The following is a 133,601-nucleotide window of genomic DNA, read 5'->3' as shown; positions in this document are numbered from 1 at the left end:
CGAAACGTTTCAATATTGGTTAAGTAATTGAACCTGAAGCCAGAATTCGATCAGAACTCATTAAAAAATATCAAAACATTAATTGACCAATTAAACAGCATTGCGCAACTTAAATCGAGCATACATGAAATACAATCGAGACCAATTCAGAAAGTTGTACACTTAAGAAAGCTTCCCATACATGAATGAGTTTGAATACATACCTTAAAGGAAGAAAGAAAAAAGTACGAATCACCACCTGGTCCCATTCACACGCTTTTGCTAGATTGCTTTCGTACTCGAACAAGGAACGGATTTTTTGCACTTAAAAGATGAATTGTTTCAAGTGAATGGGGATCTTTTCAAGGGGTATTTGAATCCGTAAAAGCCGAAGTAAAGAGGTTGTTTACGTTTACAGTGTACTTGCAGTTTTAAATTAGCTTACAATGAAAGGATTAAAATAAACCATCTGTTTTATAATTAAAATTAATCAATCATTATGACTAAATAATATTGTAGTTTAATTGGCGCAGGGATTTTCATAAAAAAAACTTACGATAGAACCTATGAATGAGTTCATAGCAATAGTTGTCCTATATTTTTATTGAATCCATAGACCAACGATTTGATGTCATGTTTTGAACTATCCATTGCTACTTCAACCGTCTACTACGAAATGCATGCGCAGCGCTACATACAGCTACGAAAGTGCTACGCGGATAGAAATATTTTATGTTAACTTAGAAATTATTTTCCTTGCTTTGCTTTTACTGAGAACTAAGTGAGATAAATAACGCTCATTTAAATACATAAAAAGGTAATACCATCTATGGTTTACTGCATGTAATTTTTAAACCATAATATTTCAATTCTATTAAAGGTGAATGATAAGCGAGACCGCAGAGCACAATAAAAATGAAGCAATATTATATCCATTATTCGAAAATACAGATATTAAATAAGAGAGGCATTTGAGAAAAGTAAAGAATCATTTATAAAGAGTAACAAAGGCTGTGAACACAAAAGGCTCCATCATTCAGAAGTCATAACTCATCGTAAGCATGCAGTCAATAGCTGGTGTCAAAATACTTCTTAACTCCATTCAATACTGTCTGTTTATAAATAATTCAATATTGGCCTGACTGATGTTTTCACTTCCCCGGGTTTGGTAGCGTTAGCAGCCAAACTTTGACGTAAGTATTAAGATTTCAAGCATGTGCTTATTTTGTTTATACAAGTTTTATTCTAAGTTAAATAAGTGGTATATACCTATCAGTATTTATCGAAACACTATGTCTTGTTGTTTGATCTATTAAAAAAATATTTTAATCCATAATTTACAATTAATTTATTCAACACTTTGTTATCACGGCTAAACGCGTCGAATAAATAAACCCGTTTACTACAGTATTTATTAAAAACTCTTTGCAGTCGTTCAGTCTTAAAAAGGACATGGCACAAACAGGTACAGACACCATTAAAATGCCACCTCGCAACTTTGTTAATTACACATAACTAGACATACAATTGTTGTATTATTACAAAACTTCTAAACGCCGAGCTGAGAAACAATACTTAAAAATTCTGTTCACGTTACAATGTTTGCACCTTTATTTATGGCCGGTTTAACGTATGTAGGATACCGTACAGTATATTTCTCGTAACTTCGAACAGATCCTTGGAGAATAACCTAGATCTATATTTTCATCCTGATACAAGGTGTTGATTTGCATTTGTGCCATAGTTCAGGAGGAGGACATACAAAACGTAAATAATCTATTGGAATTACAGTAGATGGGAAATAACTAATATGCACTGCTTTTTTTGTCATTGTTATGTCGTGGTATTTCCGAAATAATCCAATTTTATGAATGAAATTTATGAGTTATCGTTGCGTATGCTTTGTGTTTGCGTTTGTGTGAGGGTGCAGCACGGTTTTAACGCCAGTAACATACGCACCAAGTTTAAATAAGGCTAGATGATATTTACGGAATTCCGAAAAAAAATAAAGAAAAAAAATTACGTACCAATTTTTTTATTGATTTGGGTCGAGAATCATTAGCATAATTACCTCCTTGAATATGGCACGGATGCAAATCAACAGCTTGTATATAGCATCGCTACAATTCTAAACATTTAATTTCTATTTCCACGCCAGCTTCATATGAGAATTATTTGCTTTTATTCTGTAGTTTCAGTCGTGAAAATAATAATAAATTATGATTTCTTCGGAAATATACTTTACTATGTCTATGTTTTATTTACGCTGTACAAAACGTAGGAGCTATATTACCCGTAATATAATTTTTAGAGGTATAAGATCTAGTCAACTATCGCTCCTATAATTAAAATCTGAAAAATGTCTGCAAAAAAATACAAAAGAAAAATTTGTAAAAAACCTGCTATTATAAAAGCTAGCAAACATATCGATAACTAATCAGCGCTTACCAAAAGAAAATACCCCGTAGTAAAACTAGCAGTATCTCAGCAATCTAAACACAAAAGACGTGTCGTGTGTTTTCCCACCGTACGTACTTGTTACAAAAAATGAGAGAATTCTCGTTTATCTTGCGTGCCATTTGAAGTGGGGTTTTTCGAGTGATTATCGTCAGGTGAACTTTGTGCTTGCACTCCACCGACCTTTATTAGAAGCATACTCCACTCGAGTGCCGTGCTCAGCAAAATTCTGGTTATATCATTAAAATTAATAAGTAAACCTGCTATTTTTACCTTTTTTATATCCCTGTTTGTTTTTCAGTGTTGGCGTGGAACAATATTGTACGGTTCTAAGAAAGTCTGAGAAAGTGCTTAAGATTAGTTTCATCGTTGCATTTTGAAGTACAGTGTAGGTACTTAGTACTGCCATTAAAATAAGAAAAAGTTATCTAGGTTTTTGTTGTTAACATGACAGCTCAATACATTTATTCCACGAAGAAACTTTCAGTTCTATGAAGCATATTCCTCTATATAAGCAAAGTTGTTTCCCATATTTATTTTACATTAATGGCGACAATAGATTGTGCAGCAATTGGTCTCTAGTAGATAAAAAAAGAACAGTCAAAAAGTTCCAATCTCAGTTGAAAAAATATCATATCCAATCTTTCATTCGTAATGGCTGAATTCATTTAACATGAAAGATTGATGAATACGTTTCTTATTTCAGAGATCTATGTTACCAAATTATTTATACTGTCATTCATTTGTTAGTTCTAGATTTGCTTAAAATACAAGAAGAATAGCGAAGCATGTTAAAGTGCTTAAATAAATCTTATAAAGATTGTAGCCCAGTTTCGCTTTGTGTACGTTTTATTGCTAGTACAATAATCCTCGTAGACAGAGAAGAACAAAAACAACAATCTTTAAAAGATTTACAACGATGCGAAGAGCTTTATTCAATGTTAAACAATTTTATTGAGAATATTTCATTGTTTTTTTATTTGTTTTGATTAAATGTAAAGCAATTGTAAATTACTTACACTCAAATAAGTGTGAAATTTCACTGGTAACCAGTGGGTCGTTTCGTAATGAAACATAGTTAAATTAAAATATTCAAATGAAAATCTTTTGTTTGTATCAATTAAAATGAATTATTTTTATATTATTATTTTACGCACATGGTTTTACATAATTTATTTAATAAGTGCAGCATTCAATCAGTTGTTGAGTTTCAGGCAGTGTAAAGTTGTAAATAGCGGAAACTCTCCTTCAGGAGAGTAACTTAAAAAAAAAATAAGTAAAACTTTAGTTAACTTTTATAATAAACCATTGATATAATAACCACCTAAACTAAAAACTTAAACAACATTAATAACTAAAAGATTCGACAACCTGACAACAAAAAGTCTACAACAAGACAATTTACTTTAAAAACATTTACAAAAGAGCAAAATTCAAAAAGCAATAGTATTGCTGTTTTAAGCCGGTGAAAAGCATTCAGGAACATGTTCTACCGCTATTCAAATGCTGGCGTTATTTCTTGGAAATTCTTTTATGTTGTCGCTAAAGGAAACGCTGCGATCGGTGTACTCGCCTTTTAAACTGATATAAACATCGCATCGTGAGGGGCGACTGTCGACTGCCGACTGCGGAGTCACCGAACACTTCCGATGCACCCAGACTTCACGGCTCACACTTCGCAAAATTAATGTTTCGCTACTTTATTTATTATTATGAAAGTTTGTTTTGATTGCTGGGTAGTACGGACGTGAATTAATTGCTGCATGAAATGTTTTGTTTTTTTTTTTCCGTTTCATTCTAGAAGTTTTCTAAAGTCAAAAATAAATATACTCAACAAGGCTTTTTACAAAAATGCATTTTGTAATTGAGTGTCTTCTCCTTAATATTTTCCTATTTCATACTAATCTATAACAGACAGACGATCCAAAATTATGGTGCCCACCCTTCAGGAAAATAAATATTTTTAAGCTCCTTTTGTGCTCTGTACACTACATTATGCTTTAGACATTCAAAACCATTCATCGTACGTAGCCACAGACTAATCTGTCTAGATGTATTCAAGCCGAAATAACATGACGCGGTAATATCACTCTCAGACCGAAACACACCATTTATCTTACACAAATGGGTAAAAATGTAAAGAATGTTGTATGCGGGGACAACCTGTTACTACCTCTGATGGCTTCTTGATGCTTTTATGATGTCCTGTCCACGACAACGGATCCGAATATTTTGGAACATAACATAGTTTTTTATGACTCTCGTATGCCACGAGCTCAAGGGGTTCAATGAGAGATGTCAGACATCTCCAACATTTTATGGATAATATATTGGGTTTTCTTTTGATTGAACCGAATGATTTATATAAAACAAAGTATTTTTTGTGCCAGCATTGTGGGATAAAACTTTTAGATTGCATTCCAACTTTATTTTTATTAGAAAAACTAAAAGTCGAACATTTGGAATGCCTGACTAGAATTCTTAATTGCGCGATTTGGTTAGATTTACCTCCAAAAATAATGTTTCTCATGCATTTAAGTAGGTATGTAAATATATTGTTTCGGCTCAACTTCTAACAAAGATGTAAGCACCTACTATATTATCAAATTGCGTGTTTCTTATATTTATGTAATTGTAATTTAAATATTTTGCAATAGAAAACGACGAAGGCAGGTACTAGATTCAAGGAAATAATAAAATAAATTAAGTAAAATAAAAACTGAAGCTCAATACTGCAAAGTTTCGTAAGACTCTCCTAACATTCTAGTTAAAAGTGTAATGCTACATAAAACGTAACACAAGTACCATTGCATAATAGTCTCTAGTATTAAACAATAAAGTTTACTTTTATAAAATCAAAACTTGACTACAAATGGTCGGTGTGGACAGTGAGAAGTATTAGTAAGATTTATAATTGTTATCTAGCGGCAAAGTAGGCGAGGCAGACTTATTGCGAGGTCGCGTGCTAGCACTTAATATATTACTACGCCTTAGCCAAAACGTCTCTGTTTGCCACTATACCGCTTTGTTTACTAACAAATAAAAGCTTTTTCATTTTTTAAGTCGGACTTTTTCTTGGAATCTTCTTAGCGTCATTAGAAACACTCATGATAGTGAGCTAATTAACATAGTTCAGTAGAAGACAAGTTCGTGATGGGTTAGTTATTACTCGTCTTTTCAAAGGTATATGCAGATGATTTTTTGTGTGGAATACTACGTATCGTTTTGTCTGATTTTACCAGTACTATTAGTAAATACTAACTCACGATTTTCCAAGCGCAATGTAGTTTCATATTTGTGAAATTTGATAGCGAAAATTGTGACTACATAAATTTACTAAAAGTACCCAGTTTTCCACGAAAATTATAGTGGAAAAACTATCTGGCACAAAGTATTATTAAGAAAATAATATGCATATACCCGCCCTGGGCATGTAATGTTGGAGATGATAATATAACTTGAATATTCATGAGCCTATCCGTGTGTTCAATGGTTTCTTGTGACGTAAACGACGTGATTATTTATTCAGGCATGCGACAGAAATTTACTCGGCCTGTCAAAGTGATACATGCAAGACGACCCATGTCAAATTAAGCAGGCAGGTGCAATATTACCAGCAGTTTATTTTTATGTCATTTTTTTGGCCATGTTAAGAGGTATTTTCCAGAATTTTTCATCGGAGGTAGGTCTCGTAATCCAACGCCTGTAAGTCTACTAAATGTCACAATTTGTAATTCAATCTCAACATCAAGCTTTTTAACAACATAGGTACAACAGTAATAAATTGATAAGTAAGTAGGTACATAAGTTCATGCATAGTTACAGAAAACTTTCATATATTTTATAAGACAGGTATCTATATGCCTTCATCATCATAACTTATCTTATCTTACATAGTAGAGAAGATTTTCTCAAACTATGTATACAAACATCCTTGACTTTCAGCCTAGATTACCAATCGCAGACCTCAAACGGAAACTTTTTCAAACAATGTGATTCAGTAACCATATTCCCTTCCAACTTTTTTATTCGTTTAAAAATGCCTAGTGAAAAGTTAATTAAGCCCGTAGACGGGTCAGTCCTGAGAGGTTTAATTTATTGCATTGGTTCCTGGTTCTTTGCGTTGGTAACTTCACTGCAGAAAAAGTTATCGAAATGGTTTAATCTGTCACTGACTATGAAAATCAAACCTCGATGCCATTTATTTGATACAATGAAACTCCTCTGCGGTTTTTCGGAATAAATTGAATTGCTTATTTGATGCTTTTGTTTTTTTTTTTTATATCTAACTTAAAAGAGAGTTATTTCGCTACTTTGAAGTGTTAAAAAACTGCAGTACGTTGACTTGACTTTCGTATGTAACTAAGGGATAGAATACTTTTAGACCAAATCTTCTAAGAACAACATAAAACTTGTCGAGATTCTGTAAAAGTGTTGGCCGACAGTAGCAAGATAAGTAGATGCCCTCGAAGGGATCTCAAGAATGTACTAGAAGCGACGTGACTTTTATCCAAGGGGAGTTCGGCACGAAATAATATTATGATCAATTAATATACAAAATGACTTATTACAAAATATTTAGTAACAAAAACAAAATTACTTATTATAAAGTTATGGATTTAAAAACCAGGTGTGCTTTCATGTTTATGTTTGAGTGAAGTAATAAGAAGAGATTAATACATTTATCGGTAAGTTCATATTTCAACTACGGTACCTTTTATTTCTCTTAAAAACAGTTAGCCATTTATTTTTGTATGAATCAATATATAATTCGCATAAAGAATTGTTTGAAGGCTTTTCGTACAAATTCAATTTTATAGAAATCCATTTCACAATAAAGCATTTTCGTGTCATTTCTAGCAGTTGTAAATCCTCGCGAAACGAAATCGAGGCGTCCGAAGCGTTCGGGGCGCGGCGGGCGCAGTTAATTTCACGGAGTATTTGTTTGCTGTGCAAAACACCACTTACGGCCATCCAAGAGCTCACTGTATTAGGGGCTAGACGCTATAGGGACTAGACCTTTCTCCAGGATACAACGAAAAACGTATACTCATAGGAAATGTGCTGTAAAAGTTTCGGGAGATAAATTATCTTGGATACGTTGGAGCTCTTACAAATGTTTCTTATGTATCCCTTAAGCACTTACCTAATATAATTTATCAACTGTAGCAAACGCTTTCTTTTATTACTTTTATTTTCGTTTATTTTATTACTAAATACTGCTAATTGAACTCTAAAATAAGATGAAACGTAAAACTAAACCTGATTCCTCTTAATCAGATACCAATAATGTGAACCAAACGGATAATGAATGCGACTTAACAGCTCCACCCTCATTTACTCTTTTAATCAACTAACTCAATCTCACGTAAAAAGCGAAGCATTTCCTTGCTTAAAATAAATAGTTGGAACGTAAATCCGCAATTGGATATCGTCTGCATTTTCAGCTCGCTCCAGTCTTAAATCAAAGCTGCAGCAACACTAGCCTATTACTATCGCCGCTTAAATTTATGTGTTACCTATCGACGGTGAACACCTTTGAAAATTATATTTGGAATGTAGCTGCAGTGCGGTAGGGGTTAAAGGAAATAGCGTCATTAGCTTTTCTCGTATTTCTTGTGGGCAGACGTTTACGTTCACCTTGTAGGAGTTGCGCCAATTCACTATTCTAGGGTTCGGCTGGTAAACAATGTGGTCTTCATACCTACTTATTCTTGGGCTCATTTTGGATTTCACTTGCTTGCAAGAAATATGAGGCATCTGGAGAAATAGCTCTGTATTTATCTTTTATCTCTATTGCTTGTTCATCTGTCAGGCATCAATTAGGTAGGTACGTAAACTCAGGCTGCGGTTAATGGTACAGCCAGGCAGTGACTGCTGATGCAATGTAAACAGTAGGTACACGGTAGTTAAAAATAATATTATTTTGTTAACAATAAAAAGTAGAGCACCTCGTGCAATATATTTTCTGCTTTAGGTAAGTACTTTTCTATATTGTAGTTGTTTATCTACCTACTTTATTTTTACAGTATCGACATTTTAAGCATTTACTTTCTTCTTTATATCTAAGTATCTCCACTGAGAACATGTGAACGTTTTCCAATATCCAAGCAAGATTAACAATAGTCACAAAAATATAAAAGGTGGGATTCTCAACTTTTTTCGGACATTAAAAATAACGACACTCCATGCGCATTTTTTATGTATTTTCGCGAGCACAGCGATGTTTTCTCGAACTAAAATTCAATTACGATTTCCACTTGATGTATGTTATTCAATTTCGAAGAGTTTATTGTCGACAAAGTGAAAAGCCGCAGTGAGTACCTATCCCAAGTTTGTTAACTTCCACAAGTCGTGACACTTTTTACCAGAATTTACGATACACGCTAAAGCTAATATACACGTACAATGTAGAGAAATAACTGTAGATTCTCCCTTAGTAGGGTGGATTCTTTAAAAGTGGTTAAACAGGGGTGGAATCTAGTATTTCGTTTAAAATCGGTCCCTAAAGGTCGGGCAACGTCTGATGCGCGCGCTTTGTTGCAAAGGAGACAAAGCCAAGGAAACATTTCCTTAAGATAAGAAAATAAAACGGTGCACTAGGCAAACGTTCTCAAAGAAAATGTTATTGAAATAATCCGGGGATTCAAAAATAGTACGTGATCTACCCATTCTGTTTATGAAATTCATAGTGTTTTAAAAATTCCACTTAGAGTAGTTGTCAACCTATCAATGGTATAGCAATGGTGAGTGGCTATCACATGTGAAACAGTTTCTGAACTTAAATTGTCTCTTTATGAAATACTAGCTTCTGCCAGCGGTTTCACCCGCATTCTGTGGAAACCTCTGCACGAACCCGGATAAAAAAACATATAGCCTTCCTCGATAAATGGGCTATCTAACGCTGAAAGAATTTTTCAAATCGGACCATTAGTTCCTGAGATTAGCGCGTTCAAACAAACAAACAAACAAACTCATCAGCTTTATAATATTAGTAATAGGGTAAAGGCGGGATAGATGCCGCAGTGGGATAGATGCCCCATTTTTAAAAAACCTTACTTCCCATGCTCGCGATTAAGAAACAACCGTTTAACTAGAAGCCACAAGCACCCCGCACCTAAATTAGCCACGCGCCATCGAGGGGTGAGGTCGCGTTTCGCTCGTGTGTGAATTCATCTCCGCGGCGAACTTACAGCGAGCGTAAAATTTTTAAAGGTGAGTATTTGCTGTTGTATAACTTTATAAGTAGATATTAATTCCATCAATTTTTTTATTACGTATGTATATTGTTTCATGAAGTATACATTTTGATGTAAATAGTTGCTCTATTGTATTTATTTATTTAAAAAACTACTAGGGCATCTAACCCTGTGAAAAAGGATAGTTGCCCTGATTTTTTACGGTATAGATGCCCCTAGGGGCATCTATCCCTCCATACACCACGTGTACCCTGAATGTGTGTATAAGTGCTTTGAATATATATTTTTTATATTTTTCATGTGTTTATGTATAGGTATTTACACTTTTTATTGATTACGAATGATTTACAGTTCAAACAGTGAAGATGAAGACAATTCACTTAAGAACAAAGTTAAGGAATTGAAAACTAAAGGTTTGCCGGTGAAGAAGCCTAAAAGAGATGGGCAGGATGAGCCTAAAGATACAAATAAAAATAACTGCATATAATGCTTTGAAAACTATGAATAAACAAAGTCTAAATCCGACTGGATTCAATGTGTAATGTGTCAGTGCTCGTTACATGAAACCTGTATACTTTTCAGAAAATTTTGCTCGAGATGTAGAAAACTTAAAGCACTGTCCGGTTAAATATTATGATGCTAAGTATATTGTGTTATTTTAGTTTTTAAGAAAGAATGATTTTTATGATTTTGCATGTTGAAACTAAATAATTAATATTTTATAATAAGGGTTTAAAATATAAAATACATTATTTTTGCTGAACAAATACTTTTAGAATTTTATTGTGTTAATTTTAATTAATCTGATAATGAATATAAAAAGATTTAAAAAACTGCAAAATACTTTTCATTTCAAATAAATTAAAGTCAAAAAATATATAAATATTATTAATATAATATACTTAAACAGTATGAAGGGCATCTATCCCGCACCGTAGGCATCTATCCTCGCTAGTATTTTCAAGGTGGGGCAACTATCCATAGGGGTAGGCATCTATCCCCAAAAATTGAGGTCTACAAAAAGCTAAAATCTGCAAAACGTGTAGTATATAGGTCCAAAAAGACAAATCACAAATAAACATAAAGGATTAAACTAGTTACATTCATAGGTGTTATTAATGTAGAACCAATATTTATTAAATTATAAGCATATTTCAAAAAGTGGGGCATCTATCCCGCCTTTACCCTATAGATACTTATTCGAACTCTTTTTACCCCTTTAAGAGTTATTATGTAGTTACATTATGATAATTTTGCTATCAACTCACATTTACCTACATAAGAAAAACAACCCTCCACTATGCACCAATCCCATCACAACTAAACCTTACCCTTTTAACAAACAAATAAAAACCATTACACAAAGGCATACAACAAACCGCTCACACTTTTCCCAGTGTCACGCCATACGCGTATAACACAATCGCAATTTGGTACGAATGTAAAGCCCAAAGGAATTCAGCGCAGCCGGAGCCGGCTGCGTCTTCCTGAGTTCCGGAGCACAGATAAACCGCTTCCCTTTCCTGCCCCTTTACCTAACATGGTGTAACGGACACACTACAAAAGACGTAGCCAGTAAAACACGTCTAATGTGCCAGTTTTCACCTTCGTATTATCGTGTGGATGATGTTTGTAATGGTTTGCGGATTTTATTGTTAAGTTTTTTGAAAATATTTGTTGCTTGCCAATAGCAATCTATTTATCATGTCAAATAATAATTGTGGTTATTGAAAAGCAATTGGTTAACAGTAGTTTGTCAACATCTTCTTAATATCAGAGCAGTTTCAATTGTTACGTAAATTAATGTTTACATGATTTTAAGAGCTAGGTACTACAATTACTGTGAGTGTGGAAAAAATACTGTGAGGGCAAATTTATTTTGGCGTCAAATTTTTGTTTACTAAAAAGCCATCGAGAACCAAAACTTTTAACACTTAAATTGGCAATCGGATCCGCGTAAAAAATGTATATATCCCACACCTAAAATGCCAATATAGCTGACGTTTTACACAAATTCCGATCCACACAAATTTCCCAATTTGATTTCGGTTTACAGATCTGTTTGACATCCGGCAAACGAATGTACGAGAAAAAAAACAACGAAAAATTTGTTAGACTGGCCTGAATCCGAATACCGGTCCACGCGCCCGCACGTAATTTAATCTTGTATCACTTTGACAAGGCCTTGTGTAAAAATTCATCACTGCACCGGCGCTGTGACGGATTAAAAGTAAACACTAGTCATTACTAACGGATTCCCTTTTGCGTCGCATAACTGCAGTGTGCCCATAGTTAGACTAGAAGCTTTTTCTGCGAAAACTACTCTGTTGTATGTATTTCATTTTGTTTCTCAACTAGCCGTTCATTGCTACTAGCATTTTATGGCGTCATCTAGTCGTATGAGGGTTCTAAACTTTGATGGCGCTTGGTGGGGCACTAGGTATTTGGTTACTGTCTTAACATTACTGACATATCAATTACCTTGTGTATTCTTTAGGTTCTAGTATACCTATAACCTAAGTATCTTCAATTATATTGCAATTTTAACTTAATGTGTTAATGAAAACATAATTCCAAACAGCAACCTCAAATAAGATCATCAGAGAAGTCAAACTGTTCGTACGAAACCGAGCTTAATTACTGCCTACCCTCTTCATTATTAGAGCAATGAGTTAAAGCGTCGAACTCGAAGCAATAACTAAAACTAAACACGTTTGTAACAAGTTGTTTGTTGTGTTATCAGCATCGTGCCAAACGTTCCCACTCGCACACTCGCCGCAAACTTACGCTCGCTCCTAATGAAAACTTTGTCTGAGGTGAACGCGAACTGCCGAATTTTAAACCGATATTATATTATTTAATTATGAGGGGTTTAGCTTTCAGATAAATATTTGCGCCTGTGTGTAATCTTGTTCAGATTTGAATACGGTATTTTAAATTGAAACTGATTGGTAGTGCATGAGTGTAACAAGGCACGATCCGAGCGTACACTATTTAGCATGATTGGACTTTATAAAAAGTCAAACAGCAACTGAACGACATTTAAAAAATAAACAAAACAAATCAGTGTCGTGCAAACGTGTGTCTGTAAAGTAAATCAGCCGAAACAAATGTACGGCATCAGTCAGCAGGCCAGCTCAGCCTTGCCGTGCCGTTTGTGGTCGAAGCCTACTGCGATAAATCTCTGCGCCACCTTGAGAACCTGCGCCGATCGCTTCTACTAATATTTTACTTTATTAAGCTAGCTGTAGATAAACATCGCGATTATTTAAGTTGCAATACGTGTTGCAGTAATTTAATTCAAAGCAAAACATACCTTATGGAAATGTCATGGTGTAGGTAATGCATATTAAATCACCGATCTCTCATGCACGAACAAGATCGAAGACTATAAAAATGCTCATGAAATGTTAAAGGCGTCATCTAGATATTGATGCTCTAGCAGTTTCAGTTATAGGTATCGCTCCAGTTTATTCAAACACTACCAAAATTAGGCAACTATCGCGCTACGCAAACCAGAACTAATTTCCCATCCAGGTCAGGTAACTAATACCATTACTAAATACCAAGATCCATTCGTTATAACACATTGCATCCCGCGCTCGACGCAAAAGCGTCCGCACGCTTTGATCTAGCACAAAACGGACAAATGAATATGAAACCTGAAAATTACGGTGCAATATATCCCTGGTGTGGGCTACATTTATTTGTAGGTGAATGGTGTGCACATTAATCATAGCGAGCACTGGCGTCAGTGTTGCGAGTGCATGTGCATTGAGAGCCGACCCCACCTTACCGCAAACAACTGCTCCGGACTTTTAATCTCACCTGAGCACCGAACGGCCATCGCTGCGGTTGCGTCCGTGATCACACGCTCCCCCGACTTCCCCTTCTAATGTTTACACTCTACTTACACTAAGAAACAACAATTACGCTAATCTTTCCCATTCAAGTATAAAGAAAATTGAATTATGTAATCGCAAGTATAAATCTCCTCTTAATGGGCAGTTTAATAAACGATTCTATATTTCTTGTTTGCAAAGCTTACTCGACAGATTATCTGTTTTCTGCAAGGCTTTTGAATTTTATGGGCGTCCTGCGGTCGTGGAGCACTCGACTGTTTGGATAAAGTATCGATGCTACTCTCTAGCAGTGTAATTGTAAAGCTACTGATAAAAACATAAACAAAACAGAATACCCGAAACTGATTTCAGGAAAGATATATTATCTCAAGTCTCTCTATTCGAGTATTATATTTATCTACCTAGTCTTTTCCCAAATATGTTGAGGTCGGTGTCCAGTCTAACCATTATATATTATTTTGTTTTTCCAGATTATAAATACGCATTCGAGTGTCTTTTACACATCATTTCATTTAAAACAATCAAGGGAAAGCTGGTGTTATTAAGTATCCAAATGACATTCTGTTGAATAGGCTGACAATGAGGTATGGCGTATTTACGCAATATTTTCGCAGTGTATAAACAGAACACAAATTGTTAAATGTCTTCATTGCTGCGTGAACAAACAGATTGAAGCAGCAGATAGCAGTAACTAGACATTTCCTATTTCCTATTCGATTACATTTGCGGTCGGGCCGCACTTGGAGTCTCGTTTGTTTTCAACGAACACAGTGCGCTACGAGAAATCTACTAATCCATATTCATTCGCAGAACAATAACAATTTATTGATACGGTTGCTTGGATTTCTTGTTGAATTTTTGGAATTTTGTTGTTACATTTCAGTTTTATTTGATACCAGTTTCCGCCAGCAACTTCATCCGCGTTCCGGGAGAAATACTTTCAGCACTAGGTTAAAAAGCATGCTCGCTTCCGTTTACCTTCAGCCATCTCTGAGTAAAAGACCGCTTTAGGTAGACGGTGGTTGTCCATTCGAAGGACGTGTCCACACCACCTGAGTTGTCGCTGCATTAGCAACGCCTCCATTCCATACATATTGGACCGTCGGAGCACCTCTGTGTTGGGAATGCGATCCTGCCACTTAATTCTAAGGATGGACCTCAGACACCTGAGATGGAATGTGTCGAGTTTTTTAATATCTGACTTGTACAGGCACCAAGTTTCTGCACCGTACATAAGCACAGGCATTACTAGTGCCTTGTACACGTCAATTTTAGTTTGCAGCTTTATGTCATGGGATCTCCAAACACGATCACTCAGTCGTCCAAAAGTTACAGGACGTGTTCAAAAGACATCTGAAGGCTTGCGGTATTGACCCTAATGATTGGGAGAGGCTTGCTTCAAATAGGTCATCTTGGCGCAAAAACATCTACCAAAATGTCAAGCTATTCGAAGCAAAAAGACTCGAGGCTTTAGACGAAAAGCGCCAATTACAAAAAGAGAGACCTAAGCCTTCGTACACCTACACTCTCAATGCTGCGGGTCAGTTGTACTGCAGCGCTTGCGACCGAGTCTTCAAATCAAAGCTCGGTTTAGCCAGTCACATCAGGGCTCACGCTAGGAGGTGAATTTGCCACGGGTCGCCGTTATCGAAATCGATAAGGAGGACTATATATATAAAAAGCATGCTATCTTTGTTGCCTATGTCTTTTCTAAAGCTAGCTGTGTATGGGACAACTAAATCAATTCATTTTTTTTATCTTTTAAATGAAAGTTTTGGCATGAAAGCCGGACAGAGTTGCTCCTTAATATGAAAACCCAACTTTATACGACAAAGCTGAAATTACTTATTCATGAAGATGAAAGACAAGACAACAATACGAAACAGATTGCACGGTATTTAACCAGTGAACCCATAAAACTAACTTTTACACGAAATATCCATAGAGTTGAAAATTTAAATATATATCGTATTGAAATGGATATTGCTGGAGCGAGCGCCGTAAAGTGCGCCAATGGGACGTATGGCACTCACTAATCATACTTTGCTTTCTGTTTTATTTCGTATTTCCATTACCGTATTTCAAAAGGTATTGACATATGAGGCACTTTTACGAGTTTTACCTCCTCACTCCACCATAAATTTAATGCCACCTTGTTCGCGGCCTTAGTTCCAAGCTTTGTTTTGTAAATACATATAAAAAAGTGAACATTACAGGCGTATTGTATTTAGCAAGTGAAATATCCCCGTTGCCGCGGCTGCCACGAAGAAATATGTTAAATAAAATACCTTTTGTTTTTGTGAAAGAACTGTGACTGCGTGTCGATGGAAACAACACTCTAATAAATTAAAATAAAAGGTTATAATGTTAGTCAACTTTTATAATTTCAAATAGAATTTACACGTGTCTTGTCATATTTTTTTTATAGTCACTGGGTTTTTTATAGTCTAGTCTAGCGTCACTACACACAACCTAAAAATAATAAAAAAAACTTTATTTGTGAAAAGGCGTTGAGTTTATTTGAGTATGATTTGTTTATCAAAGGTAAGTTAATTGAGTATGTTTTAAATTAAGTTTCAAATGTAATCTCGCCTCGTAATGATTCGAACTATTGAAGTTTACGCGAATATAATTGCCCTTTTGAACTTGAACTAGTTTCACGAAGTTATGTCACCAATTTGGTAGTAATTTGCACAGTCCGCTGTTTTGACCGATAACAACATTATAATTCTCCCGAACACCAACAACTAGTTGGAAATGTTACTTTAATCACTTCATACGACCCCCTAAATTATACGTATTGCTTTATTTCTAGCTCGCTTTGTTCCTGGAGTGATTTACAGGCGAAATTTTATATTTATATCTCGTGTTGACAATCATGAAATACTATGTTTAGATTATAATTAAAAGATAGGCGTTTAAATTACATTTTTATCTATGCTTTTCTGTCCTTCTATGTGTGATGCTCCGTCAGGGAAGACTTTTCGAAAGTCTGATTTAGCCGTGCTATTTCAAAACTCAGTGCTAATAAATCGTGACTCTTGAATCTGAGAATAAATCAATGATGAATTTCGTCCGCATGTCGCCAGATTACATTTTAGCTGGGAACTGTTTTAATTACTTTAACGTGTAGAACTGTAGAATACACATTTATGTAGAGTAGAAGTTTACATCGAAAAGCTTTATCTCTAAATGTGTGTTGGTTTAATCGTGTGTAAACAGCTATAAAAGTGCAATGGGCGTTCCTCGCTAAACGCGTCCGTTTTTCCTCTTAGCAACGAAAGCGAAGTTTTTCACAGCTTCTCTAAGGATTGCATTTTAATCTTCATCTTACTTAGATAGTCGATTACGTGGAACTAATTAGTAAACATTAAATGCTTTTTCTTAATTAAAAAATATAGTAGACATGGAGGTATAAATTATGCGATCAACAATTACTGGCATGCAAACTTATTTCTATATTGATGAAGCATAAGGCATTCAAGCATCCAATTCGTTATAAATGCACAAAGGAGCATTGACACAAATTACGCAAGCACATCAATAGGTAAACACTGAATGGAAATTAATTTGTCCGCATTAGCTGCGGTAGGCTGGGTAGTTTGCCAAAAGGCAACCAATGTAAACAAGGTATAACCTAATGTAATAAATAATGTATGGAGGCCAAACATGGAAGTTATCCATGCCATGCCGAGAGGGATCGGGCTAAATTTTCATGATCTTGCGGTTTGTGATACGTGCTTGTTAATATTAGTTTATCAACCCTCTCACCACATTGTGTACAAGATTCACAGATAGGTACCTGCTTGAGACTATTACTCAACTGTTTTGCTTATCTGACCTGCACGAGGTGTGATTTAAGTACCTATAAACTGTGGTCTTACACGAGTTCGAAGGTATTACCCACAACGTAATACCCTAAGCTACCCGAGATTTGGTTTCGTTATTGAAACATAGCATCGAGCAGAGCATGTTCGCTTTCCCCCAGCATGAAATTTGTTCAGACCACAAGTACAGCCAACTTATACGAATCTGTATAAGAAGTAATAATCATTGGGGCGTGCACACGTGTTTCGTAGAAAATGCTTCGAATAGTACACCGCCGTCGGGTACCAGGATGATATTGTGTATGCTGGCCCGCGAAACAATATTGAGAGCAGAAACATGAATACATATTCAAAAGAGAAAAGAAAACGGATTCTGAATGATTAAAAATATAACATTTTGTTGTTGTACAATGTTTTGTAAGATTTACGTTGTGAAATGGATCGTAAACTGTTTTGTTTGTTTGCAGATTTTACTAAAAGATAAGTCATGAAACTATGATAATATAATTAATGTTACATTTCCAGAACAGACGTTAGGGGTGGTTTAAAAATGGCAGGAAGGCTCTTGTGTTGCGGATCATAATTAAAAAGTTGGCGAAGTGCCGATAATATTTCAGGGGGGCAGACGGGTCGCCATTTCAAACAATATGGTAGCAAACAAGGCGCGGGGAGACGCGACGCGTCTGCGGTGACCTCTCATTAACTGTGACTGAGCGCTCGTTGTCACGTCGCGGCCCGGGCCCGGCAATTTGTTCGCCCTTAACGAATTCGCCAAAGTTATGTTTTTCATAAAATTAATTTTATTTTCCCTCATTGTGTTATGAATGTTACCATGTAAATGAGAGCTGAGAGTTAGGAAGATATTTTATTGCCTGCAATTTCGCGAATGTTTACATGGGGAATGTGAATGCAGCTTGTAGCGCTTGTAAAATATTCGCAGTTAAATAAAGTTAATGGCTGAGGTTTTAACAAAATTCTCTGTTTTATAACTGATAAATTGTTGATTTATCACCGTATTTTTGTATTGTCGTTCATATGTTATATTATGGCACATTTAACACGAGTACGAGCTGGATCTGTAGCTCACCAAGCGCCCGGCGCGTGAGACGCAATATTGTTCCTACAATGTCGACGGATATTTCCGCTTGATGCATTTTTGATGTTTTTCTGATGTGGGTCTATCGGCCTCTGCTATCTAAATGTGATGAATATTCAACGTTGGTTTATAAGAGATAAGATCTTAGAAACATAGCATTGCGTATTTAATTTTAATGATTTCTTAGATATTAGCAATTAATTTTGTTTTTAAGTTCCTAATCATCGTGTGCCAAGCCTTTCCCAAATATGTTGATGCAGCTGAGTATCAGTATTTTACATGGTACTTATATATGGTTATTAGAATAGTTAAGCGCCTTAAAATTGCTTTTCATCAGTTGATAAATTATACTTTACAACGACCGCAAAAAAAATATTGAAGACATCCCTATAAAATATAGGATGTCCATACTTTTACCATTTCCCGTAGTTCAGAGGACAACGGTATCCAAGAGAGCCCATCAAATAAAAGGACCTTCTGTGCATAGATAAAGGACGTTCGACTGTCGTCGACTAAATTGAATTTTGTAACGATAAATTCAGCACCAAATAAATATTAATGTGTCGGGACGAGATCAAGACAATGTTGATATTCTTCATGAAATAACACATGACATAACATGCTTAGGTATTATCTAATTTATTTTAAGACTTATTTCTTAGCTAAGGATGCGGAATGCCGAAGACTTTATGACATGTAACATAGCCGCACTGCAATTGTTTTTTAAATGTTTTGATGATATATCCAACAGGCTTATCTGTAAGTTATCCCACACAGATTTTCTTTATTTTCCTCATTTACTCTGAGAACGATATCGACAAGTGCTTATTTATTCTCGACCCCCATCACTATATAACATTGAACCAGTAATAATTCGACAAAGGAGTACCTAACCTACACCCTTCATATCTCATTATAAAACCAAATAAAATTAAGAAACTGAGTAATGAATAACAAAAGCTTCATCCATTTTCATCAGTAAATATCAATGAGGATGTAATTTTTCCGTGCACACGGCGCAAGGACAAACGTTCGAAGTACGGCCTGCATTCGCTACACGGGGAATCAAGAGCTAAGTCAACCCCCAACCGCTCTCTATTTGCGCGCTCCATTCTGAAAGGTTAACTTCACTCAGAGGACAAACAAAGACGCATTTTGTTTAATTAATCACTATTTTATGATGGAATTTTAAGTCGGTTTGGGTATGTTGATGAAAAAAAGCTTCTAAAACTAAACTTAAGTATGTATATGTTATTTATAATTATTAAGGACCTCAAAAATACGTTTCCTTTATAACTAATACAGTCAAAAATGAAATATATCAATATCCATCATATCGCAGGTTGGATTCACTGAAATATGGGACTGCAAAGAACATATTGGAAACCAACAATGAATCCTCTTTTGTACCACGAATATATATTCTAAATCCTATATTTTGGTTATTCCAAGTGGTCGATTCATTGCAACTATTCCGGATTTTTTTGAAATCAGATATCGTAATGCGGCTGCAAACCCGACTCTGAAATTATATGTAATCAAATGCTCTCGTTCCTCCCAAACTATTTTCAAATATGAGGATAAATATTCATCGAAGAGGTACCTGGGCTTTCGAAAATAGGTGTAAATAAAATATACTCTTACTAGGTATAAACCTCACCTCAGGTATTTAATTCTGCAGTTTATTTTTTTTGTTATTGGTCATTTTTTAAATTGGTAATTCTTTGACTTAGCATGTTTTTTTAAACGGTACGTCAGCAGTGTGCGGTAAGGTGGAATTTAAATTATGGTTTAATCGAATAGTTTAAAAAGTTCTAACTTTCAAGAAGCAAGTTTCTACTAAGTATAGATAATAATGCTTAGTTTTACCAATAAGCGGACTCGTGAGCTATTCAAAACATCGGATTCATTTGGTCGTAGGTGTGTAATCAGAGTAGCTGCAAATAAATGGTGGTAGTTAGCCGAGCACCGCAGAGGGCAGTATCCGCGATTTATGTGCGAGATTCCTCCGGGGGGAGCGGGAGGCGGCTAGTTGTTGCGTCTTCCAAAGTAGTGCTCTTCCTTTGTATAAATTACTTACTTTATCTCTAGTGCTCGACTGTGAGAAAAGAAATACTAGCAGATCTTTTAGAAACTTCACGTAAAGGTGAATATGATGCTCAGTTCTTTGGAATAAGATATTGAGACTCGTAACTTCTTCTGAGTGTTAATACTTTTTATAGTTTATTTTATAGATAGCGATTAATATTTATCACCACGAGTTATATCGGTTAACCATGAATCAATTGGTACAAAATAACAAATTATAATATCTGTACGAAAACCACAATAACCATGTGCCATTACGAGCAAACAAAATGATTTGAATACGAGGTAGTAACAGAGCTATACCAAGTTGTGTATAAATAACTATAAAGTGATACAGATACGCATACAGCTCCCCTTCTTATTGTCCGTGTGGGAATCATTAGCTGTATTGCCGATCCTCCCCTAACTATGCATGAGGCTACACAAATGAATGATGTCAATTAATGAAACATTACTGCCATAAACACAAGCTAACGTACAAAAATAAATACATAATTACTTAGTTATACGGTGCTGTACATAACGAAATAAGTAGCAAACACATTAATAATTCTATGACTGCGATATCAGACTAATAAATTCTTCGAAGTTCAACTATAAATAATGTCTTGAAATTCTACGATATGACAGCAAAACGACGGGCAACACAAATAATTTAGTTATTCTACACAAACAGAGACTGTGATCGTTTCAATAGCGGATTCGATTACATGCGGCGTTCGCGGTGGCAGTCCGATGACCAAATATCCGATATGTTTCGGTTTTCCATTCGAATAGTGGATTGAAAAATGTCGTTGTATATTCCGATGCATGCATACAAACGTGCACAGGTACACACATTATAAAGATTAAAAGTTTCGTAGTGGGAGCGAGCTAATTAATCCGCCGTAGATATCCTACACACGACGCGACGGGACGGCAATTACTCTAGCAGTAGTCACCGTGTATTCTCACAGGACGTCGTCTGCACTTTTAAATTATATATAACTAGTACCTACTGGTGCTAGCTAAATGAAAATGGTTTTGCATGAGTTTAGCGGAGCGTTCGCGTGCTCGTATAGTCGGCAGTCGGGGCAAGATTAGCAAATAATCAAGCAGCCTTTCATTCCTGGCAAATGGCGTTCGCGAACCGTTCGATTGGCAATCGACATGAGCAGTAGAGCCTTCAGCAAATACAATAGCTATTGCAATGAAACTTGAATGGGACCGATTGTACTGCGGGTGGAAAGATGAGAGACGAGTAAACAATATTTTGTTGCCTTCGTTGGAATGTTTATCGCAATGATATCGCTTTTGTCGTGATAAACATTACAACTCTTTTCTTTTTGCTTTTAACTTGAAGACTATTTTACTCTTTAATTGTGTATATGATGTCCTTCATACAATTATATGTGTTTATATCATAAAACATTGTATGTGTTACTGCACGTCAATAAACATATTATGTTAATATTAATTTCACTTGCTTAAATATTTTAACACATTCCCCTCGTAAATAAATTCAAATGAATTCTTATTCCCAGCTTGTAGAAATGATATATATTATTCTCGGGATCACCTGAAAGAATTCTCACATATTCTTAAAACAGCTTTATCCGAGGATTCGGGCGATGTGTGTTTTTAAAATCCTTTCCGTAATAAATTATTCTGAGCGTCGGCGGCGGATGCATTTGTAGGATTTTTTTGCCACTTATCACATGTCGGACAGTTTGTTCTTTGTGGGCATTAACTACTGTCTTATACAACCGTATTTAGATGATTTACGTGCTCCTACTTTTATGCAAATAACCAAGGATTTGGGCCCAAGTACCTACCTATGTACATCCAGAAATACCTCAGTCGGAATTTAGTTGTAAAAGTAAGTAGTTTAGTTGTAGTTGTAATTTTTATTTAGCAGAGTAATCAACTTATGATTTAAAGAAGCTTAGTATAAACTGTTACTAATTATAATTGTGTATTAGGTAAAAGTATGTTGCAACTAAAACTTGTAACATACATACGAGTGTGTCTGCTCAGTGATGAAGTGTGTACGATTCCGTGTTATATCACACACTCTTAGAAAAAGATCGTCTTCATTTCCGCACATCGATCATACTAGTGACAGGGGAAGGGTCTTCTAATTCTGATAGATCGCAGACATATTCATTACAGGCGACCTCGTAATTTGTTTAGTGTGGGAAAGCTACTTAATGCACTTTGTAAAACGATGTTAAAGTGCACCAGGTTACGTAAAAGAGTTTATTTTACTTCGAGGCTCCCCCGTAAAGTTCAAGGTTCAAGTTGTGTTTATAGTTGAAGAGCACTATTAACGGAAAGGCTGCTGTAAAAAGTTTGGTATCAGTTAACGTTGTTAATTTTTACCGCTTTTTTTAAGCGTTCTGCGCATATTGTATGTAGTCTGCCTACTACTTAGTTATAAACTCTGTATTTCAATATATTTTTTAAAGATCTTGTGATAAAAAAATATATTTAGGTATTCAAAATTGAACAATTCGTTACACTGTTTTAGCAGGATTAAAAAGAATCAAAAGGGAGGATTTTGACGTCATGAAATTTTCTGGAGTATGGACCGGACTGCTTCAATTTCACGCGGCGTTTGTTGGGCGACAAAGATACCCAAAGGTGTCATTTCACACAGAGCTGCCCGAACTTATGAGATAAGATGTTTATTTTTTATGGGCCGTGAGAAAAGTTTCCTTTGGACTCTATGTTGTAAGTAAATTACGCGGTCTACTAGATTAATGGCACGGTATATGGCGATACAAAATGTAAAGAACATACAAGTTTTCAAAAGTAAAAATATTTTTAGAAATGTAAGTCGAGATACTTCGCAAAGTTCTTAGATATACACTTAGAAATTCTAAGACTGCTTGAAACATAAAACGACTACGGAAGATCTCCAAAGTAGCGGAACAAAATCCACATCTTAAACTGTAAAAGTGTGTAAAAATATTGGCGTGGAGAGGCACTAGGGTACACAATTCCACTTCATCCAACGCTAGTGTCTGAGTGCAAAGGCGTGTCGAGATGCCGGCCGGCTCCGGCCTCCGTGAAAATTCAGCGCCGCCGGAAAATATGGACGCTGATGGAACCCTAATGTTTCCGACTTGGCCCCGCTACTTGCGGTCAGCGGCGACAGCCTTCCATGCCTATAAAACTTGCCCCAATAAAGATATAGTGGTGTGATGTAACGTCTTGCCATTAACTATCGTATGGTTGTTCGATTTATATTTTACGATGAACAATATTTTTTGATAAAATGGATCACTTTATTGCCAACTAGTTTGGTGATGCGATAAGTAAACATATTGGTTTGATTACGGACTTCGATGTCCACTAACAGATCGATTTACGCAATTGATGGTACTTATGCCGAAAAATAATTAAGCGGCCGGTTCTCAATCTAGATGCGATTTGAACTGGCTCGCGAACTCATTAGTGGACGTATGTAGACGGACACGACGGCCGGGACGTGTGATTGACGCAACGGAAATGATTTCGCCCGCCGCCGGCGCCGGTGTTATCTCTCAAAAGGTAATACCCTCTCATTTGTTCAGTATATTTGATATTTATACATGATACCGTAAACAACGCGGTTTTCTATTTACAATTTAGACGGGAAATATTCCCACGTAGTTTATTTTATTTAAACAAGTTCGCAACTTGAATGAGTTTAGTAGTTCGATAAATTAGTATTTATGTACCGCTCTATTACAAGTTTTGAATAGAAAACTATTTTGCACCGATACGGGAAAATTGAGTAGACGATGCAACCTGCAGACATTCCAGCACAAAATTAAATGCACTTGAAACCTGAATTTTATGATCGACTACGTTAACTTTATAACGAATTTATAATATTTCGTGCTTACGACCACTTTGTTGCATAATATAACGCTAATATTCTATGAAAATAAGCAATTTAAGGTTCCTTAATGTGGTGCTTGGTAGCACTACAATGCAAAAGTACCGTATGTATAAAGCAGATCGCGACATAAAAGAAACGTACGCTAATCCAATTTGAAACGTTTTCATCAGCTCCTAAAACAAATAACTATAAACACGGCTGCCAACAAGCTTTTTGTTTGCTCAAAGCCCAAAAGGATCCATGGAAACAATTTCCTAGAGATGATACCGTGGGGTAAAATAAAGAGTAACAGCAAGTGGGGAAATCCGTAAAACGATTTCGTGAAAATTAATCCGATCGGCCACATTCGCAAAAAATACGCTTCTCTTATGACGTAGACAGCTTTACTAAACGCTTATACGAGCCGCTTGTGGACCCGATAGATTAAATTTTCTTTTATAGGCTTACGAAGTACATGCATGGCTGCCTAGCCTGTAGTTATCCTGCTCGTGTAAATTCATTTGCCGAGTCGAGATGACATTTTCTAGATTGGAACCATAGAAACAAGATTGCATATTTTTTGTGATCGCGTTTTAGTGTTCTTGTGTTATGTTGTAACTTTTTGCTTGTTTTTATAGAAGTTGTACCTAGACAATTTCATTTTGGTCATGTGAAGTATCAAAGTCGTTAGCCAGATCAATATAAATAGATCTATGTTAGAGATTTTTTTTACAAATAGTGAGTTTTAAAGGAAATGAGAAAGTATCTTTTACAATAAATTATAACATGAAAACAGATAAAAAATAAGGCCAAATAAAAAAAGACACAAACAGAAATGAGTTAAGAAATGTTTATAAGGAGTACACTTGAAATTAATCTCGTCGCCACAAATTGCCAAAAAGCTAGCAATACAAAGTAGAATTTTAACTAGTTACAAAGGAACGAGAGATCTCGGGCCGGCCGCGGAGAGCATCAACATTTAATAAAAGGGGATTAACTCGTTTAAAGTACGATTGAACTTCCCTCAAGTCGGAGACTGGCAACCCTGCGAAGTCGGCGCCGTCAAAGATTATGTTTTGATTGCTGTTTATTCATTATCCCTTCTGGCTAATTCTTTAATCGTAAAATCTAATGAAAATTTTTTCGAGAGTCGTTCTTTGTGAAGATGCCTTCCTGCAAGTTAAAAGCTAAAATGATGTTCTAAAAATCGAATAAGTAAGTACATACCTATATTTTGTATTAGTGGCAGTGGCTGAAACCATAAAAGTAGTACCATTTGCTTTTAAGTATTTTAAAGTCTGTTCTTTTTTCGTAGTAGTCGTGGATAAGTGATACGGTCTAAGTCCAAGGTAAGCTTAAAAAATATGACATGTTTATATCAAAACTAATAATGAGTTACTAAGCGTAGAAATTGAATTAATTATCGTTAGAATAACAACAATATTTGTTGCCCACGATTCATTAGTAAACAAACTGATTAATTCGTAGTCTATTGTGTACAAAAATTTGTTAATTTTCGTAGTTACTTATCATAATATTAAAATAATAATAAAACTGTTTCTGTATTACGGGTAATCTTTAAAAATCCTTATTTTTGAACTGGCAGAAAGATCAAAGAATACGATAATTTCTACATTTGTTTCTCACGAAGACAGGCAACGTCGCATGAATTACTATGGTAAGTTTAAAGATCGAAAATAAAATCATAGAACCGCATATAATTTTAAATGCGAATTTTAATATAAACAATTAGCAATCCCTTTGTAGACTGTGTATCTTTATTTATTATCTTCTATCTATTATATATTATCTTCTATTTTCTACAGCTATTTAAGAACTTGACGTTAAAAATAAACAATTTCATTTTTATAAATAAATAAACTAAAATATATTTTAAGTCGTCTATATTTCATCATTTATCACTGATTTAATCCCCATTTGCGTGGGTGGCCATTAATTTTTTTAATTAGTATTATTTCAGTAGTTTTTTTTTTGTCTAGACAGTTTTCAGATGCACGAAAAGGCAAATTCAAACAGTAACCTAGGAATTCTCACACACAGTTGAGGTCCTAACTAATTCTTGTTACAGAATGCACAAATACCTCTCTAACTTATCTGTAGGTAGCCAACATTAGCGTATGTGGGTTACGAGCCCGCCAACACTAAGGAACACAATATTTCTCGGCTTCAAACAAATTGCGGTCGAGCGTTAGTTTGATTGGGGGTACTTTGTTGCCTTTACAATGGACATTAGTTCAGAATGTGTGTTTTCACCTTCAATAGTTAATGTCGGACGTATCTTTACAGTGCTTGCATGTTTCACGGTGAATTGTAAATTATTGTGCGGTGTTTGTTTTATATAGTTCTGTTGTTTTCGTTGTTTCGGACTTTTTTATATAGGTATTTTTACAGGTTAAGACGACCCACTGACCAATTTATATAAATAGGTAAATTAATTCAGTCTTTTCTACTTAACACCATTTTTTCTATCCATTTTCCATCATAAGATATTTCTTATAAGAAGGGGTAAATCTAACCTAAAAATTATAAAAATAACCCATAAATTTAAAATTACCCCTAAAAATACTTCTACAACACCTATGCGAAATTTTCAGCACATTCCAACAGCAACACGTAAATACTATAGTCATCCCCGTTTACGACTGAACTCCCCCGTGTAGTAACTCATTGAAGGGTTACCCTCGAATCAGAATCGATACTAAGGGTTTGAGCACATGATCGCTTTTCGGATACAATGGGTTGAATGATCTTTTGAAAACGTAATGCGTTCATCCAATACTGTATGAACGACCGATTACACTGTCTTTAAAATAGATGTTTATGTACTTGCACTAACTTATATTTTTACGTACTTTTTGACGCAATTTCTATGTATGCCGTATTGTCCTAGAAGTTGTGAACACGCTACCAACTACCAGTGTGAATTTGATAGTTAAAGGACTTTTGTTAAAAGCATCATGAATTTAAAGGAATAAAACTGAGGGAGAAAAACCTGACTTGAGTCTGAAATCTATCTAGACATGAATGACTGACTTATGAATTCAGTCTTTGGCTACGTCGATGTCTCAGTTACATCACAAAAATGATTCTATAAAGTCTAAACAATAAATAAGCAATACACATGGAAAACAAACAAACAAAAGTGTGGAATGTCTTTATGAGGATTCAGCCATTGTGCGATAATTTGACAAGGGTGAGAATGGGCACTCGCCCAAAGTCATTAGCATTTAATGAATTAATACTTACCATAAGACAAGAATGTCTACTGATGGCAACTGGGATGCGAGTGTTTTAAGTACTGAAAATGTATTTGTTTTTGTTGATTTGATTTAACTTAAAAATAAGATTTCTTCACAACTAAAGATCATGCAATTTCGCAAAATATTTATTTTCTGAACTTTCTTTTGAAGTAATAACCATTCATAGAAAACTATGCGTCATTCCCAACTTCACTTCAGGCACCAATGTAGCCATACTGCTCCATACATACTTACTTACCTACCTATTAACTGTTATACACAATAACCATCTAGCCAATATTCAAGATGCATATTAATGGAGGACAGCAACAGTTGACATCATGAGAGCCCATTGAGGAGGCATAAGGCGACAATTTCCTCCGGTCCGTGACCGATACGTTCTGATCACGTACAAAACGGAACACGTGGGGGAAATCTATGTAAATACCGCTACCTTTGTACGGGCTGCATTTGATATGTGAAAAAGTAACTAAAATAAACACAACAAGTCAATGAAGTGAAATGAAACATTTTTGAATAAATGTCAAATTCAGAATAAGTTTGGGTTTGGATGATTCTAAATTAGCATCTAATAGTGGAAGTCTGTGGTTAATCGTTTCGTATTTATTTATCATTCTAATTATTAACATACATCACCCAGCTTTGACTTTTATGCTTTAAGATATGCGAGCTTTGTATTTATCTTTTCTCTTCGACCAAACTTCTATGAAATTAGATATCATGAACGATTAACCTCACGGTCCCCTTCAAATGATCTGAGTTGCAACTGCACATATGTGCCGCTCGTAGGTACGCACCCAAATAAATTCGTTCGCACAATATGTCATAGCAAAAAGTATTAAATCATTCGAAATTGTGCTTTCAACCTTATTTCAGTTCCGGTGACATTTCGGACTCGCGTTTTCCATTCAGCCAGCTGTTGTTCATATAGTTTTGATACTATACGAATAAATATGATTGTGTTATGAAATGCTTGGATAGTAGTAGATAAACTTGGTCGGGATAAGGTGAGCACGCCTCTTTTATCCGGGTGATTATACGAAGGCACGTAGACGAGATTTGATGCAGATAATATGGAACTTAGTATTGGGATCTTCGTCTTTTTAAATTTATTTTGTCTGTGATCGAGTTTTAGTGAATTCTGTAGGATGTCAATGTCAAAGGGTTATGAAAGTAAAGTTTTCAATTTAGTAGTTATTAAAACTGAATTAGGGAATAGCATATTCTAGCAACTTTATATTAGATATGTAAGGGAAATTAAACAAAATTGAAAGGCCGAGCCTGTTTGATCAAATTTGCAAAAAACTAGGAATATATTAGATTTTACAATCGATTCACACCATAAACATACCATTATCCACATCAATGTAGGCATAATTTTCAGATAGTAACATATGCACGGTAACAAAGTCCCGGGGGTAATGACCTCTGCGAATGGACTGTACGTCAATCAATTTCAAACAAACATAGTTACTATTGACGGCACTACAGATTACATAATAAGTACTTAGCCGTACAGTTCTCTCTACTTAGCACTTCACTTAGTGGTACTCGGAACTGATCAAGTTGTCTTTGGCAATCAAGCGCTGAATAGATTACTCTAAGCATTCACTTGAAATAGTTGTTAAGTACACGAATTTAAACTTCTAAATCGGCCTTAGTTCACTTTTTTCTATACCTGTATCTTTGCGATAAAACAGTCAGATATGCAGTCGTTCCTTGTAAAAAACTTGTACTCAGCTGCATCCAGTTAGACTGGACGCCGACATCCACATAGTTGCGAAATGGCTAGAGAGATGATGATGATGATGTCTCAAAATACCTTTATTTTCAGGTAACATTGGCCCTTAAATACCTATATACCTGAAAACTAACATACACATATATTCACAAAACTTGTTAAAATCTCCAACCACAATTGAATCAACAAGCAGAATTAATCAAATCTGACCACGGCTAACTAGTAGGTAATGCAATGCACTGCGACGTCACAAGGAAGCTTCGGATTACGCCACGAACAGATGGCATAGCCCATTGTCTCAGGTGTGTGTGAAGCGTGGTCAGGGCTGGCGTGCCGTGAAATGTGGCCGCATAGGGACACAACCAAGGCCGAAGTGCACTGACAACGTAAACGTCCGTTTTAAAAATACTTTTATTCGGTCCTGTATGTAAGTATGTAATGTAATCGAAGGTTACTTATTGAACTATCTTATATAGTAGTAGCAGTAACATCAGTTACACCCTTTTTATCGTCCCACTGCTGGCCACTGGCCTCCTCTCACACGGGGAAGGATCTTATATGTATTTTGAAAAATTGGCAGCTTTATATAGTTCTTATGACAATACAATAATGTGGTAATGTGGCAGCGATTTGATGAAGAGGCCAGAAGATATGAACTGGAAGACAGATATGACTTGTTACATTTTAAGCATATTTTTCATATAACAACAACAACTGCTTAATTTGAACATTGAACGTAAAAAATTACAGTAAACTGTTTTTTTAAGACTGATGTTTATATTGATGGTGAACTTGGGCCTGACTGTGATAAGAATAATTGTGCAGGTTTTATTTACCTAAAGGTTTTATTGTGTTCTTTGTTTGGATATGTTGGAGGTTAGATACCTAGTACTCTGGGGATGATATGTCTCTTTTTTAGTCTGTATTTTTATTTACAACATTTCAGATGTTTCGGATTTTTCTCACATGTTTTTTTTATTCTCGATTTGATAATATCATTAGTACATTCCTTGGTCATTGAGTCATGGACTGTTTAAAAAGATCTAAGAATAGTCGAATAGTTTAAGATTTCTTTATTTTTCCTTTATTTTGTAAGGTTATCAGCAATCATGAAAGTATTATCAGATCCAGTTGCGAACAAAATAAAAACAGCTAGTATTCCCACACGCAGAATAGAACTTAATTCTTGGAAGTCCTACAGAGCCTCTCAGGTTTTTATCTCGCACTCATCTACAGTTAACTTTCTGTGAAATCTTTTTAGGTGATGGCTTTACTAAGGATTTTAAAAAATATTTGAATCTAGTTATTTCTATCCGTCTTTCTTTGTTTAATACTTACTAGCTTTAAATTTTGTTATATAGGTAGGTTAAAAGCGTTACTATTTCACTAGTCTGTAGTAACAATACCTATAAGATATAGGCATGAATATTTTAAGTTACATCATATACAAACAATTACTGTTACCCATATTTTTAGTACTCGACCCCAAATAAAAATTGGGATAAGGGCAGGAGGATGATGATGAGGTACGAGATCATAGTTTTCATAGTATCCAAAACTATTGCATTTAATAGTGTAAAGTATTATATAATAATACAGAGGTATACATGTATGTACTAAGGACAGCGTTTTCAGTTTATATGTAGGTACAATATAACATGTCGGTGGAAAAAGCTTTTAGTGGCCCAACAAACATAACGATACGTATCTACTGGGAACGGCAAGTGCATACGCTGAATTTTACTACAAACTCTTGTGGTTATAACGAAGAAATTATATTAAACAAAATTGCCTGTGAATATGCCATTGTTTTAAAGAAAATGTCCTTGTTACAAGCGGTGTAAAGACCGTAAATACGTACGCATTCACTGTTAAAATTATGATTTCTTTTTCGTCTTAAACTATTTCTACATAAAACCTGGTAAAGACTGTTCCCGGTGCCTAAGCGTTACATCTGCAAATACACAATTCTACCTATGCATTTACGCTCTTTAATGCACCTTCTCTTTCCAATACCCAGTTAAGTGTTCACCTTTTCCAGCACGCCACTACCGAAACAGCAAAGTGACAATTAATTTGGCTATCAATATTAAAAGCTTTCAAAGGCTGGCGGGGTGGGATAATGTATCGCAGAGGATTCCCGGTGTCAGGCAACTTTTATGTAATTGGCCGTGGGTCGCGTAATCCTGCAGGCATTCATTAGTGTAACTGCAACTTATAATCTGGCTGTCCGCACGCGGCCCGGGAATATTGTAGGAATACACCCGCGTTGCTTCCGACTTTTTGATTTGCGGTTGGACTGTTCCTATAAACTTTTGAGGTTCATAAAATTGTTTTGTTTTCAATACTATTCCTATTATAAAGAGATATTTTTTTTTTACCTTGTTTTAAATTGTGTTTTAAGCTATTTTGTATTGGTATAATTTACACCTGCTAAATGACAATGGCTTGGCAACCTTTCATTATAATGTGCGGTTTATCTGCATACAATATGAATTTTTAATCCTGTATATCTGTGCCAACGATGTGGGTTTAAAACTAGTGATTTGGCTCAAACAGTGACGGCTCGAACCGCGAAAGGTCAACGCCGTTCTTTGACACTTTCATACATACATAATATAATTTTTTATCCTTTCATTGTTAAGATATTTTCATTACAGATTTAAAGATTTTTATCCAATTAAAAGAACCAATTACGTGACGAAGATTACCTATTTTGAGTTAACTTTTACAATCTGTGAAGTGAAACCTAATCGCTAACTTATCTAAAACGTTTTATAAAGTACACAAAGTGCAATAGTGGAAAAATAACCCTCCACTTTCGCACGTTAATACAAAATTAATCCGGACCTGTTACAGACAGGTTTGTTTTTCTTAACGAAGCGTCGGAGACGTTGCTTTATAATGCACTTATGATTTATTGCATCAGAATCTCGCTGCGCCGGCATTTTTAATATTTTGCTTGTATTTTACTTGACTGGTGTAAGGGCAGGCAGCGGTGTCCTGTGGGATACTGGCTTGCCAGACTGCGAAGCGACAAGTATGCGGAAAATTGTGCGAGGTCGGTACACAGAAATCTCGCGCTATTTTTGTGATTAATTTCGCAACTAATATGATACATAATTTGCAAAATCGAGAAGAACTTTACCGCAACAAACTTGATCACTTTAATACATAATAGAGTGCATAAAGCAATGCCATTAGTAATGCACGATGCACAATAGTAATTAAATACATATCCATTAATTTATTCTGCAATGTCTTAAAACAATAGCTAAATTGTAAAAACAAAACAAGCAACAATAAAACCGTCGTATCCTTTATTACGTCATCAAATGTTCATACGAAAACAAGACGCCGTAGATGTTGGTATAAAACTCAAAATATCACCGAAGAGACGTTTCTTATGAATCTGACACGCTGAATTCTGAGATTAAATTCATACCCCGAGGTACAATTCGTTCAGAATAACGTCGCATCGTCCACACTCCTCCCGAGATGAAAAATGGTGGCATTATCTCGATTTCACTTGTCAAGTGAACAAAAAGAGGTTTTTGTGTACCTAGTACTTATTTACTTAAGTTTATAGAATTACAGTTGCTACGTCAAGATAGGTACCTAAGTGAAATCCATTTGGAGTAGATTATAGGTAGGTAAAACAACTACACATTATAATTGAAACCAGAACCATTCGACCTAAAAGTACAAGCAGTCACATTGAAAATTTATAAAAAAAGGTTATCAAATAAATTGTTCACAGGAACAACGCAAATGAAATAACAAAGCACAATTTTTACGAGCCATAAACAATTTCGCACGGAAGCCAATGTTAAGCGCAGAAACTTCTTCAGTGAGACCGTTACACAATGAAATTAACAATAAGCTCGGTGGAAACAAAGAAAGCGCCTAAGTTGATAAATAAAAAATATGCCCAGGGACAAATGTAGGTGAGTTGCTACAAAAATTACGAAAAATCCCGGTAATTTTTGTGGCTTGCCGCTTGTTTTGCTAGTAAATCCTCGTGAATACAAATTTTGTAGTCGTTATTATTATATTTCCTATTGTAATTGTTCCTGTTGTGTTTCTAACTATTGATATTGAACGAAAATTCGTTCAATATCAATAGTTATATAGTGGTGTGCTCATTTTTGTGGCGGGTGGCATTTTCTTTTACTAAGCCGAGGTTACCCTGATAATTTACTTTTTCGATACGTCTATGTTCGTAGACAAACACTTTGACTTTGAAATATCCATGTCTGCCTCTAGAGCCAACAATCTAGATAGGTACTAATTGCTATTCAAGACATCAAAACATTGAATAACAAGTCGAGTAAAATATTCATAAACCTAAATAATTGTGATATCCGTTCGGCTCGGCAATTACGTGGTGATATTAAAACTTAATTAAAATTTGTTTATCACGGCTCGAAAGCGATTAAAAGTTTAAACGAAGCCCGACGACGTAGACCGCCTTAACGGAACGAGTTTATTTACGTAAATAGTGTTTCGGTTCAACACTTGAGCTCCCAAACTGACTTTGTGCATAGAACTTCATGTTTGCTTCATTCAATAACTTCCATCACAAACTATTGGGCAGTGTTTAATTATTTTGGACTCATAACAATAGGTCAACTTAAGTAAATGTGCTTACAAACATTTTGACATTTAATAAACTTTCTTGTTTCCCCTAAAAACAATATCCTTGAAATTTTTTCACTACACGAAAAGAGAATTTAATTATTTATTCGAGTTCACAAACGAGTTCGTCACTTGGGGCGCATTCTAAAGGGCTCTACTTATTTGGACTTCCACTTGTTTGTTCAAGTTATCTCGGAATTTATGTTAGGGCCGCACGAAGGCCGTGCCGCGGGACAAACTATTGAAAATTAATGAGGACTCCAAGCGGAGTTCAATACTTAGCTTTATAAACTAACTGTGAAAAATGTCTACAGAATGAAAGGTAGGATTACGACTATTTATTTTATACATGAATCTTAATGTAGAAAACAATTGGAGAATAACTTTCAACATAAAAGCAATATAAATTCAGGAGTGTAGTATTTATTTCCATAACTAAAAAGCATCTTACATTTCAATTATATTTTGGATGACAAAGCTGGCGTTTTCTGGGAATTTAATTATTATGAATTGAAATGCTCAAGAGTTAATTGAAGTAGCAGACATATACCTACGCTGCCATGTTTAAATTAATGAGATTCATAGTGAATAAGCATACATCTTTATATCTCATAAATTATATAAAATAAGTAACTATTTACGTAACCTTACCAACGAACAATATTTAACAAACATCATATAACTAGCTAAAATAAACTCTAACCCTAAATATATCGCTGAAAGCCACAGTGTAGCCGTAACTTCACTAAAACAATCATACACTTACGTTTCGTGTACACTTGGCATAATATTAGAGGTCACATCACGCTCCGCTTACCCGTCAAACATTACTTAGGCTGTGGCCTGATTGATCTTAAGAGCCGTCTTAGTAACGTCTTACAATCTTTATGTGATGATATTCTGAAGATTAGGTAATACTTTCTGTTTTATTGGAAAACTCTTAATATTGTCTAAGTTCAATTGTGGTAGATATAACTGTTAACGTTTCAGCTTCTTGTGATCTACATATAAATACATAATATGTATTATATGTAGATAGATAAATAATAAAATAAAAGTTAATGTAGCCTATATTAGACAGAATAATCCCGTAAGTAGCTACTTAATTTCAATCATTTTTTAGTGAATCAAAAGACAATCACAAGGTGTGGCTTACAATTGCATTATACTATTTATTACTTACATTAATTAAGTGTAAATGCTAGCAGATGAAAGAAAACAAAAATGTTCTTCAGGTCACCGCTATTAGTAGTAAGCCGCATGAGGTCGCCCCCTTATTGCAAATCGCCGCAAGGGCAAGCAATTCATGTTTACAAGTTCAGGCTCATTGTTTGCCTTTAATAAACAGAGTAGGCACCGCTATTTGTTGCCTTTGCCATATCGATTATGTACATTAACAAAAGAGATTCTAATTAATGTTTATGAATCATTAAGTTAATTAGGTCTGACATTATTGAGGTCAATGTTGGTGGTATAGAAATACGTAAGCATGGGGGTAAAAGTATACAGATTAGATAAGTTCACTTCCATTTAAAAACTATCCCGTTTAAAGCCCAGTCTTAAAATAGGCGTAAGTAGGTGCATAATATTATGTAAATGTATTGATACTTCATTCATTCGATCATTTCATACTGAAGTAAAAAAAAAATATAAAAAAAATAAAGACCAACCAAACGACACATAATTCTACACAAATGAAGAGACAAACAGATAAACATTTTCTTGCACAAAAATAAAACAATGGCGTGCTATTTCAACTATATTCCGTTTCCAGGTTTTGTCCGCATCTCCACTCGCGTGGACGAAATCGGGACGGGAGTCTTTTTGTTCTCCCATTGTATTTCATTCCATCGCAGCACAATAATTTATGCCTTATATTTTATAAATTATTTGAAATATGAATCGTATTAAAATATTTTTATAAGAAGCATCGAGCAGGCTTTTAAATCTTATGCAGGTTCCATTGGTTTTTTTTGCGTTTGAGTTAAAAGTGCTGTTTTAAGTATGGCATATCTTTATGTATCTTCGTGTAGCTATGAAACAAAAAAAAAGTTTTTTTTTATTTCAGCAGTACAGAGAGTACTTCCCCGCCACTACACTAAAGAAACCGACTCCTAATCACAATTCACAAACAAGCCCACAAATTACAAAACTTACACGGTTCTTGTCACGACACTATTGTTTCATACAAAAATACATGTTCAAAAGCTACCAACAAATGTAGACAAACGTTGTTTCGTACACGAACTAAAGGCATGTCCGTTTACAAGACCGAGGCCCGCTGGGTACTGTCGTAAAAACACTATGAAATGTTTACGATGCTAGCCGACGCAGCTGCTTAATTCTTTTGAATTTTTCATACGGACAATGCAAATAACATTAGGTTATGTAATATGCCTGACCCACGGCCGCAACTCTTTTGCTTAGAAATGTTGAAGATAGAAATCTAAGACGTTGTAAACTGCTAGACTTTACACATGACTTAATTATGTGGTGCGATATCTACATAGCTTTCACCTCTATTAACCTCAATGTAAAGAGGTCTTATTTTTTTAAGATACTGTCTTTTTTCGTGATTATTTAAGGAAGTTTGAACCTATAGATACAACTAAGCTAATTTACTCGATAGGTAGCGAATTTCTTTTTTGTGTTGATGTCCTTCAAACTTAATAAAACATTGTGACTTGTGATTTATGAATACTCGTGTATCAATGACGAAACGATTGTGTATTCTAGCAAGTCATTTTAATGAGGAGATCAATTAAAAAGCAGGCTCATAATTGGCCAGTGGCAAAGAGCGGTCGCCTGGAAATAATTTCTGTTGCGGAAATGTTGGTTGTATCGACAATTTGACCATCGTTGACCACTACCACGTGTTTTGAAACTAATGTACCATGCGAGGTATCACGCAACCTGCTGTCAAACGACTATGTGACCAGTGTAAACAGAGCCTTAGCTGTGACTTCGTGTGTCGAAACCGCACAGCATAGCTACGGTCAAACCTGACGTGTCCTGGAATTGTATTGAACCATATCACTGCTCCGTAAATGGTTTTTCCCAGAAAAATATTGACAATGATAATGACAATTAAACAATGACTTACCACCATGTTGATAGGAAAACTGTCACGAGGGTAAAACGTAACCGTGACTGTTTGGGGGAAAGCCCCAAAACCATTACTTGAAGTCATTGATCAAACAGTATCACAAGGTATATTAAGTAAATTTCCATATCATGCTTAATATTCAACGAAAATTCCATAACTATTCTGGACAGCCGCTAAGTCATAGCCGCTGAAAATCGCGCCAAATGTTCCTGATGTGTATGAGTGTATCCTAGGTATACAAGATGAGCGATGATGTCGTGACTCATCTGCTCGCAAATTAACTGCTCTGATGAATGCGCTGCGACACACAGCCACTTCCACGAGACCCCTGACCGACCTACACTTTGCCCTCATTATAACTGATTTAAGTATTGTTGTAGGGGCGTTAGGGCTCAGCTTATGCTGGTAGGAATAGGTGGGTAGGCGCGGTGAGGCAACAGTGTTGATGTATCGCTTTCATAACGTCCATGGTTAATTAGTGTCAAATTACAACGCTAATGTTTTTTCGAGCTCCCTTGTATGGAATTTGGCTGTGAATGGGATTTTTGGGAATCCTGAATGATTTCGTTGGAGTTCGTATTTTTCTGTGAAAGTTTTGTGGTCAACTTCTTCTTCTTTCGTGTCGATGACATGTCTTATAGTGAGACTACACTTTGTCAGCCCAATATGCCGCCACTCGCTCATTAGGTCCCACCTCATCGCATGTCCACTGTGATCAAGTGATACAAATATTAGGCACCTACCTATTCTTACATCCTTCATCAAAATCAAATAGGTCCGCAAAAAAAACCATAAAATTATTCCCCATAGACACTTAGGCACTTAATTACATAAATTAAGTTGGCAGCTTCGTAAATGTCAGAGCTAACTTCACCAGTCCTTACCTTTAACGCACCTTTTAATAAACGCTCAAAATAAATTATGCAAACTAAAGTTAATTCCCTAAAGTTTTATTGACTTTCTCCACAGATTTACCCTAATGGCGTTAACGGATGCGCACTAAAGAGTTCTTTAAACTGCGACCCCCGTAATTCAAGTCAGGATTTAAACCTTAGAAGAAAGTAAGTTTGCCGGGACAACAAAGAGGAGCCATTTCCCTCAGAGTAATTTATACGTGACCGCGGGACCCGGGACCTGGGACTTGTAACTCCGGAGTCCGGGACTCGCGTGTGGCCTGACACCTACTCCCTACAATTGACTCGGACAATTTTTAACATTCTTTTTGATTTCGTTTTACTGTTTTTGTTGTACGTGACTGAGGTGAATGGAACGGGGTTTAGGGTTGTCTCTCATTCAGAAGATATCGCCGTTATTTCCGAATTCTCAGGTATTTTAAATAACTCTGGCGAGGCGAGCCTCTACATACATAGGTACCTACCTCTATTCTTCTCTGTTTTCCTACGTCGAGGAGTGAACTTTACCATATGATTTCTTTTCGGTACCTAACTCTAATTTATTTCATCAGCTTCTTTGGCTGTACAATTATTCACTTCAAGCAGTACCTAGGTATATTACCTATTACTTAATTTCTCAATATCAGAATAGCCGACGTATAACATTGATTGCTCCGATACTGTAAGCAGAATTGACCGCACCAAGTCAATGAGCTAATGAGTTTTCCGCGTTAACGGTAAAAGGATATCGCTTCACAATCCCGCTGAGGAAACACAATCATAACCAAGAAATGGGCTTTATTATTGCTTGTATTTGATAACGTAAGGATAAGAAAGCTATTTTTATTGCGTAGGCGGGGTATCTTATGAAGCAATCTCAAGATTATCTAGAAAATACAAGACTTTACATTTTCCTATCGAGATTTTTATAATCCCAGCAGAGGTACGTACAAACTGAAAATAGCTGCTGAATGAACGAGCAAATCTGAAAAAGTTGCTATTCTAGGGGTGAATAAAACGAAGCCGAACATTTTTGAATTTAAATCGGATCAGACTTAAAAACATTTATTTTATCAAGTAGATACTTTTTAAAACTGAAGTAGGTACAAAATCAGAAAGGGTCCCAGTTGGGCGCCAGTAGAGGAGCAGCGAGACAAAATGTTTTTAAATAATGAATTCGCGGTGATAACTTTAATGAACTACAAACGAGGCCCAACTATAGTGAACCCAAAACACAAAATTGGATTTCCATGTATCTCCGTTCGTGTAGTCAGGCAGGAGTATTTCGCGGTCGTGCGTGTACCCTACCTGATACGTTTCTGAACAAATGGTTCCTATTTGCCTGCTGTCTGTCGCACCGGATGCGGTTAGAACCAACTATCGAACATTTTTAATTTCATGGCCCGTTTGTTCACTATCACTCCTACTGTAAAAGGTGTGGGACTTCGGCTTTTGTTTCACAATTGTTTTTCTTGTCAATGAAATGTGACAAGTACCTTTTATTTTTTTCCTCTTATCCCGATTTTACATGACGTCCACCTACAAAAAGATTTGTTATTTTAACCTTTCCGCATACCTCGTGGGTAGATAGGTACTAAAGTTAGCTATAATGTAGCCAGGTCTGTGTAGACAAGCGGATAGACTTTCACCACCCACGCAGCACACAAATAAAACTGTCTATTTTCGCCAGTCTATTTTAACAAGTAACTGACGATAAAATTACAGCCTAAATTAATAACTCTAATTACAAAGGACAATGGGCGATTCCGGTCCAAATGTCCACCACGAACGAGACCTATAAGGCTAGATAGCCCGTTAAATATAGAACATTTTTTGTTATGAAAGTAAAAAAAATATAATGCCAGAAAAAGTTATAGCAAAATCAAATACAATATTTTATAGATTTTTTCGTGATGTTCGATTTTCGTACTTTCTGTAACATCTGACAAAATAGAATTGTTCATTATTAGAGAGAAGACACCACCAGTTACATCGACTTTCTTAAATGCAGGAACCGCTGAGTGTATTCAAGCACTTCTGGCGCCTCAATTGGTTATTGATTCGTACATCCATCGGGCAAAAAAATATGGGCTGTTTATATGCAAATGTGTCTTCCTCATCTTAGTTTTAGATAAAGTGCGGAAATGGAAGTGGAATAAAATAAAAAGTAATAATGATAACATACAAAAACTACCGAAAATTAAGAATACATTTTTGGCATTGTTTTTTTTTTTTACTTTCTTAGTAAAAGTTACTCTAAATTAAGTGGCCTATTTAATTATATAGGTCTAGTTCGTGGTGGACATTTGGACCAAACTTCATACATTCTTGCCCAATCTCCTTTAGACAAGAGAAGGTATAAGTACTACTTATTATCATATTTTTGTGAAGCATCAATATCTATTCACGCATCCGTATTTGACGCGCACTGAGCGGCACGGGCCGGCTTGTTTAATATCTCCGATCCGCGCAAATCCGAATGTTAACGCTGACAGTACGTTGATGCCTGGCCATAGAGGCAAAGCCGCGGTATTTCCAGTTTGACTGTTTAATCCGTCGGCTACAGCACGCATCATCAGCTTGTGTGCACGCGACTTTTATTAGACCATTCATATCGCGTGCACTGGCTTTATTGCGCTGCTTTTTATTATGAACAGAATAGTATTACTAATTTAACATTTTTAAGTTGCATAGTTATAATAATCAATTTGGCTTCGGAACATTTTTGTATAGTACTTTGGTGTTTGTACTTTATTGAATCGAAAATAACTTTCCATGGATTAATTATAATATCAAATATTCCAATCAAAACAAGGCAACTATCAAATAAAAAATGCAAAATGGAAAAAGTAAAAACCGGTTTCATTCACATTTATAAAATAATTTTGGATGGACGTAAAATGCATTACGGATTTGAAAATAACAGATTAAAAATATTTACACAACAAAGCAATTAGCGAATAGCGTGATACTAGTCCATAAACTAGAAAAAGCAAATAGGTAGGTATATTTTATTCATAACATTTATACTGTAAAAAAATTAAACACCGATTGCGTTTCATCGTTTAACAGCATTATTAACAGAGTTTGATCATACTATAAAGTTAATAATATGACGACGAAGAATGAATAAAGTTTCAAAAGACTCCGTCAAAGGCATTTTGAGCTTCAATCGAGCTTACATCAATAATCCTCAAGATTCTTCAACTTTATGTCTGTGAAAAGAATCCAAACACTGTTAATTTTGCACCAGCTACAAATACTTTGTATTCATTTGAAACAATCTTAATTGTAAGTGTATTTTTAGATTATCCACTATAAAATATTGGATTTGTAAAAGCTATTTAGATTCAAAATTCCCAAGAGTTTTAAATGCCCCGATTGTAGGTCGAGTAAATAGCACCTTGCTGTTGTTAGGTACCAGTTAGAATATCTATCTCCATAAATAAATAATAATCAGATAAGAATAAATAATGCAGACATTCTACCGGCCTATGAGTTTTACGAATCTGTTGAACATCCGTAATCACGGAGGAGAAGTCTTTTCTCCTCCGTGTCCGTAATACAGACAAACAGACCACTGATTGATTGCAATTCAGTATCGATATCTAACGAAGGCAATATTTGCTTGTCTACTCAATCGGGCGCACAAGAAGATTAGCCGTGATTACTTTACCGTACAGGAACATCTATTTTCTCATTCGTGTTTCTCTACGCATCAAGTTGATTCCACCTCGTTGTACCGGATCCGCGGATAACTTCTCCCTGAAGCGTCATATAAATAAATTGTTGCCAGTCTTTATTGCGCACGGTTTACGGTAGCGTTTTTCCCGCCATGTTATCGTCTTTGGGAATTCCCTTTTCTTATATACATCCGATCCTATTGTGATTTCGTTCGTACCTGTGATTATCATAATGTCTATTTTGTGAATTCGATTCGGCGTATACAGCTTGGTTATTTCTATTTCTGCATTGGTAAAGTTTTGTCTAATAAATCAGATGTTTTACGTTTATCTGTAGGTACTGGTTCTCACATGGGGTTTAATGTTCACTACATGTGACGTAACTAAATCAGCTTGTGTGGCGTAGCTTGGTCTAATTTTGTGAGAGGTTCCAGGAATTTGGCCGATTTTAATTGGGTGGACGTTGCAATCTGAATAAACAAATAAGGTGCTTCTTTCGACTAACATGGACCAATTAACTGCATGAGATGTGGTTCAAGATAGATTGAAAAGAGAAAATATCCAGATGGATTTTATATTTGAAATCTTGTTAATTATTTTAAAAATAACCGTTTAGGTACTTACTTTCTTCTCAATAGTTAATAATTTCGAGTGGTTTTGAAAATGAAAGGGTCAATGGTATTCCAAAAATGCCAAATACCTACCGTTTTTTTTACGTTAAAAACACATTTTATCATAATTTCAACAAACATTATTCAAAAGTATCAATTTCTATCCCCTTCCCCTAAATTCCGAAGATTACAAGCGTCTCAAATAGACAGATACTTATTCAAGCTATTTCGGTGATAATTTCAGGAATTTCTTAGAAGACATTCTCGTATCGATAGGGAAAATATAGAGATCGCTTCTGCTATTATGTGGGCGTTAGATTATTAGGGTAAGACAGGTAACTAGAACTGTTTTGAGAGACGTAATATGACAAGGAATTGTACACTTTTCATGGGAAAAATAATTTTCAAACGTCCATAAATTATTACAATATCAGTGTAGTCTTACACGTTCCGTAACTGTACCTAAATGATGTACATATGACAATGATGTTTGAAACTACATATTTTTGCAGACAAGATTTGTCGTGATGGCTCAATGTAGAAAATGTGGAAATTCGCATTGGCTAAGTGTACAGTATTCAGTCATTAATCTACAAGCTCCCATAAAAACAAGTTGGAACAGCAAAATTGACTAAGTGCAGGGCGTTAATTGACCTGATTAAAAATTACATAAACCAACGAGATTTTATGCAAACTAGTTAAGAGGGTTTCGCATTAAAGAGGATGCAAATTAATTCTATTAAGATGAGCGTTGTATGCGCTACGTAATTACATAACGCCGGCGCGACGTAGGCTTTTATCACTTTTATCGTGAGAGGGTCAAACGCAAAGGTGGATCGGGGGCTCAAAAAAGAATATCATAAATCTGGGAAAGAAAGCATTTCCATTAATTCTCAGCGTACCTGACGAGGGTCGAAAGTTTAACGGATTATAACAAGTGGCGGCACTAACTGTCACGAACAGACCTGGCCACGCCACGCCTCACGGCTTAATCGCCAAACTTTCCCCTACGATTGGAGTTTTTGCGGAATTGCTGCGGTTGTGTGGCCGCACCGCTAATTTATGCGCCGGAGAGTGAATTGAGAACGAGCAAGCCGCCTCTCCTCTCCTACCTATTAGATATTCAAGACATCGTTTAATCGACCTGCACCAGTCACAGCCGGATCGACGTTTTAAAGAGAATTTGAACTCAACTCAAATCGTTCTACAGATATTGGAAGCAATCCCTCGAGATGCGATTGCAGATCAAGTATTCAAATATAATGTGGGAATTTACATTGCCAATGATAGCGAATTGTTTTTATGCTAAACAGGTGTAATCATCTTTAAATCTACCTGAATGGGCACGACAGTATCCTAAAGTATTTTTTACATGACTTAATTTTTTTTTTCGTGTCCTGTGTGCAATATGTTACGTTTTAGGGTACCTAAGTTAAAATCAAAGGGATTGTCTATGTAAGATCGATTTTGACATTATGCTTCAGGAATTTCTTTTGTGGTTTTCTAAGCTTGTGAGTAGTTTTAACTGCCTTTTCAGACTGTTGGATTTTCCGAGATTTTCCGCTTCATTTTTCCGAGCGACATATTTGCACCGGCACTTGTCAATAATTGTTTGCGTTATTTGCGTAGGTATAAGTGCGAAAGCTTCCGTACCGTACAAACCTAGTAATTTTGCTATGTTTTGCAGCCCGGAAAATCCGCCGGTATGAAAAGGCAATCACACCTCAAAGCTTTTACAGCCGTCTGTAAATCATTGATGGGCTTTTATTTAACGACTGTTATTAATGGAGTTCACAACATTTTTTATTTGTGGCCAACCTAAGATATTTTTAAAGACCAATTTTCTCTTTCTACGTTCTAAGGCATACAAGTGCGTTTATAAAAAAAATCCAAGTACAAGTGGAAACAATTTTATTATTCAACAATCTATCATATCATATAAATTTTAAGTATAACACCCTAGTTTTATTTGTTTGTAATTTCTGTTTAAGTTTACGTACCTACGAATGTTATGTACAACTTTTAAAGATTATCGGTCATTAATAAAAATATGTATTATTGTTGACGTACCTTATTCATCCTCCGAGCCTTTTCCCAATCATGTTGGGGTCGGCTTCCAGTCTAACCGGATTCAGCTGAGTACCAGTGCTTTACAAGAAGCGACTGCCTATCTGACCTCCTCAACCCAGTATCCCGGGCAACCCGATACCCCTTGGTTAGACTGACTTGGTTGACGTACCTTATTAAATAAGTAAATAAAATAAATATAAATAAATCTTTCGAGTTATCCAAATATGCAATAGCGCCATCTATATTCAAACGCATCAACGAGCAAGCGAACATAGACGTAAGCTTGGAATAAAGCTTCAGCAAACAGGTACACAAGTTGCCCGCCAGATGGCAGAACAAGATAGCACACGTACAAGAGCCATCTATTTATTTCGACACGAAACAGCCATACGCTGCTATCTTTGAAAACCATCGTAGTTTATATTATTACATTGTAGGTGGCAATACTAGCACATTTCAAGCTTTCAGAAATTATATTATCAAAATAAAAGACCATCCCTGTTTCTCATTTTTATTAATTTTGTAAGTTTTTGATTCTGCCTATGCCTGATAATAGTTAATTTGTGATCATTTTATTTTATGGCTCTATCTATACGAAAATATCTACAATTTATGTATGGAGTTCGACTAAGTCACTGAGGGTAGGTATATTGTTAGGTTACTACCTATGTTCGATTCTACTAAAATTTACATAGTTCGTGCCTTTAGAGTTAAGACTAAGTAAAACCTTCTAGCGTTTCAGCAATTTTTCATCCAAAAAGCCTCTCCGATAAGCCTCTTCACACGGTCACATCTCACACTGATTATAGTCACGCGTCTCCATAAGTGATCAATCGCGCTCCTACGCGATCTCATATGCAAATCTTGTGCCCTGACAAATGACTCCATTATTTAAGATTTCACGTGAATGATAGAGATTTTTGATTTTGAGGGTACCTAACTACCTCGTTTGAACGGCGTAGTCAATGTCACTTCTTTGTCTTGTACCCGTAGAATAGAATAGTTAGGGTCGTAGAGAGATTTTTCAGCCAGTTTTTCTAAGATGTTTTAAACATTGTTTGGGTTAAAACGTCAGTGATCCCTGAAGTTACCTATGTGCCTCAATCTAAAAGGAATATTTGAGTTAACAAGCTTCAACTAGTAGACTTATTGATTTTCCACTAAATGGACTCATTGGAAATGAGAAATGAATGACCCTTAGGTACCGACCAAAATGTTCCTTAACCAATTGTTCCAAAAAAATCCGTCGCTATCAACCCATAATTACCACCATCAAATCCACCCTACGATGTTCTAACGATGGTCCACTAATGTTTTGATACGCTCCAATTATAAGGTGCATGCATCTGCCTGTGAAGGCTTGATATCTGTGTGGAACATCAGAGCATGACGCGTCACGGCAACCCTCTCGGTGAGTGCCGGGTTCCGGGGCGCGGGTGCTATCTAACCGTTAAAATGAGTAATGGCGGCTATGAGGCAGGGGCTGTCAACATTTTGTGTCATTCGAAAGAGGTGGTTAGGTAAAGGTACCTACAACTTTACTTTTACTTACGAGTTTACTTACCTACTTAATTTTGTTCTACGGTAGGAACTTACCTACGTCGGGTCAGTTTGTGTACCTATTTACCCAATGAAATATAGTGAAATTCAGTAGATCTTGTTATTTAAATAACGACTAATTTAATACCACTTTGCATAGAAGATATTATAGTAAGATATATTTGTTTAATTATGATGTTAGAGTATTATAAACATTAACAATGTTTCTAAATCCTAGTTATAAAATCTTTGTTTTACGTCCTTAACACAAGTTAACCTCTTTTGTCATTATAATTTACCTACCTACCCTTTTATTATTTACGTGCCTCAACATTTTATTACCTTAATAAATTGTTTTAAAGATAAATGCGGATTATGTTTTACCATTAAATACTCTATAAATTGCGCGTTATATTGTTATTTTATTATCATTTTAAGCTTGTTTTCGTCTACTCGGCTGTTTGACGCGGCATTGGTGATAATGGATTTTAACCACAAGGAAAATAGTTTACCGTTAGACTTTCAACTCAAAGTATTTCTGCAAATTTCTAAATGGTAGAATACCTACCTACTATTCATATTCATGTTAATTATTTAAAAACTGAAACATCTTTCGTCGCATTAAACACAACATTACCTACTAAATAAATAAATAACTACTCTCTGTATATTTAACACTGTATAAAAATGTTGACAACCCATGCTCGAATCCTAAATGTACTGATTAACTACTTATATAAATATGAAAAAAGTTGTGATTATCATTTAATTTCATAGTTGGGAAACGCTTATTGATTCCGAAGCGACGCGTGCGCACCGCACCTGCTTCCGTCGCCGATAGGGTTAAATCAATATTTGGACTAACGTATTCAAATCTTTTGTCTTTTTGTTCTGAATTAGATTATACGTCGGGAAAGTGTTTGAGAAAAAAATATTTTTTGATAACATCAGGTGTAAAAGCAGAAGTTGGATGTTGGATTGAAGACATTTTATTAAAATGTTAACTTAGCTGACAGATAAATAATATATTTTAGTTACACAGGTCTTGGATAGCAGAAATTATAAGCAGCCTTTACCTAGTAGATAGCATTAACTGTAAGATAGGTAACTAGCTGACACTTTTTCGGTAGGTAAACAGGAAATCGGGCCAGTATACAAATAGATAATACCTAATTAAAGGCGGAACATTCAATTGTTTTGTGTCGAACTTAGAAACAAATAGAGGTCAGGCACCTATTATATTGCTACCAGAAACTATTTAGGTACATTAGAAGCCTTCAAATCAGTTAAGAACTAAATCGAAAATCTGTTTAAATTCCTGTAGCAAATAAGTTAACTTGAAATTGGGTACCTATTGTCTAAAAAGAAAACAATGTTTACAAAACGGTAAATAGATAGGATCTAGCCTTTTTTTTTAATTTGGATAACCAAATACTTTAATTTGTTAGGTATTATTACTTTGATCCATTGGTTTGTTTTTACCACTTTAGAAATTGCATAAGTTCAAAAATAATCACAACGGTACACCTGGACGATAAAAATAACAAGCTACATAGATTTTCTGTGTTACAATTATGAAAACAAATCCACGACATCTGAGTATTTGACATGGTACATTTGTATTTGATCAAGTCTCACGGATAACAATCAACTCAAGAATCACAAAGAATAACTAAAGAGATGTACCAAAAAAATCAATAAAAGAAATTTTTATCTTAGATTGATTGGCCCTGCCTGACCCTTTACCGATGCGACCGGGTTTTTATAAACTTTCACAAAAAACTTTAAACGTAACAGTGTTTATTTGTGACAATTTGCTTTGTCGGTTTGTGCTGATTTACATTTGAAAGGAGCATTTTTTTGTGATGCGGAGCAACCTGTAACGACACGGTGAATGACACAGGTAAGACCCGATTATGTTATGATCGCATAGTTTTGATCGTTGCTCTTCTACGTTGTAGTGGGTTATTGTTACTCGAAGTTGTAAAAACTTAAGTTTTAGGGATTATCCTTTACACAGAGGTTTGACTTGAGAGTGACAATACTTAATACAAGCTAAATGCCCTTTAGGGGTACACACAAGTATTGTAATACAAGCTAAATGCCCCTAAAGGGCATTTAGCTTGTATTAAGTGCTAAAATAATAATGTTGAAGCCTCGTTTTAGGTAATGTCACCATTTTGAACAGTTAACGTGAGGTTTATTATTTTTTCAATAAAATTCATATAATGTAAATAAACAAATGTAACTAAATTTTATAGGTAACTTAATGTTAAGTTATAACTGTATACTTATATTACCGAATGATCTCACGTAATCTCTACATTAAACACAATAAGCAAACGAACTTAAAGATCACAATGATCAAGACTGTGTCGTTCCGTCAAACGCACATCTCCTCAAGTTCAGAACATAGATCTGGGAGTCGGGCCGGAATGAAGACATAATCATCGATCAATCGGAGCTCGTCACCGGCGACCGCACACCGCACGCAGCAAACGGGTCACAGGCTTCATGCTAACTCTGAACTGGATCACAAAGTAGATATAGGTTTATAAATATTTGGAATGTTCGCAAAATGAGCTTTTAGGACTTTAAAATAGAAGATAAATGGCGCACAGGAGGAAAGTTGTTTATGATTTATTTATATGCGTGAAAGAGTTAGGTAAATGACGAAATATCGGCGAAGAACTTCCCTATTTCTCACTATGAACAAAGCACGACTTACCGTCTGAATTAAAAGGGCAATCATTAAACCGTATCAGACTTTTGGTGGCAATATTGAATACCAAACATTACAAAGTTCTTTCCCAAGAAATGAAATCATAACAAGTTGGCAAGTCAAAAGGAAGTAAGGCGACAATTCATACGCAGGTATCGCAATTGCACCGGTTCGTATAAATCATTTCACTGGAATAGATATAAAATATCGGCGGGCACGTCTGTCGGAGCGGCTCGCTCATTGCGTGGAAAGCCTAGAGACTGCTACCACGCACACTCCACAATATACTGTAATCAATCTGTGATTTATTTTACCAAAAGCTTTACGTGATCTTTGTTTTATTCAGGTGATGTATGTTGAGCAGAAATGCTGCTACTGAAAGTATAGAAAAGCGAAGGTATTTCAACTCGTAGAGAATAAACCACTTCAAAAACAAAGGCAAGATATATGTTTCTAAAAGCCACACCTAGGGATTATACATTCTTATTTAACCTCCTAGTTATTCTGTATCTTTAGTTTAATCTCCTGTCTCCATGATAATGATTTGGAATTGATTCTTTAACAATGTTAGTTAAGATGACGCCCTATTACATTGTTGCACGCAATAAGAAGTATATTTTGTAACAGAATAAGGAAATTGTTCTATCTTCACATCATAATTTACTCGTAATCTTAAACCCGGGATCACGTTGACTAACAATATATTGTCTATTAGGTGGTAATACTACAATAAACATTAATGAATGACCATTATCTCCGCCTACCATTACAGCGATGCCATAGTTTCTCTCTTATCTCTAATACGGTACAGTAGGAGACAGCTACAGTATTCTGGCGTACAAACTCCTTAATTATAACAGCTGTAAAATGCTGGAAATGAAACTTCAATATTCTAACAGTTTAAGATACTGGCAGACTTTCTAGAACAACATCTATTCTCTATTACTACAGGGTTCAAGGCTTAAGCAAGCCATACAGTCATAAAGGTACAGAAATAATTACTTTTCAATTTCAGAAAGAAATGAATTGATTAATGAGTGTATCAAGATTAATAGAGCAAAATAGTTATTTATATTATGTAAATTATTCCACACCGACAGCTTATGTATTCTTAAAATATAGCTGCGTAAGCAAAAGGATTTCATTCACATGCATCAATATCTGCAGAAAACTTCTACATCTGAGTGTCCATGCGAAGAAAGTTATTCAAAATAATATAACAGATAAAAGTATATAAGGTGCAATATTTATTTAGCTGTGCAGGCGCAAAGTGGCGGGACGGCTCGTAAATCCACGCTGCGCAGATAGCACCCACTCGCGCGCATTTCAGAAGCTACCGTCAAACATTTGATATCACATTTCTTTATTATGAACCATTTCCTATGGGAACCAGTTTATGCGATATTCTATTGAAACGATAGCTGGATACGCATAAGTTTGTTTTGATTAAGTGTGGAGCAAGTGCGAAATAATTCTGGTAGTCCTGCTCGTAGCTAAGCTCGAGATTCAGTTTTATTGTTGGCACATATCTCTTCTTATGTATGTTCTTATATATTCATAGAGAAGGAATGAACGATAAATCATCATGCACACTTGCAAGCTTGCTTTACTCAAGGTGGATTGACGATTTCAAAATGTCAAGGCTTACTTACAGTAGCTCTTTAGGTATGTAAGCTGTATTCAAAATAGTACCTACCAACACAATAATTGAGAACCCTTTTCTGTTTCGGTTTAACAGTTTCGCCATTACAGCTGACATTATGACAAAAGACTCATCATAACAACAATTGTGGCATTGTATTATACCAGTGTTGTTATTTAAATAAATGATGAGAAAACAATATAAATAAAGTTGAAAGGCAAACAAAGTACAGCGAGGAGACGTAAACAAAAAAGGCAAATCAAAAACATCTGCCAAGAGTTATACTTACGACCATATATTATGAAAGAAAATAAACTAGTAATGTATGTAATCATAATGGGGCAGTGTCCTTTAAAAAAATCGAAAGTTTGCGGTCGCTCGATAGTAAGAGTTAAGTAAAAAAGGACATTTAAGGCCAGATTTCATCCAACAATTATACGAATGCTACTATTAGAAATCAGGAACACACCTGTTACACGCATGAGCAAGGATTTTTTGTGGTCGAACCTTTCACAAATTTACATACATCCCAGTCTTCGTTGAACCTAACGAGGGTTATTATTTCAACCACAAAATGTGGATTTAACCGCTTCTGATTGACAAGCAACGGCAGAGCATAATAAAGGATTATGTAAAATAGTTTTTGTTAATGGCACACATAACATTTTCACCTTATTAGCAATTGTTAACAACTAATTTATTTCCAATCAGCTAATGCGCACAGTTTGTGTGAAAACATAATTTGTAAAATTGCTACCGATGCGCAACAGTTATTGTTGTTTTTTACCCGTTCTTGTGCATTTCTGAGCATTCAAAGTGGGAAACCAGAGAGGTCTTCCTTTTTTTAAGTGTTAAAATATGGTTAAAGTGGAGGTAAATTGTTGCCATTTTTAACTCAGAAAGCAAGCACCCAACATCCATCTAACCTTTTGATATTTCCTCAGGTCCTAATAGCAATTGAGAACTTGATAACGTTCATCACATACAGTCCCTGTCATCAATGTAAATGGCCTGTGCAATTACTTTAAAGGAACAAAACACACTTAATGACTGTGACCTATGAAAGATGTCCCGAGACTGATGGCTCCTATCGAATTCCTTAGTCATCCTTTATTAAGGCAATGAAATGGATTTATAGCTTCCACTACGATTTTATGTCAAAGTGCAGTTCATTGCCACCAGACAATGTCTGGGAGACAATGTAATTTTATGCTTAAATGAACTTCACCTGAAGTGGAACTCGTTCGGAAAATTTTGAATGGCAATTTTGGTGTGCCTCTGTGTCACACCCCTTTGTTTTCGTTTTGAATTGCAGTTATGCTTTATATAACAACAGGAGCGTGACCACTTTCCAGTGTCGTCTGCTCATTTGAATGAAAATGCTGTCTTTAAAATGTTTTGTAATAACTTGCAAATCCTGAACTTTCAAAATTCTTATAACTGTTGTGGCTATTCTTGTTTCCTTAATTGTAGGCGCCACGGATTCTTGTGGGTTGTTTCATGTAATAAATAATGGAGCGTCTACGCGATTTGAAAATAAGTTTTTTCTGTGATTCAGTCTGTTTATTCTGTTTTCATTATTGCCTATTTTCTTGACATACGTGTGTCATTTACTTAAATTATTAACTTTACACTTCAAAGAAACATTGCGTTAATATGTATTGCTATACATTTATTTAATGACTGACATTTCGGTCGCTTGCAACTTCGCTTGTGTAAAATTTAATTTCCGTGTAAATATTTTTATATTGTGGTTAATTTAATGAGACGATACGTAAATATGTGTTCTTTCAAATAGCGATTACTTCCTGTGTAAAATATTTTTGCTACGTAATTTGTAACTGGAAAATTGAGTAAAATAAAAAAAAATGGAAGAACTGTTATGAAGATATACTAATAATATTCATGCATTGTTGTAGTAGCGAACAAACGGACCGAGCACTTATGTTGAACTAAACCTCAGCGGATAAAACACAATAAAGTGTTTATGTTGTCTATAAAACCCTCTGAAGCCAGCATCTCATATTTTATGTGAAGCCGCTGATCCCAATTACAAATGAATGGTTCGTCATGATCAGACATTTTTGGGATCCAATAAAAACTTACACAGTGATTTATGTCCCACTAGGAAGTGACCGTTCACGTTCAAATTCATCTTATTAGAGCTGCCACTAGTTAATTATATTTGATTGAAAAAAACTTGCTTTCTACGCATCTACGTTAACGATTTAATTCTTAGCGCCTTTCCTTGAAAGTAAGGAACACATTCAAAAGTTTGTTAAGGTCGAAAATACTATGCCTTGGTAAATATCGCGATGACATTTTATGCAAAACGACTAGCCATATCATTAACGCCAATTTTCCTAATGACGTTGACACATTTATTTGCGAGTTTCGATTGGTAATCGCGAGAAGAATAATTTGATGCAGATATATCTGAAGGGCCGGTGTAAAACTAATGTGTGTGTAATGTTGCGGGAATTTAATCCAACTGTGCGCTTGTCAATCAATAAAGTCGAACGAGTTGAGCCACTTTGCGCTACACGTAAGATTAGTGTGGATTTTATCGTGGTACCGTTCTGATCATTCAATCAGGATCTATGCATCTAGGATGTTGTTTTGAACTTCGTGGTTATGTATTCAAAGCTCTATCTACCTCTATAATGTGTTAAAAAGTATATCAAGATTTCGCATAGAATAAGAAAATAACATTGAAAATGTATATCATGAAATGACACATAAAACCGTAGCCTGAAAACCTAGACCCATGTTATGTGCTGCTGAAACACTGGGGTATCTTTTCAGTTAACATAGAAAACTGAACAGAAAGTATTCTTTTCATTGTCCTAATAAATATGATCAAATTATTGTAATAATATAATCATAACTAACTCATTTAGGCTTAGAAAAAAGACGAACAAGCAGCTACTAAAACCGTTTTTAAAAGCGACAACATAATCAACAAGGATTTAATACCTGACATATCAGTTCTGGAGCCGGCCGCGTAAAACAGATAATACGGCCGGGTCTATCCACACACTATTAACGTTCGATAAACGTTACCATGGACCCGTGATAAAAGTGACCAAGCTAATAATTTATTGGGCATACCGAGCAGAAACTTCGTAAAAATAAACATGAATGGCTGCCTTATTGGGGCTTGATTTAATACGCCCAATAAAACAGTAACTAACCTCATATAAATTACTAAACAAATAAATAACATCGTTGGTCATCAAAGTTTATCTCTGACGGTGATTGCATCAACATTTTTAACATTGTTTGTGTTATAACCATTCTGGATTCGATAGCGGTATAATTTAATTAAGTTTTCTTTATATATTTTTTGTGGAGGTTCTTATTTTGACGTATCCTTCAAGTTTCTTAATTGATTTGTTGATTTATACCTATTCCCTTTTCATTAAATGCCAATTCTTTAACTTATTACCTACTCATTGTATATAATATACAGTAAGTAATTATATAAACTGAAGTCGGCAACGACACCATATTTAAATAAAATAGCATACGTGACACGATCCGGGAAATACAATGAGATACTCGCAAGTGTTAATGAATAAACTTCGATTCACAGTCAATGTGAATCTAGTTATCATTAATTACATGGCTTGATTAAATAGTAGGATTAAAGACAGGTCTTCGGGTACAAAATAAAACTTTACTGTGAGTGTCAGACGAGACACTCTTTCGATAGGGTTGTACTGCAAGCATTTTCCAATTTAAAGGTAGAAACCGTTTTATTGTTAGCCAACGATAGTTAGCCTTAATGCATTTATGGCTAGTTGATTGGCTGATCTAGAATATCAAAAGGTTAGAGAAACAATTCAATTAGTAAACCTAGAGGTATACCTAATATAATAAACCTGTAAAAACTTTAAACCTCCTTGGTTCGCATTAATTCAAGTTCACTTCAAGTTTAGTTAGGTAACACGAGAAAGACATTCTGAAGTTCTATGACTCTAAGTTTGAACGCATAGAAACAACTAAAGTAAACTGCCCAGTTATATAGCATTAATACCAAAAGCCTTTAGCAAAATATAAACTTCACATAAATACATTAAAATCATCGCCGCAGCGCTCAAACTTCTAATGAGCATCGAGATGAAATTCATTACTTTATCTTAAACATCAAGCTGGCAACACTGGCGACGGTTAGTTAGCGTTTTAACTGCCCTTTTAATGAACGTTACCGGCGTTAGCTTAAGACATTCACCTTATTACTCGTATCAAGATTTATGTAATAAATCGGAGAGTAAGTACTTATAGGCGATGTCTAATCACGGGGGTCATTAAATTGAAGTAATAATCCTCCTACATAGTAGCGACCATACATAAAGAGCCATAATTCTTTGTTAAGTTCCTTTGTAACTGGCTAAGGAGATTGATGGAGCCTCTCCTTAGGTGGCCCCAGTAATAAGCTTCCAATAATTTTGTTTCGACTCGAATATAATAATCGATGACTTCTGTTCGTTTCAATTATTGGCTATTATATTTATGGTGTCGGTAATGATGAATAACTGATTCTAAATATAAAAGTGTTGAGAAATTCTGTCTAAGTTTTAATCGATTAGGGTTCCGTGTATTTTGATATAGTTCACTTCGGTAAAACGTGGTACCTTTAACGTTTCATAATAAGGTTAGAAAACCCTGCTTTACTTGAAAAATCTGTACAGATTTTTTTTCAATTAATGACACTATTACTTATCAAACGTACCTTCCTATTAAAACCTACTTACCTATAATTTTATATCAGTAAAGCTCAAGTTAGTATGTGTTGTTATTCTCAGTAAACAGAATAATTTCCTATAGGTATAAATACACTAGCAATATTCAATGAGCACATTAATTCCATTAACCATGTCATGGTGCATGATTTACATCATTATACCTGACTGAAACAAATTGACTTTTAAACCACGCATTAATATCCTTCATCATATTGCATTTCTTATAGAAATCACTTATTTTACATACTTAAAGAAAACACAGAAGTATTTGTCAACGGATTAAAATCGATAATGTAATGTAGATTCGGAATTTATTAAAAAAAAAACTAGCCGTTTCCCCTTACCGAAACTGCAAACTAACTCCAGATACTGATAAAATTAGGCAACTTTTTGGATGAGTGTAACTTTCCAACAGTAAAAAAGTTTTCAAGGTACAAGCAAACAGAAAAAAAATGTTTTCTCTTTATTACCTATATTATCTTTAGAATAGACACATTTGCAGTCATTATGATCGACTTAATCCGTTTTATTTACCACCGTAACTAGAATGTCACTAAACATTATAACTATCTCAACAACATAATTTCTAAAGCTCTTAATAAACACAAGCTAGCTTAAGTTCCGAATGTGTTGGAGTCGTGACGGACCGCCGATAAATAACCTCACTGATCGGTGACCTTTCATGACGACCGGCGACCGAGCCCTGCCCACTTAACATTTATCTTGCCTTTGATTTAAACACTATTTTTCCTACTACATTTTATATTATTTGTATGAGTAATTGGTTTGCAATTTGGTATAAGTAAGTTCATTAATGTACCTGCTATAAGACATCTTCGAAAAGGTGTTCGTGGTGAAAGGACATGCGAATGTTTACAACATTTCGTTCATATGTACTGGAATAAATTAATAGAATAAATATAATTAAATCATACATAGTACTGTAAATGTGTTACCCATTTACATCTATAACCTATTTTCTTACCATACAATAGGTAGATACCTATTTATTTTAACCCACATAAACAGAAAATTCCATCGAGTAATTTTCCGATTGTAACGCCACTATATTTGAAGACCGCCCACTTGTTACGTATTCAAGTTATGATTGTTACATGAATATGACAGACTTAGCTTGGTATTGTCCCGTGCCACCTGCGAAAACAAGGTGGTTGCACGTTGGGAGGAAAAATCGCGGCCATTAATACTTATACCATCTCAGCTTGCTAATTGTTTCCTTTCGTTTCGACTGCTGGTTATGATTTTTAATATATTGAAGCTATTATGTACTTCCTTTTGTAAATGTTAATGGTATCGGCGTTTAAGTGTAACCTTAATTCGTTTTGAAAACGCTGTTTTTATAAAAATTTACCCTACCGTACTTATGGTCCTATTTTATATTCTTCTAGCAAATATATAACTTATTGTCATTCCATCGTATGAAACTAGTTCACACTCAAATAATCCATCAATTAATTAACCGAACCCTCAATACATTCAATTTGAAATGTACTTAAAAGTGAAATAAAGCACAAAGGCTCAAAAATAACAATACAGAGTACGTTCAATCGGGAATCATTAGACATTTATATGACGTGAGAAAGGCGAGCCGTATCGTTAATTAAAGGCAGTAATTTGACATGCCCTGACAGCTAATATTATGTTGAAATTGATTTGTGTTCAAAGTTGAATTAATTTTGACAGAGTCAATAAGCCACCGCTTTCTTACCATCGGATATAGTGACCGCGGCTTCAGATCTATTTATTTGGTAATGAGTAGTGATGACGGAAGAAAGTGAAACGCTAATGTTTATACTTAATGAGCTGGCTAATGCCGCAACTGATAGTCCACGCTCAGTTCAGGACCTACATTTGGATATGTAAACCGAGATGTAGCAAGAAATGTCGCAAAATTGAAAAGTTTTGATTTTTATATGGTTAGTGTTTAGATTGATGCAATGTCTACCTTAGCATTGATGTATTTTCCATTCCCTTCTTATCAGGTTTAATCGTAAAAGATTCCCACACAATTTCATCAGTCAATCACTTGCTATAAAACAACAATACAATATCACGCATAAAAGCTCTTTTACACGCATTTATTATAATAACTACTTAACAGAACCTACACAAGGAATCCCGAATCTCTATTAACAAACTAACTTCTAGTTACGGCATTATGAGGCGAGAGTAATTATAAAGAGAGAGAACAAAAACCGATACGTTGTTACACCGACAATGGCTCGAGATAACAAGACAGGAACCTATTTAAAATACCTCTAATCGAATATGGCTTTTATGGTCGTGTTTAACACGATTATTATATTTTAAGAGGGAGCTTATGACTTGCACTTTGCGCGTATCGGAGCGGCCTAAGGTGTCGACCTGTCGAATAATAGCTTCGCGTCCAAACTGATTGATTAATGACGCACCCGGCGAAAACAGACCGGCTACCTAACTAAATACTCCCGTCGGCAACCGCGGATGACAGGAATGTATGATGAACTTAACGTTTGACTGACGATTGATTTACCTACTTGCCTTTTTGTATTCAGATTCGATTTTACTTGCCGTTCGTTAGTCGTTTCTCTCTGTTAGTCTTCGATTTCTGAATTAATGAAACGTTTGAGGATGCATGTAAAATATTTAAATCTGTTATATAAGAGAGATTTATTAATTTCACATAAACCTATTAGCTAGACCTCTTTTAAAGACAGTAGGGGAAAGTAAAAAGTTACGTATAAAATATAAGTGCAACTGGCCGTTTAGAATTCACTATGCACGCTTTACTTTAGTATCTGTCACCAAAATTATTTGTCGTGTTGTATTTTGTGTCATGTTTTCATTTCGTTTCTGAAATTGCCCAAAATAGTAAACCATTGAAAAATGGTTTACTACCACACCTCCGGAAACGTAAAACTGCTAAGAAATATTATCATTGACTATGGAGCTGCTAGCGAGGTGTCACCATACGAATATATGAAAAGTTATATAGAAAAATGTCCAGAAACTACTGAGGATACAAAACTATCATGGATAGCAGAAACATTTTTGAGTTTCCAAAGACATCGCACGTTCTTGCAGGAGATAGCTTCCCATTTACACGAAGAGCTTACAGATGAGGATCAAGATTATTTCATGATCATACTCCACGCAGTCACTTTTCAATGTGTGCCAAAAGACATGCAGCTACTTTACAAGTGTCTCTTCAACTTAAGCAAGCCTCTGTTGAATACTTTCACAAAGTTTTTAAGCAACAATGAAGTATTAACATTTATATCGCAAGTCGCTCAATCTAGCTATGACACGAATTTCATAACTGAAAAAATTATTGGACCACTTTTTGAATGGCAGCCTTACATTAGTGATATGGCTCATAGCTATGCTGAGCATGTAAAGAAGATGGAAAATAGGAAGATAAAACCACTCACAGTACCTGTTCAACCCAATGTATTAAACCGCAAAGGTAAAGAATATATTCCCCCACCAGTTCAGCCAGGTTTTTTCCCAGCAACTCCTCCAAACTCTATGCTTAACAAAAAGAAAAGGATGTTAACAAAAACTGCTATTGATCAAAAATTGAAACAAATTCACGAAAAGAACAAACAAAAAGCAGCTCATTTGTTAAATGACGTTAAAAACAAAGATTTTCATTATGCTCAACTTAAATCTGATAGATATTATAAAAGACTCTCCAGTATCAGAGACGAAATAGAAATCGAGAACACAAAAGCAAAGCCCAGACAAAATTCTATATTTAAAGCTAGTCCTCCACCAGTAAAAGAGACTGCTACTACTATAAAAAGAATGAACAAAAGAATACAATTAGCAGAAGAAGACGAAGTGCAATGGTTACACAATGTAATGAAATGTTGTAGAAATACTGTCAAAATTGATGAAATAACGGAACATGACAGACAAGAAAAAGAAAGGGAAAGGTTGCTTGATATAGAAAAGAAACATTTGTTGGGTCAAATTACATACGAAGAAGCATTACTCTCAAAAAAGAAATTGCTAGAAGAAAACAAAAAGAAATATGAAGAATTTTTGAAGGAAAAGGAGGCCTGGAATGAAGAAATAGAACGGTGGAGAAAAGTTGAAATGGAAAAAAACCGCAAACAAGTAGAAAAACTTTCCATGATAGAACTGAGCCTATTGCAAGCCAAAAACGATATCGCTGCGAAAAAGAAAGAATCAGCTGATAAAGTAAAGAAAGAAACCGAAATGATATTAGCAAAAGCTATTCAAGAAAAACAAGAACAACTAGAGCGTAGGGTCAATATGATCAAAGAAATAAAAATATTAGCCATGATTGCTAGGAAAGCTAGAGTGCCTAAAATAATAGATCTGACGGAAACATCCGGACTGGGTTTGCTTTGTGAAATGTCGATGGCAGAGTTACAGGAACGGTTAAATGCCATGAAAATAGAATTAAAGGACGAAATAGAAACAAAGAGAACGCTTATTAGAGATGAAAATAAAGCTGCGAAGCAAGACCTGGAGGAAACAAAGACAACTATCAAGAATTATCTGAGTGAGCAAACAATGCTACGAAAACGTAACAGAAAGTCCAATCTGACTCTCGTGAAGTCGACTTCATCTAAAGAAGTGACTGATTTGAAAAAGATCTTAGAGGAGAAACGAAAGATGCGAATCAAGTTGTGTACATGATTCCGTCAGTAATGTTTAATGTAGTAGTGACATAAATGCTTATTTATCTTTATTCTTTCTTATAACGTGCCGTTTTTAATAAAAAGATGATTAACAATAATTCTCGTTTAAATATCGTGTTTTATGTACCTGAACATGTAGGCACAGTTATAAGTGGTGCACACGTATTCAACTGACGTGCTGCGCCTGGGGCAGCATGACTCGAATGTTATACGTAAAAGAGCTACCCAGTATACTTACTGTACAAATTAAGGAAATTAGCAAAATTGAAAACGAGATAGAACGATATTGCATGAAGCTTAAAAAGCGTTTATGTAGCTTACTGTCACAGTTCCAAAAGTTATTTGCTGTTGATTCTCATAACTCTCATGAACCTTCATAAATATACACATAACATCAAATATTGTGTATTACAAGAGCTAAATAAAGACGTATAGACTAAATTAGTTGATCGCTCCATTCATATTAGCATTTAAGCTCGAGATGAAGTTGTCATGTTATAAATATACGCAACTCCACAGACTTAGGAATATTTACACATGGCAAATTAATACAAATGTGTGTTTCAGCAGTTTCTAAAACTAATAGCTTTGCGTTATGATTAAACCTATCGTTGATTATTTTTACCTGACCTCTCCAGAACTAGTAGGTTTATATAAAAAATAGGAATATATAACTTTGTAATCCGATCATATGTAGAGCAACCTGATTCGATTAGTTTTAAAGATTCAAATAACATTTCAACAGAAAAACATTATCAACTGGTAATATGTAATTATTATGAAATATCGCTCATATCTTGTCATTACTTCGTCTGCAGGCATGAAGAAATATAGTAGCAAGACTAATGGTGTCTCCAGGCGGGGCTCGATCGATGCGCACGCGTGAATTGGTTGCTGAACTTAATTAGTGCGCGCCGAACAGAAATATTAGTAATTGGAATTTATAGTGCAGATTCGACACCTCACTTGATAAACGGCGGAGCAACGACTCCAGCCCTCGCAGTATTATATAATTCATAAACATCATAACACTGGTAATATTGACACTAATGACATTAGGTGTAAAATTTCCCAACATACACAGGTGATAATCCGAGCTTATAATATAGCGATAACTTGACGTTTTATTCATATTATGGATCATGTGACGACGTATCCGAATCGAAGAAACCTAGTCAATATAATTTGGATTAAGGCAATAAATAAGGCGGGTTCGCCCGTTCATTTGTATCAGCGTATAATTTAAATTCTTTAACGCCAATGTTCAAGATTACGCGGCGAGATAGAGGCACGGGCGCCCGTGTCGCGGCGACAACCACCAAATAAATTTATATTTCCGACCGACACCGGCTTGACTTCTCTCTTTGTAGATAATTCGGCCGGTAACGTTGAATGACTCTATTAACAGCTTCCCTTTTTGGGATAAATGTCGACTTTGGGCTGTGTCGTAGCGCAGCCTTATCTATAGTGTGGGATGATCAGTGTTGTTCTAAAGTTACAACTTTATTGCTTGACTCGTGTCTGTCTCTACATAAATAAGTGTAATTATAATGAAATTAAAACGTGGTATTTCCCAAAAAAAAATCTTTAAATCAGTCATAACTTTTAACATTTACCACTCAATTTTGTTAATGGTGGTTACCTAACAAATTGCCGTTGCAAAATTTATTTTATAAAAATATTTATGAATAAAACAATTAACATATAAAAGATTCACACTAAGTGAAAGCCTCCTGCTCGCACAAAACCCAATAGCACTATAAATACGGCTTCTCATTTCAAGATTAACCTGATAACAGTAAAACGTCAATAACCACCTAATTGGGAGAGAACACTCTGGCAGCCGAGTCCGTCCTTAGTGAGAAACAAATAAATATTGTAGCACACTACGAGATAATTTGCCCGATAACTTAATGTGCTTACATTTCGAATCTGCTCATGATTTTATGGGAAACTATCACGCCGTATATTTTTTTTCGTTCAAAGATTTTAAAATCGATGCCAGTTTTTTTATAAATGTTATTTTTTAACCATAACTTGTGTGAACAAGTAAATAGTAAATACCAATCGTCCTACGCGAGTCGATAACCATAATCGTTAGTAACACTCGTTTGTATGTTAATCTTATATTAAATCGATGATCATTATAATTTTACTGTATCGATCATCAGGTTTCATATGACTAATTAAAATTAATTTATGTTGTGTCGGAATGTGTGGCTTGTCACTTAACAATTTATATCTATTTACCTATAATATTTTAATTTGAATTGCTTACATTTTATGCGTCCGTAGTTTTATTTGCTTTAAATTTAAATTAGATAATAGTTTTAATTAACATCTGTATTAGTTAAGCTAACTGTAAAACAATCGGAGTCATAATATTTTCAGACATTAAATACATTCTGAATTTATGTTACCAGGATAAGCATCCGTGCCGTAGAAGAAGATATATCTTTATAGTTACTCTCTATGGAATAGCGGAAAATCAAATTGCTTCACATCACACCGGAACGTATTAATCAGCCTTCATTCATTGCAGATTTTACGATAAAATTCCTTATAAGATTTTATTCAGCGAGATGCACCGATATGCTTCTGCAGTTGAGTGCAGTACTAATTTTGTGTGTCAACCCAAAATCCTTAACGCTGCTTATGGAAGGACATTATTGCCTCCGATGTGGCTCCGTCCCGAGTGGGTATATTAAAGAATTTATGTTATGATTGCTCAGTCAATTTGCATAAAAATAATATGGGAATTTTATGTGCGAATGATGTCATATCCTCGGGTGTTCTGTCAAGAAATGTGTGAAGGAAATTAACACGGATAAACGTTGTTTTTGTAAGTTAACGCGATTACATATTGAATGAGTTTCTTTTTTAGGTTAATCTTGATTGCGAGTGATAAAAATAATGATATGTAACGCAATCGTATCGAGTTAAAAAATCTCCAACTTTAGATGAAACCAATCTCATTTAAACTACACACTTACACAAATAGATAAAATACTTGAGTTACGTCGTAGGCCAACAGCCGTAAAATAGATTACTAGCCACTTTCAATCATAAAACTATCAAATTATTTGGATAACTCAAGATTAAAGTAATGTTATTAATGTATTCAAATCCGTCACTTCGAAACAGATACATACAAATCACTACAAATTAATTAGGTATTATAAGTCCGATAAGGAGATGATGATGATGATTGTGTAGCTGGCTCATAATACGCTTGACGATAACAAGTTTATGTGACGTCATGTAGTAAACATAAACACAAATGTCATAATTACTTATACTATATAATCTGGCACATTTTTGGCGGACAAGTATATTCAGTAGTTATGGACACAAAGCTAAATCAACGATCTTCTCTAGACCGTACCAATTTCAAAGTCTCATAACAGCATAGAGATGATTGCATTGTTGATTTCTTAAATAAAAATTCTGCTTCTTTAAAAATGCCTACCTCGTAACTTGGATAAGCCAGCTTCTAGTATTAATACAGAGCTACGAAACGAATAGAATAATGAAATAGTTGTAAAGTACAATAAATATGTGCTCTTATATTCCGGTTCATATCGCTGTATTAGCACTTTTTACGTGTTAAAGTATTGTGGAGATAGTGAAGCGGTTCACACCGCGCTCTTAATCTGTGCGCCGTGTGACAGCAGCAAGGCGCATGGGACGCGCATTTCTGAAATATACGGCGTCTTGTATCGAAGTATTTTTTTCACCCTACTTAGTATTATTTTTTTTATTTGAAGTTAAGTATATAGGTACCTATCTACTTTTAATTCTAGCCTGTTTATTATATTTTTCTTATCAATTCAGAAGTACCGAAAACAAAATTAATGCCTATCTAAACAATCCATCCACTACGATTTCCTACTTTACATAATTGCTTATTTTATTGAATTATTTTGCCCTACAAAATGTTTTGATTAATTTTGGTACCTAATAAACCATATTACACCAAATAACAACCTACTTATTCGGACGAAAAATATACCGCATCTCAGCGCATAGTTTTAAGTAACGCACCTTGTCCGCTCGGCGCTTCAAACGACGCACAAAATTTATTGTTATTGGGTCGGCGCGCGTACATGCATCCTCACTCCGCGACTATCACGCTCTACAACTTTATCGAAGCACCTCACTATTCCGAACAAACGTTACGACTTTATTCCGTGTACGCGTGATTTTTACGATACACATAAATATGCTATTTTGATTTGTTTGACAACTGTTTCATGGTAAACTTTTGTATTGCATTCTTTAAAGGTGTAAAAGCCTCTTTCGGTATTTTTGATGTCAACTTCTTAGCGTTTCTATTTACGTTACACCAATTTGGATAACAATAAATATAATAGAAGTGTCACTATTTAGAAATCAGTGTATGTCCTTGCCTTTTTTAGGTCTATGTCAATTTGATTCAAGGATGACGAAAGTCTTCTAAAATTAAAATAATTATGTCTCCCTTGTCGTCAATGTCGACGCATACCCTTTTGAGATCTATCTACGTACCTACTTGGTTTAATATTTTACTTCGTTGTTTGACTTTTTAATATTTTAGGCCCATTTTATCCGTTATAAAGTGAAAGTATATAGTCTCAATTTTAATGACAAATCGGAATAACTTAATTGTATCACGACTATTTACTTTAAACATCTCGAAAGCAGAGCATTTCCAGAATACGGCTGTTCGCGTTCTCTAGCCACGCCATAAACTTTCTGCGCCATCGCCAATTTGTTAATGATACTACATCTACATAATATGCACATTTACTCGCAAACTACAATATATAGTATAAATATAAGATATTATTTGTCCATTTGCGTCTACTGTCCCGCTTATGATTGGGTCAAGTGGGCCTTTTATGCCTAATAAAATGATATCACTTAACTCTGACGCAGAGTTTACCTTAGCTTTTATACTTACTACTCTTTTCCTTTCTGTTAGAAAGTAAATAAGATCCTTGCGTCATAATTTTACTGTTCCTACTTCTTCTTCCTTCTTCATCTGTGTAGCCTTTTCCCAACTAAGTTGGGGTCACCTATCAGTCTCACCGGGTGCAGCTAAGTTTCAGTATGCTCCTGCTTATTGACGCCATTTTCATTGACTAAGTAACTATCTTTGAGCTTTGCTCAGTATAGATAGTGAGTGGTGAATATAGCTACCTACAGGTCAGTTAACTTAGTCAAGCACTAAATCAGCCATTTTCGAAATACTGTAAAAGTATCAAAACCGGCTCCAAGTAAGGCTAGGCCGATGAGTATGATGATGATGTCCTCCTAGCCGATTATCGGCTACGGCGGCTGTTCTCATGTAAAGAGATTAGCCAACTACGCAAGACATATTATAGTGCACGAGCATTTGCGCAGACACAGGTGCACTCCCTATTCCTACACTCTCATAGCCCGATGGGACGGCAATCCGACACGACCGGAAAGAGATCAGGCGCAGGACCGACATTCACGTGCTCTCCGATGCACGGGTGAATCAATCACCACCTTCCAGGCTCCGGGCTGCTATGTGAAACCGGCCCGACTCGGGAATCGAACCCGAGACCTCGGGTTCAGCAGCCGCACTTGACTACCACCATTGTAAAGACAGCCAGGTTTTTCTGCCGATTTCGTTCCAGCTTTCACCAGCTGATTGCCGATATCCGGGAAGGAGTGAATCGGTTTAATAACAAAACGGAAAAAAGGATAATTGTCGCAATACGGACAAAGGGCTAAGAATTACGACTCTATCCTCTGTAGAGATAATTACTGATGGATTGCCGGATTTGATTCCAGTTTTTTAAAGGTAACTTAGTTTTTTATATCCCTTTGATTCGTCTTCATAACTTTATGATTATTTAATTTTTAAAGTTAATACTTCTTTCAGCAAATTCATGTTGTGGGAGAACGTTTACTTGTCACTTGTAAACACAAGCGGATGTTGCGACGGCAATCATTTAAGTCCCGGTTTTCTCGCAATATTTTTCTAAACCTTTAGCCGAATGGGCCGTGCTTGCAAGATACTTCTCCAAAAGTTGCATTCGTAACTGACTAGATGCCCACCTTCCAACTTATTGAAATTGAAACATTTTAGTAGTGATATTGATAATGATATAAATAATACTCATCGAAGCATACCTACTTATAGAGAGTAGGGTTTATATAAGGGCATATCTAATGGTTTAATTTTAATATTCTTTGGATCCTTCCTTGGATAGCAAGAAAAACAAATTAAGTTTTTTTAAATTATTTATTTTCATATTTTTGTAATATTTAGGTACGTATGTAAACTGTCTCCTATATTTTACAATAATTAATATTCTTTTAAGCAATAAATAGTATACAACGCTCACGTTTGTAACAATATTTACAAAAATAACTACTTAAGGGCAATTTGGGCCGATGTCGCAAAGCAATGTGGCCGTATTAACAAATTCTATAAAATAGTGCCAAAATCATAAACTTTAGTGACCTAATTCATTGTCTAACAATTATTTTACAAATCATCTAATTGGTGTAAATACGTCTAAAGTTGTTTTTTTTTCTGTAGATATGAAAAGCGTTAGGAACTTTTTTCTCCTGAAACCGTACTTTTCCCCATTGATAATAATACTTTGGTATACTCCCTCGAAGTATCACAACAACTTAATACAAGCCAGTTAGCATCCTTGTCTATTACTATTTATAAAATGTTACTCTAGGGCCACTGAGCAACTTCAGTCGAGAACGTCTCACCTTATTTACAACTATATACCTTCCTTTACCATTACATTGCTAGTCCATTGAATTCGTTTATAATAATTTATAATTGCCTTGTGTCCCCAGATCAAAACATGTCAACAATTCACCAACTAATTTAATACTACTCTCTCTAAACGCGATAGTTTGTGCATCATTAAAATTAATCACTCTCGTCTTCTTTACACTAATTAACAACTCCAATATCTACATAGGTATTTACATTAATTTACAAACTAACTGGAGTATTAGCACTCTAGAATCTTAATTTACATAATTATTCGGAACATGGACATTCGATAGGAATGATAATTGTAATACTTTATGTAGGTAAAATGTAAATAAATTAATTATAATGACTGTATCAACGATCGTGTTTGGTGAGCTGTAGCGGCAGGTCGTTGGACGTGGCACGCGGCCGGCACGGGCTCGCCGACCGCGACTTGCGCGCCACCCTCTGCTCATTGTCGCTCTCCTCGTGAACATTGATCTCCTCGTCTGAATCTGAGTGTGACTCATATCCTCTCGCTAACTGTATAGACTGTGCTGCTAATAGCGCTGCAGCTGCCGAGTGCGGGACGAGCGACTTGAAGGCGCTGTTCTCTAATGCCGGGTGCGGCTTAAAAGCGCTTCCGTCAAAGTTCGTCTGCTGCGAGAGCGCTTTCAGTGCGTTGGCATCGAACTGTTGATGTGCGAAGGCCTTCAAGGCGTTGGTGTCCTGGTGCGAGAGGGCCTTGAAGGCGCTATTCTCGCCGCCCATTTGCGGGGTGTGGTAGGAGACGCGCGCGGGGGAGAGGGAGCGCGAGCGCGAGCGGGAGCGGGAGGGGGAGTGGGGGAGGCGGTGCGGGGGCGAGCCGCCACCGCGCTTCAGGAGGTTCATGCGCTGGTGGCGTCTCCACTTGGCTCGTCTGTTGGAAAACCAAACCTGTCAGTAACGGTAAATAAAAATGATTAGTATTCTGTATTCACTTTGTTAACAAATTCAATATTCAAATTAATTCAAATATGACAAAAAGTGGCGACTTTGATTTGACATCTTTCTCCAATTATATGGATTTATGTAAATATGCATAAGGTCAAGTAAATTAAAGTTCGTTACCTGAACTCGTGCTTCAGATAATGAGGTTTTGGACGCCAGCCGTTCTCGGGTAGAAACACATGGATAGTGGGATTTCTCAAATTCCTTCTCTAGTTCTTCTAGCTGGTCTTGGCTGAAGGTAGTGCGATTCCGTCTGAACTTTGGTTGTTCCCCGTCTAGAGAGCCGGAGTCGTCGCCGTCGACGTCTGTGTCGGCAAAAACGGTCACGAATAAGTTGGAATTTAGGGTAAAAAGCTTCACGGTATTTATGAAATTATTCAATAGCGTGACAAAGCTTAAACATTAATTCAATAATATTTGTACCTATTAGGCCTCGTCCGGAGGTCAGGAAGCCTTGGTTGACGTCAGGGTGTGGTACTCCTGTGGGAGGGCCGGGCACCCCGGGTGGCAGGGGCAGAGACCCGGGAGGCCACACTCCGCCGCCGCCGCCCCAAGGGAAGGCACCGTACGGCGGAGGCGCAGCATACAGGCCGTAGCCGGCAGCTCGCGCAAACTCCGCCGCTGCTCGCTCTGCGGCCCTGTTCCGAAGTATCCTGTTGATGGATGATACACTGGGAGCTGTCGCATTCGTGCACACGCCTGAGAACAAAGAATATATACTTTTAGATTTCTCATTTAACAAAAATCAGGTTGATTAGTTGATTGAATTGCTACGACGAACTGTAGCTTACTTTACTACTACGCTTCGAACTGTTGAAGTTATGCTACTTCTCTACGCCTAAATATCTTTACATATTATAAATTAACTTATTCAATTTTCTTAAAACTCAGTCGCCTTCATTCTTAAATGAGTGTTTCGCTTAAATATTTTAAAAGAAAACGTTATTACAACAGCGCGCGCCAGTGAATGTTGTTCCTCGAGTAATGCGATGGTTATTCTCAGTGAGCTGTATTTAGAGTTAATGTCTACCTTGCTAGAAACATTTCGCTTTAAGCACGAATATAGCAATTATGTAGTGCAGTTTTTAAACTCGATGTCTCTTAGAATGTAGTACAAATGTGCATAAAATTACGGGCGCGCGTTAAAACCGATGCGTCATTGGTCGCGTTTTAAAATGGCGAGCACTTAGAACATTAAGTGGCACAATCAGCTTATGTTACATAAAATATTGTGCACGAGTTGCCGTTCTTAATTATAAAAAAACTATACTCAATGCCATTCCATAACCAAGGCCTATAATAAATACCAAATAGCACAAAACTTCTTATTTTATTTTTACTTATTTAAAATCCCATTCCTATGTTGGGCATTCCAGACGGAGCGTCTGCCTATCAGACTTCCTTAACCCGTGGTCGATATGACGATACCTACTCGTACGCCTGACAAAATACCTATCCAAAAAAATGTGATCTATTCTACTCAAAAACATTTTATTATGTTTTATTGTCATTGGGGTGTAGTTGCTGGCAGTGAATGCAGTCATCAAGTCCGTGAACGTGTCGTAACGTAAACTAAATGTGTGCGCGCTAACTGCGTGAGCTGAGATCGCGTGCCGGCGCAGCCTTGGAGAGCCATCCCATGTTATTTTCAGGAAACACTCGGAGTAAGTGCCATAATTTAATCATAGCCTGTCGGCCAGTAATTGTCGTAGGATTCGTTGTTGAGCTACCGACCGCGGACCCACTCAACTGTGATGTTTTAAATAACTCGCTTTTGATTGCTCTTTTAGGTACCTATGTTGTTCATGCAATTTGTCGGTTGTATCATCTAGTGAATATATTGTTGTGTGTATATTTATATTTAATTTCGACGTGTTGGGTTTTAATATACGCCTGGGCAGCTATTTACTTATTGTAGTGTATTAGCTGATTCATATACATTTGCATGTCACATGCATCTAATCTGATTATATGGTAGGTACGGCAAAAATACTTGATTATCCTAAAACTGTTTGTACATACAACTGCTTAGAAATGTTAGCTTATACAGCCTACAGTAATAGTCCAATATATTACTTAAATCGTTAAGTATGTAAAAACACTAGATATTTTTGAGCTTTATAAATTAGATAGCTATTACGCTTTACTAACAGAAGTATTTGAAATTGAAACATAAACAGCATTGGCGTGACTGAAAATTATCAAAACATAACAACAGAAACCATGATAACAGACGATGCGATGTTTCCAATCATTAGCTGGTTTCTACCTTTAATTATTTTAACAATTCCATTTAAAAGGCTTGCTAATTACAGGCACCGGTGACCTGTGAACTGAACAAGACATAAATGTCAGAACAAGGAAGAGTTCCAACGTGTTTTAGCTTACAGCATACCTAATGGTTTGAGGAGGCTAAAACAATTATTTTGTTGTCCTATATGAGAGTATTTACCTATACTTGTTTGTGTATACTGCAATCGACATAACAACTTACTAGGGCTAATAACCGAACAATTTTCATAGCTAATAAGAACAACAACTGCTTGTTCAGACTATAAGTATTACTCGCACTTTATCGTACCTACCAATGTTCAAAGGCTATTTGTCCGCATTTACGTAGAATAGATCCATTTATTGCAAGCCTGTCATTAAAATATACTTTAGGTACGTACTAAGTTAGAGCAATTATATCCAGGAACAGTAATTTAACCTAATTGCTTAATGATTGCTGCTCACGTGAGCGGATAAAGAGACATTTTCTAGACACGACTCGCTATACAAAATTACGCCATCGCGTTTAAAAATATAGCACCCTAACAATTGTTTGTTATAAGGAAATGATTTGATGTACCTCACAGACATGAATAACAATTATTTTAATAACAACTTGAGACTATCGCGATTTATAAAGATGGATTTAAAGGCGGTCACCGTTGATAATGAAGCGCTATTGTGAGGCGGTCCGGCGCGCTTCGGCGCAACCACCGCTTGACGTATCAAATAAAACACAAAACGTACCTGTTATAATTTACTCAAAACACAAAGCCTTATATAGTGATGATGATGATGATGTCCTCCTAGCCGATTATCGGCTACGGCGGCTGTTCTCATGTAAGGAGATTAGCCAACTACGCAGGACATATTATAGTGCACGAGCATTTGCGCAGACACAGGTGCACTCACTATTCCTTAACTCTCATAGCCCGATGGGACGGTAATCCGACACGACCGGAGAGAGATCAGGCGCAGAACCGACATTTACGTGCTCTCCGATGCACGGGTGTATCAATCACCAGCTTCCAGGCTCCGGGCTGCTTTGTGAAAGTCTTCTAAAACCCACAAAGCGATTTTGGCCCGACTCGGGAATCGAACCCGAGACCTCGTGCTCAGCAGCCGCACTTGCGACAGCTAGACCAACGAGGCAGTTTCCAACTTATATAGTATAATGGTAATGATCAGTTGCGCGGCTTCGTTCATTGTTAGCACGTCGAAAAGCATAAAAAGGTGCCCTCTACACAATTTGTTTGGCTCGTAATCGGTGCGTTGAGACGAAGGCTCGATAGAACGCCTTCTGTGCCGCTGGACGTCAAAAGCTTGATGTGGCTGAGAACACTATAATGGTGACTAGTCATCACTTACCAGTTAAGATCTCTAATTATAATGGGAGCCGTTTTTCAGAAATAAAACAAACCGTTGAAAATCTCTTAACGTTTTGTGGGAGCTCAGCGACGCGTCTCCGCTACTTAATCTACTACGTTTTCTATTCTTTTAAATGACAAAAAACTTCAATGATCTTTAACAGAACAGTTAAATTGGTTTTTGTCTAGTAACAAGCACGTAGCCTATCGATAGTTTCGATCGACAGCGTTCTGCGGGCGTGTTTTCAATTTGGATAAGTCGATAATTTTGTTATAAAAAAGTATCTTCAGACGCGTTACTTACTGTCAATGATCTGATAACATGTTATTTCGACAATCTGTTCGTGGTGCGAACTCATTCACTTTTCAGCAGTTGATTGCATTTAACGAGTAGGTATCATTTGTAATGAGATGAAACATGTTTGCTAATACGTTTTTACTGAAGGCTTCCTAGACAATGAGCGTCGGTCAGTGGTCATAGTTCTACTATTTGTTTAGAGCCAGATCATTATCCATGAACAGGTTGCAGGTGGGAATGCGATATCTATAATTGTTCTTTTAATGATTTGGGATCGGGCCCGGATCCTACATGCTTAGTCACGGCCATGCAATTTGTCTAAAGTCGTTTAATCATGATTAGTCACAATAGGGTCCGCTTCTATTAAAAGGTTAGATGTCTACAACATAAAGAGCATCTTATACATGTACGCAGAGGCTGTCGGTAACGGCACAATTAAAAGCAATGTGGTTTTTTCTTGTTCTATCATTATACGGCTGAAAGCGATTAATTATCAAATTAACAACGTTTATACGTGCGCGCTTTACGAAACCACTTGCAATAAATTAATTTGCGCTGCATAATAGGATGTTTAATATCATTTGATAAGTCTTTAATTGTTGATGTTTCTTTCATAAAAGCATGCATAAAATATTTAGTATAGCTTACGTAAAGTGAGAAGTAAATGGTTAAGTTCCCATGGCATCCTAATAAAAAGCAAATTGGTTAAAAAATCTTAATGTTTCTGCGTCGGAGTGTTGTTAGTTGGTACCTGCCTAAAAGCGTGGCATGTCCAAAGATAAGGCACTCCGGCGCCGTCTGGCTATAGACTGTTTAATCGGGTTAATTTATCGATAATTGACGGAAAACCTTTTTGTTTGTAATGCCGGGAAGTAACAGTAATTGTCACGCCTTTGAAGATTTACGCTCGTTTCTAAATTGAGACATTAACAGTCGGATCTCGTGCCTAATGGTTTGGAATGAATTTGTTTGTTTGTTTTACTTATACCGGTTCTTCGATACGTTCGGCTGGTAACGCGACGGATGTCGGATTCTATCGAACCACGCTAATTAGTTTTAGACAATATTTCAAATGACGACTGTAATTAATTAGCCTGACGGTTGTTTGGCGAAATCGTTTGTGTAACTTGTGGCTTTGGACACATTCCGATTATTATTTAGTAGTCTATTTGAAAAACATTATTCATAGAATGATGAATAAATTGAATCTGATAAACAATTGCGGCTGTTTTAAATAGGGTAATTGTTTGATCTCAATCTACAAGACACTATTCAACTTAGGTATTTAGGTGCATACTTAACACGGAATCAGTACCTAGATTAATTTGCGAATTCTATCAGTAGTACCGTCCATTGGTTGCAAAATAAAAATCTGGACAAGGTGTATTGACGACTAATGTAAAACCAATTAAAATCTTACAATCATATATTGATAATATAGACCAAGATTGGTTGGTGTACGATAGTAAATAGATGACCATATTACTATTGATTCATTGCCATCATTCAACTTTGATCCCTCTGATTTTTTATATGCATTGATAGAAGAAGCCTAATAAACTAGACAAGATGTGACCAATGCGGAATTCAAAGACCAGGATTGCCAATATAAAAAGCCGTTGACAAAAATTAAGTAGTTAATTATAAGTTCTTTTGAACGTCTCGTTTCTTACAAGAAAAGTTTTCCATCAAAGCTCAAATTCTAATTTGAAGACGATTAGACGCTTCCTTCACTACTGTCGCTCCAAAATAAAAATCACGTCCTCATCGAACGTCTAGAACCAGTTAACGAATGAGTGGCGTCACGTCGTCTAAATGAATTATTGTTGGCTTTATGGGGAACATAAAACGATGAGATCGGATGCAATCAAGCGGCACCCGCCGCGTCGACTGAGTAAAAAGGTGTCTGTACCTCCAGGGGGCCTCGCGCAACCGTTGCGCTAAACGCCTACCCTACGCACACGCGTCCACTCGTTTCAATTAGCTCTCAATGGCCAAAGTCACAAAAGATGTGCCAACCCGCTATGAATAATCGCCCCGCAATATCTAGCTCCCATATCATTTGAATAACAACCTGTCTCGCAACAATTAAAAGCAAAATGACAACCCACGAGCTACGATTCGATTGCTGCCTATAGCATTACAATAAACGATAATCGGACCGATTTATTTATGTACAGATACTATTCTTGTGCAACTTTCCTCGCTTTCAAAACTTACAAAGCCCATTAGGTAATTCAATAACACGACAATAGCAATACAAAAACGGATCAAAACATGTTTTTATAGCGCCTAGTACAAGCGACAACGATTAAAGGTTCTCCTAAACCGAAATCCGAAATCATGACCGTGACCCTCCCGACGTCGGGCAACACTGTTGATGTGATGCACTGCTGGGAACCAATTTAATGCTGTAACAAATCAATAAATGTATCGGTTTATTGGAAGCTGTGTAGAGATCGATTTGATTTATTTCGACCGTACAATAACGGCAAACGAGGTGGGACCTTGTTAGTAAATGTCAAAAGCTTCACAAAAAATGCGTTCGTTCTATCGCGTAGTTGCACCTCGTACCGTAGTAAAATAATAGTTAGTATATTATGTACCTACTTGAAGAGATCGGAAATAACCAAACAATTAGATGTATGATGGATGTATAAGATTTTAAAATGATCACTAAACGCATATCGTAAAAACAACATTAACAACGAATAATAAATAAGTGTTTTTATGGCCAACCAAAACATTTTAACACCCCAACCGTAAACTTACCCGTCATCCGTTTCGCTAATTAATCGGCGCCAGCCAATAATTTGGGCCTCCACGTAACCCATACAGTTTGTCGGCTAAGAATGCAATTAATCAAAATATGGTCAGTAGCTAGAGCCGCCCGTAACGCCTCGTAAACCGATATCGATTTAGTCGATAAGTTGCGCAAGCTATTGTCCAAAACTGCCTCGTCATGGCTAACAAAGACGGTAGTGGATACCTTATTAAAATTTAGCCGGCTTCGATGAGCTGCTCTGTTTTAATAACTGCTCGTCGGAATACGATCGACAGACGCGCACCGCTCTCGAGTGGTTGCGTTTTTGACACATTCCTTTTGTAGTCACCGTTTGTATAAATATTAAGTTAAAATAAATTGAGCCGATCGGGACGTTTCATATTTTTATAAATATAATATGAACGATTTTTTACTACCAAAATATCAAAGAAGAATATTTTGATTGATAGTTTTCAACAGCGAATATTTTCAGAACTAAATATTATTGTTAAAGAAATTAAACTGCCTGTAGATAGATGCCGACAATGCAGATGTAACTTTAATCAATTTAAGCAAGTGGCGAGCGTTGCTCGGGCACGCGCTTATGATAAAAGCCTCGACTGTTATGCGTGATCATTTTGTTATAATTTGATTAAATTTCTATTACTTAGACATATTTGTAGGCCGAGCTACAGAGTTAAAAACGTTACTTTTAAGACATTAATATAATAATAAAGTTAATAGAATAGTGAATTGTTATTAAATATTAGTATTTAAATAGGAACTTATTTTTGTACTATCTATGTACAAGCATAAATCTTTTCCAAAATATGCGAAAAGCGTATATTCGCACATTGTGTCTATAGATATAGGTTAGTAGGTAAATTTTCTTTTTCTGAGGATGGTTTTGGATTTCAAAAGTTCTCGGCGGATTTTTTCAAACAGCAGTAAATTCAATTATAACGAGGTCAGATCTAGTAGATGATTATTTCTGTAGCAGCAATAGTTATTCGAGGCTCCCTGGCCGGCAGGTGGTCCGCGCCGGTCAACACACTTTGATACACCGAAACCATCGACAGATCTAATGGAATCAATCATAACTACGACCCCAGACCGTCCAAATTGAACAAAGCATTCCCGATGCAATAAAGCCATTCAATTTGTATTAAATAGTAACCGCAAAAGGTAACGGTACAATTTAAATGTTTTGAGTCAAAATGCAGCAGAAATTATTTAAATACAGCAGCATTTACGACAAATATGTGAGCATTTACGCAAAACAACCGACTGACGTGGGATCGCGTGCAATTTTCGCATACAACGGAGGCATGAGCGCTCACTGCGCTCGAGCAATTATTTTAAACACATTTCAACAAATGACGATAATGTCAGCCGGCCACAGAGATAAGAACAAAAAATACATAAAAATATAAAAGCGTTCACTAACCAATTGTTCGACCCCTTGTTCATAAGAATTCGCTCATACATTCATAATCGAAATCATTCTTTTACAATTTTGCACTTGTTGAAGATAAACCCACCAAAATGTAATACAACGATGAAAAATATTCGTATCCACTTCCCCTTTACGTTTTCAAGTTCTCTGTATCACGAAAACAGTGTTTGTTCTTTCATTTTTGCTTTAATAATATTATTTAGCCTGACCTGAAGAAATGTTTTCCAAGTATTATAAAATCATGTAAATAAAACGTGTTTTATATAGACGTTAACCCAATCATGTGCTCTGAAGTTACGGCGCCCCCTGCGGATTTAATGGCTGCGAACCAATTTAACAACTCAGTTTAGCACAGTGTTTCCCATCAAGAATGTTATCGTCTCCTAATCCGGTCCCCACTGATATCGTAAACCAGAAGTGGTCTTGTAAGTAAAACCAGTTCCAATGCGATCGCACGCACCCTACCGAACTGAACCGCACTAGAGAAAACATCAAGGCAAAGAACGTCCTTTGACGACGAACGCTGTAATGACGTTTAATTAGGCTCGCGATTTTGAACTTTAAGTTTCTCAACAGATGGATACAAATAGATTGTATGGATTGTGGACGCTTAGGCCGTCTTTCGTTTCAGTTGGCGATGTTTAACGTCACGCATGGGCACGAGAGGTGTCGTTGGTGCAATTATCGCAATTGGCTCGTTGGCCTCTGAGCTAAAGACGCCCATCGTACTCAAGATATGTGTGCGCATGTTCGTGTGTCGTGGTAACATTATAGGAAAAGACATTTCAGCAAATGTCTGCTCTAATCGTTATGTTTGTACTTAATCTAACAAAGTAGAAAGGTTTGCAAGATTAGTCAGACTACAAGTAAAAATGTAAAAAAACCATAAGTAATTTTACTGTTCATAAAAAATAGAAGTCGAATAATAAGCTCAAAAATCGTGAAAAATTTACGTTACGGCAGAGGAAATCGGCGCTTTATTTTATAATGTAGCACCATTATATATAAATATAGTTGCATATGTGTAACAACGACATCTTTATAATCAAAGCCCTCGGCCATAGTGACACATTTATCGTGCAGTTGGCTTCGGGCCCGCGGCACTGCGCGACGGTTTTATTTACTACGCTTTATTGCTTAGAAATTTTGTCAAAATTGTTTCATTTGATCTTGAGATCAAAGAAAAACAGATTGACATAATTTTCTATTTAATTTATATGGTTAACGCTACTTATACTGAACTTCAGGTTAATCTGAGCAGTCTTTAAAGAAGAATATCTTCGGTAATAAAATAAATTATTACCCGAAACCTGGTTAGCACATTGTTGAATCATTAATATTTTATCATTAAAATAAATTAAATACTAAAGTAGTTCTTTCTTTTTAAATATAACAGGTGCATAGAGATGAGTTTCCAAACTGCTTACATAACAAAAGTACTATTTTGCAGAAATACACTGGAAAATTCTAATTGCATTAGAAATATTCTGCTTTGATCGCTCTTAAACTGGTCATTTAACTGATTCAGTTGATCTCAAGACAAAATAAGCGAATTAAAAGTATTTATGTTTCCTCAATTTCGTTTAAAAAGCTGATATTAGGCGAAACGTGATCAAAATAGCTTAATTAAAAAGCTGCATTCGTATGAAATTTCCCTGTCTATGTAGGTACCTATAGCTGCCAGGTATAGAGTATCATTTGACAAAATCCAAACTGAATGCTTCACCGGCAGCGATTTACATAATATAATGATACCTAAGCATTGTGTTGCTCGCACATAGACACAAAATCCAATAGATGTTCTCATATTACATTATATCCGCCGTCAGCCGCGGCGGCCATTTACAAAACTAACAGAGCATATTCGGGCTTGCACTTGAATGGCTTTGCCTATTGCCCTGCCGAAACTGTTTGACACTCATCTAAAGTTCATTACTCAAATACTTTAATCCTGTAATTAGATAAGTGTTTGGTTACTGGGTAAACACAGCGGTTCGCATTTTGTGGCTTACGTGACCTTATTTTTCGTACGTGGTAGTTTTTTGTTCATAAATCTGTTGAACATGAAAAAGCTGCCTATAGTTTTGCTGCGGCTTCGTCTGCTTCCTTGATTATATTCAATGTCATAAGTATTTTATATGTGACTATCTTAACTATGATCCAATTTTTCAATTTATATAAAAAAGTTTTCGTTAAAAGAGTAACCACGCAGCACATGCACTCAATGTTTCATTTAATATGTGTGTTAGCAGAAACCACTTTTCCTTAAATTTCAGACGAAAAGAGTATATAGATTTGTTACAAATATATTAATCGGAGTGACAAAAGCTTAGCTGGCGTGATTTAGTATTAATAATATACAAGGGTACTTAATCAAATAATATTTTTTCCCATGTAACATTTATCTAAGTTCAGTTTGAAACAAGTTCCTAGATAAATGTATCTCAATTACACGAGCAACACAATTCGCACGTCATCCAGTCGTGATATATCAAAACACGTCGCAAGAACGCCTCATAGAGTTAATAACAATCTGTAAATTGCCATAAATTATTTTAATAAGGTAACTTGGTAATAATTCGATGATCAGACGGTTCCATATCGTGTGTGCGCGCACGCAACGCTTGTAACATGAGTCGCTCACCGGTATTACGCGACGTTCGGTTTATTATATTATTATCTATAACTAGAGATCGGTCAAATAGACCCGAACATTCTTATGATTTTGACTCGACAGTTTTTTTGGTGTCGCCACAAACATGGTTTTGTTTTAAATATTCGGTTTCAATTCGTTGTTTTCTATGGTAGCCGAGTTCATTTCGATATCTTTTTCACGATCAATCACCTTCGTGAATGTATTACTTAAAACAAATATTTATGACAGTAGTGGTCAAATTATTATAGTTAAAATACCTACTTAAGTGTTAACATTTCTATTATGCAAATATATATCAACGTTTTTTTTTCCACATTCAGTGATGCAGCGTGACAGTCAACAATGGGCAGCTACATAGACACGCCCGTTCTGTTCATTAATACTTCTTTTATCACACTCAATAGAATTGTAACGGTGAAATTTAGTACATTACGTGTAAATCGACCGAGAACATTATGTTTATTATGGGTGCTGTTAGTAAATACCCTTATAAAACACTATAAAATTTAATGCAAACCTGTAGGTGCCTGGTAAATACGGCAATGGTGCTTTAATTGTGAAATTCATCAATGAAGCTTAAGTTTCAACTATTCACAATGGCTTCAGCAAACCCCAAAAATTGTATCCTGAATACAAAATAGATAACTATTATAGGAGTTCAAAATGGTTCAGCAATGTGCGTCACGTTAGCGGGTGCGCGTCGGGTGAGCGTCGGGTGAGCACAGTTACGTCGGCTCGCGTCGTGATAGCCCACAGCGTTCACGGCACACGCATAGTCAACCTATGGGCGTACGGATGATGGCCATAATTGTTTGTTGGTTTCCAAGACCCTAGACTACGGTTATCATCAACCAATTTAAATGGTTACGATACAATATTTCTCATTAGTAAGAAAGAGTTAAGGAAAATCAATGACAAAAGTGAGAATACACCAGGAAAATAAAAATAAAATATAAATAATAATAAAAATTATAAAGTCTATAATAAAATCTTTCTCTTATAAATTAAGGTATTGCCGATTAAAAAGCTCACGGAATAAAATTAATTTGAAAAGCTTTATAGTTATAATGAATTGATCATTGTTATGTGTAACCTAGCTCCGTAGTTCGATGAGCATTCTCTTTAGGTGATTAACGATGGATAGGTTCCGAATTTTTTTACTTCGTGTGTGGGTCTCGTATAAGTTTGCAACTCCACTTTATTTATTTCACTAATAAAGGACTTAATTAGTTTGGAAAACTATCGTTTGACTGCGAAGCTTATATTTTTTTTGTCCCGTGTTTAGCTTCCTGCACCAAAGCAAATAAGGATCTAGTATTCAATGAATACATTGAATATTAAAAAATGTGCAACCCAGTTATAGTAAGTTCAACTCAGTCGTGCGCGCGGCCCTATGTGTGGGTAACCCTTGTACATATACAGTGACTTTGTGTGCGTGACAAGAGGTACAGTCGGGTACAAATACAGTTATTTAGGGGTTGTATACGGCTGTTTAAAGTACAGTTATTACGTAATTTAGTTTATTTATTTATAATGATTCTGTATCGCTACTTGAAAAATCAAATGATAAATTTTCGGATTCGCTACTTTCACCAATGTTAATTATAAATTCTGACTCCATGTCAAAATGTCTATAGTATTCTTCTTTTTTCTTTTGTACATGTCGACAAGTATTACCCAACATCCCTTCATCAATTTGACTTAAACGTTCATTTATGAGTTTCATTATTTCCGTCTTATTTTGGTCGACATTATACGAAGCAATATAATTTTTTAAAATTCCCCACACATTTTGTTTCCATTATTATACTAAATTATAGGTCTTTTACATTCTTAGTCCACACATTTATTTATTGTCCGCGTACCCCGAGCTAGAAAATATGTAAGGAGTATTTAATTCATCTTAGATATTTCACTTCATTTATTTCTTAGATACTGTCAATGTCAATTTGAAAAGCCGTATGAGAAAATAATGATAAACTGTAAAATGTAATAATAAAAAGCTTTGAATGTTGTTTCATTTTTTTGAAACGCTACCTGACTCCTTAAAACATTTTCTCCGTGAAGAACTAGACATTTTTGTAAACGACTGTACCCATAACAAAAAGCGATGAGAACACGTCATGCTCGGACGACGTCACTGTCACACGAATGAAAGTTGTATATTTACAAGCCGACGCACACATAGGGCCGCGCGCAAATCTGAGTTGAACTATCTATAAGACACTTTACCGGTCCATGGTTCGAATATAAGCAATACTGTTGCCATTTCCCGTTGGTAATTGGTGTATTTAAGGACGCAGCAATTTTAATGGTTATAGAGCTGTCCAAGTCTTTACGATATTTATGTTATAGTGTGAGCAGAGCCAGAAAATGGAGTCGATTTTGAACGCACAAGGTGTTCCGATATCAAGTGAAACTTTCAAAATTAATGTTTCAACTTATTTTTTATGAGTATGTCTTAATTTACCTTCAGATATGAGTCGTTCTCGGATCTCCCAGGCGAAGATGGTAGGGTTTTCTCTTTTGTACTGTTCTATTTTGGAGACTACTGCGGGCGTTGCTACCTTGGGCTTGCTACCACCGATCAGACCCGGCGGCCGCAGAGTGCCTGAAACAAACAAAGAAACCGTTAGTAAAGACTACCCGATAAAACCATAAGAAGGGTTAACTTATCAATATTTGTTTACAGTGGAGAATTCAGTTATAATATATTCAAATGAAAAGCAGTTTTCGAAGGCTCCTGTGCGAGTCGTGACTCTTTTCTATTTTAAGGCACTTTTCTTTGTAACATTTTTCTTTTTAAGTTCAATCACAGCTGGTAAGGTATTTATAACAAAAGTTGATAAAAACGCATTGGACAAACTGTCACCTGCTGCTCGGTAAACTAAATAAAAGAAAAATCAAAATCAAATTAGAGGCTCAAATAAAAATACCAGTAATAGCGACACGATACCGATTGATGCAATTTCATTGAGTGCTAAACGTGAGTAAACGCAAGTTACTTGTCGCGATCAATTCTTGCGAAACAAACCGTAGTTCGACTTTTTAGCCCTTATCTGAACAGTAATAAACTTCAAAATACGCCTAAAAACTGCACATCAACATTTGTATTTTCACATTTAAAAGGACAGTGGACGTGCGTCTCCACAAAAAATTGATAATCGAGCACGGCGGTAAGAATAACAATGAAAGCTTTAAATTAGTATTAATAATTACAGAATCATTGACATCGGCTAAATGAAGCCTGCATGTGACGAGACGTGAATTTTTAATTATTATTTATCTTGGGCATTGTTTTTATTGAGCTTAAACACGTGGGATACACATAATGATGTTGTGAAAAATAAAGCTCTGAATGTAAAAATTGTTGCAATGGAACTTGCATCATCATAATTTATGATTATCAAGTTATAAATTCAAAGCAATATTTTTCTGCAAAAAATAATTAAAATTCTATGAGGTCTGAAACTTGATGTGTTTATGAAACTTAAATTCTATCATCCCGGCTTCGACTTATGGAGTGGCTTATGATTAGAGGGAGTGTGTAAAAACTAACGTATTCTTGGGTGCCTAAGTCAGTTAGATAATGGATGAGTGCGTGCATCAGGACAATTACGTAAAAACAGCGCAGCGGCATTCCGGCGGGCAGCGCGCAGACCGCTCGCTTTTTACGCGCACACCGCTCCTCCATACCGATAACACGCTGAATTATTCAACACATTATTTATATTCACATTTTTGTCAACGCCATTCAAGATGAATTCATAAGTCTCTTTACGTCTTGATAAGACTAAAGCTTACCGACCAAAATGGCGAGCTTTGACAAAAACTCAATTTCGAGTTTACACGAGGTCCGCGACACATTGCCTTAATAGGTGAAACTCATTTCAATATTGCGACCACGATATGAATTTATGTAGAAAATTGTGTATTTTCATATGTAGTAAGTATTGGCCATAGAGAGTTGGTAAGTATAGGTAATTAAGTAAGCGTAGCGTGATAGAAAACTGTAAAAAGCGAACGCCACATTTTGTGTAATTATTTCAACATAGATTTAGAACATTGCGATAATATTCATAAGTTTATTAAAATGGTAATGGTAAATTAAACCCTTTACGTAAAGCAAGTTTGCCAACAGTGGTACAGTAATAACGTTAAGGTGCTCGCATATGTAAGGATTTGTTTTTAATTAGAAATAACCCACTCGTGTGGCGTACAATTAATTTTATACATTGCCGCACAAAAATTGCCATTCCACAAAATAAAATATTTATGTGACAATTTTCCATGTCCTTAGTTTCAGTTTTGTTTCTTTTTAACCAATTCATCTGGGTTAGCTACGCACTGATAGGAATTTGGTGAAACACCTAAAATAAATAATACAATTTTGCTGATTCTGTTCTTATTTTTTTCATATACTGCAAAGCCATTATAAATCAGATATAAAAGGGAATATCTGCATAAAATCCAATTCCGAGCAGATAAAGCTCTCTCCACAATGTTCCTTCTAACTTTTCTGTTACCAATTCCGTGCTAATTAAAATTCTTATACGCAAGCACTCGCAGCTCTTCTAAAATTCGTGTGTGGAAAACGTTTAAGGAAAATATCAGCATAATGAAAACCGTTAAAATGTTAGACATAATTGCTTGAAGCGGATACGTTCATTGGCTGTAGGCGACGCCGGAACGTCAAACATTACGTTGTACGTGCATGAAATACAACAGTACCTTTCACTACAGTTTTGCTGTAACTATTGAAAACCCATATTGCCACTCGGCCGCCTCAGAACGCCAATAACCGTTCTCCTCTTGATTGATAGCTAAATTGCGGGAGGCCGGCACACTGATCATTTCGCGATAATTAAATCGGCTAGAAACGTAATCGCATGACCGGAGCCAATTACTCGGCATTGCCTAGGCAGAGGCGGATCGTGTGAGCCACTGAAACTGTTGCTAAATGTGTATTATTTGCGTGAAACTCAAGCGCGCTCCCGGCGCATACGCACGACCTATGGTACAACCACACTCGCTTCACATCTTCTATTAGGTATTCATATCAATATTCTTACATATTTCATAAAATTCTCGCATACCCACCTAAGGAATTACTTTACACGTTAAACGAATAAAAACCTACTGAATATAACATTTATTTTCTTATTTTTGTAAAAATACTAAGCCAATTGTTTATCAATAATAGCGTGTAGGTGTTGTTACCTATAAATAAAATAAGCCAATAAATTAACCAGACCATCTTTCAATGGCTTCATAAATACTAAACGTCGTGTTCGTTATGATAATAAGCGTCATAACTATGATCGGCACGAATCAATTGAAAGTTTAACACTTCACCATAAACGCGAGAGAAACTACATAAACACATTCACAATGCACGAACAAGGTGTCGAATAATCCCTTCAAGTTTTTGTTGTTTTCCATTTAAAAGGACTCATGTTGCAAAACAAAGATGATCAATTAATCATCAGCGGTACGCTTAAGGAAATGAGCACCACAAAGGGACAATGCACACTCAAAACGTCTGTTAATAAATTTTCACACAGGAGTCGTATATGGACGCTTTAAGTCATTACACGGTGCGTCTACAAAGATCTTTTTAAACGACACATAAAGGGTCGGACTCTAGTTAATTAAATTTGTATTAAATGTATTCACAAGTGGTTCTTTATATTGGCTGGCGCTAAAGTTACCCGCGGCCCAGTAATGCACTGTCATCCAGTTAATAGATCAAAATCTTCAGCGGTGGAGTGGGTCTGGATGGCCTGATTTATTGAACATAATGCAACGCGTGTTAACGACGCCTTGATTCGGTGATTGATCGACTTTTTCTATAAAAACTTGAGTCAGTTCGCGCTTGCTCCTTCGGAAGCAATTAGATAATCATTTTGGAAGAAAAGGACTTACTAAAGTAAATATTTCCACTTCAATAAAAGTTAGGTCTATGACATTAAACAATAGGTAAAGGTAAAAGAACAGGTATCTACTAGGTATCATGAGTAAACATTATTTGTTTAAACTTCACGTAGTTTAAGTGAAACAATGGTATGATAAACCGATCATTGTTCATTAGATTACTTTGCGTTTCCTGAAGAATACTCGGCTAATTAAAATGAACGTCATGGATTTTACAGTTTTTGTTAGCACTGCGAAGCACTACATTGTTTGTACAGGGTTATTATACTAGACTGTGGCACTCAATGTGTTTAATATAAATATTATAATACTCAATAACGCTGCCTACAAATACACTTTTACTGATTAACCTAGATTAAATCATAGGTCTCTCAATCCACGAAAATACCATTCTATTGACAACACCGGCCATTAAAAAATTAAATTGTCCAAGAGAATTGGAGCGGAAAAAGAAAAAGCATGGTTTCTGAAGCAAGAATGTCAAGTGGGATAATTCAATTTTGATTATAGGACCAAAGCTTAAATACGGCTTCATTACGGGCTGCGGCGATCCGCGGACAATCATCTTGAGTAGGTATCATTAGCTACCAACAAATTTACGTACGACAAAACAAAATGACCGGTTTAATATGAAATTACTCAGTCTATGATTTCTGTGGCTATTTGATTTTCTAAATTAACTGTAACGAAGGCATCCGGTGTTAAAGTTTATTGTGTTCAATAAAAAAAGAACTTTTCTACAATATCTAGGTTCCTGGAATATTTGACAATTAGAAATTTCGCACATAACTCACACACACAATTTGTAGCATCACATAAACTCATGAGCTCAAGTTAATCTGTAAGAGGCAGCAAACTAGGCAGTGTATGGGCAATTTATTCGTCACTCCGCTCGCATCGCAACCAACAATTTAATACTCAAACTCGGCCATGAAACGTTATTTATGCGTGCCCATTTCCATGCCGTCAGCTTAGAAATTGTTTAGGCTAGATAATAACTTTTAAGCTAAGGCTATGTACCTATGTTAAATACTTAAGTGGTTGGACATGACGGCCCTGGGCGGGTTGTAGCCGGGCTTCCGTGGGAACCCGACACGTGACGTTATGAAATCACCAGCGGCGAAAATTGATTGACACTACACTTCTCTGTTCTCGTAATATACCCTAGCCTCAATACCGTCTGTACGTTTATGGTATTCTTGAACATTTGACTATCTTGTGTAATGTCATTATAACGACCCGTTTATACCCGTGTCTTGACGTACGTCACTTCTCGTGCAAAGCTTTATGTAGGAAAATTATAATGTAACTCCACTCAGTCTTGTCGTGTAACTCCGTATAAAATTTATTTGCAGATAATTGATTCCCAGAACGCGACAATATCTAGTCTAACATCTAACCGCTGATTCATTGCAAAAAATGAGTATAATAACACTAATCTTAACCTGCAGAAAAATGTTCAGAGTAAAATAAAATAAAAACACAGAAACCTACACTTTTGGTAAGAAATATGAATGTTCAAACGGCGTAAAATAATACAGTGCGCGCTGTAAACGGTCGAGTGGTTTTGAAATCGCCCGTTCACGAGTCCTGAGCAAACACAAAGTGTCTCACGTGTCCTAATTACACACCAGTCCACAGAACTAATTCAGCAAATTAACTGAGTACAGCCAAGTGTCTGCAATGTCATAGTCTACTCGCGCTTCGGTTACAACTCACCTTGCTATTATAGCGCAACAATTACCCCTATTCACATTGTTTACTTTAATTAACGAATGCAATAATTGCTATGACCAGTTGACAAACTCCCGGACATTAATTCCATGCTTCCTGTTGTATTTTTATGCTTACAAAATTATTGAAGATGATTATTGTATGCATAAAAAGTTTCGCGAGATTCACCCAAGCATTTCAAGATGTAGATTGTATTGAAAGGCAGCTGTGATAATTGTAAAGGAAACAGTCAAATAAAGGGTTGTCGATATGAAAAATCGCCGATGATACGATAGTTCTCACATCGACAATCGAGATCGGGAGCGCATGCTCGCGGCGAGGCCGCTCGTCGGCAGCGCGGGCGCATTCATCCGCACCCCGGTGGCTTATAATTAACACGCTGCAAGTTTTATGAATCGATTAGGATCTAAGCTTTCGTCAATAGCAGCTTTCGTCGCGGCAGACTCTACCGATGCCTTATCCTTATCGATGATTAATAGCGATTGAGATTTTCGCCCTGACCATGTTATTAGACGCGAGTTAATCTCAGACTGCGGCCGCGTCGCTTTCGATAATTGTTGACTTGTCATTGGATGATCCGATATCATTTATAGTGTTAATAACTGGCTATATTTGTAAAAAAAAAGATTTATTTCGTTTCTTTCTTAATATCAATCCTTTGATTTATTTAGAATAATCATAAAAAACGATACTTTGTCTGCCTTTAAGCCGATATATTGTTAGGTATCTACTTAAATCATTTTCAAGCTTATAAAAAGTACGATCTGATAGAGCTTACAAATCAAAAATATATCATAGCAGGCTACAAGTGTAGTTGCGGTCACCTGTAGATTTATAAACCGGCCATATTATTGACCAAGTGAAGTAATTATCGCAAATTACTTAGTTGCAGGCTATAACGCCTAGGGCCTTTCTACAAAGAGCGCACGTATAAATCAATATACCGCTGAAGAGTATCTACAGCACTACGACAAACCATAAATAATGCATACGTACACTAATTACAGTGGATCCGGTACCCAGTAGGTAGGCATAAGTTCGCTTTATCAATTACATTCCTTCGAACTTACAACTTTTCTAACAAAACTTTTGTAATAACTCCCAACTTTATTACAAAGTAGTTAGGGTCAGTTTCGAGCAAACTGTTTTACGTTATAAGTAATAAGAAATAAGTGTGCCCTCTAACTATATGGCAGGACTATTCAGGTTGTTCGGTCAACTAAATCGATGTGAATGTGGAATTGATATTTGGACTAGTTCAAAAGAGTCTACAAGTTTCACTTTAGTATTTAAGTAAATACGATTCATTATTGATATAAAGATTTCTAAAAATATTGTGACAATTATTAATCCAAATTACCTAACAATAAAGCTAAAAGAAGAGTCAATTTTTCCCGTCCATAAGTAAGTATTCTCCCGTGTAAAACATTTCTTGACATTTTACCTTACCTAGCACGATAATAAGCACTTCTTTTTTAATTCCAACAACAGAGAAATTACAGCAAACAATACACTTCTTTCCTTTCATTAAAATACGTTTAAATGTAAGGACAGTCTCGCGACACCCAGCGGCTTTTATTAAACCATTACACATCATAGTCGATTATAAGGCTCGTTCTAACAAACACAGATAACAATTTTATTCAGCTTTTTATTTCCTATAACACCCACTTATTGCCTGTTTGTGGGACAGCATATGGAAGTATCGCACACTGCACCGCTCAAATATTCATATTACACCTGTCGTGATAAAAGAGCTATTGAGAAAGGTAACGGCTTTGATCACTTTGACAAACATTGGTTTACTCTTAAACTGAGTACCGAGAAGTAAGAGTAGCCAAAATACCGAGATATGATAAGAAAACAATAAAATCTGTAAAGGTACTAAAATTAAGAAATAAACCGCACGGAGCTAAGAACTAATAAATGGCAAAATGAAGATATTTTAAAGCAATAAAATGCGCCTAATATGGAAGCAACTGCCTCTTCCAAACCATCAAAAGGACATAAAAGCTTGAACTAAAAATGTATTACTAACACAACAATTGGTCATTCAAGTTTTACAAAAAAGGAAATTTATAACGTCGATTCAAACAACAATTAAGCATCTATTCTTAAATTCAGATTAACGAACTTACCAATCTTAAAATAAATGCAAACGACTTCAACTAATTAACCATTATTTGCTTTCAACTCAGGTCAAAAATAAATAAGAGTGAGAAATAAGATAAAATTAAGTTACAGGTGCATTTGCACTTATTTAATTAGCACCTAATACGTGAAGTGTTGGTGCTAATCACTCGTACTAATCAAGTTGATTAAGCGATTAATCCTGTGAAAAAGGATAGGCAGCAATAGAAGACACTGATACAAATCTAGTAAAACAGCAAAGAGACTCATGAATACCTGACAAGAGAAATCTAGAAAAAATCTTGAACAACTTTTAGATGAATTCTGATTAACGCTACACTATCAGATTTTATTGTTGAAATTATCTTTTATAGTATGGTTGCCATGTCTATCATCAGGGCGACATTATAATCTGTATTTTATTTTTTGCAGTTCTGATATTCGCAGAAATATTTTTATATTGATTATAGCTTTGGCAAGAAATGACTTTTATATAATGGTTTTATCATTGACTTCTATGTTTTCGACTATTTTATATGATACAGATTCGGTTTTTCTATTTTTTTTTTTTATATCTGGTAATATTTATTGCTATACTTTTGATTACCCATTCATGGCTAAATTGGTTCTTATTTCAACTTTGTAGCTCGTTAGCACGATGAAAATCATCTGATCTGAAATGAACGTTTGCCTACGTATACTGTGTATCCATACCAAAATCGATGGTTTCCTCTTAGTTTCCCGGTGTTTGTACTACTTCAAGACCTTCCCTTATCCTTTTTGCAGACCATCACCGACTTAAAAATAAACCTTAATTGCTTACCAAGCAACTTGGTTACAGCACCTTGCTGTGACAGTACATGGTGCGCGATGTCATAGTGGCGCAGCCCGAAGCGGGACAGCTCCAGGAGCCTCTGTTGTGACAGTAGGGACGAGAGGGGGTGAGACGCCGCGCCCGGGTACAGGGGGGTGCCTGAGCCGCCACCCGCGCCACCGCCAGATGATGACGGGGATACAGGTACTGGAAACAAAATTTATAAGTATGAGAATTTGGTACAAACTTGGATCATTATGTATGCGCTAAATATTTATATTATTAATTTCTGCGAAGTCTTTTTTTATTCAAGAACTATTTATCGCAGCTGATTTTAGCGTTCTACAGATGAAGTGTAATGACTGGGGCCATGGAAGCTTCTACATTTGAACATGATACAAATGTTATCACTCTGGCAATAACATCAATATGGCTTATTCTTCTTGGCACTACCTTTATATTTTCAATATATTCAGGCTGGCATTAAATTAACGAAATGCAATGCACTGTGAAGACTAAATGTCAATGCCAATAATGTTATAAAGAATCAAGTTTAGTGTTTTGTGCTAAAGCAAGTGTCAGTTTCTGTATAGGCTTCAAGATATAACGTGATGTAAATTAAATGTGTCCTTAAATTAACCTTGTGTATGAAGAAAGGCACAACATATTTGAACAGAACTGCACTAGACGTCACATATGCTTTATGGTTGTTTATTCTCTACTGAAACTTGTGTAATGCCAAACAGTCCGAACTTATCCGCAATTCAACATAAAAAGTTGATGGAGATGCGGTATGCAGAAATGGTGTAGCCACTACTGCAAGATTACCTGTTTATCAGTGGACCTACAACCGTATCGACACCTCTTCTCAGGCGTCTTTTACGACTTACCCGAGATGATAAGCTTCACCGTGGAAGTGTGAAATTACTAAAATATTCCTTGCATTAATTTATTCATATTCCTATAAACCGCATTTTTTATCAGCGTGCTATCGCTTTCAGTACAAAAATAAAAAACGATAATCAGAAGTCGTATCAATTAAAATCATTAGCTGCTTTTACGATTTCTATAAAACCTGACAGGAAAAGAAACTAAATTAAGTTATCAAAACAAATAACAACAGTCATTTGACGGAGTTTATGATCCAGGTTGATATAAAATTCCTTTTTTACACGTGACCGTGATGGGAGTGCCTCTGGCAAAACACTCGGCCCTTATTCCACGTAAGCGGTGATTCCGTGCGCGCTCATTACTTCTCGTCCCCGTATCATTACAATACCGTGTCAAAGGCTCAGCAAGCACTTTTATTACTAGCCACCACACGCTAACGATACGGCTTGTGTGAACCGAACAGAACTGCACCACGCGTAATCAACTCGCCAACCTAACACATCACCATTGTCCATAAACTCTTCCTCACATTTCATATCCAATGGTGTAAATCTAGCTATAAAATAAATAACTTTTTAATAAGATTAAGAAATACAATTTTTAAAATCAGACAGAATGGTGTAAAAATAAAATTTTATAGGCAGACAAACTGGATCCGTCGATGGCATAAATACAAAATTAAAATGTTTCTCAAGCATTAAAGTTTCGATCTCTCAACACGTATACATACATATTTTTATCCACGCAATTTGTCGTTTACACCAACCAGATATGCTAAAGGCCGATCGTAACAATGCTTTCTTATGAACACATCGTAACACATTCAATTATAAATTAAGCTATTAACTTAATATACCATAATTTGTTTATCAGGTTAAGCATCGAAATTAATGCAAGTGGCATAACTTGTCCATAACTTAACACTTTTTATTAGCGAGTCAATAAGGCGATTTCGTCAACGAAAGCATTATCAAGCTTTTATAAAGCTTTCAAGGGAAATTGACACTTGTCAGAGACACGTAAGGAACACTTTAGATAACAGAGCCTATTCCGATGGAGTACTCGGGACTCGACTACGACGTATAATTTCTCGTGTAATCGCTTTAATAATGGGAGAAAAAAGTGATATTATCTGCCCACGGTCAATAAATTAACACCGTTTAGAGCAAAAATGTAGATTCTTAGTGTCGCTACTATTATAAATAAATTGGACTCAAACGAGTAGAAGTTTTAAAGGAGATCGTTCGTGTTGGTGAGTGCGTGTGTGTGTTTTTATTAGGGTGCGTGAGCAGTGAGGCCTTATTAAAATATTTCGAGTGGAAACTGGAAGGACCACTTAGTGGTGCGCGGGAGTTTCACGCCTGAGCTGATACAACATTAAATCGACAAGATAGCTTATTTGTGCCGAGCTGAGGATTAGTGGCAATAAATCACTGATTAGAATGTATTGACTGGCGTTGACTCCGGCGCATGGTCGCCGCTATTATTTATTGGCCATCAGTTTTTTAGGCTTTTACGGTCCCATTTTATCTATTTGTTAATGTTTAACGATCTCAACTAGGCAGTATGTTTATTTAATTAGCTCCTATGCTAATGCAAATAAAGCTTTCGATTCTCCAAAATAAGTACTTTTGCTCGGTTAAATATATTTTTCAATGGCATGGGACGATTCTGTATAATCAGAGATGCGCATTCAAAACAAAACATCATGCACATTACTACAGTCCTCATGCTCAGGTTAACGCACTTAGAACAGTTAGAAATAGATAATGATCGTAAAACGCATCGCTAATTAACAAACATGGAACTAATAAGGCTCTATCTGGGAACTTAAACGGCATAAAAATTACGGAACTATTAATTTTATGTAAATTGTAAAATGTGTGGCATGCAGGCAATATTTTGTGCAGCAATAGTTTAATTGTATAAACAAACAAGTAAGTTTGGCGGGTACACCTGCGCAGGCGTCGTATAAACATGTAAAGTGATGCGAGGGGAGCGCGCGATGAGCACCGACTTCGTCCGAATGTAAAACAATTTTATGCAAAAAATATTGTTCTACCCGCGCGTCTCGCCGCTATTAATGTCATCACGCGGCGGAAAATTACCACCTTTCGTGTAAATTTCAATACGAGATCGAAAGTGTACTCGATATTGCCCCTTTATGATTGCGAAGAATTACATGCAACAACAATTCTTTTGGAATTGTTTAAAGATACGCATGAATTATGGATATGAGTTGGGTTAAAGACCGTTGTTACTCGCTTCTGTATTAAAATGGCGATTTCAGTGATTTGAGTTAAATTGTCTGTGAAATGATCTCGAAAGAACAAAATACGGTAAATATCACGGATATGAAGTGTTGTATTAATAATAATTGCGTTCCGAATGAAAGTAATCAAAATAAATGTATTACGAACTTTTTCTCCTTCAGATTATTACGAATCAATAAAGTTTCACTGCTTTTTAAATTAGATAATAAATAAACAATCGTGAATTTAGATATTGTATCAGTTCTCATGGAAAACGGTTATATTACTTTACACCGACTCTAATAACTATTAGTTAGTTCGCGAGGCGACTAAATCAGACTATAATGTGGTCGACTTTACCAACTTCATGGTAATCAAACGTGGCGTTTCTATTAAACCTTATTGCAACACAGTTATGTTCAAGCTTTACATATCTGTATTGGGTACTAATAAGATTTCCTGAGTAGTCTCAAAAACTATCCGATATTCCAATAGTAGTTCTATAAATGCCAATAAGAAATTTAACATAGCGATATGGGTGTATTTACTTTGTACCACAAAGGTTTGTTAAAGGTTACACTGCAGGACGTACAATAAAAGTCTCCATTTTAACACAAACAACGTAAAACGACTTTCCTGCGCAGGCGCACGGAGAACCAATGACAGTATTGTAAGAATTGTATCATTTAAGTAAGACAGCCGTGTGTACCCCGGTTAGTACACACAGGGCATATTAGTTTGGCCAACTTGTGTTTATATTTTAATTATTTGCTGCTAAATAAATAAATAATATTTTCTTTTTGATAATTTACATGAATTATTTTTGAAAAGTTAGTTATCTACAATATTTATCTTGAATTGGATCAACACAAACCTTTGACAATACAAATCATTTTAAAAACATAATGAAGATATTGATGGGCAATAGTTTAAAGAAAAGTTTAATGAAAGCCATTCGGTTTTCGGAATCGTGATCGATTCATTCTTAAGAAAGCTACTTAGAGGTATAAAAATACTACAGTGATTTCCTAGGAAGAATTCTTAGATACCTCAAGTGTTTTCAGAATGAAGAATACGTATACTAATAGTTACAAGAACCCTAAAGAGACAAAGAACCGCTGTAAATGAGATAGAATTTTAATCTTAAGTGCATTGTTTTCCCGTAAAAGGTACAGGGATCCGTTTTAAAGGAGATCCTACATTCCTGGTCGTAAATTGATCTATAGAAGGATACCGAGTAATGAGCAGGGATAATTAACAACTTCATAATGTTTATAGCCAATTATGCACTGGTGTAGTTGATGTATCTTTTGATAGGGCATGTGGGTGATACATTTAAAGTTGTATTTTTTTTAACTGTAAGAATTATGAGGCTCAAATAAAGTCTGCATTGTTACTAATAGCAATGAAAAGCTATGGTCCATTAGATACCGAAGAGAATTCGGTGAAATTGAAACATATTAAAAAGGAGCACCTGCATGCATCTACGATTTGAAATAAAATGTACCTATAATCTTGGCAAGAAGATGTTACTTTACTATTATAAGTTAGGCTACTGTGCATACTACATTTTTATAAGGATATACTTAATAATCATAATTTCCTTAACGAAACATCATTTTAATTATATTATTTCCTATTTTACCCAGAGTTCAAAGCAATATGATTAAAGAACAGGATAGAATAAGTTGACAAAAGCCCGAAGGCTTTTTGTTTCAGTAAATAAATTACATTGGATGGTGTGCTTGACAAACGTAACGTGGCTATCCTGTGTTGTTCGACTTCGTTGCATATTCAATGCGCTCGATTCGCGAAGATTTAATAGTCGGTTCAGACGGCATCCGCAGCGGAAGTAAGCTTTAATATAGATTATAAATGAACGCTTTATACTTAGTCTTTGTTCACATGCTTTTTGTAGACTTTGTATGCGCATTTAATTTTGAAAGATTTTAAGGTAGGTTTTTAAAGTGGTCGCCTACACGATTGCAACAAAGAGGGCTTAGGCGCTTTACGATATACAAAGAGAGACAGAACTATGACTAAATAACTATAAACACAATCATACCGCAAAGTGAAGGAGTGAAGGAGGATACACCTTTTAGTCGTCTGGTTTAAACAGTATTCCTGAATTTATAGATTTTCTTTTACTATTTATGTTCTACTAAAAGTTGACAAAATCCCACTGAACTATTCTTATTGTTCTGGTATTGATCGCAGACGTTTTGTTCTCATTTACTCGATCTGTTCCAAACTCTAGGCGTTTCTTTTTTTGCAAGTAGATAAGTAATAATAGCTTTTTTGTGGACATAAATAAGAATTCTGCCTTAAGATGCTACGTGACAGACCGTCTGACTACATCAAATTACAGGTTCTTTAATTCATTAACTGTTGCGACTATTTAGAAACTTTTTTCCTATATTTTTTACCTCAGCTCACAATCTAGTGGTGGACGATTTTCAAATGAATCTTTTCATCTAATAGGTGTAACATTGATTGATTTTGTTAAATAAACCGTATAATTAAAAGAAGAAATGCTGGATATTTTTGCCGATTATTGCTTTGATGATAACATTTTCGGTTTCGGTAAGTTATTTGCATCGTGCCTCGATCATCACTGATGTCATTTTTACTATGGAATTAATTTATTTTGAAATTCATCAGAAAAAAACGTGGGAATCTCTTATATCACTTAGATCATTGCTTATTTCTTGATTCATATAAATTATATGGCCTTATGTTATAAAATCATAAAAGAAAACACGCAATGAACTGGCCTACCTTGCCTAGTAATTTCACGAAAAGACAAATAAGTAAAATTGAGGTTTTACGTCGGACCTAAACGATAAAGCCATTATTTCCTTAAATTGACGATTTTTTCATGAACTGCTTTCAGTTCTACAGACACAAAATTTCATTTTGCCATTTTAGAAAATAGAACTGCTAAATTATTCATAGGTTTCGGCTTATTTCAAATGACGGCTGGGCGCAAGCAGTTGTGTCACCAACGCCATCGGCATGTCGGTGCATATTATCGGCACAGCAGCGGCATCAGCGGCAAAGCCACTAAGAGACAATTGCGTCATGCGGCACCCGCTTCGTGTATACAAGTGCTCCGCAGTTTATTCATCAGCCCACATATTGAATGTTTTAACCGACCTCATGGCTCATTAAAACATTGTTGCTATTGTCTACTAATTAAGGAGCATCGTCTCAGTTTACAAAGCCACCTGATTATTATGCGTGATCACCATTTAAATGTTAATTAGATTTATTAAAGCACCTGATCAAACGCGTCTCGATATAAACGTTGACGCGAAAAAAACATTCCCTGCGATGTATTGCACTCAATGAAAATTTATTCGACGTTTATGAGTCAGGTAATTGACGTGAAAATAGTTTATATTTTCAATTACATACATACATTAACGTCTTGCCAATTGAATCATCCATCACTGAATTTATTTCGCCCATTTACATTTTGTCAACATTACTAAAGGTGAAGTATGTAATTAGGACTGAATCAAATTGAGTTAATCCAACCATTTTCAACGTTGATGAGTACTTAAGACTCTATTCTATCTAATTAGATACGTATCTATCTAAATTACATGCGCATTCTGTCACTTTTTTTATGATTAGGTTTTTCCTTGCCGTAAACGGGTTACCAATTCTGTTTGTCCAATTATTTGCTATCGTCAATCAAAACGTTTCGAATGCTGTATCGCATATAAATCGGCGGGTGAATATTGAGCAACCTTCACCGGAAACGCTACTGGGCAATCTAGCGACCGATCTATCGATTAATTAGTTTGATCGGCAATACAATGCGGACAATGTTGTGCGATGGTCGGCACTTTTCGCTCACTCATCGCGGCAGCTGGCTCCAGCGATGACAAACGACGTGCAGCCGACGTGGCAGACCTGAACTTACAGTTCAGTTTACACACGCGCGCCCAATGACGTGACAAATACCTCGTACATACCACTTATATTAAGTTAATTACATAATTATGCACGTATGATCAGCTCCGTGATGTGTATATTTACCCACTTATTTTTCAAATTGCTATGCGAGATAAATAACTGGCACCACAAAAAGAGACGCGCCATAAATAAATTCAAAGCATAATGGTTTTTGCCATAAATTCACTTACGTTGTCTTCAAATTATTTATAAATAACACTTCTAATTAGAAACATACTGTGTAGTAGTTGGGAAACCAGTGATTTTCTCGTGGGACAAGAAACTTAAAGGTTAAATTTTAACGCATGTAACTTAATATTAGTGAACTGTACATATTTATTTGACCGTGCTTCGTGGCAATAATGGAGCCAGTCATTGATAGACATACACGTTTCACATAAGGAGCACTTTATGATACTGCCCCAAACAATATTTAGATAACGATATTTAAGTTAACTGCAATTACGAGGATGAACTCTACCCCTATTTAATTTTATTAAGGAGAAAATTATGTGCTTTCTAGTAAAACTGTAAACGCTTATCAGCTCTCTCAAGCTGCAATGGCTATAGAAAATGTAATGTTTCCTTTAAATATAAAGTTTAATTAAATGGAATCGAATGTTTCCTACAGCCGTACCTATAGAAAACTATTGTTGTTCAATAATTAACGCTACCGCTACCTCTGCAGTTTTACTAGAGTCAGTCTAAGAATCACTTGAATTTTTTGTTTAGACGAATAATGGAAATAATGGAGAGCTCCTGTAGCTCTGCAAGTATGTATGTACTAGTGGATGAAATTACCTCTTTCTATCGATGAGATTTAGCTACAATAGCAAATATTCTTCTTAAATTGGTGGGAGCTTTTTAGCTTTCTTGGCTTTCCATGAGCTTTTTTAACTGTTATTTAAAATCGTACATGACGTATTACATTGTGCTTATCCGCCTCATTAAAATCAGTAGATTGTTTGCAGCCATTAGATAAATGTACGCGCTACTCAAAGGCAACATCAGATAAATGCAATTAAAATACTAATTTACAGGGGCGTCTTATCATATCTTTAACTGTTAACCAAGCCGTTGTGCCTGTCAGTCGAATTGATCAACGTGGGATTACAATGGTGGTGATGTCAATAAATTTTTAATTTGATGCGCAAAATTATCAAGTTGAACTTGATATTTATTTAAATAATTAAAAAATGCTTCGCATGCAGTTTTGTAGGTACTCTAGTGAGTGTTTTGAAATGTTATAGAGTAATTATGGATGTTCCAATTAATTAAATGTCTATGATTAATCTGCCTGAGGCCGAGTTATGTATTTACAAATGAAACTTTAGAACGCACACTGCAAAGTTTTAGTCGGGTTTTAGTTGGTCTGGGCTCACAAATCAGTATGAAGATGAATAGTAGTACGCTCATTACAAAGATTAGAGATTTAGTCAGTATCAGACCAACTGAAAACTTAGATTAGAATCATGATTCTCTTTTAAAAAAATGGCCAACCCATCGGATCAACTGTCGCCCGAGTCAGAAGTGCGCTAATAACTCCTGAAACAGGAAATAAGCCTTCCACCGAAATCTCTTGGTAATTGATGGCATTAATACAAATACAAATATTTTTATTTCATTACCAAAAATCATACACAAATATTGTGATTGGAGCCTTCTTTTAAGCAGATAAGAGCCTGTAGTAGAAGACTCCGCTCTTCCATCACTAAGAAAACACTTCAAAATAATTTTATATTTATATTATATACTAGACGTTTTCCTGTGATTTCACCCGCGTCCCATGGTAACTACTTCCCGTACTGGGATAAACTATAGCCTATGTTAGTCGTGGATAATGTAGCTTTCGAATGGTGAAAGAATTTTAAAAAACGGTCCAATAGTTTTTGAGCCTATTCATTACAACCAAACAAACAAACAAAACAAAGTTTTCCTCTTTATAATATATAGATATTGATTAATAAATAACTTAAATTGTTGATAAATAAATAATAGGCACCTACGTATTAGGTATTTACAACTGTGTTTTAGATATGAGAGTTTATAAAATCTGAATCTAAAAAAAACTTCTGAGGAAAAAGTAAGCAATTGCATTTCCCACTTAATACAGAGAGCTTTTTTTAACCAACTAATCTAAACTGATTTTAAGCTCGGATGACATCCTGAAAAGCGAGATAGTTTTTTATATTCCTCTAACAAGAAGATACTGAAGATACTTTGAGTATGTGTATTTAGTATCTTTTATGCGCACCTATCTTTTGAATTCTTTGTTACCCTACCTATACAATGTCATTTTGGATTTTAAATAAGTAGGTACACCATTTTCATCCTTGTATCCGAACTGTTACTTTTACTACAGTTTTCATAAAATCATACTTCTTCATGATTTAAGATACGTGCAGTTTTAATTTAGGTAATTAAAGTATTGCAAACAAAAATGTCAGTAAGTTGCAAACACGCTGCCGTCGCTCCCGGATTAGTCATTTCCGAATGAAAAACGTCAATATTTTATTAAATCTAAAAGCCATCAATTTATTATATTCATAAAATGATGAAAGAAGATAAAATAATCCAATAAAAACTTAATTTATGTTTATTTCATCAATTTGTCGCGATGTTGTTATTAATTCGGCGGAACTAATCAACCGATTGACGTGATTCAATGGTTCAATAATATTGCGTTCTAATTTTATTAGGAGTTCATAATTTATGGGGAGTCATTACCAAAATACATTAACGGCAACGTTCTTTTAATATTTTTTGTTTCCTCAAATAAATTAAGATGAGGTTCATCGACGATCGATGTAGAGAATTATAAAATTAGTTCAATAATCCAACGATTCCAACAGAAAGTAAACATTTAAAGAAGAAATTAAAACGTTAGAAAAAAACCTGAAATGTAAGTAGTTTTCAGACGCTTAGGAATATCCAAAAGCTTGAAAAAGCTATCGCAGAATTACCTATTATGAATTTTCTTCTTGTTACGATGTATGTTATTTTTAAATGTTCAGGATAAAGATAATAAACTAAAAGAATGCCTACTGACACTTGTAGGTTCAAAAGATCCCGTCAAACAAAAAACCCGGCGGGTCCATTCTAGATTAATATGCATGTAGTATCAAATTGCCTTTCATATCATGTCAAAACATAATAATATAAGCATCAAATATGTATAACAAGAAATATAAACCAACACTATAAGCGTTATTCTTAATTATGATAAACAAAAAGTGTTATTGTGAATTCTAAATGGCCCTGTGCAACTGCAAAATTTAAGACATAAAACCGTATCGAAAGTTTTTCATAAGTTTTCTTGGAATTAAAATGATTATTAATAAAATTGCAGAATAGCTTAGGTATTAGAAATTGGAATGACAATGGGATTTATTAAAGTACTTTCTTAATGACAATTAAATTGAATGTTCAAGGTAGGCCAAAAGCTAAATGTAAACAAAAATTTTAAACAATATTGAGGATTTATATGCAGATGCTATTCACTATTACAAGGCTAGAGAAAAGTTAACTAAAGCTCATCATTGATTTCATATTCAGTATGTAGAGCCTGGATGCGGTGCATCTTTGTAAATTATTTCAGCAAGTTGTGCCAGGACCAAATTTTGTTCTTGAGGCTAAAGAGCTTTTAAAACTTGAAAGGCTTCTTGGGTTTTTACAAATATTTTATTTTATTTGTAGTATTTTGCAAAAAAAAAAACTTAGGTATCTACTGAACTTTTCGGTAAATAAAAATGTTTAGCGCATTTAGTGCTTACCATTGGGCGATATGTTGTGCGGCTGGGTGATGGCAGCGGGGGCTGGGGGCGCCGGCTCCATCTTCCAGGGGGCGCAGCACGAGACAGGGGAGAACTCGGGCGTGGGGCCACTGCCCGCCGATATCAACATGGTCGAGCCACCTTCAGGTCACGAGCACCCTGCAACGCTAGCATGCGGCACCAACCAAATAGTCCACCACAAATAGTCCACGGTATTCAACAGCTCGATTGGCTCTATGAACTCAGGTTGTGATAAGGTTTGAGCACCTATAGGACGCGGCCCGGCTCGCACGCGCTCGCTTGAAGCTCAGCCAGAACACTGAAGAGCGCGCTTGTCGTGCCGGCGCGCCCACTCGCGCGCCTACTCCCATTTGCACGCCTCAGAAAAAATCTCCGCCGCCAAACAATAACAAAAAACTACCTCCACCGAGCAAACCTCCGCGCACCTCTCACTCTAACGCTCTTAATTCGATTTCCGAACGCGTCAAAATTACAACACAGCTCGATTGCAACGCAACCTTCTATCCCGTTCTTAGATTTTAAAATTTGAACTTATCAATACTAAAACAATATGTCCCTTAGCGATACGAGCACAATGGCCATATTGTTTCAGCGCCGAGCTTCGTCATAAGACCTTTTCGCTCGACACACAAATGAAACTACTCCTACTCGCACTCATTCGGTTCAGCCTAAGCATGAACCGTATGAAAGGGACAGGTGCTCTACCGCTCGGTAGAATTACGGTAGTGAGCACAGGTGATCTTTTACCATTTCTTCACATAGAAGGTGTTAATGTATATCTCTCTCGCTCTCTCATATATAATTTATTGTGCGTTGGTAGAGACAATGGTAGAGTGCTCATTAGCTTTTTAATTAAACGTGGTTTTAGTTGACTATGCTTAGCATCCGTTTTAATAGTTGCTGTATCGGGTGAGTTTCATTATAATTAAATTGAAGAGTAGTTCAATATTCTAAACTTTATCATTCCACGGAGCTTATAGGTATGTCTGTATTATTTATTCATGGATAATGTGGGAACATACCAATGGTGAATTCGGTAGATATTACAGTAGGCAGTGTTAATAAAATATTAAATGTAAATATTAACCCCTTGGAGTAAATAAAAAATATGGCGTCATCTGCGCTGCAATCTTTTCAGAATTTTATTATGACAGTCGGTACAATAATTACGATACAAAATACAGAAGTAGCATAATTTGTTGATGGAACACTAGATTGCGATGCCGGGATTGTATCGGTGGCTCGTTTTTATTCTATAATTACAGGGAAAAGTGTATCGGACGGAGGTAGGTACCCACGGGCCGCAGCGCAACTGACGCCCGGCTGCGTATCAACCTCTGTATCCGTTCTTTACAATTTAATTGGAAGTTTTCTTTACTCAATAACTTGTATCAATCCCGACCGAAGTTGTGGTTTCCTGTTCACAGTTAAATACTTTGCACTTGGATTTTGTAAGGAACTCTTTATTGAACATTGGTTTGAAAAATATGGCGTGATTGGCTTTTAAACTGTCTATTATAGGTGTGTTAATATTTACATGTAGAAAAATTTATTAAGACTCCTTCCGTAATTCGACAATAGGGACGTTGAATAGGTAAGTTTTGAAGCCTCTTAGACACAATAAGAAAAAACGTTTTTCGAACATAACCTTAACTTGAAGAAAACTATTTTATAAGTTATAACAGTAAAATCCTCGTAGATATGTCGTAGCCATATCGTAGAATTGACCACTTCATGAAAAGCTTGAGCATTTCATGAAATGGTTGCGTTTCATGAAATGTTCATGTTAATTTGACCAGATCGTTAAATCGTCAACATTTCTCGATTTTGTCATCCACGTCTGGCCGTATGGTATAATAGGGTATCCATAAAATATTTAATATAAATCCACAATATTTTGGGTCGACCCATTGGAGTTTAATTTCATAAAATCTGGTAGTTGTGAAATTTTTCACAGCTCAAAATTGTCAGGAGGCAAAAACACTTAGGTTTTTTTCATAACTTCGATTGCAAATATAAAGAGTAAGAACTTGTTCCTGTCCTTTAAGTCCGACATACATAATAATTTAAATAAAATAGGAACTTTAGTAACATTTTAGGAATCTTAAAATAGAACACACTTAATCTTAAATGACGTAACCTGTAGGTTCACTGCCTCGTTGGTCTAGCTGTCGCAAGCGCAGCTGTCGAGCACGAGGTCTTGATTCCCGGGTCGAGCCGAAATCGCTTTGTGGGTTTTAGAGACTTTCACGAAACAGCCCGCAGCTTGGAAGTTGGTATTTGTGCATCGGAGAGCACGTAAATGTCGGTCCTGCGCCTGATCTCTCTCCGATCGTGTTGGATTGCCGTCCCATCGGGCTATGGAAGTGAAGGAATAGTGAGTGCAGCTGTGTCTGTGTGTCACCTCGCAAATTCTTGTGCACTATAATATGTCTCGCGCAGTTGGCTAATCTCCTTACATGAGAACAGCCGCCGTAGCCGATAATTGGCTAAGAGGACATTATTGTTGCATACTATGTTGCAGACTATAGGGGTAGACGAGTTTCCCCACCTTACCTAGGTCTGCGCTCAGCTGGCTCGTTTGGGATGCGTTCTGAGAGCGGTGGGTTCTTGTATCTGGTGGATGTTACACTCGCTACTACTCGCAAGAAGTTATAAGGGTTACATCGCTGGTAAATAATTCCATGGGGTTTGGAGTAAGCAAATTAAACAGCAAAGTATGTTCCTGTCATATATATTATTATTAATAACACAATAATAGTCAATAAATAGTTCAATGGGTTTCTTTGGGATATTAACCTATTTTTAATGTATTGAATCATTTTTAGTCGTCCACCTTATCCAACAGTTTTATGAAGTTCCTTTAATATTTTAAAATACTTCTCCATCGGAATTATACGCATAGTAGGATAGTCGACGCATTTTGTCTTAAATATAAGATATTCCTCATCTGCAGTTTCCATAACGTTATATTTTGACAGCCAGTAATAGTCCATGGACGTCTTTGGCGTGGTCACCCTACTGTTCTTGATTTGTTTTATAACCTTATAATTAAAAACGTTGTTATAATTCACCAACGTAGAATTATTTTATATTATTATTATTTTCGTCGTATACACTCTTTTGTCACTTTTTCCTCAAACGAATTATTCAATTTTTCGCTGCAAGAATTTTCAATGCAGTCAACGGCCGCCATCTTCAAACGTAAATAAAGCGCTGGCAGCGCCCCTAGGGGCAATTTACATAACTATTTTACGATGTGATCAATTAATTTTGATCATTTCATGAAGAAGCCGAGCTTTTAGTTGCACATATCGAGAAACGATTTCTCATCATTGATTTGCCCAAGTCACATCATGATGTGGCCAATAAACAGTGAAACATTTCATGAAACGGGACCATTTCATGAAATGGTCGAGTCATTTCATGAAGTGGTCAAGTCAACGATAAGGCCACCACAGATACATCTTTCTGTTATAGATTAAATGGTTTCTTTAGTGATTTTTAGTTCATTCCTACATTCTCTTGCGTCTATATTTAATAGTTTGACATATCAAACTGCAGCATACCGCCGCACAAAACGCATAGATACAGCTATTGCAGATTAAATTTAAATTATGGTTGAGATTCAGGCAAAAATTTTCCTAATAAAAACCATGCACTAAAATAGTTATACAAACCAACTGAGAAACAAGTACATAAATACCAACAAGAAGCATGTAAGATTACCTATTAATATTTTCTTTCCACGAATATAAAACAAATTAAAATAACAAACTGTGCTCGGAACAGATAAATAACTTGAAACTCACCCAATTAAAACAATGTTATAAATACATACATTGTGTCATGAGTTAAAAATTAAGTAATCTAACTTTTACTTTAATATCATAGATATTCCGTTTCTCAATGCAAAATGCACAATATTGTTGAAATTATTATTTTCTACCTGGGATCTTATTTGAATGATGTCATCTGCGACGTACCATTGACCATTGTGTCACTGACTCTTGGAAAAGGGTCCGTAATGACAATTTTAATGGCCGTAATGACAATTTTCATTAATAGACAAGTTATTCTAATGTTTTCATAGTTTTGATCAACTTAAATATCCGTCAGTGCCTTTAAAATCCAGTACAAAAACCTAAGTTGAACGTTCAAGTAAAACCTTTATTTTACAAAATCTAACCGATGTTTCAAAATTATTTATTTATGTTGAAATAAAAGGTTGTCATTCCATTTTATAAGTTTCTGTAGAAAGGCTCTTCAAAAGTCGTATAGATAAAATAATTAATATTAGAAGATTAAGTTTTTTTATATAGTAGGTAAGTAGCTACATATGTAGACAATTATTCTCTATCATTTACATAAACAAAATCGATAAGATAGCAAAAATAATGTCATGTTTTTTTCTTATAAGGCATTATGAAAAACTTAAAAATACAATGTAAGTATTATAGCTGTTAAGACCAACTTTGATATTGAATAAAGTCCTGACGCCCACAATCTGTACAATTGTTTACACAAATAATGTTTTTATTTTCATAATAACTAAAAATAGTAAGTATTTAAGTATTGTACCTACCTTATAAATATTTAATCACATTTAAAAATGATTTATAATTCCTTCATTGTCTAGCCGCAGAAATCATTTAAGCACGTTATTTTAACAAAATTATATTGGATAAATAACATTAAAATAGCTAACACAATATTTTAATTTTTATGGGTATAAAATATGTATGTAGACGCCATACATTTTTAACGCGCCTTGGCTATAACTGTTCCATCTTCAAAATATCAATAGATAAACAAATAATTTGTGGCCAGCATTATTTACCATCTGGCCGTTTCAAGTTTCACCTTTTTATTCAGATTTAAAAGAGGTTTTATTAGGAGCAAAAAGTTTTTAAACTTTTCGGTATTTCTGGAAAACGATTTAATTTTCATAGTAAGTTTTTCTTATTGGGATCTTTTCATATAAAATTCATGAATAAAACACTCTTTAGATGGAATATTATTTTAATATTAAAAATGCTTCAATAAAATCTATTCTCCAGCACCAGAGCGGGCTTACAAAAATACACACATAAAATGTAAGTGTATAACGTTGACAAATTTTTCTTTTTACGTACAGCCAGACAGAGGCCGACAAGGAGGATTTAGTGCGTCGATACGGTGTGGGTGTCACCTAATGAATAAATTTATTTATGTGGACCCGGCCACTTTTATCTGGCCGAAGGTGAATACCGAACTGTTGTTACACGCCAGTTACGATTAACCAGTTACTTAAGCCTTATCCTGTACGGTCGTTATGTGATTATTTCGGTAATTGGGCTAGCACCCATAAATATGGCTGTAATCAAAATACGTGCTCGATAATGTGCTTGTTACGTGATTCGTGAACGTATTGATACAAATGTTACGTAATTACCTGCGTAGATTTTGGAGTAATTAAATGTAAAAGTTTAATTTCGTCTTTTTTTTTTTGTACGTTGACAGTTTGATCGAAATATAAAAGGTGGGTATAGTTACCCGTAACTGTATTCGGCGTCACTTGGAAGTCAAAATGCTCTTGTGTAAAATTGTGTTTCGGTGTAGCCCGTAGGTGACTACTCTTTTTACATAACGAATTAGATACTAATTCTTTAAAAAATTTGGGTACTGTTTCTTCAAAAAATTGCATAATAAAAAAGCCTTTCATACAAGCATCTCTTTCTTTATATCCCTTTTGCATTAGCACCCGACCAAACAATAGGACCGTCCACAATGGACTAACGAATCATCACCCACAGCACATACAGAATCAGGATTCTACACATCGCGTGCGCTGCCTACGTCCAAAATACATTGACCTTTGCCTGCGTAACTCATTCCTTGTAAAGCTTCTGGTTGAAGTGTCCCTTAGAGGTCAGCGTATAATGGTCGGGTGTTACTAAACTTGGCCTGTCATTCGTCGTGGTTCGCGACGACAAAGCCGCGGCTTCTCCTGAGACAGACATATTAACATTATAATGTGTTCCAAATATTTATGCTATCTATTTTGGACCACCCAGGCGGGTGACACATGATCTGGAGTAGCACCCGCGGTACGGTACCTGCTAGAACAATGGTAACGTTCTCCGTTTCACTCCATTTCTGCTCGATTGATTAGACGTCAACATTAAATTGTGTAAGAAGTTACAGCCGTGCACAAATCTTTATTGAAACTACGGCATGGGCTCTCTGGCCGTTGGCGGTCAGAGTGCTATACAGGCAGTTTTAACTTACCTATATTGAAGCTTATGCTTAAGTTTAGTTAAGTATTTTTAAGTTAAGCCTTCTGACAACAAATTCTGCACCCAAAGATTTTTAATGGTTTTACTTGTACCTACGCCTATTTTTTAAATAAAAAAAAAACTATAGGTATTGTATAATCCATACCTACAAAGGGACAACTCATAATGGGCAGGTAAGGTGGAGTAATTATAGTAAATAGCCAACTTTCAATCACTGAGGTAAGATTAATTGAACAATTATAATAACATAAAATAAATCACACTGAAAAGAAACGGCTCCAGGCAGTTTTTAGGGTTCCGTACCCAAAGGGTAAAACGGGACCCTATTGTTTTCGCTCCTCTGTCCGTCCGTCCGTCCGTCCGTCTGTCACCAGGCTGTATCTCAAGAACCGTTATAGTTAGAGAGCTGAAATTTTCACAGATGATGTATTTTTGTTGCCGCTATAACAACAAATACTGAAAACTTTAATAAAATAATTATTTTGGGAGGCTCCCATACAACCAACGTGATTTTTTGCTCATTTTTGCTCGATATCCATAAATATATATAGAATATTAGTTTGGATGGTACGGAACCCTACGTGAGCGAGTCCGACTCGCACGTGGCCGGTTTTTTTATTTACTATGATTTAAGAACTTAAATATTTTATTACATTACTTGAATAAATATTTTCTTTTATTAAAAAAGAAATATTTAAAACATTTCTTTATGACTGATAAACATTTATTTAGAAATCATCAGTCTGCAAAGAAAAAAAAATATTTTTATTCCTCATCCCACATCATCCACATACAAAATTAGGCATTAATAAAATAAACCATTAAATAAAACAAACTACCACACTTCTCATAACAAACATCAAAAGCCCGAAAACCCGTAAAAGAAATAAAAACGAAAAAAAAATGTTTATCTCAATAAAATTTCGGTGCAAATAGGCCGAGTTCGTTTTCGATGTTATTGATGCTTGTTGAGGCAAGCCGCGCGTCGCCCGGCCCAATGGGCGCGCTTGAACGCGGGGCGGAGCACAAGGCCCCACCTCTCGTGCCGCGCCGACAATACGCTATTCATTGCTAAAACAAAAGCCGCTAATGAAAACAAAAAAAAATACCTACTCTTTTACTGTACCTAGTGTTATCTAGGAATAATATGGAGAGATTATGTCGCAGTTTTATTGTTATTAATTTATATGGTTAAAATTAATTTATTATCTATTTGGTTGCTACACTCACCCTGGTAAAACTAAGATTCGATTTTTTTTGTTCCCTTTTTTGTATTATCTACCTAATTTAATTTATTTATCTGAATACTTACTGTTACTTAGGTATTAAAAATATATTTAATAAGTAAATAAAAAAAAAATCATTTGACGCTTATTTGACTTTTTTTACCGCGTAGAGTAAGTATTTCATATCAACTTTTTACTAACCCTCATACAAATGAAGGTTTAACTAAAAAAATTTCGTTTGCTCAATTTGACCAGTAGTTAATTCAGTTTTTCAAAATATTATGTTTAAATTGGATAAATAATTTAAAAATATTATGTAAATTGGACACCTAGGTGCCTATTTTTTATATAGAAAACGTATACTGTAGGAATAATGGTTTAAATTGTGAACATGACAATTTATCTTGCACAATATCAAAAACCTGAAAAAACCTGGTAGAACTTGTACTTAAATCTTGGCCTATTAAAATGTTTATGTAAATAGTTGTTATAAATTGATTTTGCGACACAGAACATAGTAATGGACCTTCTGATACCTACACTAAAGAACATATTATTAAATAGGTACTACATACCAAAGCAAGCAAATAAGCTACTTACCTACGTCCAAAAGCTAATGGAACCGAAACGAAAAAGTTCAATATTTGTTATATGACTTTAATTTGGAGGGTAGTGAGGGACATACAGGCTGTTTGACATATGAAGTGGATAAATATCTAAGCTGGTATAATTTTCAAAACAATCTTAAGATAAGTATGGTCTATATCTACCAAACTACCTGTATTATAGTGCAAGTTAGGAAGTTGTATTCTCAATAATTGCATTGAAAAATAGGAAAGTATTGGAGAATAAAATATTTCCATCTAATACCTACGAGTTTAACTTGTAGGTAAATTAAAAACGAAAACCTTTTTAGCGTTACTTTCGAAATTAGAGTTCCTACTATACTGCAAAATAAAACAACAGGATAGAAATGTTTCAAGATGATCTGAAAAAGGATAAAAACATAATTTTCAAAGGGTTTATTTTTGTTAATCTTCAATCAAGGAATCATCATCGTCATCAACTCCTATTATCAAAATAATAATTTTACACTGAATCATTTTCTTTCCAAATCTTTGTACACACCTAGTCCTTCTAAATAACCATTAGGTATAGCAATAACCAGAATCTTCCTAGACTCTCCATAAAAATGTTTCTTTATATACGATCCCAATATTTGAAGAGCCCACAACTAAGTATGTAAGTGTGTATTTCAAAGTGTTAGAAATAGAAAAAATGTGACAATAGAGAAAAAGCTTAGGTTCACATTCAACATGGTTTGTGGTTAAAACCATATTTTGCTTTCTACGATTGTTCAAAATTTAAGGCAGCTTCGTGAATATTACTTGATATTTTACGTTCCTAATGCAATGCAGTTCATTGGCAGATTCTGAAACAAATAACCACTATCGCTTAATATTTAGAGTCGGATTATGTAGGTAGCTACTTAAAATCCTTTAAGTTTTTAAGTTTTCAAGATACCTCCGCCAATCAGGATTTTTAAGTGCGTGCCTCAATAAGACACAATAAAACTCTCGTGATCGTCCGTCCAGCTTGTCCTAAACTCGAGAACATCCTTTGACAACATTTTGCGAGAGGAACAAAAGAAAACCATTCGTTCTAAAACCGAACTTGGAGCTCGGAGTATAAAAGTAAGCTGGAAGTAGTTTTTGTTGTGAATACTATCGCGTGTCTCTGATCTTGGTGGAGAGCAAGCGCAGAACTAAGTATCAAAATTATACAATCATCTAGTAGATCAATTCTCTCTACTGGTGATGATGATGTCCTCCTAGCCGATTATCGGCTACGGCGGCTGTTCTTATGTAAGGAGATTAGCCAACTACGCAGGAAATATTATAGTGCACGAGCATTTGCGCAGACACAGAGGTGCACTCACTATTCCTTAACTCTCATAGCCCGATGGGACGGCAATCCGACACGACCGGAGAGAGATCAGGCGCAGGACCGACATTTACGTGCTCTCCGAAGCACGGGTGTATCAATCACCAGCTTCCAGGCTCCGGGCTGCTTTGTGAAAGTCTTCTAAAACTCACAAAGCGATTTCGGCCCGACTCGGGAATCGAACCCGAGACCTCGTGCTCAGCAGGCGCACTTGCGACAGCTAACCCAACGCGGCAGTAAACCTCTACTGGTAACGCGTAAGTTGCACCACCGCCTTACCAATCACCTGAATAAAAAAGCAATAAGCCTGAACTCTGAAGTTTCTGCTATTTTCCAACAAGAAACACATATCTATTAAAGAAAACAAAGCAGTTTTCTCTAATCCTACTTTTCGTCTTCATGTTCATCTTCAAACTATGTAAGTACCTACCTACCTAGGTACCTACTTACTCAAAATTCTTTGTGAAGTTCATTAAAATACTGCACTACACCAATAAATTCTAGGTAAACTGAGTCCTTCAAGAGAGTCACATATTTCAAACATAGTTTAAAATGCAATTAAAACGTTTTATTGTATGTGACTTGAAAATAAATGAAAGTTTGTAACACGCTATATAGTTGCCGCCCGCCCCTAACATATGGCGACTGTCGGAAGGGGCGCGAGGCGCACTTGCCTAGACTGCCTACCCCGTGTTTTAACTCGCCTAATTGCTTCCCATTTACATACATTAACTGAAAAAAAGTCCACAACTGACGCCCAGCCCGCTATGTACATAACAAACTTATGTACCTAAACCTATTATGTCGAGAACCGCGCCGACCAAACCGATATACAAATTACCAAGTTTAATAACGGAAATCAATAATTGCCGTATGCCTCCATCTAATTACAGGTTGTTCACTGTCCATGGGAATGTGCCAGTGAAATACTAAAACGTAACGACCGTCCTACATTGTCGAAATATCAATTGTAAATAGCTTAAACGCTACTTTATCGTGTATTATCTATTATTGAGAAAAGACGGCGGATAGTCTCTCATTATCCTTTCAATTCAATTATGAGCCGCTAATTACGAAACGTTAGGTAATTAAATGACGGTGAGAACAGAAAACTGACAATAGATAGGTAGCACGTTAAATTGAGCTCCAAAATTTATAATGGACGTAACGTCGAATGTTTTGTGAAATCTGTGCTCGATTGCTGGGGAGAAACTCATTGTTCTTTGTGTGTAAGAGCGTACATCGATGTACCTGCGTATGCATATGAATGTGCACATCTACTATTTACAATCTCTTTATTACTTAAATTATTCCAACTCCATAACTAAGAGAATGTTGCTATTCTGTTTGGAAAAAGTTGGTTCCCTTCACTATGTAATTGTTTTATTAAGGCCATTAAATTAACGAACTTAGGTCTCAAACAACACAAAAAATACGAAAGAGCTTTTCTCATGAAATAACTGTAAAAAGTTTTTTCCTCAATTTTAACTATTTTAACAACGCAAAACGATAATTTCGGAAGCTAGTAGGTATCCAGTTATACAATAAAATTCTGTAAAATTATTTATTTTATAACTAGGATTTTCATAATAATCTTCATCAGATTTTGTTTTAAGAAACATTTTTCTTTTTACAATTTAATTTTTCTTTATATAAATTATAATTCTTCATTAGTTTCAGCGTTAGAAATCGTAAGAACTAAGTTCATGTATTACCAATTGTGTAGGTAAATTATGTATATGTCGCAGGGATATGATAAAAACGGGGATTTGATCAATTCTCTAAGGGATTTGATCAAATCACGGAGGCTGTTAAAATAATGTTTGTTATGTGTTGTTATTTTAACATCCTCCGTGATTTGATCAAATCCCTTAGAGAATTGATCAAATCTCCGTTTTTATCATATCCCTGTGACATATATGCGACTGTAAATCTGACAGTTTATCGCACTTCCACGGTTACTGGAGTGATCTAAATAAAATTTGGTATAAATACAGATATTCCAAAATAGAGCCTGAAAAAGAACATAAGCTTGAATACAGGAAGAAGTTCCTTTTGATATGAAACAACAGGGAATAGTTAGTCAAGAAATAAATTTGGCACCTGCCTAGGTGCGTATAACTACTGTGCTACAATCATTTAAAATCTCAAACAAAATCAATGAACAATAATAATAATCATTCCTTGTTTGCCATCCAAGACAAGATTATTTCTGTTTCTTCTTCTTTCCCTCTATGTACTTACTTTGCAAATGACCTTAATATACAAATATTTAGATAATACTGAAGCAAAGAGTTCAGCCATGTACCGTTAGAATAAAGGCAGTGTTGCTCGCCACAATGGCCTCAGTTATCAGCATCGCGATCAAACAAAAGCTACTTACAACTGTTCTTAATCGTCATTTCACATACGCTCTCCACTCACATGAGACGTTAGGCCGACCTGAAACCGACTAAGTACTGGGGTAATGTTCAGACGAAGTACAGTTGACGATAAAACTGGTGTTTTTGCGCTTTTTCAACTCGCTGCCAAGCGGGTACAGTTGTGCAAAGATTCGTTTAGGTGCGTGATTGGGATAAGGATTGTAATTAAAGTAGAGAATGCAAATTCTGTGGATCTTTGATGTTATTAGGTTTATTGTAAAAAGGGTAAATACAAAATAAAAAAATTGTAAATAGAATTTAAAATACAATTTGAATTTTTTTTTAAATCCATTTATACCATGTAGGTAGTCCAAACCGTACCTCTCAAGAATGGCTAACTCATGAACGACTTTTGTAAGAATCAAGTCCATAAGTTCACCGCACAATATTTTGCATACATTCCATTGAAGAGCCATTTCCACATAATTAGCACCTACATATTCAGGAATGCCAGCAATGTGCAGGTCAGGTGTTGCAGGTCCGGCCAAACCCAACCCAGATCCACTTAAACTGCAACAAGAACATTGTGTGTATCTGTACAAGTGTACACCATTTCGCAAATAAAGGAGGCGATTTTGCTCGCTTCGCGGTCCGGGCGGGCACAATGGGCTGGCGATATGCATAGATACTGCTAAACGATGCAGGTCATGCAAATACGCAGCTACTCCGCTCACACACACATCACACCACGCTTTCCAATTGCTGGCCATTGTACTGCCTCGGGAAATTGCCTCTCGTCTCATCATTTACATTGTAAACTGTTAGTGCGCTCCGTCTGTTCGATTTTAGATCAGATTTGCTGATCAGTTTTTGTTAGTGTTTTAGTCATATTTAGTTCAGTAATTACTAATGATAACCCCTAAAGAGTTTTTTTTTGTGACAATGCCACTGTCTTGAAAATTCATAACTCTCTTTTAACATGGATAGTTGTGAGTCCTTATGTACAAACCAATGATTATAACTTTTTTTATATAAGATCTACTGTTTTTGGTAGTTCTTCTTATAAATTCATTTTAGACGGGTATTTAACCTATTAGATATCATGCGTTGCTTTTTTTATTTAAATTTGGTATAACACTCTAATGACTATGTTTATCCAATTATACCAGAACATCACTAACACTTTTTTCTAAACATTTAGAATAAAACAATAGTTACCATAAGCTACGGCCAGCTACTGTCCGTCTATCAATCTCGCCATGTCATAAGTGCGTGCTAGGAGCGCGAGCAAAAAGTCTTGATAACAATGATTTGTGGCTCCAGTCATTAGCAGCTAGCACTTTGAATAGGCGTCCGTATTTTGTACTAACTGCCAGCTACTTTTAGAAACTGCTCGTCTTGTTATGAAATGAGTAGTCATAATAGGTTTTATTAATTTAGGAAGAGCAATCCAGACCATCTAATCGATGGTAAGATTTGTCATCTGTATCTTGCCCCGGTTCATTTTGCGGGAAAATGTTTTGATTTTCCACTGAAGGTTACCAATTACCTAACCAGTAATTAACCTGTAATTTTAAAAATTACGTAAGTATTAAGATACCTGGTTTCATGTAGGTACTATAAGTTTTGTGTAACAATTACCAAATACATTAGAGTTTCGTAACTAATAGAAGTACCTACGTGAAAGCAAATCTCTTCCGGCGGCTTCCGTGTATTTACGAACGATCTTAGCTACAGTTTATTTTTTAATTAGTGGCCGCTTTTTCATAGGCCGGCGTCGATCAAGATAGGCGCTCGCGTTCGTGTGAATGGCCTACGGTTGCCGCGGCTGCCTCCGTAGCTCTGTTACCTCACGCATCGGGGACTGGCTCACCGATTATATGCAAATGAGATGTCATAACACGTGAATAATTACAGCCAGCAACGACTCGCCCTTTCGGACGAACCACACAAATTGGATTTACGTGAAAAGCAAGTTTTACCCGCGACACGGCTTGATGTATGTATTTTTGGGGTGATATGCCACGAATGAATGTATAAGTAATATTTTGATGATATCTCACTTAAGTTGATGTCGATATTTTCTTTTTGATAAGGTATGACATAACAATTCTTGAAACAAAGGAAAAAAGTTCAAAGATATTCAAAGTAAAGAACGAAAATATATCAATTCCTGAGTGAAGAACTGGCTGAATTTCAATGTTCCTGCTGAAAACTTAGATAAAATACTCGTAGTTAAGCCCCTTTGAAGTAAAGATCGACCTGAAAGAAAACTAAGAAGTCATACTCATTCTTACATACCTTTTTACCGAGACATGTAATTTCCCATTTCTGTGCCATTATTTTATAATGTTCATTAAAATAAAACGTAGGTAGCGTCGCGCCACTTTTCACGAAAAGTCCCGCTGTGGAAATTGCGACCAACGTCAGGGGGCAGCGTGACCAAGCATGCGGCGTTAAGGGGCGCGCGGGTCGTTATGCTAATAGACTACCTGGCAGACAAGCACGCTCATACACCACGACACACGTCACTTGAAAATCAACATTACCAACAAAGAAATAGGGATAGTTTTTGTTTAGCTAGGCGTGGTGGTTATGGTCGTTGTTTCTGAAGTGGTCGGTGAGGTCTGCGTGTTGGCCGCCTGTAGTCGCGATAGCGGGAAAATGGACGGTTGACTACGTTTATGGCTTACCCGCTTGTGCTCCGATTTAAGGCTTATATATGGTCGTAAATACGCTACACGTAGCTATGGCGCGATAACGCGCCTTAATAAGGTTTATTTTCTAAACAACCGCAGTTTGGTGTCGTTTGCTTGGATTTTACGACCTCAACCGTTTTGGACAACGTTCATAAGAAATTTACTGAAACAAAATAGTTGGTCAATCCTATATGGTTCGTGGAGAAATGCAATAGTTTAGCCCTTTACGATGTAGTTTTAGTATAATAAAATCTGTAATGTGAAACTAAGCATTTCGTGTGGGCGGCGTTTATGCTTCTTAAGTAGATGGTAGAACATTTATATTAGTACCATCTTGTCATTGCATAATGTGATGACTAGAAGAAAATGCTCAAGGGCACTCTGTTACTGATCATCCTCCTCCGAGCCTTTTTCCCAAACTATGTTGGGGTCGGCTTCCAGTCTAACCGGATTCAGCTGAGTACCAGTGCTTTACAAGAAGCGACTGCCTATCTGACCTCCTCAACCCAGTTACCCGGGCAACCCGATACCCCTTGGTTAGACTGGTGTCAGACTTACTGGCTTCTGACTACAAGGGCACTCTGTTACTATTCCACACAAATTTATAGATAAGTATTATTTCTATTAACAAAATTCAATCAAATAGGTAAACTGAATAATATCTCGTTTCAGATGTACGCCTAGTACTGAAGAACTACGCATAACTACGAATTCTTGTATTTTAGACAAACAACAGCCCTACTTATAAACGTGAATTAAATATAAGTAATACTTAAGGGCTGTTTAAGAAAATTCTTACTTATAAACTTTGCTTAAGCCTGTCTTAACAAACATTTAATCACTACTTAGGACTTTAAGTAGTGATTAGTTAAAATGTTGCTTAGAAGGTGATTAGAGATTTTATAAGTAAGGCTGTAAATGCCTATAAACAAATCCATAAAAAATACATATTTTATGATTATTTGAATTCAATATAAAAATCTTAATAAAAAGACCGCATAAATCACGTTCAACCGCAAAAATTAAAGCGACTGCAAACAATATGACGCGGAAGTTAAAACACAACACTTTGGCACTACAAACACTTTACTTATAAACTTACTGATATAATTAGTTGCTTACAATACTTAGTACTGAGAACAAAAGTCAAGGTTCCTGAACAGCTTGCGAACTACGTGGGAAAATCCAATTATAAGCCGAACTCAATAAAGTGCAAAAATCTCAACAGAATTTTTCAAAAGTATCTGTGGCTTGTGGTTTATGACATGAAATGGGCTAATAATGTGAAATTAAAACATCACAATGGATAATTCAAGAAATATTTGTCCATTGTTCAGCTCACACTGAAACGATACACAATAGCTTACTCGTATGTTGGTTTGTGCGGTTTGGTAGCTTTTCGGTTTAAATTTTAAATTATTTAAGAGATTATCCCTTTAGTACACACACTTACATGCATCCATCATTACGTACATCTACTATCTTTACATTTGTAAAAACCTCATTTATTTTGAATGAGGTGTTTGAAAATAATTCTGGTTAGATTGTAAATTGTAATTTTATTTGATATTTAAGGAATTAGAAGGTAAAACAACTATCGATGCCAAATAGAATACCTATACCCATCGCCAATAATTGCAAACCGATTGATTGAAAATTTCATTCAAGATTATTCTCAAATTCTGATCTTATAATTCGAGACTAGAGAACCCAGCAAATCTCATTGGAATCCAACAACAAACAGGTTTAAAACTCATTGCGTTTAGTAAACAGTCAAATCTTCGTCATTGTCCCATAAATAGCACCAGAGAACGGGACCCGAAGTAATTTAAAAACCGCTTAAATACACCAGGTCGTACACCATGAATTTTACGACACAAAAGTCGAAAATGCGATGCGAGATGAAGCCTTTGTGGTTACAGCGTTTGATCTGTAATTAGGGTGTTTAATAGCATAATAGCTGGTAACGGCTTTCAATCGAATAGCATTGTGTTTTTTGTACGCGTTTAAAGCACCTCAACTTGTTATTGAAAGCGTGGAAAAAACTTCGGTGAATGCGTGTCCTTTTCTGATAATTATCTAATGATATAACACCAGCTATATCGTTAAATTAACCGTATTTTATACTTTCTACTTTCATTTTGGTCAAAATCACTGTGGTTGGTTCGATCGATAATTAAATGTAAATCATTTGGCTGATACCAGATTAACATACTGAGCTCTGCACGTAATTTATTTTTTGCATAATAGAGCTATCCGCTATTCGATAATTGCCGAATGAGGAAAAACATATCATATAACATATATGATGAATGACATATCTATGTAAAGAATAATGCACAATGTGCACGAAACGTAAAATATGTGCACAAACACGATAAATTGATACTTATTGCGCGATGTTTGCATTCACATGTTTTTCACGTGTATAATATGTGGATTAATCTGCATACAAATGAGTGTCAGTTGTAATAAACTGATGACATGACTTAAGCAATTTGTGATGTGTCCACGCTCCAGCACTTTCATTACAAAACATGTGATCATACATCAGTCGATCAAACGGAACACTTAAAAACATTATTTTTGTTTGAACAAGATCATTTTACTAAACGGCAGGGGTGTTTAATTTGGTGGGCTTTTTGCGGAATGCGAGACATTGTGGAGGCAGGTGCTCCCGGCTAGCGGGTCCGCGACGACGCTAATGAACACAATGAAGACGTATTCCTACGAGTATATCCGGCGTTGATCGATTGATTTACTCGCTGCCACCGCGCTCGAGCTTTTTGTATTCGAATGTCGCCCGCCATTTGCATATCAGAGTCGCGGTGGAACGAATTTTAAACAAGACGTACGATGGGAGCCGTGATGTGCTAGATACGCTAAGCCGAGGGGATGCTACTATTTGCATATGACGGAGCTTTATAGCTATTAATTTACTGACTTTTCAATACTTGAGGGGAAGGGTGAGACATTTTATATTTTGCATGATAAATGTCCCAAACATGGTTAATACTTCGTTCAGTTGATAGAGGCTTATCGGCAACATGTAGTGTATGTTCAATATCTTTGTATCTTCTTTAAGTATTCGTGTACCTGTCCAATACCAATATTGAAGTAGGTACCTATCTTATTTTATCTTAACTTTTAGATCCACAATGTAGTACATATAAATTATTATTTATTAACTTGATGAAAAGTATAATCATAGTGCGACTAGTGTTCAGCGAGCTACGATGATATAGTTGTCATTAAGAAGCACAGAAGTTAACATTCAAATAAATGAGCATGTTCAGATAAAACGCGTGAGTTCAACATTAGTAGTTGGAGCTATCTGTTCGCGTGTTGAACAAAATAGATCGCGTCGTAAAACACGCGCGTCATAGGAAAATTACCGTTTGCAGTGTGTATTTACCGCGGCAACAACGAAGTGCACTTCCAACAATTGACTGCGCTCCCTATCTTGATGAGGAATCACGAACATTGCACACAAAACCTGCACATGTTCACGTTTAACAATTTGTGAGGTGACAATGCGGACAATTCAATACTCTGTTTCCATAGGAAAATGTTTTATCGGTTTCAACGTAACATGTAATGCCTGCTTCGGAAAACCACACGTCACATTGTTGTACCTACCTGTAAAACCTTTTGTGAAGTAGATATATTTTTTTATTTTCTTTTTTTACAGGTATTTGATGTTTTCGTTTCAATCCGTACTTGTAGGTAAGTAAAGAGGCATCAATTAAGTTATCACTGAAAACTTACAAAAGAATAAACTAATCATTGTACTGATTTTAAATACCGATAGCGTTTTATATTGACTATGTGGAGGACTTCAACCCTAGTCTAGACAAACGGAACCCTCGGTTGCATTTCCCGAGTAAAAATGATGGTCTTCATTAAACGTTTAACAGCAGAAATCAAACAAACGTTAATTTAGTCACAAGACAAGTAATTATGTAAAACAATGTAAAACTGATATGTTAATACGTTGTGGGGGCGATTTACCACCCCTTCGTATCGGACAGTTGTACTAAGGGTGGCTTATCACTATCTCTATCAAGTATCAGCACTCATTCTTTTCATCGATCCGAAACACTTAAGTATATGTTAATAGATATTGTAAATTGTTTGAATTTGTTATCATTGATTCAATTAGTTTGGGCTCAAAGAACTACATATTACTAGTACAAACTGAAAAACTGTGTCCACTATATCGACAGCTATATAGTCACGTTACGTGATGATTTTCATGTACCTTCAGCATGTTTCACCTTTCTTACTGACCAGTTATTCGATTATTAGATTATGCCTAAATCTCTCAATGGCTTTGATTTCGTCTTCAAAACCTTGATTTTTTATAGGCTAAAGCAACTCAATACTCAATTCCTCAGGTCGCTACGTGCATAAACATTAACGAGACCCCAACTGAAATTAACTCCATCAATTAATAATCCCAAATCCAAATAACACAAACCATATTATTGATATAGAATAATTATAAACCAATTTCTACTTTATTAATTATACCAAAATTTATAAGTTCAACCCTTGGCTGGATAAATTTGAATATATTAAACCCTTAACTCAATTTTGACAAGCTGCTAATCATATTCAAACGCGCACCTTGCGATACCCTGACGAACGACTGTTAGAATTTTAAAGCATTAAGACCCAAGGCACATATTTGGAGGGTTTTGGACTAAAAAGAATCTGACCAAAACAATATGCATAGACAGGTGCGTTAATATTTAAACGGGTTGAAATATATTGAAGGATCGTTTACCCCTGCCTGCCAATAATAATTGTGTGTTAATCAAATCTTGATGCTATATTTATTTAAGTAGTGTTTTGCGATAAATTTTCCTTAATCGCAGTAGCTAACATTTAGTTTTTCGGTTAATGTATTGTTAAAGATAATCTTATAACATTATTGTTTTGCATGACTGATGTGCAAGGTCTCAATAATGCGGTATGCTTTTAAAAGCAATTTGAAATTCTATTTAGTGATCGACGGCAGATGTATAAACTTAATTATTTAATTAAATAAAGACTCAAAAGTGAATTCATAAAGAAATGGTACAAATTGTTGATTCCACGCTGACAAGGGCGGAGTGTTTTCCCCGCAGCAATTAAATCTCCATCAACGGAAACCCATGGTGATCACCCCGTGACCATCACCACCCATATCTAATACTTTACTTACTTACATTCCACATACGTTATTTTCGGAACTTTTAACCAATAATACAAGACCCCTTAAAAGGTCACGAATGTAAAACAATTATAGATCTCACTTTGTTGGACGGATATAAAAATTAAAATTGTATGTTATAAAGTTCTTGAACGACTCAAAGAAAGGCATTTATTGATGTGGCAGATAAGCAAATGCGGACCAACTGTCGGTAGCCATTGTTTTTACATGTGAAAATATGTTTCATTCCGTTGAAGATATTAAATATGGACATTCTGTAATTAGAATTTAATTAGTTATGAGATTTTAGTACATTGTCTTGCTGGCCGCTTTTATCGTTTTTATTACCAAGAAGACTTATGATTACCTTTAGTTTCACAAGGTTATTTGCATAATGTTTTACCAATTGTGTTTTACTGCCATAAAAATTCCAATGTATTGTCTTTTGTTTCTCTGCCGAGATTAATATTTCAAACATTTGACCCTATTGTTATTTCTTGACATGTGTTCAAACAAAGTGTGGGTTTTATTAATTTCCCAATTACGTAAATGCAAAGTGGGGTTTAAATTGGCGAATAATATTTTTCAACCTTGAATACAGTAATTTTTTACCATGTCATGATTCATGTTCCACGTTTACGTAAAAAAATCTAAGTAGGTATATTTATATTCATGTTCTATTTACAACTTAGTAAAATATTATGAGCTTCTCTACTTTACACATATCTATAGTTTATTTTTATAGCATTTCATATCCAAGCACATATATAAAGACTGTACCCATTGTTATCTACATGGCGTGGAAAGCTGGCAAGCAACCAATGGGGGCAGCAATAAACGGTTAATTGCTTTCGAGGGGAATGCTCGGTGAAGCTCGCCAATGACTGAGCATTAGGGTCGAGTACATAAACTGTATATAGCTGCTTGAGCATTAGTGCGTATATAATATAATGTAGGTACTGAAGTGTTGGTGGGTTGTTAATGTTACTAAGTAAAGTCTAGTGTGAAAAATTGTTGATTGCTGTCTTGTTATTTACATTAGAAATATAGGTATTAACAATATACCTAGTATTTGGACTTTTGTGAACGAGCCTTTTCCGCGTTTCGTTTTCATGTATTTATCAAAGTAGCCTAAAGTCTGAAGCGATGACTAATGTTACACTAACTTGTTTAGGCAAGTATACGTAATAAGCAATTTTAACCGATTTTTAACTTCGTGGCAGTAAAAAGCCCTCAAATTCACAGCAGAAGTCACCAGAGTTTGGCAAATTCTAGCAGTTAGAGTTTTACACAGTGACCAAAAAAACAACACAGTTTAGGCAAAATTAAGGCACTGGTTTTATTTTCCTGCATAAAGTAATACCCAAAGAAAAACGAAGCGACTGGCGGCGACATTCAAAGACAAGAACTTTAAAATTATGCTAATTGTTTACCGTGGCTTATGAGCGCCTCGCCACAAGCTATTATGTCGCAATAACAACGCTTACCATAGACTAATATTTTTAGGGTAGTATTTAAACGCAAATCAAATAATATCCTTTTTCTATGCAATAAAATTCCAAATTCCCATCAAAATTACTGATTGCACAGCAAAATATTCAACTCAAAATATCGCTAAACACACTACAATTTATTTTCGCAGCGTACAGCGATTTTTCCTAAAGCAAAAGCTTTTTCATCAATGCACAGCTAACAATCTTAATGCACATTATACATGTTAATTCTTTTTCTTTTAAATATAGCTTCTATTTTTACATTATTTACAGCAGTTTTTCTGAATAAAACAGCATTTTATTAGTCACAGTCATCTTATTATTTATTAATTACCACATAATAAGATCAGCAAAAAAATATAAAATTAAATACAAAATTGTAATTTATTGAATTATTAATAAGCGTCCACGCTTCCTTTTTTGCCCAATAGGCACATTTTTACCTTCTGAAGGTGGCGCCACGTACTTGAGTCGGATCGAAAGTCCGATGATATGCTTGCACATATAAATAGTTCTTAAAAAAAATAGGGCAGGTGCATTTTTAGTCATTGTCTTCCTTTTGGCATACATTTCATATAAGTAGTCATTAAAAGGCAGAACTATCATACTTCAGAATGTTTATAGTCAGAATCATCTTTTGGCATAGTTTTGGAATTTTTATTTTCCTGTAAGAAGCGTGCAAACAAGCCTGAAGCATGCAAGCAGGCATACAGCATGTAAGCATGCATGCAGCATGTAAGCAGGCATGCAACATGGAAGTAAGCATGCAACATGCAGCAAACATGGCTTCTGTCACGGCTCCGGCGCTGCGGGGCTCCGGCGGTCCCATGCGAGCTTATCGTCGCAGATGGTTTTTCCGCTCACCACCGCAGCTTCGGCTTACTGGCCGGCAGAGCCGGCCAGCCTCAGCCGCGTCGGCGAGCGTTAAAACTACCTGCGCCTCAGCTCGCAGGCCGCCTCGCCCCTCCGCGCCTACGCGGTTTTGAATTGCACTCTAGGGGTAGGGCAAACAAGACTACGTGGAGTCGGTTTTGCAGCGATTTGTTTTCGTTACTAGCTTCAATTTTTCAGTTAATTTGTTCTGCTTTTAGAAATAATGCAATGTGACAGGATTTTTTGTTATAATAATCATTAAATTTGCCGAGCATGGCTTCTTGAAAATTAAGACAAATATGATGAACAGGTTTTGTTGTACTTACTGGTTAATATGCGACTGGGATAGTTATTTTGCTATGAAATGTGTAAAATTTGCTGTGCAGTCAGTATTTTATGCTTGTATGTAGTATTTTTGTACAAGAATAAATTAAACTGTATTGCATTATAAGGAAAAAAGTAATGTCATATTGATGTATAATTTCGAATTATCTGCAGTTTGAGTTTTGTTAAACATTTAGTTTATTTGTAGTGAAGTAAGTTATTTGATGTAAAAAAGAATATAAATGATGAGTATTTATTGATAGGCGATTATTTATTTGATATGCAATTTATAATATCCCATATTTTTAACGGGGTTCTAGGTAAGTCAGCAATTCTTTATTGTTTTTTTTTTAAACCATGATCCAAGAACATTCTTGTTTTGCTTGGCATTTATTTCCTGCACTTTCACGTGCCATCGAGTTGGCTAGGCAAATAAGATGCACTGAAGGACCAATGTTTTACATTATGGCACCGCTACTTACGTTTGCCATTCCCAGTTCCGTGGTATATCAATACCTGTCTACCATGTATCTGATAAACTGAATTGATTCGAAAACCTAAGCCCTCAAAAAAGGGAGCGACATAATAAGTAGAGCGCTCAAGCGCATACACCTCTAGTCACGCCGCCGTAGTATCATCCACCTGTATTCAGTGTGTGTTCTAAGCACTATCTCTGTCGGTGACACGGAAGCCCGCTACTGTGCGCCTCCATTGTGCGCTCCCTCCTCAATTGGTTACCACTTACCACACTTGTTACGCGCGACAACTTCAAACGAACGCCGCACCATTGTCACCTGTCTACATTAGACGCAACACCGACCGTTTTTGTGCCCATCTCGTTAAGTTTGGTACACTTTACGTTTATCGAATTAAATATCTCTTTACTGTAGCGTACATAAGGATGGCGTGAACTAAAAATTCCTAGTCATAAAAGATAACTATGGTAAAAAGTTAGATAAAAGGACTGTTACCAGAAATAACACTGCATCGTTATTTTACTATACTCAACTGTCTTCAAACATAATAGAAATTCATAAAGCTCTACATGATCATAAAATATATTCCAATTGGGTGAAGACTCGATAATATGGGTACGAAATAAAAAGTAATTTAATAAAGAGTCAAAAAAACCTTAACAAGCAAACACACAAAAGCGCACCACAATAAATGTGTCACATAAATCATAAACTCAAGCTAATCCCAAATCACAGCGTTGGATCCTCGTCAAATATCACTGTGACGCACAAAAAAATAATTTACGACCTCAAAAAATTATAAACAATGTAAAGCAATGTGTCAAAATACTCCGATATAATACGATCAGCGCCTAAAAATGGCCGAAGTGTTCATAATAAGTCAAAGAAACCCACTTATAAGTCAAACAACAATAGATGTCACCGGTGACTTGGGATAAAAAATACTATGAACTTCTGAAGCAGTTAATAGGGACTCCGCACAAAAGCACAGCGGTGGCACAACCTTTGAATGAAGTCGACCCACTAATTCATATTTATATGGTGTGTCCGCGTTGAAAGGGTTTGCCCTATCTACATTCTTTGAGGATTCAGAGTCATGTCACCGCGACCAGCTAGGTGCATTACGAGACATTTTATTAATGGACTTTCGCTAAGTAGAAAAAATAACGTAATTTGCTCCGGTTGAGAATTGGAATATCATTTTGACTAAAGTGAACGTTTCGATCAAGTTGCATTGACCATGATATTATATTAAAATACAACAATGATAGCATCTCGTAAATAAGAATCACCATCTAAATGCTTCATTAAGTTTAAGCACGCACGGTCTACACATCAGTGAGTCACTCTTTGAGAAATACACTTAGCCATTCATTATGATCAACAAATGATGTTTTCATTGCTCTACAAGTTTTGTAATCATCAATAAAGGTTTTTTTGTCTTGTCAAAATATCTGGCCGCTAAATAGGATCGTGCAATTGGCTCTTGTGGTCAAACAAAATCATGCGCAGACGCTCGTCGAGAGGTTTAACAAAAGCTCAATCATATTTACATTTAGTCATTGGCTATTAATCAACGCAAGTTATGGTGCTCTTCAATAGGGACCTCGAGACAATCAGTGATAAACTGATAAAGAAATGGTTCTAATGTAAATAAATGGTCATCGATATGTTAGTGTCTGTAGGAGTTGGGTGAGTGTGGAGTAGGATTTTGTATCTTATTTATGGTATTCAACCATACTGTCGATGTGAAAATTTGATTTAAAAACCAAAGTTTTAACTTTTTCGGGTATAAAGGTATTTAAATTTTGATTTCAGTATCTCTAGATTTTATAGCTTCATTTACAAAAGTAGTAAAATATAATACCTGTTTAGCATGAAGGCCTAAAAATGCACCCGAGATCTGCGCAAGAATACCCTAACCGGTGAATCCATAGCTCTCCTGTTGCCTAGTAAAAGTACTCATCAAAAATAAGAAATGGTTTCCATACTATCGGCATCATAATATGTCTGTTGATGAGCGCGCGCGCAATAACAAGTGAGACTAACAAGCGGTCGATACAAACCGTCTCACTGACGCTAATCCTAAATTATAACAGCCAACTAATCACTCACACTTACTACACACTAACTTTATCTGCTAGATACTAACAAGATCTATTACTTAGCTATTCATATTGATTTGTATACAACTTGTACAATTTCTTAGTCTATTTTCAGAGTCCTTAGTTGTTTGACTCCAGATTTGTTGTAATGCTTTAAGCAAACTTCAATACAATTGTTGTCATTTTTTTCTTGTAAAGAGATAATTTTACGTATGGATTACTTGCTCCCACATTTACTTAAGTTCTCATGAATACGAGGAAACATGAGAGTATAGCAAAGAAACATAATAATAACGAGGAAAAATATCAAAAGCGGCAATGAAAGCCAACGACACGAGCAAGGAATTAAGTTTGACAGTAAATAGAGGTGTAATTCAGCGATGTTCGTGCGCACGAGTTGCGGTATCGACAGGATAATAGAGGTGATCGCAACCGGCCCCACCACCGCCATCTAGCGCCGATCGCTTCACAACTTTATTAATCGTATCGATTACCGATAACACGGTTGTAAGTGATGTCAAAACTTATATGTATATTCTATCGACATACGTCATAGATTTTCTATTTCGAATATAATGTAGCTTCTTAACACGTCGATGACAAGGCAACAAAACATATATACAATGCTAAGAACGTGCACGCAGCCAGCCGCCTCTAGTCTATAATTCGATGACAAACAAGAGGCAAACTACTTATAATACAACACCGCAATACACGACTACCACACACATACATAATTTCTTACGAGCTTTTTATGCTCCATTAATACACGCAATTATTTTTTCTTCACAATCATGCCCTCAATTTTTCGCCGATTACATTACTTCGATCACTTTCTTGTGAGAGCATAAATTGACAGCTTAGTGACGGCTTGCTGATTACTGCCCCAGTTTTGGCCGACCGTACCTTACAGCTAAAATTGGACTCTGAATGGTTTCATAAAGACTGAATCACATTGATCATTTTGCTCTTTGAGAGTAAGACTGTCCTTTGATGCATCGAATCGTATCGGTATCGTAGTCTATTTGTCGACAAGACCCAACACTAAAGGTTGTGTTGAAGGCTCACTCATCGAGTTCAAAAGCCAAGCGGCGATCTGTTACCGCGCCCGTAATGCCGGGGTTACCCAACCATTGCTACAATTTCTGAGCAAGTAAAACGCCTAGCTTAGATGTAGCCTAGTCAAACACAACGTGAACTTCTTATCTAGGTTAAATATTGGTGGCTGGACATTGAGATATTATGTAAATAGCAGTGGTATTAGCTTTTCGTGGTATTGCCGGAGTGATGGAGTGCAGACCTATTGTTACCTTTACTCTACTATTGTAACCTATGATCTTATGTTTTAGTAGCCATTTCACTTTATTTCAAGACCTTGTTACCTTACTTATGTGCTTCTTGTTGCACGAATTGTGATTCAATTATTTTCTTGGACTTGCTAAATCGCCCAAATATTCCCAATCAACAAGAAAAGTTCGCCAATTTTTGTTGAAACTGCACAGCACCTCGATAATCCTTATTATTAGGAATAAAATGGCAGAAGATAATATAGTACAATGAGGGCGCGTTAGGGCTGCCGCGGGTGATAAACTCGCCGCCAAAGAGCCTCTAATAAGTGCCTGTAGGACAACATAACAAACACATTAGACACCATAAGGTGGACTCCGTCACGGCTGTGGGCCCTTCAAAACTGCACTTGAAGCTTAGAACTGATAGAGGTGCCAATAGGCAATTGACAATTAATACATAATTTGTTTAAGAGGATTTCTGTGCGTACGTAATATGAGTAATTTAAAAATTAAAAACAGGAAAATAGATTATAGTCTTACAGTGAATAAAAAGTTAACAGGAATTAGGAATCGGAAAAGTTCTTATGTTGGTCTTATCGAAGATAGTCCTGATTTTCGACCTTACATCCTATCGGTAGATACCTTATATTTTCAAAACTATGTTCCAGTCCATTCAATTTTTTAGTCTACAAGAGTACGCTAAACTCCCTAATCGACAGCTCGCGGCTAGCGATTCATTCGAGCGATGATTTCGCACCCATCCAGCCTCGCTCACTAATCCATTATCTAAAACAAAACCTTACACTCATACTTTTAGAGAACAGAATCTCACAAACTGAGGTAATTAATTATAGAATGCACCTTTAAACGAATTTGAACCCTAAGTACTACTTTTAAAATCCACTTTGGTTTGGATATGTAAGATCCTAGTTTATATCCCGTGGGTAAGTATTATCTGGAGATCAATCAAAATCGCGCGGGCAATGTTCCTTTGTTGGTCTCAAGCTTACAAATCGCACTCTTTACTGTAATTCGTTTGACCGTAATGACTTGCACCTTGGCGCTGGTTCTTGTTCTTCGCAAATGATACGCACTTTATTTGGAAGTCAAAATGAATATAGCAATGCTTTTGTTAAAGTGACTTCCTCAAGACAAATGTTTCCTTCAACAAAATTGCTAGTGTCCATTTTCTGACTAACATTTACATTTTTAAACTTTTTATCTCTAATTATTATTTGATTACTTTTATGTTAAAATTTGCAGCTACATACATATAAGTATCAAATCATAAAACCAAACTTTATGGGTAAATCTTTTACTTAAAATCTGTAATTTTCCCATAAATTATTCCCAGAGCATCTGATGCGAATACTTCATTCGATCCAGCTACTTATCCTACCATTTGCATATCGATAATTTATCACGACCACCACGAGAATTGAATGATGTTTATAATCCTTAATAAGGCGGTAGCCAGTGCGCCAATAAGCGTGTAAGTGAAATTAAGTGAATTGGCCGGGTAACGCGATTTAATGTGACTTCGCCTCTAGTTATCATGTATCAAACATTGTGCCCGACATCCTTAACCACCGCTTACCTTTTAATAACGAGCCGTTTCAGAACGCACAGAGTAGTTTATGGACAGAAGCTGCGCGATAACTATCGAGTTTGTAATACTCGCGTAAAAGGAGACAGAAACTTGGCATTGGTAATTAGTATTTAATTTTATTGATTTGCATTTGAATATCTTAAGGTCATCATTAACCTACATAAATATGAAATTAATCGTAAAATATCTACATAAAACAATCGAACGTGTCTACAACTTTTTTATAAGAATACATTTGGTCTTTCATGTCACCCGCTACAAAGAAACTTCAAATCATGAAAAACCTCCCTTTAAACATGCATCACAGCGACATTTAAACAAGACGTTTAACCGCAGTTTGATCTGTTTTACAAAGCACTCTACCGAACCCCCAGCGAAGTTGCTCCTCCATAATGATTGATGGCTCCCGAATCCCGCGCCGGCGGCGATCCCGGGATTTATGCGCGCGACTCCCAGCCTCGACGTTTGCATCCGCTGAGCGGGACGAGGCCGCGTGGCACATCACTATGCGACACGTACAACGTTCGTACATCACTACGAACCTACTCAGATTAGTGAATGTGAATAAGAATATGTGTGTAAATCTGTGTAAACTGAGCAATATTGTGTGATGTTACCCACAAATTATGTGTGGCTTGCTTAACCAACGAATAAAAACACTTGGTAATATAATAATTATGATGAATAACATAAAGTATAAACGCCCGATGATACAGTCATCAAAAAAACCATCGACTAGCTATATTTCAACCTAAACTGTTTTTACTGTCTTATTTTTTCAAGAGAACACAGGTAAGCAATTGCATCCATCAATGTGCTAATACGTACCCGTCCACGTGTTATCTAAAACAAGGATATCCTTCCAATAAATCACACATCCAGTAATAAATTCCTCGCCCATACATTACAGCGATAATCTAAGGCTTCGCAAGTGCAGTTATTACCGATAAGATTTATTGCATTCACGGCGATTATATCCCAAAAACTGTGATATTTGAACCCTTTTGTTTAACAGCCGCCAGCCAAACAATGAACAGGTGAAACGGTCACCGCCGGAACACGTCGTGGTACAAATCAACCTTTCTTTACACTTTTTGTTGGGTTTTTTGTTAGTAAATGGTGTCCAGATAGAGGTCGAACTAACACCAGCAGTAATTAGAGACGATTAATAATCGGTTATCTTGATCATGGGTTCGGAGACCATAATAATTGAGCGTGTTCTATTAGAAATTATTACGAATTCGAACTTTTCTTAGTGACTGTACCTATAATTTAAACATATTAAATTTCGGCAATTTGATGTACCGTTTAGGTACAATAATAATCGAATAAAACCGTGCGATCAATCATTTGCTCGCAGTGAGGTGCATTTTGAAGTAACGTGTCAATTCATAAACGATAACATTGCGTTTGTTCCGACGCTACAGAGATCGGAATCGTCGATATGACTTCTATGTTCGAAATCAATTTGTTGGAATAAAGGCATGGTTCATGTCATAAGTGGTTTTTATCTACGATCGAGTTGTGTCGGCGGCGTTTCGCGCATGCGCCGTGAAGGAGCGCGGGAATGCGACGTCCGCGCCGCGGCTTCTCCGAACTGCATCACTGACCATACCTTTATTACATTTCGAGAGATGTGCTCCATAATACCATGTAAAATTAATAATTATCGATTCCTTTTAATTCAATTAACTATCTGTACATAACATCACATCCTTAAGCACGCGCTCTTTATCATCATTGCCTATAGACCTTATAGGTAACTATAATTTTTTAAAAACTTGTCATAACAACAAAGAGAGTTGCTGTACAAATACAACTACATATATGCAAGAAAGATTATAAGAAATAAAATTATTATCCACATTAAAAATGTCGACAGTCGATGATTTTGTATAAAGCAATGTATGGACATCGATATTCGGCGTGGTAAACATTGTTCAATCTTGAAGGCAGAGTGACGGGACGGTGGCGGCCCCTTGCGGCGCTCAATTGATGCATCGCCTGCTCACCCACTGATTCAGGTTTGTAGCAATAATGTAGCTCTTAATACGTGTCTGCGACATGATTTAACTTATATCAGGTTTTTACCTACTATTCAATTCATCGTGAACGGAGAAACAGAATATTTATGTGGGTATAATATTTGATATGCAACGAGAGCAAGCTGTATTTAATAATAAATGAGACCAACTCCCGATTGTGACTATGGGAAGTATTATAATGTAGCGAAGTTCGTAAAGGATGTTGGCACAGACTTTTAGATGCATATAAAGAAAAGAAAATGGCAGACCTACAGTTAGATGGATATTTTATATTTAATTAAAAGTTTGAAATCGAAGAAAAGAACGATTACCTACTTACCTATGAAAGCATACATGGCTTAAGTACTTGACGCAGTAGTTTTACGGGCATGATGTGGTAAACTCCAATTAAAACCTTATAAAACGCCATATGTTATACTAAACTAAACTTCTAAACTGATCAAATTATCTGTAACACGTTAACAGAACTGAAAACGTTAATGATACCTCATTATGGGTTAAAAGAAGACCAGTTTAGTGCCATTATAAATAGACGAGTTAATTTATAGATGTTTTGTCTACTTTAACACTGTTGGATAAACCCCAAGTTGCATACGTCAGGGTTTGTTTATTGATGTAATAAAACACCTTAAAATTAATTAGAAAGAAATCAGCTCCCCAAACTTCTTAAATTAATTCGTTAGCCATAAAATTTGTGAAGGTATTTTCCAGGCTATTAAGCAGGCAAGCCATGTGCCAAAATGCTTTGAATGGCGGACCATAATTTGGTAAAAGTTTTTAGTACAGCCACGCGACACCGTTTAAATGGCATGCGGTTTTATTGTGGTTTCCGAAACTCCGAAAAAAGATACCTTACGCTTTTCACCCTTTTGATGTCAACTTTGCAAATCTATTAGGGCTTTGTTTCTCTGTCACCTGTTCCCTCCGATGTCTCGTTTGTCATGTGCTTTGAATTTAAAAGAAAGTTGAAAACACTGCAAGCTGTGGTTTTGAAGTTTTCGATTCATTCTTTTATAAGAGCCTTAAAAGGATTTTTAAAAGGATCCTAGTCAGGCTATGATTTCGCAGTAGGTAATGACCGAAATATGTAACGTTGGTCAGGTTATCAGGCTCCATTAAAAGTCCACTTCGCTGAATGTTCGCCGTTGTATTCGACACGCGATCCGCGCTTCACGGAAACCTCAGGTAAGCAGGCGCCGCCGACGCAAATGCTAAACTTTGCGTTCGATGAATAAACAAAGAACTACCACAAATTATAATTGTAAGAATAATCATGTCGAACCACAGAATCTACTTTTTGTTTCTCGCTCAACGTTTTAACTCGCGCTGAATTAAATAAATTGTTACGTTCGATTACACACACGTATTTGCTTCAAAGGAATTCGGATGCCTTAAGACAGAGCTATGAGTTTTTTCTGTGACTGCGGCGGCGGTAGGTAAGCCAGCGAACCATCGGTAGCTGACTCCGACCGATATTTCATGCGCAAGTTAGTTCAAACAAATCGTACGGTGTCCCATCGCATCACGTCATTATTTTTACGTCAACGGTCACGATCGAGATGAATAAACTCGTTACAACGAGCCATGGACAATGTATTGTTTGGCCAATCATGTTTTTTGTACCGTGTATCGCAATAACACATGCCTTTAACCATTCAGCAAAAAAACTAATTCGTGGATTTTGTTTTTTGTTAGTTCCTCAAACAACATTTTAGTACACAACATTATTTAATAATACACACACAACACATTGCATAATGGTTTTAATATAATTACTAAGTAATAAGGAGTACACCGTGGCTTCCGACGATTAAAACAATTTCGTTCGAGTTTCGCTTTATTCTTTTTGTAAGAGGCCAACACGATATCACGTTTCCATAAAATCACCGAAGCGACTATTATTGTGTGTTCGTTCTTTGTTTTAAGTCGACGTCATGCCTGCGTTTGATATTAAACTTTATGGAAGAATTAATAAAGGCTTATTTGTTATAACCTATGCTAATGTTAGAGCATTTTGTTCTGTCTGCTCAGAGATGCCCAGTAGCCTAGGTAACTTGATAAGGTGGATATCGCTCTGCCTCCACTCAAGTATTTCGTACGATTAAGATGAAATTGCTTTTGTTTTAATATTTTCAATTTTTGGGCAAGTGGGTATGTATGTTTAGAATGTACAATGACCTTTTGATTAATATTGCGAACCTTACAAGGTGTTCAACTTTAACAATATGGGGAGACAACTAAGTACCTAAATTATTTAATGCAGATTACTTCATTGAATATCCTTTTCTAAAACTTCTGATTCACCAACTACATCCTACTTTAAAAGATGTTTATGGAAACGGAGTTCAAACCAACCAAACTCTGAATACGCAAGTCCTCTATTGTGTAACAACGGCGGAAAAATTGCAAACACATAATTCTTATCACACAATAGTCCTATAGACATAGCGAGTCCACTATTACAATCACGGTTTTCTTCACAAAAAAGTACAGTGTTTACTTTTCTCGTTGCTTTGCTACTGAATTCCCAATTTTCGTTGAAGCATATATCATACGTGTCGACCATAATTATTATGGATGTATTGAAACAAGAAAATAGACCATCTGGCAATTTGTAACGGTTTGCCAGAAAAAAAGGCAAACCTTTTTCCGTTGAATTCAGTAGCTTTTACGCATGAGTGAGTTTGTTGTTCACTGTTGTTATCTAATGTACCTGTTGGTTGAAATTTTGTTTACACGTTGTCGTAGCACTTTATCGTTCAACCATTTAGTACAATTATGTAAGTGTGAAATATTGACAAATCTTTGCAATTTTTTACAACCTTATAAGTTTCCTTGTTAAATCTGTTTAAAAATTGAACGTTTCAAGCTCCTCGTATAAGGATTAAGCTGAACCTATTTATCTCAATAGAATTTTTTTTTTTTTAAGTTGTGTGAATATCCTTCGCTTTGAAGGCAGGCACGAGTTGTCTTGGGGCATTTGGATTTTTCCAAAATTGCAGCCATCGTTATTGATCTGTTTTCAAATAGGTATGCTTGCAAATAATTGAATCGACTCATCTCAGCAAGGAACCACTCAAGAAAATACTTGAAAAATATCGAAGTCCAACGATGAATCGTACTTTTATTAAAAATCAAAAGGAAGCAGTAGCAATTACCCGTGAACAATACAAACCAATATCGAACAACCAAAACGATTAAACGTTTTTGATATACTTCCAATCTTGATCATAAAAAAACATAGAGCAACTTCAAAAATAGTCCCTGGTCCCACCTACGGCGTTCGTATGTTCCCACTGCACGTCAGTCGTTCACGTAACCAAATACAGGATGATATTATAGGACGCTTTATCGAAGCATTTATTTTAATTCGATCTGTCAGAGATGAGACAAAAAATCCTCGGCTCGGGCGGGCAGCGCTACTGGGCGCGCCGGTCGCCTCGTAACGCGATCACGGCATACGAATTCCAACTGTTTTGATTGTGAGAAAATTGGATCAGTCTTGTATGTAGGTATAATGTGGCGTCTTCTACTGGTATTTTGATACCTGTTAGAATACAAAGGTTTACTTCAGCCATAACAGGTAACGATCCATTACATTAACTCAGAGCATTTTGTCATAACTTCAATCGTATCATGCAAGGTAGGTAAGATCTTGCAAAAAGGTATTTAATTTTGTTCCAACCGTAGTGCTTATCCAAAACTTATTAGTAGGAAGACAGTTTCTAAGAGGTTCGTTTTATACTCCTGACATGATAGATGGATCACCTCTAGCAGTTTTAGTTATAATACAATTTAAAACTAAACACGACACCTTAAAATATTTTAAGTAGGTACTTATTTCGCGACACTCGAAGCGCATGTAACGTTAGCAATACAGAGTCATGACGTCATGTAGTGTTTGTAAAGTGCAGGCTGCAGCGCCGGGCT

The 133,601-nt window shown here is 35.9% G+C and overlaps 2 protein-coding genes across 3 annotated transcripts; one reads left to right on the top strand and one right to left on the bottom strand.

Moving 5' to 3' along the window:
- Window positions 1-57,916: 57,916 nt before the first annotated feature.
- On the top strand, window positions 57,917-59,701 carry LOC124632843 (cilia- and flagella-associated protein 99-like). Its single transcript, XM_047167828.1, has one exon. The coding sequence runs from the start codon at window positions 57,917-57,919 to the stop codon at window positions 59,699-59,701; it is 1,785 nt and encodes a 594-aa protein (XP_047023784.1).
- A 6,279-nt stretch (window positions 59,702-65,980) lies between these two features.
- Window positions 65,981-99,994, bottom strand: LOC124632408 (paired box protein Pax-6-like). Of its 2 annotated transcripts, none has more exons than XM_047167239.1 (6): window positions 99,730-99,994; window positions 88,860-89,057; window positions 80,709-80,849; window positions 67,850-68,125; window positions 67,547-67,731; window positions 65,981-67,372 (listed from the first exon to the last, which is right to left on the bottom strand). In XM_047167239.1, exons 1-6 carry the CDS (start codon window positions 99,857-99,859, stop codon window positions 66,812-66,814), a joined length of 1,491 nt encoding a protein of 496 aa, XP_047023195.1. In that variant the 5' UTR covers window positions 99,860-99,994; the 3' UTR covers window positions 65,981-66,811. The 2 variants fall into 2 exon arrangements, with proteins under 2 accessions (XP_047023195.1, XP_047023196.1); XM_047167240.1 differs by having other exon boundaries at window positions 88,881-89,057.
- Window positions 99,995-133,601: the final 33,607 nt, after the last annotated feature.

Source organism: Helicoverpa zea, chromosome 8 (genome assembly GCF_022581195.2).
Source record: "Helicoverpa zea isolate HzStark_Cry1AcR chromosome 8, ilHelZeax1.1, whole genome shotgun sequence".
Taxonomy (NCBI): Eukaryota; Metazoa; Arthropoda; class Insecta; order Lepidoptera; family Noctuidae; genus Helicoverpa; species Helicoverpa zea.
This window is presented reverse-complemented; position numbering and strand designations above follow the sequence as displayed.

Bases quoted from the DNA above. Each gene is read 5' to 3' on its own strand.
- LOC124632843 (XM_047167828.1), top strand. From the start codon at position 57,917: ATGGTTTACTACCACACCTCCGGAAACGTAAAACTGCTAAGAAATATT.
- LOC124632408 (XM_047167239.1), bottom strand. From the start codon at position 99,859: ATGTTGATATCGGCGGGCAGTGGCCCCACGCCCGAGTTCTCCCCTGTC. The intron at 89,058-99,729 runs GTAAGCACTAAA...TTTTGTTTCCAG, and splicing joins GCACAACATATCGCCCAATG to TACCTGTATCCCCGTCATCA. The intron at 67,732-67,849 runs GTACAAATATTA...TTGCCGACACAG, and splicing joins CTCCGGACGAGGCCTAATAG to ACGTCGACGGCGACGACTCC.